This window comes from Balaenoptera ricei, chromosome 10 (genome assembly GCF_028023285.1).
Source record: "Balaenoptera ricei isolate mBalRic1 chromosome 10, mBalRic1.hap2, whole genome shotgun sequence".
Taxonomy (NCBI): domain Eukaryota; kingdom Metazoa; phylum Chordata; class Mammalia; order Artiodactyla; family Balaenopteridae; genus Balaenoptera; species Balaenoptera ricei.
In genome coordinates, this window is record NC_082648.1 from 100,172,662 (window position 1) to 100,311,609 (window position 138,948).

A 138,948-nucleotide genomic window follows, 5' to 3' on the forward strand; every position below is an offset into this window, starting at 1 on the left:
ATATTCCATTGATCACTTCTGTCACCTCAGGATTTGTGACCCCCTGCATACCTTGTCAAGGAAGCCAAAGCATTTCTGGAACTAATGGACACCGCTGTGCATGTAACCACCTAGAGATGGTCTCGTCAACCCCAGCTCCCAGCCTCCCCAGACCCCCACCACTCAGTAAGGTCCAAACTCCTTAGCTCCACACTCAGACCCATCCTCACCCTTATCCACATTTTCCAGCCACCAACTTTCCCTGCATTGTGACCCCCAGCCCCCAGCATGTCCACTACCCCTGTCTTCAGGACCAGGGTCTCTGATCACCTCCCCCCACCCCCACACACACCCCAGGGAGAATTCACTGTACAGCTCTCTCTCCAGCCCTCAGCTGGCTGGATTCTGGTTCCAGTTAGGAGCTCTGCTGGACCGTGACCCCTCAGGGACCACATGGGTTCTCTCCTAGGCCTTCCAACTAGCAAATGGTGCTGAGTGAATAGGAAATATTTTCCCTTATTTGTCCTAGACTAGCCACTTTCAGAGACTCAAAGGATGCACACTAAAGTGCCTTTATTATAGGATTTAGGACCCCAAACATCTCCTTGGGGTACTTGATCCTCTCCAGGCTCAATATCATTGTCTATAACCCTTCCTCACCTGGGGGGTTCCTCATGTTCCCAATTTATACATTCATTCCTTCACTCGTACAACAACTATTAAGGCTGGCTCATGCCAGGCAGGGTGAGGACCCCAGGACACAGTGAGAACACGGTGGACGCAGCCCGGCCTTCCAGGAGGACATTAAACCACTAAATAAAGAGTCACCCCACCTTTAGCCCTACGGTGCTGGTCAGTGAGGACCCACGGGGTGCCCCGCTCGCTGGGGCAGCTCCTGGGCCTTCGCCAGCTCCTGGTCCCGCACAGGGGCAGGGGTGGCCATGTGGACTGTCCAAGGGTCGCGGTTCCACCACCCACGTGTCAAGCAGGGCTGGCTCCGCTCCCTGCGACGCGACCCCGGGTGTAGCCCGAGATTTTGAAGGTCGTTTGGCCACAGCCCCCGGGTTCCCCAGCCGCTCGGCTCACAGCCTGCGCCGGGCGGGCACGGACGGCTTTCCCCGTGCAGGCGGCGGGCGGGAGCTGAGGGTCAGATCCCACCACCATCGGGATCCAGCCAGCCGGCCGGAAGTCCTGCGGGCGGGGCGGGGCGGGGCAGGGGCGGGGCTGGCCGCTGAAGGGCGGAACCCGGAACTCTGGCGTTTCTAGGCTCCGGCGCGACTTAGCTGGATGGAGAGACGGCCGCTTTGAGACCGCGGGACGCGAGCGATGGGTGAAAGTCCCCAGCCCGGGGCCCCCTAGACCGGAGTGTGATGGGGGAGGCCACGTGTGCGCTTCCATCCGCCCACCCACTTGCCCGGGACCGCGGAGGAGGGGGGGCGCGCCGCCCTCCTGACGGTAGCAAGTCCTGCGTCAGCAGCCTGTGGAGCAGGCCGAGCCACACCGGCCGGGGGGCGGGGACCTGGCCGCACTTGACCTCCCAGGGTTCCGGGAGCCCCAAGTTAGAGAAGCAAGCTCGCGGGCGTCTGGGGGCAGGCAGGTCTCAGGCCCGGCCGGGAGAGCCTGAAGGGTGAAAAGGTCAGCCCTGGGCGACGGAGGAAGCAGCCCTGACTTGAGCAGGCCGGACACAGTGTAGTGCCCGGCGGTCGGGACTGGGGCCTGGGGTCGTGCCGCCCGCGCTAAATCCTCGCTCCACCTCATTCTCTCTGTGTGACCTGGAGAATGGCCTGCACCTCCCTGTGCCTCAGTTTCTGGGTTTGCGAAGGGACAGAAAAGGAAACTGAGGGTTGAGAGGTTTTAGTAACTTGCTCAAGGTCACACAGCCAGCAAGTGGCAGAGCCCAGGCCTAGCCAACCCCCCAACCTATTCTAGAAAGTTCTGCTGTGAAGCCCTCCCAAGATTTTCCTCACCCAGTGGACCCAGCTTAGCTTTCCTCATCTGGCTCTCTCCCCATAACCCCCGGGGGCAGCGCAGGCAGCTGAGCCCCCTGGGTAGTGCCGATGCTCTGGACACACTGGGTGTGGATGAGGGGCTCCGGAAGTGCAGGCTCCATGAAGGGTCACTCTGTGTTTCAGGTCTAATCTCAGAGCTGAAGCTCGCTGTGCCCTGGGGCCACATTGCTGCCAAAGCCTGGGGCTCCCATCAGAGCCCCCCAGTTCTCTGCCTCCACGGGTGGCTGGACAATGCCAACTCCTTTGACAGAATCATCCCTCTTCTCCCAAAAGGTGGGCGTGCGGCTGAATGGAAGCCAAGGGGTGAGGCAGCGGGACTGCGGGAGAATCAGGAAGGGGAGGTGGCTGACCTAGACGCCTTCCCCTACCCTTTCCCTCTGTCTCAGACTTTTATTACGTTGCCATGGATTTCGGGGGTCATGGGCTGTCATCCCATTATAGCCCAGGTTTCCCGTATGACCACCAAAACTTCGTGAGTGAGGTCCGCAGGGTCGCGGCAGGTGAGTAAGAGACAGAGCCTGTATGTTCGTCTCTGTGTGTTGTGGATGTGTGTGTGCAGGGGGGTGTGCTCTGGGACATGCCCTCATCCTTGGAGTTGGGTGTGGTGGCCAGGAGGCAACGCTGGCCTGGGCGTGACTTGGGGTCTGGCCCCCGTTCTGCCAGGAATTCACGGGTGACTTCGGGAAAGCTGGAGAGAGCTGGCAAGAAGAGCTCGCTTCTCCCTGCGAGTTCCACCCCTGCTGTGGAACTGGGGCCCCTTTAAGTGGGTTTCCTGAGTGGGGCATCCCAGATGCTGGGGAGGGATTTCCAGAGCACAGCTACTGCAGGACAGAGGGTGCGGGGAGGCTGGGCCCATCCAGACCTGGCTCCGTGTGTTTTCAGCCCTGAAATGGAACCGATTTTCCCTCCTGGGCCACAGTTTTGGTGAGTACACTTTGGCCAAGACCTGACTGGTCTTGGGCTGTGGGGCTGTGAGGAAGGGAGGGGAGTTGGTACACAGGTACCTTTCCCCTGCACTTCTGGAACTGCAAGGAGAGATGGAGGGGGTTCATCAGACATTGACCCTTGGGCACCATGCCCTCTGGCCTCAGGTAGCTCCCCAAGGGACACGTGGCCACATAGATAGCTGTCTGTGGATCTGACGAGGGAAACAGGGTCAGGTCTGATGCAGGGACCTCATGACCCCAGAGAGGGAGCCTCAAGTTTGATAGTGAATGCAGAGCCCGGCCTGCTGGTGGGAGATGGGAGCCTGGCCCCTGGCTCGGGGGTGGCTCGACCCCTGGGAAGGAGTTTTAGAAGGACTTTGAGAGCTGGGGAACATCAGCCAACTACTGTTTTGTCCCCCAGGTGGCACTGTGGGTGGAATGGTGAGTAGATTACAGTGACCATCTCCGTTCCTGCTCCAGGTGGGGTGGGGAGAGCAGGAGGACGAAGGGGAAGTTACCTGGAAGGGGAAGTGCCTCCTCACATCAGGAGTTTCAGGCAGCGTTTTAGTGACTGTGCCAGCTTCCTTTGTAAGTCCCATGATAATCACTGTTGTGAGGACATTCCTGATGGAGTTAAGTGTTCCAACATTGCCCATCTCCTCTGTCACAGAGAACCCTGGAGTCCAGCCATCACCAGGGTCAGGAGCTTGATGCTGGATGCAGACTGTGGGAGAAGGGGAGAGAAAGGTGCCCTGAAGGGATAGGAGATTCTTGCTGGCCTCTTGGGCAGCACCCTTTCCCCAGCCTAAAACACTGGTGTCCCCGCAGGAAAGTGTGAGTCCCTTTCCCTGCCTACTCTCCCCTTCATTTTTCCCCTTTTGTGTCACATTATAGTTTTCCTGTATCTTCCCCGAGATGGTGGATAAACTTGTCTTGCTGGAATCCTCGCCATTTATCCTGGAAAGTAACGTAAGGACAGGGCTTTCATGCGTGCTGTCTCTGGGGGAGACCTGGGTCCGGTCCCAGGTAGTGCCCTCAGCCCTGCCTCCCTCAGTGGGGCAGGAGGAGGCGGCAGAGGGTAGACAAGGGGCCTCAGGGGCCCCCCCAGAGGACAGGGTTATGCTACTTACACCCTAGGAGTGGGCAAGGAACAGGGTATGCGGGCCTGGGTCATCCTTGGGAACGCTGTGTGTGGCCTGGAGTCTGCAGAATGCCAGCTGGGTCACGAGGCGGCAGGGCTGAGAGAGGGTAGAAGCAGTGGGTTGAGGAAGCTCTGGGGGCGCACGGTTGGGTGGACCCACCTGCACTCGCGCTCAGTCAAGTGCCTTTGAGCTGTGCACACACTGCACAACTGCACACAGGAGACCTGAGTGTGGACCAGTGGGAAAAGCGCTGACCCCTCTCACCACCACCACCACCAGTGACAACAACCAGTGCTGTCTCTGCATCTGAGTGCTGGCTCTGCCGTTTCCCTGCTCTGTGACCCTAGGCAGGTCACTTTGCCGCTCTGGGCCTCAGTTTCCTCACCTGTAAAATGAGGAGGTTGGAGTAGAGGATTGTGGAGGTGCCCTCCAGCTCTGACAGGTGGTCATTCTGTTCCCGAGGGCTCAGCCTCACACAGGTCCTTCATCAGTTTCAGTTTTCTTGTCCATAAAATGACCACAAATTCCATAAGGGCAAGAACCATAGCTGTCTCTTTACCACCGCCTGCCCAGTCCCGGCACATAGTAAGTGCCCGATAAACGGGCGTTGCATGAGCAGAGAGCTCGTAGGTTCCTGTGAGGATTCACCGAGCAGAGAGCTCGTAGGTTACCGCGAGGATTCACCGAGACAGCGGTGGCTGCCACTCTGCTTCTTTACCGGTTTCACCCACTGAGTTGACACACGCAGTGCCCCCGGGGGCTTCCTCCTGGGAGTTCTGGTGACTGGTCCTCCCTGTCTCCTGCACTCTCGGGGTGGATGGAAGTGTCACTTACCACTGCCGCTCCAGGCAGTGGACCGTGGACAAGGCCAGGCCGTTCTGAGAGTGAGCTGGGCTGGAAATGGTACACTGGAAGCCCCCCGAACTGTACCCCCTCTGCCATCTCCTCTCCATCACGTGGGGTGATGGCGTTAATTAAAACAGGTGAAGTTGCCAACCCTGGATGGTCTGTGACTTAGGGACCCCGATAGTGCACCTTTGCAAAGCACTTGGCAGAGATTTCCTTTCCCCTCCGTCTTCAACCTGGTCCCTCCAGCTATCCCGGGCCGCAGGCAGGGCTGGGCTGGCTGTGACCGAGGTGGTCACAGGGCTAACTAGCCGGGACTGATCCCATGCCCCCGCCCCCTGGGTCAGAGTGCATCTTGGGCTAGGCGGGTGTGCAGCTGAGGGGCTGCTGAGGGTGGAGGGTGGGGCTGGGCGAGGGAGCAGGCCCCTTTGTGTGCGTGCAGCTGGGAGCCCCGCCCTGCCCACCCAGCAGAACCCACGAACCCTTAGGAACTGGAGAACATGCTGACCTACAAGCGGAGCGCCATAGAGCACATGCTGCAGGTGGAGGCCTCCGAGAAGCCCTCGCACGTGGTCAGCCCGGAGGAGATGCTGCAGGGGTGGGTACCGGCGGGTGAGACCGGTAGCGTCAGAGGCCTGGGGGGGCTCTGGACCACGGAGGGAGGAAAGCTCTGGGGCACGGAGGAAGCTTCCTTCTCCTACTCGCAAATCCACAGCAAGCCTGCTTCTCTCTGTGCTCACCTGGCGCTCCTTAGCCGCCCCAGCTGGGGCTTTATCTGCATTCTCCCCACTCTGTAGCCATACCCTTCACCCCACCCCTCCGCATGCTCTCTGCCCCGCTCTCCACACACACACACATACCCCACTGATGCGAACATCCCCATCGGTACAGGCCTGTGTCCTAGTGGGGTAGCCTTTTCCCTGCCCTCCTCTCCTTTCATCTGGCCTCCCCTGCCCCAAGGCATCCAGTGGTCTCCTTGTCTCCCCCAGGTTCCTGAAGAACAACAGTCATGTGGGAGACGAGTGTGCGAAACTCCTCCTGCAGAGAGGAACCACACAGGTGGCCACAGGTAAGGGACTTGCTGTCCAAGGCCGTTGCTTATTGGCACTGTTCTTAACTGAGGAATGACGATGGCTAAGCTTTATGGCTGCTTGCTCTGGCCCAGGCGCGATACTCAGTGCTTTACAAAAAGTATCTCATTTAGTGCTACTGCCCTATCCCATTTAAAGCAGGAGAAACTGAGGCTCGGAAGGGCCAAGCGGCTTGTGCCGGGTCAGATGGCTACTGCCTACCCTGGAAAGCCACGTCCTGTGGGGAGCTTGGTCAGGGGTCTTGGGACTAAATGTTGAGGTACAGCACAGCCCTGCCCTGCTGATCCTGTGTGGTGGGCGCCTGGTGTCCGAGGCTAGGCTTTGAGGACTCCCATGGGGCAAGCGACTTTGAAGATGGTTTTCAGAATGGAGAAGTGGAGTTGGGGGCACCTTGGCTTCAGGGCAGCATCAGGCCTGTGTTTTCTACACTTTATTTCCCAACATATTCATTCAGGAAACCTTTTACTCGGAGTCCGCTCTGTGCCCAGCCCCTTGCGAGTCTGCAGGAGCGTGGTGAACCAGAACAGACACCCGCCCTCTCCTGGTGGCCCAGTACCCAGCTAGCACAACTCCAGGGGGCGCCATCCACAAGTGCCCTTGCTGGCAGTGACTGCCCCAGGAACTCAGAGATTGTGGGCAAGCTCCTTCCCACCGTCAGACTCCGTGGTCTTCTTAGGTGACTTCAGTTTATAAAGAACCAAACGAGGCAGGGGTCAAAACCCCAAATGCCTGTGGGAGCTGAAGAAGTTGTGAAATTGTCCCGGCTGCTGGGAGTGGGGCCGTGAGAAGCGGTGGGGATCGTGGCGCTGAGACCGCGTGCCCTGCAGGAGGGCGGCTCCCAGTGGTTATCACGTGGGAACTCGGGTCTCCTGTGGCCAGAATTTCTAGCTGCTCAAAAGGAGCCAGAGGTCTGCTGTGCTGTAATTTTTTTTTTTTTTTTTTTGGCCGCACCACGTGGCATGCGGGATCTTAGTTCCCTAACCAGGGATCGAACTCATGTCCCCTGCAGTGGCAGCGCGGAGTCTTAACCACTGGATTGCTGGGGAAGTCCCTGCTGTGTTGTAATTTTTCTCAGAAGTTGCCAACACACCATTTGGTCGAGTGGAATATACCTAAGGGGATTGGAGACCCGTTCCTGTCTTGGTTACCTCTCTGAGCCTTTGTCTGCCCCTCCCTGCAAATCCGTCATGGAGGAGGGAGGTCAAGGGCAGAGGGCCGTGGACCCCAGCTTCCCTGATGTGCTGGCACAGATGGCGGGCCAGAGGGGCCCCCGTGCAGAAGTGGGCTAATCCAGAATTAGACGTGCACCTGGCCTGGGAAGCCGATTTGGCCAGCCCAGGGTCACATGAAACAGTGAGCAGACGTCCGCTGAGCCACTTATCAAGGGGGTGGGGAGAGGAGGTGGGAGGGGTGGGCAGTGGGCAGGCGGCTGGATCGTTGTGTCAGGCCCAGCCACTCCGCAGCAGTGTGGCCCTTTGAGGCCCGGGGTGAACCTAAAAGAAGACCAAGCAGCCTCCCAGACCCAAGTGGGCGGGGTGACAGTGGGGGAGCCGGCGTTCCAGGCTCCTCCTGAGCCCTTTCCCTCAGGCCCCAGAGCCTCTGACAGCCCCCGTTCCGTTCTGGAGCAGCACACACCCCCATCATCCAACCCCACACCCCCCAACTCTGCATTCCTTCCCTAGGGCTGCCGTTACAAAGTCCCACAGATGGGGCAGCTTCAACAGCAGACGTTTACTGTCTCACAGTTTTAGAGGCCAGAAGCCAAGGCCAGAGCATTGGCAGGGCTGTGACAGGCTGTCCATGCCTCTCTCCTGGCTTCTGGTGGCCTCAGGTGTTCCTTGGCTCGTGTGTGACCCTCTCCCCACGTCTTCACAGAGTGTGAGGTGAGAGCGCTTTGGAAGAAACAGCGGGTAAGGGGGTCAGGATGTTCAGTAGAAGGGCCTGGGTTGGCCTCGTGGAGAAGGTGACTTCTGAACCCCATGATGCAGATGAGCTGCCAGGAAGGGCTTGGTGCGCGAGCTGGATCAGGCTTGTGGGAGAAACGGGAGACGGTGAACCAGGGCGAGGAGGGAGGCCAGCTCCTATTTTATCTACCGCTTATCTGCGTTCCCACCACAGCCCTGGCCCAGGCCTTCGAGAAATGAGGTCAGCGTGTTATCGCGAAGGAGGGAAGGTCCAGCTCCGGGTGGGGTTAATGACCGAGGACTGTCCGTTGTCAGTATCCACCCCCTGCAGCCGGCCCACCACGGGGGTGCTCAGACCCTGTCACAGGCTGGGCTGCCCTGGGGCTGCAGGCATGATTTCTTTTGACTTGCGCAGTTTAAACGCAACAATTTGGCACGAGGGGGATTTTGAATAGGTTGCTCATATTTAGAAAAGAGAGAGTTTATGTATGTAAAAATGGAGATTTCCGGTTTCTTTTGAAAAATGGGAACACCTGGCAGCACATTCTGCCTTCCCCATAGGCAAGAACAGCTGCGCGGAGACCCTGCTGTGTGCGAGCGGGCGCTGCACCCCCTCTGCCCAGCCTCTGCGGGTGAGCCCGTGACCTCGGCAGGTCCCAGCAGAGGAAGCGGGTGGTGCAGCCACCATCCTGATACCTCCCCGCGTCCACCAACACAGAGGCTCTCCAAACTCCGAGATTTTTCTGGGGGCTTTATCACATAGGCGTGAATGATGGGTAACCCAGGCTCTAGCCGCTCTCCCTTCCCCGAAGGGCCGGGCTGGGGCTGGAAGTTCCACGCTCCTGATCATGGCTTGATCTTTCTGGTGACCAGCCCCCATCCTGAAGCCATCAAGAACCCACCAAGGGTCACCTCATTAGAACAAAAGACACTCCTATCGCCCAGGAAATTCCAAGGGATTTAGGAGCTCTGTGTCAGAGACCAAATGTTAGGACAAAAGATGCTCCTTGCACTTTCACCACTTTAGGAAATTACGCAGTTTTTAGGAGCTCTGGCTAGGAGCCCAGGACCAGGACTAAAATATATGTTTTGTTATATCACAGTGTCACAGTCCCTAACTGTTGGCAGGGAAGCGGGGAGTCTATGGTCCTGACAATATCTCCTGCATTCAAAACCATTTCATTTTTTAAAATTATTTAATTATTTAATTATTTGTTTATTTATTTATTAAATTTTGGCTGCGTTGGGTCTTCGTTGCTGCACGCGGGCTTTCTCTAGTTGCGGCGAGCAGGGGCTACTCTTCGTTGCGGTGCGCGGGCTTCTCATTGTGGTGGCTTCTCTTGTTGCGGAGCATGGGCTCTAGGCGCGCAGGCTTCAGTAGTTGTGGCACGTGGGCTCAGTCGTGGCTCGCAGGCTCTAGAGCGCAGGCTCAGTAGTTGTGGCGCACGGGCTTAGTTGCTCCACGGCATGTGGGATCTTCTGGGACCAGGGCTCAAACCCGTGTCCCCTGCATTGGCAGGCGGATTCTTAACCACTGCGCCACCAGGGAAGCCCCTGGACTCCTTTTTTAAGTGACATCTGCACTGGCCCACTGGTCTGAGAAACACCATTCCTGCCCTCACAAAGGTAATTGTCACAGGAGAGGCAGACAGAAAAGCAGCCGGCTGTGGGAGTGCCTGGGGCACGTCAGGATGTGTCAGGTGGAAGCAAGGCTTGAAAAGAGCTGGAGGACTTGACCACAGGGAGGAGCAATTCTCAGGGCAGAGAAAACAGCACGATGGGGGTCCCCAATACCTTGGGGGTCACCCCACCCCCAAGAAAACCCCCTTTTTAAGTCTTTTCACATCTCTCAGCACCTGAAACCCAGGCCTGGATGAAGGAGGAGGGCAGTGTGCCTGGGGGCGGGGGGACCCAGGGTTCACCCCTGGTCCTGCACATGCAGGCGGGCCAGTCATCTGTGCAGGGAGGTTGTGGCCAGAACTGAAGGCAGCCCAGAAGCCTCAGCCTCGGTTTGATCAGGCTGAGATGATCTAGTAGTGCGGAAACCAGAAAACCTTCCAACGACATGGTCCTTCTAAGTATTTTGAGTCACAGATGCCTAAGAACCTCTATCAACAATTAGCTGTGGGGCTTCCCTGGTGGCGCAGTGGTTAAGAATCCGCCTGCCAATGCAGGGGACACGGGTTCGAGCCCTGGCCCGGGAAGATCCCACATGCCATGGAGCAACTAGGCCCGTGAGCCACAACTACTGAGCCTGCGCTCTAGAGCCCGCGAGCCACAACTACTGAGTCCACGTGCTCTGGAGCCCATGAGTCACAACTAGAGAGAAGCCTGCGCGCCACAATGAAGATCCCAGGTGCAGCAACTGAGACCCGATGCAGCCAAATAAATAAATATTAAAGAAAGAAAGAAAGTGCCGGGAGTTATGGAGAGAAATAAACCAGCGGGGGATGGAGGGGCTCCGGTAAGATGTTTGTGGGTGTAAAGGGGAGGTCCACGAGGCCCGGCTGCCACAGTGGCATTTGAGCAAAGGCGCGTAGGGAGGAGGGAGCTGCCTTGCTTCTCCCACCCGGCACGTTCTCCTGGGGTGACCCACATCAGCGTATTGTCTCCCCTTCTCCCTGCACTGCTCACGTCAGGCAGCCTCCAGGGTCTGAGATTCTGTGACCTCCCTGAGACCCTGTAGCCCTTTTTTTTTTTCAGTATTTATTCATGCATGCATGCTGCGCCGGGTCTTAGTTGCGGCACGTGGGAGTTTCGTTGTGGCACACGGGCTTCTTAGTTGCCGTATGTGGACTCTTAGTTGCGGCATGCAGACTCTTAGTTGTGGCAGGCATGCGGGATCTAGTTCCCCAACCAGGGGTCGAACCCAGGCCCCTTGCATTGGGAGCACGGAGTCTTATCCACTAAACTACCAGGGAAGTCCCCTGGCAGCCCTTTCTTGAGGAGACATTACCCAGGCGGGAATTGCTGTGTGTCCATCCCCCCTAGGTGAGGCCAAGTTGCCCCCACTGGGACCGTGGCAGAGAATCCAGCTGGAGCTGGGACCACCCAGGCCTCTCGACCCCTCCAGCCTTTCTTTTTTGGCTCGATTTCTCTCCAACAAGTGCTGATGCGATCCTTAGCTCTTGGGCACTTCCTGGTGCTTAAAGATCCGAGTGAACATTTAAGGTTCTCAGAGATGAGACTACGATGCCGGGTGGGTAATTGTCCCACCACCGTCATTCTGTGCTGCCCTCTGGGATGGCCGGGGAGGCACCTGCGTGGGCGTTGCTGTCCGTGGCAGGGTAGCTGTGGGCAAGCTCTGCTCTGGCTGAACCCCAAGAGGATGTTGGGGGTGGTCCCCGCAGGTCCAGGCTGAAGAAATGAGCCCCGGCTGCACGGGCCCAGGGTCCCAGGGGAGCCGAGCTGAGTCCCCCGCTCCCTGACAGGCGGCGCTGAGGCCATGTCTCCGTGTTTCCTTCCAGGTCTGTTGCTGAACAGAGATCGGAGGATCACTAGGGTGAGTGCTACTGTCTTCCCAGCCTTCACAGTGTGCCTGTCAGCTTCTTTCTTTTCTTTTTTTATGGTAGTAAAATATACATAGCATGATATTTATGCTATATGTAAATTCTGTGCCCAGTAATCCAATCCTAGATATATACCTGGCAACAATGTGTGCTGTGTGCTCCAAAAGACATGTATGAGAACATTCCTGGCAGCTTTATTCATCATAGCCCCAAAGTAGAAATCACCCAAATGTCCATCAACAATAGAATGCATAAACTGTTATACATTCATACAATGGAACACCACACAGGAAAGAAAAAAACACATTTACAGAGCAAAAGAAGCCCAAACCAAAAAAGAACACAATGATTCTATGTATATGAAGTTCAAAAAGTGGCAAAATTGATCTAGGGGGGGTGCCCTTGGAGAAAACCCCTGAAGGGCGCCTGCTGGGTGCTGAGGGGTTCCAGGCCTTCATCCGGGTCATGGTTGCATGGCCGCATCCGTATGTCAAAGGCCATGATGGGCTGACACCCAGGTCTGTGGACTTTGCTGTAAGTTATACTTGAATTACAAAAGAAAAATACAGATCAGAGGATGGAAGTGGACTAGGAAAAGGAGGTCAAAGGAGAGATGGAGAGGAAGAGAAAAAAGAAGCCAGAGGGACTTCCCTGGTGGCGCAGTGGTTAAAAATCTGCCTACCAATGCAGGGGACATGGGTTTGAGCCCTGGTCCGGGAAGATCCCACATGCCGCGGAGCAACTAAGTCCGTGCGCTACAACTACTGAGCCTGCCCTCTAGAGCCCACAAGCCACAACTACTGAGCCCACGTGCCACAATAACTGAAGCCTGCACGCCTAGAGCCCGTGCTCTGCAGCAAGAGAAGCCACCGCAATGAGAAGCCGTCGCACCTCAATGAAGAGTAGCCCCCGCTCGCCGCAACTAGAGAAAGCCTGCGCGCAGCAACGAAGACCCAATGCAGCCAAAAATAAATTAATTAATTAAAAAAAAAAAAAAAGAGGCTGAGAAGCTGGGGTAGTAGGGGGTGAGGGGCAGTTCACGCCTGAGCTGAGTCCTGGCACCACCTCCTGTTAGCTGTTGACTGTGACACAGGGACTTAGCGTTTCTGATCCTTCAGGGAGGAGATAACGTGTGACGTGTCTGGGTCCTCAGTAAATGCTCATTCATTGGGCCTCGTGGTTGATAGGGGAGCCTCTATTTCTGGAAAAGCACCTGAGGTCACTGAGGCCCGAGGAGCAGGAAGTGGCTGGGAGGGCTTAGGGCAGAGCAAGGACAGTGAGTGGCTGACCAGGTAGCTGTGTGCCTGTGTCTTCACAGGAGTCGTAGCTTCATCACGATGCTGTAGCACAACGCAACAGTCAGTCCGTATGGGAGCTCTCTTGAATTAACCCACTCAGTACACGCTCACTGAGCCCCGCCTCTGTCGTGCTGTGTGCTGAGAGCTGAGAAAATCCTGAGAGCTTCTGCCCTCAGAGGGTTCTTGGCCTAGAGCGGCACAGTCCAATAGAAGTATAATGTGAGCTCGTGTTAACGTCACGTCTTCTAGTGGCCATATGAAAAGAGTGAAAAGAAACAGGTGAAATCAACTTCAGTAATATTTTCTAACTCAGTGTATCCAAGGTGTTACCACTTCAGCATGTAATCAACATAAAAAATTATTGAGATATTTGACATTGTTTTCTCATACTAAGTCTTCGAAATCCAGTGTGCAGTTTACATCTACAGCGTGTCTCAGGCTGGACTAGCCCCATTTCAAGCACTCAGTAGCCACAGATGGCTGATGGTTACCGTGTGGACAGTATAGACCTAGACCTCTTAAACGGTCATAAGACGGGGAGGTCAGGGCTGTGATGGAGGCCAGCAGCGGCTGCGGGGACACCAAGGTGCACTCTTTCTGCACTGTGGCTTAAGCAGATTTCTTTCTCATGGAAATGGTCGGTGGAGGTAAGTGGGCTCTGCTTGCCAAGAGTCCAGAGCCCAGGCTGGCTGGGCAGCGTTACAGGGCAGCCCGTGGACCAGGAAAGGAGGTGTGGAGGGGCCATGCCTCAGTCCCAAACCTAAGCCCAGAAGTAGCCCAGGTCACTTGTCTGCATTTAGTTGCATGGCCACACCTGGCTGAGGGGAGTCTGGGACGTGTTGTCTAGCTGGGCAGCCATGAGCCCAGGAAGAGGGAGAACAGATTTGGAGGTGGAGGGGGGGAGTCTCTGGCCTGAGGGAGTTAAAGCCCTCTGTTGGGGCAGTGATATGGTTGGGCAGTGGGCTTGGTCCTGGTTAGGTGGCCGAAGGGGCCCCCACTGCTCCCAAGAGAGACCGGTTTCTGCCCCCGGCAGTGCCAGGGCCTTGTGGTGAGAATTCACTGGGGTTTTGTCTCTGCAGCCAGAGTATTACTTCAATTTCATCAGCAGGGAGCTGTTTGTGCATTCCATCAGGAAGCTGCAGGCCCGCGTCCTGCTCATCAAGTAAGTCTGAACCAAGCGCCCCAGACAGACGTGAGTGCCAGGAATCTCCAGGTCTCCTGGTGTGAGACCTCGCCGCCATCTTTCTTGGGCAGCCCCCCGGCCGCTGGTGTGTGGAAGGAAGGCAAGGCAGTGGGAGGGCTTGGGCAGCTGGGGATGGGAAAGGACTGCACCGCACTTTTCAGCAGGTGTCTGTATCTGTGGGGGGCACGCCCAGGTAGGGCAGAGAGACTGGCAGACACTGGAGTCTGGCCCTAGCCCTCCGCAGTCCTCCAGCCACCCCAGGCCCCTGACATCCCCAGGCCTGCACTGCTCCTCTGTCTGCGGTCCTCCCCTCCCCGACCTGCTAGCCAGAAGCCATCCACTGCCTCTGGGTGCCACAGCACAGTGAACATCCTTTGGTGTGGCTTAGGTGCCACCACCCACTCCACTGCAGCCATCCTGGACTGGCAGGAACTGTGACTTCCAGGGACACATCTGCCGAGCACAGGGGTTTAGAAGGCACGGACTCCATAGGGGCAAATCCAGACCACAGTGAGATACACTGCACACCCCTAGGATGGCTGGACCCTAAAAGTGAAATAACAAGTGTTGGTGAGGATGCGGAGAAACTAGGACCCCTGCACGCTGCTGTAGGATTGTAAAATTTTTTTTTTTTTTTAATGGCTGCATTGGGTCTTCGTTGCTGCACGTGGGCTTCCTGTAGTTGCAGCGAGCGGGGGCTACTCTTTGTTGCAGTGCGTGGGCTTCTCATTGCGGTGGCTTCTCTTGTTGCAGAGCACGGGCTCTAGGCGCGCGGGCTTCCGTAGTTGCGGCGTGGGGGCTCTAGGGCATGCGGGCTTCAGTAGTTGTGGGGCGTGGGCTCACTAGTTGTGGCGCACGGGCTTAGTTGCTCCGCAGCACGTGGGATCTTCCCGGACCAGGGCTCAAACCCATGTCCCCTGCATTGGCAGGCGGATTCTTAACCACTGTGCCACCAGGGAAGTCCCTGGTATTGTAAAATGGTGCAGCCGCTTTGGAAAAGTCTGGCAGTTTCTCAAGCCATTAAATTACTATGACCCAGCAGTTCCACTCCTAGGTGTGTTTCCAGCATCTGTGCACACAACAGCTTGTACTGATGGCACACAGCAGCATCCTTCATAATAGAATGAATAGAGTGTTGGAGGCAACCCAAATGTCCATCAATGGACAGATAAGCAAAATATGCTCCATCCACACAACGGACTATTTTTCAGTGACAAACGGAATGAAGCACTGATACACACTATGACATGGATGGACCTTGAAAACATTAGGCTAATTGAAAGAAGCCAGTCACAAAAGTCCAGGTAGCATATGATTCCATTCACATGCAAGTCCAAATAGAGAAACATAGAGAGACAAGGCTGATCAGTTGTGTATGTAGTTGTGTAAGACTGGGAGCTCTATGTGGAAACTGTAGGTGCGGGATTTTTTGTTGTTGTTGAGGTGATCAATTATGTTCTAAAATTGACGGTGGTGATGGTTGCACAACTCTGAATATACCAAAATCCATGGAATTGTACACTTTAAATGGGTGACATTATCTCCATAAAGCTGCTAAAAAAGAGAAAGAGAACGCATGGACTCTGCGCCCGTTCAGATCCCAGCTCTGCCGTTCAGTGGCTGTGACCATGGCCGGGTCCCCCGAGATAAACCTGAAATTGCTTCACTTGTGCAGGCCTCAGTGAGCTGTGAGTGCCTGCGGGGACTGAATAACTCAATCCTGAATTAAACCTGGGCTCGAAGGGACCCAGCTGTGGGAAGATCAGAGGGACGCCCAGGCCGGTCTCGGTCTCAGAGCCTGGAGCCCAGGGCTGGGGGAGAGCATGCAAGAGGTGGTCCCAGGTGAACCTGTCTTCTCGTTTCCCAGAGCAACCCAAGGGTATTATGATGTGAGGAGAGAGAATGATGCCAACATGGAGCTCATGCTATTCGTGACCAACTCACTGAGATCCATCCTGAAAGAGGTGGGTACATAGGGCTCAGGGCAGCTGGGGCTCAGGAAGGGCTGCCAGGCCGCCCCGGGCTCCACCTCACCCATCTCTTTTCCTGCACTGGGACCCCTGGTCTGGCCCCAGGTCTAACAGGTGACCCCCAGGAGCTACCAGGCCTCACTCCCTGCTGTGGTCCCTGGAGACCTGGGGTCACATATAAATCAGCACAGAAAGCAGACTTTTCATTGGCAGAATCTCCCGGTTTTATTGTCCTCACATATTCCCTGGGCCATACCCAACTCAGCACTGTCACAATTTCCTAGGGTCCCACACGGGAACAGATGACCAGTCCCATCAGTGGGTGCTGACCTCCAAGTTGGAGGGCTAGGACGTGTGCTGTGACGTTGCCCTTTGCCTGGGTTCCTGGGAGCACCTGGCATTTTATGACCATCATCCACCACAAACACCTGACCCTGGGGCCTGTGCAGACGACCTGGCGGTGTCACAAGAGGGAAGCCCGTATGGCTGGCCGGCCAACTGCAGTGCTTCCCTGCCTTGGCGGCCTGTCTCCCGGGCAAGGGCGAGTTTGAAAGGCTGATGGTCTATTCTTTTCGCAAGTGGACCTTATATGACGATCAGAGCCAGCAGCAGCCCCGACTACCAGCCCCCTCCCCGGCCTGGCTCTACAACTTCAGCTCAGAACGGCCTAGAACCCCAGGGTGTGGGCTCTTCCCTTCCAGACAGGCCTTTCTCACTGGCTTTGAGCCAGGCCCTGACTCCCCCCAGGGGGTGCTGTGACTGACGGGGGCCTGCGAGGCCGCGGGGCAGCCACTGCCAAGGCTCCTGTGGGGGACGCTGGGAAGCCCTGGGAGGCAGCAGGCCATGGGAAAGCCCCGCTGCGCCGGAGGGGCCCGCGGAGCCCGCCACTGGGTCACCTCACCACGTGTCCCCTCCCTTCCCCAGAGGTTCCAGTACGTGCAAGTCCCCGGCAACCACTATGTCCACATGAACCAACCCCAGCACATGGCTGGTGTCATCAGCTCCTTTTTACTGAGCAAGGAGAGGATCCGAGCCCAGCTGTAGCCCTGAGCCCGGGGCTACAGACGCCTGCTCAGCCCCGGACTCCCAGCTCCCAAGCCCAGGCCAGGCGTGGTGGGGCCAGGACCAGCATGGCCGGAAAGAGAATCCTGTGGCAGAGCTGGGGGGGGGGGGGGGGGGCGGTGTGCGGAGGGGATACAAGATTCTGACTCTGACATCTGTGACTTCAAGGGGGAGACGGTGTCTGGGTGTGGGAGTTACCTGTTTTGTGACTGGGTAGCAGGCAGAGGGAGGGGCTGGGATAGGCCCACTGGCCTTTTGTAGCCTTCTCTTGCCACCCAGCTGGATGAAAAATAAAATGTTCTTGTATTTTCTCTGCTTTTGAGGCTGTCTCACTGCACGCGGGGGCTTCTCCGTTAGGAGGAAGGGGAGAACACAGCAGACACTCAGCCCTGAGAGGAGAGTCCAGAGACAGGCTGGGGACAGAGCCCAGGACAGGGAAGGAGCCACTTCCTGGGTCAGTGGCTTCCGGAGTCCAAGTCCTTGCGCTGGGCCCCAGGACTGCCAAAGCGCAGGAACCAAAGGGTGACACTGTCCTGCACCCCACATCACGTGGGCTCAGATCTCGGGGGCTGACGCGTGGCCCCTCAGCCTGGGCACGGCCACTGAGATGAGTATCGCAGGCCCTGTGTCCTCGCTGGCCGCGCGCTGCCACCCAGTCACCACCCCTCTCCACGGGGCCCGCGGGCGGGTCAGGCTCAGTAGGGTCGGAACTTGCGCTGGGCCCGCATCAGCTCGATCCTCTGCTTGTCCTCCTGGAACTTCTTGCGCAGCTGCGCGAGATCTGGGGCGAGAGGAGGGAGGAGACAGGGCCGGGATCAGGCCCGGCGGGAGCTGCCCCTGCTGCCCCCACTCGCGAGGGCAGCCGCCCCTCCCTCAGTCCCCACTCCCCGCTGGGGGCGCTCAGCACGGCGCCCCCGTCGCCTCTGCGGTGGGAACCGGAACTGGAACCGGACTGCAGCCCAGTCGGAGGGCAGAGGCTGAAGTGGAGCGGAAGGCACGCCCGAGGTTTCAGACGGAAAACTCACCAGGTCAAAGAGAAAGCAGAGAAAGCAAAAGGGCACTTGCCCCCTTACCACCCTGCCTGCAACACCCCCCCAAGGTGAAGGAAGAAGGTCCCGGGACACCTCTCCCAGCCCCTCCTCACGGCAGCTCTCAGGCCGGGGGCGCGCAAGTAAGGGGCCGCCACCCCGACACTGCCACAGAATTCACGCGGCGACTCTGGTCACCCAGTGACCGGGTCGGGGCGCCGGGTGTGGGGTTTTGAGCCCAAGGCAGGGGAGGCTGGTGGAGGCCCGTCAGGCGGGTCCAGAGGAGCGCGGAGCGAAGGAGCGGAAGGGGGTGGGGAGGGGGTGGGGAGGGGGTGGGCAGGAGCAGTGAGGCAGGTGAGAGCGCGGTGTGACCAGGGCCTCCCCCGTGCAAGGCCAGGACCCTCTCCCGGGTCTACAGGGAAGCCGTCCTGCCAGCAGGAGACCAGGCGGCCCGGGCCGCGAGCTCAGCGTCACTGCCACCGAGAGCAGCCGCAAGTGGTCAAGGGCTCCCCCCGAGGCGCTCTCCCCGCAGGCCGCCCCCCGGCCCCGCCCCCAACACACCCCCGCCGTGAGCTCCTGAAAGCCACCCTCTGCGTGTGGCTCCGTGCCGGAGGCTGACGGGGGCCTGGAAGTGGGGCCTACATCCCAGGTGCCTGTGCAGCCTCAATACCCAGAGACACCTGCAGCTGCCTTGGGAGCAACAGGGAGCCCACGACACGGGGACGCTGCCAGGCTGGGACCCTAACCTCGGAGCCTGTTGGGAAGTCTACGCCCAAGAACGCCCTACCCTCCCGCAGGCCTAGCGCCTGCCGTCAGGAGCTCCATGTCTGGCCAGGGCTGGCAGAGCGGCCACAAGACCGCGTCCACAGCCCGGGCGCCCAGGGCAGGGGGCCGAAGGACAGGGGCCTGGGGCGCGCCCTTACGCTCCATCTTGGTCTCGCGGTGCTGCCAGGCGTAGAAGTTGAGCAGCTCCTTGCGTGCACGCTTCCGCTTCTCCCTCTCCAGCACCCGCAGGCTGGCCGCCTCCGTCCTCGGGAGCACCGGCCGCCGGCCGCGGCGGGTCACCTTCACCCAGCCCTCCTCGTCGGGGACCCCTTCCTCCTCCTTGGCCTTAGCCTCCTCCTGCAAAGAACGTGGCCCTGTGACGGGCAGGTGCCTGGGAGCCGCCCTGCAGCCCAGGAGCACCTCACCTCCTCCTCTCCGCTCTCCCTCCCGTGCCCAGGACCGCCCTGGCACCGGGACCGCCCTGGCGCCGCGGCACAGCGTGAGCGGCTGAGTGTGGGGAAAGGGCGGAGGGCAGACGTGCCGACGCTGCCTCCTCCTCCACCCTCGACCGTCCGTTCCCTAGAGACCATTCCGCGACTAGATGTTACCCAGCCAGGAGGCCCAGGACTCAGCAGAGAGAGAGGAGCCTGGACTCCACCAGCCGCCCGTGCGGAAGGCCCACCTCAGCCATCTTCTCGTCGTACGTCTCCATGAACGTGTCCACCTCGACCCTCAGGGCCTCGGGGTCCGGCACCGAGTCTGCGTAGTCTCTGATCCACTCTGAGGGAGGAGGGAGCGAGAGACACGGGGTTCCAGGCCCGCCCCTCGGGGCCCCGCCCAGGACCTGGCAGGCCAGTCGGGATCTTCTCACACAGGCCGCAGGGATGGAGACTCGTGGGCCAGGGTTCGGGGGGTGAGGAGGAGCCTAGTGGCGGCAAGCTGGGCCCTCACCTATGCCCACCCCGAGTGCCAAGCTCAAGCCTCCCACGCCTGCTCTGAGGGCGAGGGGACACGGCAGACGCCAGCCCACAAAGCTCCCCTCCCCGACCCCGGGCACAGGAAGGAGGCGCCCGCTGGCACCCGAGGTACTGACTGTGAATGCCGCTCTTCACAGGGTGACTCTCTGTCGAGACCAGCAGAGGGCCCTTCAGGGCCAAGGCAGCTGACACCCCACGTGGCTTCTGGAACACCACGTAGGCCACCTGGAAGCCCTGGGAGGAGGAGAGATGTCAGTGCCGGGAGCCTTCCCATCCTCCCAGCCATCCCAGGCCTGGCCCAAGGGCTCCCCCCTGCCCTCAGCCTGACTTGTCGCGGGGCCGGGGGAGATGTGCCGGGCTGTTCCTGAACGTGAAGGTAACCAGGAGGTTGTTCTAATCCGGGGGTGGGGCGGCCACACTCCTAGTTATGCAACTTCTGCTAAAAATGACCCGATCCCACCTCTTCACCAGGGAGAGGTGAGACACTCAGGGCCTTTGTTCCAGGTGTGGGAGGGACTCAGTGAAGCGCGTGTCTCCCTGGGCCAGGAGTGGACAGACAGATGGGGCGCTCACTAGTTCACACTCCACTAAACAGGAGGAGGTGTGGACTCAAGGCACACAGGGAAACGAGGCCCAGGCCACCAAGCCTCAGGAAGAATCGACCTCAATGCGGGACGCAGGGGGTGGCTCAGGGAGGCCCCTCGCGCAGTGAGCAGAGATGCCTCTGAGCTTTCACCCAGGACAATGGAAAGAGCCAGACAGGAAGCTAAAGGACACGGCAAATTTGGGAAAGGAGTGGCAGCTGTTTACCTGACGGCCCTCCTAGACCACACAGGCCAGGACTGGCCAGAGCACAGGGAACGCTTGCAAGTCCCACTGCCGCCCCCGACGCCACCTTCCCCTTACGCACTGGGGACACTGCCCTAGCCCGACCCACACCATCATTCAAGCAGACCCCAGTACTGGAGGCTTACAGAAACTGGCTTGGGGTGAAAGAACTTTGACTTTGGCTCCTTTGGGCTCTCAGCAAGATCCGGCTTCTCCTGTAACTCCACCGACTGGACAGGGCCGCAGGGGGACAGCAGGCGGGACAGGCACTCCTGCCGTGGCCGGAGAGAAGCACAGTATGAGCGGCTACAGGGCCTTTCTGGAGCCTCCCTCCGCCCTGGGCAGCACTGCCAGGGGACCGGGACCCAGAAGGTCTCGGAGTCCAACCTGGGGGCATGCACAGAGGGCCTGGGCAAGCCACCACCTCCTCAACACAGAGGTCACAACCCCGGCCCCCCACGGCCCCAGACAGCAACCTTGTGAATTTTCACGTTCAAAGCTGTGGGTAAAAAGTCCACTGGCAGGGGACTCGGGAGGGAGGAGACAGAGGTGAGACAAAATTCAGGTATAAGCTTTTTGGCTTTATGACAGGACCCTGCTAGAAGCATGTGCCCAGGGTACGCTTGGTCTGTTCCTGAAAGGGATTTCTCTGTTTGAAAGTGAATGATCCAGGACTTCCCTGGTGGTGCAGTGGTTAAGAATCTGCCTGCCAATGCAGGGGACACGGGTTCGAGCACTGGTCCAGGAGGATCCCACATGCCATGGAGCAACTACGCCTGTGCACCACAACTACTGAGCGTGCGCGCTAGAGCCCGCGAGCCACAACTACTGAAGCCCGCGTGCCTGGAGCCCGTGCTCCGCAACAAGAGAAGCCACCGCAATGAGAAGCCCGCGCACCGCAACGAAGAGTAACCCCTGCTCGCCGCAACTAGAGAAAGCCTGCGCACAGCAACAAAGACCCAACGCAGCCAAAAATAAATAAATAATAAAATAAATAAATTAAAAAAAAAAAAAAAAAAGTGAATGATCCGTAAAGTAGGAGTGGGTTCTCAACTTTTTAAAAAAAATTATTACAAGAAGAGGTGGGGACATATTTAGTTTTATTCTGAGTACTCTGATTTTATAAGACAACCAACTAAGTTTTACTACCTGAATCAGCCATTTAAAAAGAGTTAAATCTGGGAATTCCCTGGCTGTCTAGTGATTAGGGCTCCATGCTTCCACTGCAGGGGGCACGGGATCAATCCCTGGTTGGGGAACTAAGATCCCACATGCCGTGAGGCACAGCCAAAAAAAAAAAAAAAAAAAAAGAGTGAAATCTACTCCGTTGGAATCAGGATGCTGGTTATCCTTGGTGGGGGGGAGGGGCATGATGGGATTTCTGGGGGTGCAGGTGATGTTCTGTTTCTCGACCTGGGTACTGATGACACAGGTTTGCTCAGTTTGTGAAATGCAGTGAGTGCTACACTTGGGTCCAGGCCCTTCTCCATACATACATTAGTCTTCAGTAAAGGTTAAAAATGACACCCTCTCCTCTCACTGTTTCTTTTTCTCTTTAACTGTAGAGGAATCTTTTTGAAATTAGTATTTCTTTTCTGAAAAAAAACATAGAAAATCTAGCAATTCCCTTAGTTTCTCTTCTGTAAATTAATGAAATACTAAATTTAACAGCTTTTGTGAAAAAAAATTAACAGACATGTCTGCATAGTAGACTCAGGTAATTTTATTTTCTTCTACTTTTCCTATGGACATGTATCAGATTTTTTTTTTTTTTAACATTTATTTATTTATTTGGCTGTGCTGGGTCTTAGCTGCGGCACGCAGACTCTTAGTTGAGGCATGCAGGATCTAGTTCCCCAGCCAGAGATCGAACCTGGGCCCCCTGCATTGGGAGCACGGAGTCTTAACCACTGGACCACCAGGGAAGTCCCGTCCCTCAATTTTTTTAAAAAATGACAATGATTATGTTGTCAGATGTCACACAAGTAGTTGGCACAACTTTCACAATACTCAAGAAAAATGTTTGAGAACATGTGTCTCTGTCTTCACATGGAATTATGGTAGACAGGGACAGTTATTCATCGATCGCTTTAAGCGACAGAACATTTCAGCTGTATTATTAACAGTACCTGCAATGGACATGTATCAATTTTATAATCAGGGGAAAAAAACACATAACTCAAACAATTCTGGGTAACACATAAAAAGCTCTGGGTTCCCTAGAGAATTATATTTTTTACAACACACCTTTAAAAGGCCAATCTCCTGTCACAAGAGAGGCAGCCTTACAGATACCACCCCTCAGGGCTTCAGTTAGCTGTTTCCACTGCACCACTAAGGACTTGGTGGGGGGCCCGTAGGAGCCCAGCTCTGCCTGGAGCCCCCGCCCCAGGCTCAGGTTCCCTCCCAGACACCAGTTTACCTCTGTGCAGTATGGGGGCACATTGAGGACAAAAAGGGTCCGTTTCTGAGGCCAGGAAGACTTGGTGCCTTCTCGAACTTTGTGCTCTCTCACGTAGAGGTAATGAGAAGACTGCTGCTTTTCAGAGAATTTGATGGGAATGGCTGGAAGGAAAATGGGGGCGGGGAGGGACAGCATGAAAGTCAGGTTCAGGCTGTCCCTTTCTAGTCCTGTGTGTCTGTCTGTCCATCCATCCTTCACTGAGCCCTTCCCCTAAGCAAGGCCTGTGCAGGCTATTATGCAGGCTGGGAGGGTGAACAGATAATCTGCCCAGAAAGGGCTCCCAAGCTTGTGGGAGAGAGAATGTGAACAGGATGCGAAAGGAGAGAAGTTCAAACTCCGCTGCTCTTGGGGTAAACAGCCAAATCCTTACCGTGGCCACCTCTGCAGCCTCTTCTCACCCCACCCTCCCCCCTCCACACCACATGCTGGCCCCTCTGGCCTCCTCTCTGTTCCTCCAATAAGCCAGGGCCTCACACATGCTCTCCCCTTCCTGAAACATCAACCCTCGTCCTTCCACCCATTCTTCAGGTTTTCACTTCACTTCCTCAGGAGAGCTTCACATGCCAGGTTAGATCCACCTGCTCTGTGCCTTCTTAACTTCTCTCATGGTCTCTATGTCTCTATTTGTGTGATTTTTTTTTTTTGGCCACACCATGGCATGCGGGATCTTAGTTCCCCGACCAGGGATCGAACCCGTGCCCCCTGCAGTGGAAGCATGGAGTCCTAACCACTAGACCGCCAGGGAAGACCCTCGTGTGATGATCAAGATCATCGCTGGCATTCCCATAAACTCTAATCCTCATCAAGCTAAGGAATGTTCTGCTTTTCTCACCACCTTCTTCAGAGCACAGTGAGGATACAGTTGCAATCCCTGCACTCAGGAAGCTCACGTGGTGAAGGGAGAAAAGGACAACAAGTAAGCATGTAACAAGGTCGTATCAAACAGGAAGGAAACACACAGAGTGAAGTAGTGCAGGGTGATGGGTGGCAGAAGCCTTAGGACAGGCCATCGATCGGGACCACCTCTTTGAGGAAGAAACATTAAAGCCTAGACCAGAATGACAGGAAGCCGTGTAACAGCGCAGAGCTGTCTGAGGAAGAAGTCCCAGTAAGTACAAAAACGCTGAGGGTGTAAAGCTTGTTGCCTCAGAGGAACAGAAAGACAGAGCTGTAGGTTAGCCGGAGCCAGGCCATGCGGGGCCACGCAGATCAATGGTGGGAAGTCTGGATTTTGTTTTAGGTGCTAACTTTAGCCACTGGAGGGAATTCAGTGGGTATGGGCGTGTGAGGCAAGATCTGCTTTAAATCTGACTTTAGAAAGAACGTTCTGGCTCCTGGGTGGAAAACGGAAGGCAGGAGAACCAGTGCGGAGGGCACAGGCCAGGTGAGCGCTGAGGGGGCTGGACTAGGAACTGCAAAGGGGAGCTGGTAAGCGGATGGGCGCACCTCAGGGGGAGAGTGTAGACGGACGCGGGTTCGCCCTGGGAGAGTGTAGACAGAGGTGGCTTCACTCAAGGGAAGCGTTGGCCAAACTAGGCTCGTCCCGGACGAGTGGAGCCAGATGGGAACAGGGCGCCGCGTGGGTCTTGGGGGGCCCCGGGCCTCACAACCTTCAGGGGCTCATGTCCAACTGTGTGGCTGCTCCTGGGGGCCCCGAGCCACTGCCGACCCCGAGCCTCCTCCCGACGAAGCCTGGCCGTCCCCCGGCCCCGCGTCCCGCAGCCCCTCACCTGAGTAGCCCGGCGGGCTCAGAATTCCCTTCTCAGGGTCCCGCGCCGCACGCTTCCTCCGGCGCGCCACCATCTTGCCAACCGGATGCCGCGGGGGCCGCTGGGAGTTGTAGTTCGGCTCAGAGAGCCGTTTCCGTGACGACGGCGCCGCCTGGGGGCCCCGCCCCTCGGTTCCAGGCCCGCCTATCCCGGCCCCTACTCCCCGCCCCGCCGCCCGCTCCCTCCTGCAGTCCTCCCAGGGCGCCACCTTCATTTGCTCGGAATAAAGTCTGCGCGTGAATGTGGGGATAAATGGCGTAGAGCTGGGCCGCTCACGGGTGCGACCTCTACTTTCCGTTCATTCATTCATCCATTCCACAAATAGCAGTGAATACTCCTGGCACTGTCCTCAGCGCTAGAGATACAGGGGTGAAATAAAATAGAGCCTTCCCAGAGTTTATTTCCTAACGAGGGAAAGAAACTATGACCCCAGGGACTTCTCTGGTGGTTCAGTGAGTAAAACTCTGCGCTCCCAATGCAGCAGGCCGAGGTTCAATCCCTGGTCGGGGAACTACATCCCGCATGCATGTCACAACTAAAGATCCCGCATGCCGCAACGAAGACCCGGCGCAGCCAAAAATAAACAAATAACTTGAAAAATAATAATAATAAAAAAGAAACCAGTAAACATCTAAAGAAGCAACGTATAAAACATACGCATCAGTGCAAAGTGCGGGGAGTGTGGTGAGGGAAGGTGTTGTCATTTTAAATAAGACGAAGCCCTCATTGAAGTGACATTTGAACAAAATACTGAAGGAGGTGGGGGAGCAGGGCGTTCAGGTGAAGAGATTCTGGGCAGAGGGAACTGGCGAGGGGCCCTGAGGCTGGAGCCTACCTGGTGTGGTAGAGAAATAGCGGAGAGCACAGTGAGCCAGAGGAAGAATCGGTCAGGGGGCGGGGGGCTTGGTGGGTCAGGTAGGATCAGGTAGGCCACTGGAAGCACTTTAACTGTTACTCTGAGTGTGATGGGGGCCACTGTGGGATTTTGAGCAGAGAGGAGTCACTGTATTACAGTCAGACTGTGGGGGGCAAGGGCAGCAGCAGGGTTGTTTAGGACACCATGACAATAATCTGGGGGAAAGATGATGGCTTGGTCACCAAGGAAGTAGCAGTGGAGGTGGTGACTAGTTGGATTCTGGGTATGTTCTGAACAATTCCAGTGGGATTTGCTGACCGATCGGATATGCAGTGTGAGAAAAAAGAGAGATCCAGGACTACTGCCAGGTTTCAGTGTCTGAGCAACTAGAAGAATGGTGTTGTCATTTACTGAGATGGGAAGACTGTAGGAGAGGTGGGCTTGGAGCAGGAAAGGGTGGGCAGATCTGGACTTCGCTGCGGACCACGTTGAGATGCCCATTAGACATCCCAAGGGAGAGGTCAGGTGGGCAGATAGATATGAAACTGAAGATCACAGAAGAGGTCTGACTTGGGAAATACATGTGGGAGCTGGTGATGTACAGATGTTATTGAAAGCTATGAGAGAGGGTGCCATCACCCAGGGAGTGAATGTAGACAGAGGAGAGAAGTCCAAGGACTCTATTTTTCTGATGACCAAAGGCCCACTCAGACCATGTACCCAACTCCCCTTGAAATTTCCAGTATTCCCCTTGTCCCAGTGTACAGTTACTTCTTGGAAGTGGCTGTGGGTCCCTTTGGGGAAGGCCTGGTGGAATTGCTACTGCAAATGTTCACTCTGGCTTTACAGCATTCTTCTCAAGGGGACCCAGCCTCCCTTTCAATCAGTGACCTCTGGGTCTGAGGACTGACTTGGGCCCAGAAACTGGATGAGGGGTTGAGATTTTTCCATTAGCAGCTGGCGTTAGCCTCCTGTTTACTTGTTTTCCATCTTTCTTTGATGATAAAAGTCAAGAAATATCATGGTTGCCATAGTCCCTGGGAATACCGTGGTCTGCTAGCCATCAGCACAGAACCCTGCAGGCCCAAGCTCCCTGGCTGCCACTTGGCCTTGCTCCTGTTTTGGTAGTTACATCAACCCAACCTCTGCTCTCTGGAATCCTATCATCCCCACTGACCTCTGGGAGCCCAGCTCCAAGGTACTGTCTACCCCTCTGGCCTCAGAGGCAGCCCCCCGAGCCCCCTGTGGTATCAGTGCTCCTCACTCGTGCATTCATTGTGCTTGAGTGAAGGCAACTCCTGTGGGCCCTCTGAGCATGCAGCCAGCTGGGTTCTCTGGTCTTACGTCCACCTCTGAGCCTTTTGGTCCCTTCTCAATACCCTGCCAAGATCGTTCTGTTACCTCCCTCTTATTTAGTGGGGCCACCATTTCTTCCACACTTCAAGGAGCCATCTCAGTGGCATATCAGGACTGGCTCCAGGGGTCTTGCCAGATCACATCCTGAGCCTCGGGGGAGTGGCTCCCTGTCTGTAAACTCTCCCTCACCCAACCTAATATTCTGCTCTCTTCCCACCAGAACCCTCAAGACCCACCTTGGACGTGTTCTTGTTCCTGCTGGCACATCTCAGCCAGTTTCTGCAGCCAGTGTGGGGAATCATCTCAATTCTCTCATGGCAGGGACAGGACTTCCCCAGTTGGGCTGTGGGGAGACTTGATCATAATTACTGGTCCAGAAGCAAAGAGGGAACTTAGGGGAGAAGATCTTGAGGAGGGAAAGCATTGCTTCAAGGCTTCTACCTTAGGGGGTGTATTAGTCAGGGTTCTCCAGAGAAACAGAACCAATAGGATATAGAGATAGATAGATAGATAAAGAAAGAAAGAAAGAAAGAAAGAAAAGAAAGAAAGAAAGAAAGAAAGAAAGAAAAAGAAAGAAAGAAAGAAAGAAAGAAAGAAAGAAAGAAAGAAAGAAAGAAAGAAAGAAAGAAAGAAAGATTTATTATAAAAATTGGCTCATGTGATTATGGAGGCCAAGAAGCTCCACGATCGACTGTCTGGAAGCTGGAGAACCAGGAAAGCCGGTGGTTTGGTTAAGTCTGTGTGTGGAGGTCTGAGAACCAGGAGCACGGATGTCCGAGGGCAGAAGAAGATGGACGTCCCAGGTCAAGCAGAGGGAGCCAATTTACCCTTCCTTTGCCTTTTTGTTCTGTTTGGGCCCCCAACAGATTAGGTGATGCCCACGCACACTGGTGAGGGCCATCGTCTTATCCAGGCTACCAATTCAAATGCTGATCTCTACTGGACACACCCTCACAGACACACCCAGAAAGAATTTGTTTACCAGTTATCTGGGCTCCCTTATCCCTGTCAAACTGACATATAGAATTAACCATTACAGGGAGCTCCCTGCTGGCCTAGTGGTTGGGATTCCGGGCTTTCATTGCTGGCTGGGGTCCAGGTTTGGTCCCAGGTCAGGGAACTGAGGTCCCGCAAGCCTCACGGGGAAAAAAAAAAGAATTAACCATCACAGGGGGTACTTTGCGTGGTCTCCAGGTAAGAGGCTGCTATTCTCAAGCAAGAGGGAATGGGCCACTTCTACTGGCTCAGGGGGTTAATGGGAATCTGGGGTTCAAGATCCTTAAGCCCATCTACCAGATGTCCCCGTGCTAGGTTTCAGTGTCTCACTCCTTCCCTTCTGTGACCACGACTGTAGCACAGGCTTTAGCAGAGTCATCTTTTTGGCCTGCTGCAGAACTCTACTCTTCTCAGGCAGGTTCTGGGCCTTCACCAGTACAGGCTGCCGTAGACAAGAGTCTTTAAACACTGATATTGAAGCCTCCTGGCTTTCACACTGGGCCATGGATTGATAAATGTCTGTCCTGAGACTGTTATTTTCTTCCTCAGCACATCATTGCCACTTAATAATAATCAAGTTCACTTTCCATATAAATCACCATTGCCCCATGTATCTCAAATGTTAGAGACATTGCCTAAGCCAGTGTACCCCCTTCCCCAGTGTGCCCCATCCCAGGGCAGAAGAGATGAGTCTTAGTAATTATGAGATTCAGCATGCCAAGTGTTATCACCACAAATTTCAGCTAGCTGTTGCTGCATAACAAATTTCCCCACAACTTAACTGCTCAAAACAATAGCTGTTTTATTATCTCTCATGATTTTGTGGGTTAGGAATTTGTGCCAGGTGATTCCTTTGCTCCATATAGCATTGACTGAGGTCACTCTGTGGTATTCAGTTTGCATATGGTCTGGTCTGAAGGGTCCAAGTCAGGTTCACACATATCTGGCATCTTAGCAGGGATGGCTGTAAGGCTGGGCTCATGTGGGACTGTCAGCTAGAGCACCTACCCATGGCTTTCCCAGTATATGGTCTCAGTAGTGAGTCTTCATACGTGGTGGCTCAAGGCCTCCAGAGGGTGTTCCAGGGGTAGGAAGTGGGGAAGTGGCCAACCTTTCAAAGTCTGGGGCCAGAAGCTGGCTGACTCATGTCTGGTTAAAACAGTTACAGAGCCTACTCAGATTCAGGAGGGGCACAGACCCCACCTCTTGAAGGGAAGAGTGTCAAATAATTTGCAGCTATCTTTAATCCACCATAATACCTACTCCAGTTACTGTCACCAACTGGATCTTTGTTGCCATCTAGCTGTTGAGTCTTCCAATTCCAGAATCTAATTCTGAGTATCTATTTCTTAGACTCCCTTCTGGTACCAATTGTTCTAGAGTGGGTTCTCCCAGAAGCAGACCTTGGGACAAGGATTGAGGCGCAAGTAGTTTATTTGGTAGGTAATCCCAGGAGATACCACTAGGGAATTTAGTGCATGGCTCTAAGTTCCAACACGCCACCTTGAGTAGACTGATAGCTTTGTCTCCTCTTCCCTCTTTAGCCTTTGAAATCCAGTATTTAAGTCCTTGTATCAACAAATACCTGTAGGGTAGCTATATCTTCACTGCTAACTTAACATTCCAATATCTAGATTCTTCATTTTTGTGCCTGGAGATATTCCTTATTTTCACAGGTGTACAGCAATGAAAGGAAGGTTGTTATATGAAGAGTTTCTAGGTGTTTTGTAAGGAGAGGGTTTTCCATATAACTTAGTTCTGCTTATTGCTGGAAGCAAAGGTCCTATTTTTTCAGCTTCAAATAATCTCTGGGAGATTTTTTTCTAAAGATAGCTGCCAACAATTCCTCCCAGCCCTGTAAATACCTGCCACTCCTTTCATCAAGAGCTGGAGGCTATGTCCCTACTTGAATCTGGCCAGTCTGTGACTTGCTTTGACCAACAGATTGTGACAGAAGTCATATACTGGGGTTTTCAAGCCCAGGATTTAAGCTTATAGCCTCCATCCTCCTGGGATCTAGCCATATAAAGAAACTTGACCTAGACTTCTGAGAGAGAGAGACCAAATGGAGAGAGGGAGGCTGCCAGCTGAGTCGTGTGAATTAAGTTGTATCAGTTGTTCTAGCCCTAGCTGTACTGATGGAACGAAGCTGTAGGAGTGAACCCCACTAACACCATGTGGCGGAGAGACGAGTCATCCCTGCTAAGCCCTGCCCAAGTAGCAGAATACTGAGAACATAAATTATTCTTGCTGTTTTAAGTCACTAAGTTTTTCATAACAGCTTTATTGAGATATAATTCACATACCATAAAACCCGCTGTTTCAAAGTATGTAATTCGGTGGGTTTTAGTATATTCACAAGGTTGTGCCACCATCACTGCTATCTAATTCTAGAACATTTTGAGAATCCTAAAAAGAAACCCCATACCCATTACCAGCCACCCAATCTTCTCCTTCTGCCTTCAGCCCCTGGTACCCACTAGTCGCCCGCTATGGACTTGTTTATTCTGGACATTTCATATATATGGAATCGTACAATATGTGGTCTTTTGTGACTGGCTTCATTTGCTTAGCATAATTTTTTCAAGGTTCATCCATGTTGCAGCATGTATCAGTATTTCATTCCTTTTTTTAAAATTGTGGTAAAATAAACATAAAACTCACCATTTTAATCATTTTTAAGTGTACAATGTAGTGGCATTTGGTACATTCACATTGTTGTGCAACTGTCCCCATTATCCACCTCCAGAACTTTCTCACTGTCCCAAATTTAAAGTCTGTACCCACTTTCCCCTCTTCCCAGCCCCTGTTAACCACTATTCTACTTTCTGTTTCTATGAGTTTGACTACATTAGGTACTTCATATAAGGTCCTCTTGCATCTTATTTCACTTACCATGTTTTCAAGGTTAATTAATGTTGTAGCATGTATCAGAACTTCCTGTCTTTTTAAGGCTGAATAATATTTCATTGTATGTATAGACCACATTTTCTTTATCCATTCATCTGTCAATGGACATATGGGTGTTCCTACTTTTGGCAGTTATGAATAATGTTGCTATGAATATTCATGTACAAGTTTTGTGCAGACATGTTTTAATTTCTGTTGGGTATATAGCTAGGAGTGGAATTTCTTGGTTACTCTATGTTTAACTCTATGTTTAACTTTTTGAGGAACAGCCAAACTGTTTTCCAAAGTGGCTGTCCCATTTAAAAATCCCACCAGGGCTTCCCTGGTGGCGCAGTGGTTAAGAATCCGCCTGCCAATGCAGGAGACACAGGTTTGAGTCCTGGTCTAGGAAGATCCCACATGCCACGGAGCAACTAAGCCCGTGCGCCACAACTACTGAGCCTGTGCTCTAGAGCCTTCGAGCCACAGCTACTGAAGCCCACGCGCCTAGAGCCCGTGCTCCGCAACAACAGAAGCCGCCACAATGAGAAGCCCGCGCACAGCAACGAAGACCCAACGCAGCCATAAATAAATTAATTAATTAAATTAAAAAAAAATCCCACCAGCAATGTATGAGGTTTCCAAGTTCTCCACATCCTTACCTTGACTTGTTATTATCTATCTTTGATTAGAAGTATCTTACTGGAAGATACTGTACTGAAGTGGTATCTTACTGGATTTTGATTTAATTTCCCTAATGACTAATGAGGTTGAGCATCTTTTCATGTGCTTGTTGGCCATTTGTGTATCTTTTTTTTTCTTTTGAGAAATGTCTATTCAAATCCTTTGCTCATTTTGGGAGGTTATTTGTCCTTTTATTTTTATTTTTTAAACCATATATTTATTTATTTGGCTGTGCTGGGTCTTGGTTGCAGCACACGGGATATAGTTCCCTGACCAGGGATCAAACCTGGGCCCCCTGCATTGGGAGCACAGAGTCTTAACCACTGGACCACCAGGGAAGTGCCAGTCCTTTTATTGTTGAGTTTCATTTTTCATCTTTTCTGAACACAATTCCCTCATCAGATATATGATTTGCAAACATCTTCTCCTATCTCCTGTGAGTTGTCTTTTCACTTTGTCAAAGGTGTCCTTTAAAGCACAAATTTTTAAATTTTGATGAAATTTATTTTTTGTGGATATCCAGTTGTCTGCACCATTGTTGAAAAGACTATTCTTTTTCCCCACTGAATTGTCTTGGCACCCTTGTCAAAAATTGATTGACCAGGGGAATTCCCTGGTGGTCCAGTGGTTAGGGCTCCACGCTTCCACTACATGGGGCACGGGTTCGACCCCTGGTCAGGGAACTAAAATCCTGCAAGCCACCGGACGCAGCCAAAAAAAAAAATTAATTGACCGGATATGTGAGGCTTACTTTTGGACTCTCTACTGTATTCCATTGATCTATATGTCTATCCTTATGCTAGTACCATACTTTTTTTTTTTTTAAGAATTTTCTCATTTTCAAGACTTATTATTTAAAAAAAAATTTTTTCTATTTCTTTATTTATTTCTTTATTATTTTTTTGGGCTGTGTTGGGTCTTCGTTGCTGCACGCGGGCTTTCTCTAGTTGCGGCGGGCGAGCGGGGGCTACTCTTGGTTGCGGTGCGCGGGCTTCTCATTGCGATGGCTTCTCTTGTTGTAGGAGCACGGGCTCTAGGGGCACAGGCTTCAGTAGTTGCAGCACGCAGGCTCAGTAGTTGTGGCACACGGGCTTAGTTGCTCCGTGGCATGTGGGATCTTCCCGGACCAGGGCATGAACCCGTGTCCCCAGCACTGGCAGGCAGATTCTTAACCAGTGCGCCACAAGGGAAGCCCTCTATACTTTAATTTTAATAGTTAGGTTTTTTTTTTTTTTGGCCACGCCACACGGCACGTGGGATCTTAGTTCCCCGACTAGGGATCGAACCTGCGCCCCCTGCATTGGTAGTGTGGAGTCTTAACCACTGGACAACCAGGGAAGTCCCATTACCACACCGTCTTGATAGCTTTGTACTTAAATTTTGAAATCAGGAAGTGTGAGTCCTTCAATTCTTTTTCAAGACTGTTTTGGCTACTCAGGTTCCCTTTAAATTCTTTAAAAATATGTTTTATAGTTTTCAGACTATGAGTTTAACCCTTGTTATATTTATGTAAAACTATTCTAACACTTGTTACATTTATGTATAAGTAGTTTATTCTTTTTGATTCTATGCTAAGTGGAATTGTTTATTTTCTTAATGTGATTTTTAGATTTTTCATTGCAAGTGTATCGATATCCTGCAACCTTGCTGTGTTTATTAGTTCTAGTTGTCTTTTAGTGGATTACTTAGCATTTTCTATATACAAGACAATGCCATCTACAAATAGAGATGAACTTACTTCTTTCTTTTCAATCTGATGCTTTTTTTCCCCCACTGAACCCCCTGGCTAGAACCTCCAGTACAAAGTTAAATAGAAGTGGTGAAAGTGGACATCCTTGTCTTGCCTTTGATCTTAGAGGGAACGCTTTCAATGTTTAACCCAGGGATTATTGATTCCACTGTGACCAAGGAGCTTGTATGGTCTCAATTCTTTCACATTTGTTGACTTTTGTTTTATGGGCCAGGATATGGACTATCTTTGTATACATTCCATGGATATTTGAAAAGAATGTGTCTTCTTTTGTTGGGTGAGGTATTCTATATTGATTGGATCATGTTGGCTGATAGTGTTGTTAACTTCTTCTACATCCTTACTGGTTTTCTGTCCAGTTGTTCTACCTATTGTTAAGAGAGAGGTGTTGAAGTCTCCAGTGGAAGTGTGGATTTGCTATTCTTCTTTCAATTCTATCAGTTTTTGTATCAGTTTTGCAGCTCTATTGTTTCATAAATACATATTTAGGATTGTACCTTCTTGGTGGGTTGACCCTATTTTCATTATATAATGTCCCTCTCTGTCCCTGGTAACTTTTCTTTGCTCTGAAGTCTAATATATCTGATATTAATATACCTACTTCTTTTTTGATTGTTTGCATGATATATTTTTCTGTCCTTTTACTTTCAACCTTATAGTTATATTTGAAGTGAGTTTCTTGTAGATAGCATGTAGTTAAGTCACACTTTTTCATCCACTTTGCCAATCTCTTTCAATAGATATATTTAGACCATTTGCATTTAACAGAATTTGTGATGTTACGGCTTGAGTCTCCCATCTTTTTTGTTTTCTGTTCTTTTCTTTTTTCTGCCTTCCTGTGGGTTACTTAAATTTTTTTTTTTTTGAATTCCATTTTGATTTATCTATAGTGTTTTGGGGTGTATTATCTTTTTTTAGAAGTTGTTCTAAGAATTACATTAAATACACATAAGTTACCACAGTATACTGTTGACATTTTATCAATGTTGTTGACATTTCTAAGTGTAGAAACCTTCCTTCTCTTGATATCCCTTAGTCCTTTCCCATTTATAAAGTAATTGTTTTAAATATTTCCTTTACATACATTGAGAACATCAATGTTATAATTTTTGCTTCAACCATCAACCATAATTTAGAAAACACAAAAGAAGGAAAATATTTACCCAAGTTTCACTATTTCTGTTGTTCCTTCTTCCTTCCTTTTTGATGCTCCAAGTTTTCTTCTTTTATTTTCTCCTTCGTGTTCAGAGCTCTTCTCTAGCCATTCTTTTAGGGTAGGACTGCTGGCAACAAATTCTCCTAGTTTTCCTACATCTAAGAATGTCTAAGTCCCCTCTACGTTCTGAAGGGTATTTTTCACTTGATATAGAATTCTCAGTTGACGATAATTTTCTTTCACTACTTGAAGTGTGCCACTTCCTTCTGGTCTCATGGTTTCTGATGAGGAATCTCCTGTCCCTTTATAGGTAAGATATCATTTCTCTTTTGCTGCTTTTGGGATTCTCTTTTCTTTAGTTTTCAGTTTAGCTGTGATGTGTCTTGGTGTGAATTTCGTTAGGTTTACCTTGTTTAGGTGTCTCTGAATTTGCAGGGGTGTTTTTTCTTTTTTTAATCTTTTGGCCATGCTGCGCAACACGTGGGATCTTACTCCCTGACCAGAGGTCGAACCCACGCCCCCTGCATTGGAAGCGTGGAGTCTTAACCACTGCCAAGGAAGTCCCATGCAGGTTTTCATCTTTTGCCATTTCTGGGAAGCTTACAGCCATTCTTTCTTTCTTTCTGGTTTTTTTTTGCCATGCCACATGGCTTGTGAGATCTTAGCTCTCCAACCAGGAATTGAACCCAGACCACGACAGTGAAAGCCCAGAATCTTAACCACTAGGCCACCAGGGAACTCCTGACAGCCATTATTTCTTCAACTACTTTTCAGCCCCACGCTTACTTTTCTCCTTCTGGGACTCTGATTACACAGATTTTAGACTTTTTTAGTACCATAGGTCCCCAAAGTCCTTCATTATTATTTTTTAAGTCTATTTTCTCTGCTGTTCAGGTTGGGTAGTTTCTATTGTTTTAACTTCAAGTTCACTGATTCTTCTCCATTTTGGGGGGGGGAGTAATTGTATTTTTCAACTTTATTTGGCTGCACCGCACAGCTTGTGGGATCTTAGTTCCCTGACCAGTGATAAAACCCACGGCCCCAGCAGTGAGAGAGCAAAGTCCTAACCACTGGACCTCCAAGGCATTCCCTGTATTTTTTTTTTTAAATACATTTAAAAAATTCATTTATTTTTGGCTGTGTTGGGTCTTCGTTGCTGCACACGGGCTTTCTCTAGTTGCCGCGAGCAGGGGCTACTCTTCGTTGCGGTGTGCAGGCTTCTCATTATGGTGGCTTCTCTTGTTGCGGAGCACAGATTCTAGGCGCGCAGGCTTCAGTAGTTGTGGCACATGGGCTCAGTAGGGGTGGCTCACAGGCTCTAGAGTGCAGGCTCAGTAGTTGTGGCACACGGGCTTAGTTGCTCAGCAGCATGTGGGATCTTCCCGGACCAGGGCTCGTACCCGTGTCCCCTGCATTGGCAGGCGGATTCTTAACCACTGCACCACCAGGGAAGCCCTGTATTTTTCGACTTTATTTATTTTATTTTTTTTTATTTTTGGCTGTGTTGGGTCTTCGGTTCATGCAAGGGCTTTCTCTAGTTGAGGCAAGTGGGGGCCACTCTTCATCGCGGTGCGGGGACCGCTCTTCATCGCGGTGCGCGGGCCTTTCACTATCGCGGCCCCTCCCGTCGCGGGGCACAGGCTCCAGACGCGCAGGCTCAGTAGTTGTGGCTCACGGGCCCAGCTGCTCCGTGGCATGTGGGATCTTCCCAGACCAGGGCTCGAACCCGTGTCCCCTGCATTAGCAGGCGGATTCTCAACCACTGCGCCACCAGGGAAGCCCTATTTTTCGACTTTAAATGGTTCTTTACATTTTCTATTTCTTTGCTGAGACTTATTGCAGTGTTAATTGCTCGACACATTTATGATGGCTGCTTTTAAATCCTTGTCAATAATTCTAACATCTCTGTCATCGTGGTGTTGATGTCCATTGTCTTTTCTCCTTCAGGGTGTGATTCTCCTGATCTTTGGTATGAGTGACTTTTGACTGAAACATGGACATTTTAGGTATTATGTTAAGAATACTCTGGATCTTATTTAAATCTTGTTACAGCACACCTCCTCTGATGGGCATGAAAAGGCACTGCTTCATTACTGCCAGGTGTGGGTGGCAGTGAGCTCCATCATCCCACCACACCTCTGCTAATACCCTGGTTGGGAGGGGCTGGGGTGCCCCATTTCTCTTCAAGTGGCCTCCACGGACACCAACTTAAAGTCCCAGCTCCCTATCTGGCCTTCTCTTGACCCCAAACCCTGCAGAGATTTGGGGGTGCCCCCAGTACAGCCTAGCAAGGATTGGAAGTCTAAGACCCAACTTGGCATTTACTGGTGAAGGTGGGGCTGCAGTTCTTCCTGTGGTGTTTCACTAGAGTTTTCTTTCCGTCTTGTTAAGCTAACCCCTTTCTGGTCCTCACTTGGGTTTTTTGGCTGTTGGTCTGCTTCTCCAGCACCCAGCTTGGCTTATTATGAAGCAAAAAGAAAACCCAGGGAACTCAATGCCAGTCATTCATTGGGTCCCAAGGTCCCCAGCCAGTCTTTCTTCTCTCCACCTTCCAGTCTTATGTTTGTTTTATATAAAATATCCAGGGTTGTATTTAGTGGAAAGGATAGGGATAAGTACTTCCATCCCATCTTCCCATATAGGAATGTAAAATGGTACAGCCACTGTGGAAATCAGAATGGTGATTCTTCAAAATATTAAAAACAGAACTGCCGCATGATCCAGCAATTCCACTTCTGGGTATATATCCAAAGAATTGAAAGCAGGGTCTTGAAGGTTTTGAAGAGATATTTGTACACCCATGTTCATAGTATTATTCACAACAGCTAAAACATAGAAGCAACCCAAGTGTCCAACAGATGAACGGATAAGCAAAATGTGGTGTATACATACAGTGGAATATGACTCAACCTTAAAAAGGAAATCCTGACACAGGCTACAACATGGATGAACCTTAGGACATTATGCTAAGTGAAACTGGCCAGTCACAAGACGACAAATACTGTATGACTCCACTTACATGAGGAGTCAAAATCATAAAGGCAGAAAACAGAAGAGTAATTGCCAGGGGCAGGGGAGGATCTCGGAAGAATGAGGAGCTGGTGTTTAATGGAGAGAGTTTCAGCTCTACAAGATGAAAAAGCTCTGCAGGTGGATGGTGGTGATGGTTGTACAGCAATGTGAATGTATTTAATACCACTGAACTGTACTCTTAAAAATAGTTAAGATGATAAATTTTATGTGTATAATTTTTTTTTCTAATGCATAGTTGATCTAAGAAGTAAATTTCACCCATAAGTGTAACTTCAAGGCAAAGGCTCCCCTGTTCCCTATGAACAGACCTAACTCTATGTTGGAGCTGACCATGCTTAATACACAGTGAGGCACTTTAGGCCCAGAAGGTACTGAGTTCCTCTGCCAGGTGTTTCCAAGACACTGATGCTCACATTCTCTCAGCTGTGGAGACTGCAGCTCAGCGAGTCCTGGGAACAACTGTCCCAAGGTCATAGCTGGTGAGCTGTAAAGCAGAGGCAAATCCTCGTTTTCTTGTGCCAAATTCCATGAGGCCTCTTAGCATAATCTTTTAAGAAATGACAGCTCAAAAATAGGAATAACAAATGTTTATTCAGAAATGGGTAACACATAGTCTCCTCCATCCCTTAATGCCTCTTCCTCTCCTTTTGAACAAAAGAGACACAGATGGGGAATGCATGGGAGTGCGAGGCAAAGGACACAAGGATTGGCCTACCACCTTCTCTTCTGTCTCCCACGATGACATCCTGTAGAACAGCGGGGCAAACAGGCTCTGCCCTGCAATGTACCATATGGCCAGCCAGAGGACAGGGCCCAGGTGGCAGGCGGCTGCAGGCGGGCTCGCTGGAACCCTGTGGTAAGCAGAGCAGCCTGGCGTGGTACTGGAGGGGAGACAGGAGGATAAAGCCGTGCAGTCGGGATACGCACCGTCCCTACCGAAAGCAGAGTCCGCGCAGTGATCTGTCTCCAGTACCTGCGAAACCAGGTCCTAGTGTCTTAAGGACACTCTCTGGGGCCAAGGAGGGTAAAGTGTAGGAGGCATGTCTTCTAGCTGCTGAAGAGAACTAAGTTTGCACCCATTCAAAGGGGGAGAAGGGAATGAAAGCAGCCTTATTTAAAGTACTGGAAAGTGGAGCACCATCAGGCAGATTCCTTGGACTTCCCAGGCCTGGGCAACCTCAGACCTGGAGGAATGAGCTCGGTTCAAACCCTGGGTCCCCCCTGCTTGACAGATTTCACTCTGTGGAAACGAGTTTCCAGGTTTTTCTTCATTGGACTGGCCCCAAGTAGGTCATGAGAGATTCTTAGTGTCTCAGGTCCCCTTTATACTTTCTAGGCTTGTGCCTTTCATACCACCTGCTACTGATTTGTAGCCCTCAGAATCCCGCTCCCCAAAACACGCCAGCTCTGCTAGGCTGGATTCCCTTTACAGTCCCAACAAACCGGCAGGAAACGGAGAACGAATGTCACTGGAGCAATGCTGTGCTGGTATATTCTGGGGCTGCCCCAGGTTCTACAGTTTTGCCCCAAATGCCTGGAACCATGCTGAGGGAACAACACACCAGCTTGCCTGGAAAGGCTGCTTTGCTCTCTCAACTCCCTCCCCACCACCCACCGCTCCCCTACCCCGACGGCCAAGGCAGGAAAATACCCTCCGGTCAGTGATGGATGGGTCCCTCACAATAGTGGAGCAGTGCCCCCTGGTGGCTGCTGGATATCTGCCGAATCTCAGCATCCCTAACTATTGTCCTGTACGTGTACCTGAGGCCAGAAGAAAAAATCTAGGAGTTAAGTCAACAACTCTTATTCAAATAACCCCCCAGACCCACAGAGTCACAGAACGGGAGGCAGACCCTTTGAACACCCAACCAGCAGAGAGCTGGCATTTGCACCAAAACCAGGGTGTGACAATGCTGTACTGAGTGAGAAATGGGAGGCTAACGATGCAAGCCCCTCCCAGCAGTGACACCCAGAAAGCCAAGAGAGCTGGGGTGGCGCACGCGGCACAACTCAAGGGAAGAGGGGAGCGTGAACTCAAGAATTTACTCTAGGTTGACTGAGTCAGTACAGGTCCCCCAAACCAAGAGCCAGGGGCGCACTCTTCCTAGCAGAGCAAGTCTCACCCTGCCCTTGCCACAGGGTCCTCTCCAGACCACCCTGGTCTGGAGCCAACTGCGGTGAGAGGACAAGGGGCCTGTGACCTGATCCCCACCTAGGCCACCTCCACTGACCAGGAGAGTGAGCGGCAGAGCTCTTGAGCTGACCTGGTTCCTATTAGGATGGCAGGGGCTTCCATTCCCCACTTTGAAAAGTTTAAAAAAGAGAAAGGGGAGTCAAACCCTCACCCCTGAAGAAAGCAGTGTCCTTCAAACAGCCCCTGCCCTGCATTCCACGGGGCCACAAGAAGGCCACCCAGAGAATTCAGGGCACCATTTCCAGATTGAAAAAAACAATTCAGGGCTGAGTTTAGGGGGACACACTCTGAGCAACACAAGCTTACCTTGGTGATGAGGCGAAGAGAGAAGAAACATACTACAGGAAATGTTAACATACAGAAGGGCACAGGGTAGAACACAACACAGAAAGGCGGGTACCATCCAGAGAGGAAGCTCTCTACCCCCGGCGACCCTTCCCACGCTCAGGGGCCTCCAGTCCAACGGCCCATAGGTCACAATCTTTGTTTTGGGAAACAGAGCCACCCTCCTCTGCCCCCGCTTCTGGCTGTCTCGCTCCCCCGCTCAAAGTTTGATTTTGAATTCTGTGGGCTGTGTGGTCACAGAGGCCCCTGAGGACTTGAAAAGTGCCTTCAGGATGGTGTCAGGGTCCACTTCGGCAGGAGGGTTGGATGAGGCGGCAGAATTCACCCTGCGAGGCAGCTCACTCTCCTTTTTCACTGAGGGGCTGTCGCTCAGCCGTCTGTAGAGAGCAGAGAAAAGTCAAAGTCCTTGTGGGTTTCCCTTAGGTAGAGAGTGGTCCCACCGTTAGCTGAGGATCTCTTAAAAGCTGGGCACCAAACATAATGCTTTCCATACCCTTTTACTCCATTTCTTATAGCAAACCTATCATTTTTTAAATTTGATGATGAGAAAATTGAGATGCAGGGCTTCCCTGGTGGCGCAGTGGTTGAGAATCTGCCTGCTAATGCAGGGGACACGGGTTCGAGCCCTGGTCTGGGAAGATCCCATATGCCGCGGAGCGGCTGGGCCCGTGAGCCACAACTACTGAGCCTGCGCGTCTGGAGCCTGTGCCCCGCAACGGGAGGGGCCGCGATAGTGAAAGGCCCGCGCACCGCGATGAAGAGCGGTCCCCGCACCGCGATGAAGAGTGGCCCCCACTTGCCGTAACTAGAGAAAGCCCTCGCACGAACCGAAGACCCAACACAGCCAAAAATAAATAAATAAAGTAGCTATAAAATTAAAAAAAAAAAAAAAAAAAGAAAATTGAGATGCAGTCTGCTATGATCTGGGGTTCTAAGTTTAGGAAACACTGCATGTCCCTCAGGGATGGTCAAACACACATCGGCATATTACACATTCTGAGAAGTCGTGTAGATTTAACTGGGTTTAGCCCAGTGGTTCCCAAACTCACTAGGTCATAAAATGCACATTTTTCAGAATACAACTTAATCCTGGAACACAGTTTAAGAAACTTATGTAAGTCACACAACGCAATATCCAGGGTTCAAAGTGCCGTCTTTCGGTATTTCAAAGTCTATTTCAGGCCTGCCCCACACTACCCCTCCCACCTCGGCAAGGCTAACATTCTCCCTGGGTCTCTGTATCCTTGTCTACAAAAGGACTTCCTCCTGAATGTCAGTCTAGACATTTTCTGCATCTCAGGCTTCAAAAAGTCCTCAGTGCTGGACCAGGCAATGTATGCCTGGGTATGTAACAAAACAAGGGGTAGCACCCAGCACTGTCCCCCAGAGTCAATCATGAGGCAGGGTTTTCCGCTCACCTGGACAATGCACACACAGTTGTGCAAAGAGGGACACAACTGGCCTGCTCGCCACTCTCTTCTCAGGTGTTTCTAAATTATAAGGCTGGGAACGAGGTCTTAAAGTTAGCCCCTGTGGGGTCAATCCCCTGCAGAAATGATGTGACAAGCCACTTTGTACAAATTTAAGCTTCCTGATTGGCTGCCTATCAGAGCAGAGGAAATGGAATGGAGCTGTGATACAGGCAGTTTACCCCTCAGAACAGAGAGATGATCATGCAGAGTAAGCAAGCAGAAAAGCTCCTCCTGGTCCCCAGCACCCCACCTTTGGAACTTACAGCAGGATGGGCTGCTCTGAGGTGATAACGTTCCCATTCATGTGGAGGTTGCATTTCATCGGTTGCCCTGAAAAAAGAAAAGGCTCTGCCATGAGACTTCAGCTCCTCACACAAAAGGACAGGGACTGCCATTTTCATCACCAGGAGTCAAAGCATGCACCACTGGCAGCTCTGGCTGCACAGCCAGGGATGCGGCTGTCAGGTTTCGGCAAAGCCCAGAGACTAAGGAAACCCCAGGGTTATGAGGTCCATGAAACCTTGCCAATGATGGCACCAAGAAGCCAAGTGGCAACAGAGCTAGCTTCATGCAGGAGATCAGAGTCAAAGTAAGGGAGAAAGTGGACTCAGCATGAAGCAATCCAAACTTGTTTGTGAAGCGAGTAGTAAGGGAAAATGCTTACGGTATAAAATTAAGTGAAAAAAAGATTCAAAGTGTATGTTCAGATTCTACTTTGTCCACGAAGGATTAACCTTACAAGTACTGGATTCCCACTTTATATAGCATGTGATAAGTGTAACAATAACAGCACAAAAAAAGGGGAAGAGGGAATAGAGCCCTATAGGAGTTATATTTCTAAATCTCACTGCAACTGCGTTAATACTAATCTGAAATAGATTCTGATAACCTACAATGTATACTGTAAACCCTTGAGCAACCATTAAGAAAGTGACTCAGGGCTTCCCTGGTGGCGCAGTGGTTGAGAGTCTGCCTGCCGATGCAGGGGACACGGGTTCGAGCCCTGGTCTGGGAAGATCCCACATGCCGCGGAGCAACTAGGCCCGTGAGCCACAACTGCTGAGCCTGCGCGTCTGGAGCCTGTGCTCCGAAGCAGGAGGGGCCGCGACGGTGAGAGGCCCGTGCACCGCGATGAAGAGTGGCCCCCGCTTGCTGCAGCTAGAGAGAGCCCTCACACAGAAACAAAGACCCAACACAGCCAAAAATAAAAATAAATAAATTAAAAAAAAAAAGAAAAGAAAGTGACTCAAAAAATATAGTGGAAAAAAATCATTAAAAGAACTAAAATGCTGCATTAGATTTTCATATAATGCAAAAGAAAGCCACATAAAATGTGAACGGATTAAATAATCCCATACAAAAGCAGAGGCTGAGATAACCAACAAGGATCTACTGTATAGCACTATACTCAGTATTTTCTAATGAAAAAGAATGTGTGTGTGTGTGTGTGTGTGTATCTCTGGATCACTGTGCTGTACATCTGAAACTAACATTGTAAATCAACTATACTTCAATTAAAAACATAACATCTCTGCTTGCTCTTAGTACATAGGCGGCCCCGGAGGGTTTAACGCACCAGGAGGTCCACCCACCCATCTCAGAGGAAGGCTTTCTCCGAAGGCCTGCTGTGAGCAGTGAGGAGCAGCAAGGTGAGGAGGTGAGGTGGCTGCTTTCCCCCTGACTTACCATCCAGACACCGGTTGTTGTACTTCTTATATGCGGTGATGGCATCGTCCTTCTTCACAAAGACCACCTCTGCTACCCCAGGATGGACCAGCCGAGCTCGCTTCAGGGCTCCACAGACACAAAAAAGCTCCTGTGAAGAACAAGAAGGGCCAGTTAGGGTTGGGGGAGGATCCTGGGCAGCCATCCTCCCTGCCTGCCGTCCACACACCCCAGACAGGGCTCTGGGCCGACTGGGGGCCGTGCTCTGACTGCATACGCCCAGCAGCCAAGATTTCAGGGAGGCTCCGTTTGAGGTGGTCCTGGGACATCCACAGGCCTCAACCTGGGACCAGATGAGGGGAACAGCTGTTCTGGCAGTGAGCACTGAGTCTGGGCTTACAAGCCTTGGAGTCCCTGTGACTCCAAGTCACCCCCAAAATCCTCCTGCCTCAGTGCCCACTTCCTCAACAAGGGTAATAGTTATGGAATACGGGATTTCTGTCAAGAGTGTCTGTAATGAGAAGGGACAGACATATAGGCTCATCAAAGACAGTGGCTAATATATCACCTGGGAATCAGAAACACAAATTCTGGAGTTCTATGCAGGGTGACCAATCATCCTGGTTTGGCTAGACTGAGGGGTTTCAACTGAAATCATTTTCAAGGCAGTGCTTTGTACACCTGTGTCATCATCATCATTTATTCCAACTCCAATCCCTCCTCAATTCACAGACTGAGGCCAGAGAGGGAACCCAATATGGATACAGACTGCAAAGGCCGACTAGCACCCAAGCCATTTCTTCACCTGCAACTGCCTTCACCAGGTGGTTATGGGGACAAAAAGAAGATTTACGAAAAGGTCGTTGAAATGATTTGTTTCTAATGATAAAAGGGAAAATGCTACATATCAAAACCAAGATACGGAACTGAATACTAAGTGTGATTCTAACTCTATTAGTTTTTCTTTTAACATTACCTATTTGGGTAGAAAAGAGGTGAGAATGACTATTATTGGCAGTTCACTATGATTATTGGCAGTTTACTATGAGTAGTAATCATTACAGGTAATTCGTTTTTCATTCCTCTGTAATTTCAAAGATCCTGCATACAAAATGCCTGCCACACAGTAAGTATATAAATAATAATAGCTATAATTACTCAATAAATAACAGCTATTATTACTTTTATAATCAGGAAAAAATTGCTTTCTTTCTAATTTGTCAAGTCTTACACAAAGTAGGCGACAATTTCCATTCTCATGTGCACCGTTCACAAAGTGATCACCTAGCACTCATGTTTCACAATTAAAACCATTAACAAACGTGGCGGCCAGTGTGGGCTGTTACAGAACCTGGGACTCAGCTGCAGGGAGAGGCTGGAGTCCAGCTGCATTCATTCTGTGATCTAACAGTTGAGTGAAAAGGGCACCTGGATTCTTTAACTGTCTTATTGGTGCCTGAATGAAAATGAGGTTGAAAAGTCCTGGCTAACTCTGGGCCACCCTTCACTAGGTACCTCAGTTGGGTTTTGCCTATGACTGCCAAGGGTGGGACAGGATGACCAGAAGGGCAATCCAGAGGGCCAACCACCAGGTAACACCAATCCATCTCATTCCTTTTACTTTGGAGCTATCATGGAAACCCCTAAAGGAGGAAGAAATTCCAAAGACTCAGGAAAATACGAACCACTGGATTTTGCACAGTGGGACTAAATGATCCCATTCTAGCACAATTCCCTGGCCCTGAGATTTAGGTTGGGCACCTGGCTCTGGTTTTTTTGTTTTAGTTTTTTTTGGGGGGGGCCACACTGCATGGCTTACAGGATCTTAGTTCCCTGACCAGGGACTGAACCCAGGCCCCGGCAGTGGAAGTGCCAAGTCCTAACCACTGGACCGCCAGGGAGTTCCCCTGGCTCTGGTTTAGAAGATGTGAGGGAAAGGGTTACATATCTGGCCTGACTGCTCTCCTTTGGAAGGTCTGCTTCCAAGGTTGGCCCTCGGCTGGCATCTGGGAACTTGGATTCTGGGAGGGCTCCCATCACCCTAACTGATAAGAGTGGCGTACTGAGCCTAAATTGTTTGTGCCGACAATGTGGTTTATGCTAAACACTTGCTTTCCTTCCGAGTCTGGAATTTTGGTGTTAGGCAGAGGGTGCCTACATGACTCGTCCCTGATAAAAACCCTCGGCACTGAGTCGCTAATGAGCTTCCCTGGTTTCACACGTGTCATTACAACCAACTGCTGGGGGAATAAAGTGTATCCTTTGTGACTCCAATGGGAGAGGACTCCAGAAGTTGGAGTCTGCTTTCCTCCAGCCTTTGCCTCACGAACATTTTCCCTCTGTTGATTTTGCTTTGTATCCTGTAATGAATCTTAGCCCTGATACAACTCTATGCTAAGTCCTGTGAGTCCTCTTGGAGAATCAGCTAACCGGGCGGTGCTCTTGGGGACCCTTGAAACAGAAGTGGCCTGAGATTTGAAATTCTGGCTGGCCACAGTACTCACAACAATGTCCTCCTCGGTGACTCGAGGGTGCAGGTTATTCACGGTCATCTTGGTGCCTTCCAAAGGGCTCAGGACAGGCTGCCACAGATAAAAGAACATTACCGGAAGTCAGTGAACAGCAGAGCTCACTTCAGGCAAACGACCAGGAAGGCCCAGAGGAAACCCCCATGGAGAGCCTGTCACAACTGGGCCCCTCTAATCATGCCATCACCCTATGCTAGGGAATGGAACCTCTCATCATTTCCCGAATACGCCAGGCCCTTTCAGGCCCGCGCCTCTGCCTGGAATGCCATTCATGTTTCAAGACCTGCCAGGCTCAGACGGCACTTTCTCCTTAAAGCCTTCCCGTATCTGTCCAGTTGAATTCGATGCTCTTTCCTCAGTGCTCCTGGCAGCCCTCTGTTGTATCACCAGGCACAGTGCTCTGTCTGCAGCTCTGTTTTCCCTATTTGCCTGTGAGCTCTCTGAGGGCAGGGGCCACTGGATCTTGGTTTGCTCATTTGTAAAACGGGGGCGGCAACACCTTCCTCACAGAGGCGCTATGAGGACCCAACAGGATGCACACAGCACACTGCCCACCCAGCACAGGCTAACTCTCAACTAGTGTGGTCACTTCCGCTCCTTCACCTTCACCTCACCTCAGCGGGCGGCAGCTCTTTGGGGGGATCCTCCTTGTTCACTAATGTCCGGGACATGCTGGTCAAGGCTTTAGTTCGAACAGAGGAGGGGAGAGCAGGAGCTGTGTATGCATCGTTCTGAACCACTTTGGTGAGAGGAAGGGCCTTGGACATGGAAAGCTTGGAACTGCTCACCCCAGCCTAAACAAAGAGGAAGAGAGGAATCTGAAAAGCTAGGGACCCAGACACCCCAGGGGGCTGACAACCCCCAGTATCTCAAGGCCTCCCCCACCTCCCCAGTTCCATTATCGATCTAAAGCCAGAAAGGTGCCAGGTGCCAGGGAAGAGGCAGGAGGAGAGAAAAGCAGCCTGCACGTGTGTTCACAGAAGCCACTTTCCAGCGCGGGAAGCCCTTTCCAAGAAGCTTCCACGCCGTCCTGAACAGGAGCCACAGGCTCACCCGTACCATTTAGACTTTATAAAAACCCTACAATTTGGAGTTAGAGACCAAAAGCTTGGGGTCAAGTTCACTCCTAGATATGCTTCTATCACGATGGGCTGGCTGGGAATAGGAACTCACTCTTAAGAAGGCCCGGACTCCCAGCTTTTTGGTCCCTGTTCTGCATAGAGGAACCATGTGTAGCCCTGCCTCCTCAGCTCCCAGACTGTCAGGGACGTGCTGGCAGAGTCAGCATGTGCCAAGCAGCAGAAACAGCTCCCTCCCTCCCTCCCCTGTTACCCCTAACTGCGGATGTGACCCCTTGGAAATATAAACCAATGAAATCCCTGGTTTTAATGTGTCTGAGGAAAAAAAATGCATGAGGCAGAAGTGGCAGGTGGTCTTGTCGACTTAGGAAAAAGGAGGAATGCAGCAGCCAGACAGGAAGATGATGGGACAGGGTCAATTCACCAGCTTCTCCCAATCCAGGTGAATCTAGATTCATGCTGGAGCCCACATTTCTCCAGCTGTTTTCTGAGTCTCAAGAGCCAGTGAGTGTAGTGGTTAAACACGTAGCCTGGGAGCCAGACTGCTTAGGCTTAAATCCTCGATCCACTACTTATAAGCTGAGCAGATTTATTTCACCTCTCTGTGCCTAATTCCTCATCCGTAAAATAGGGGTAAGAACAGTACCCATCTCACAGGGTGGGAAGGAAAGGAAGTCTTAAGTAAGTTAATATAAACACAGGGTTTTTTCCAATTAGGGTTAGCCACTAACTGAGTTAGGAAAGGCCCAGCCCCTTTGTAACAAACTGGCATCATTCAGCTTCACACATCACGTTAAGAGCTTCCATGGTAACCAGGAAATTAGTCCACATATTCAGTGCAGTGACCAAAACTGAGTCTTTGGGTCTCTGAAGACCAAACAAAGGCACTTAGCCTGGGCACCCACTCGCCTCCCTATGTGTCATTTGGCCGCGTGCACTGAGCTGAGCACGATGTTCAGAGGTCCCTGATACTCCGAGAAACGACTTCCTTTCCTTCTCTGCACGGCACCTCAGCATCCTAGTCCATCAAGCTTTCCCAGCATGCAGGCTGCACCTGGTGGAGCCTTCAGGCAAGGCTCAGTTTATTCTGGCTAACACACTAACCAAGGGAATCCAGACTCAAGAATGGAGCCAGAGCTGCTGACCATGGAAGGAAGGGGACCAGGCAGAATGTCCTGCCACAAAGGAAATAAAATGTGATTCTGTTCTGTGGGATCACTCATATCTCCCCTGCAGTGACTCAGACACAGCAATTGGGAGCTGCAGCTCTGCACTTCACTATCTGTGGGATCTTGAACAAGTCAGTGGACACGCTGCTGGTCTCAGCATTTATAAAAGCCAGAGGGTGGACTAGTTCCGGTTCTGATAATCTCATGACCCCAATGAAGAAATATTTCTGAATTGAAAGGCCCTACTCTCCACCACCTCTCCCATGAACCTGATCAGACACACCCAGAGTGTAGCAAGAAGGTAAGATGTCATACCACGTGGTGGAGAAAGCTGCCTGAGGCTGCAAATGTCATCTGTTTACTAGGAATGGGAGCTATAACATCATCGTCTTCATCCAGGTCATATAAATTCTGAAAATAAAGAAATATAAGCTAACGTGGTATGCAGGCTCTCAACAGACATTTGGAGTAAGGACAACAGGGAGATGAGGGCTGGAGTAAGTGAGGTGGGGGGAGAAGTGGGTGCAGGGGGAGTGCCTGGGGAAACTGGTCTGGGAGACTGGGGCTCAAGTCCTGGCAGGCTGCCTCCCTGCCCCCAAGGGCCCAATGAAAGTGCTGCAATTCCAGATACATCAGAAGTACCTTTCTACAAGTGGGTACCTTGTAGATACCTATCAAGGGCCCCTAAACTGTCTGTTTATATCCTTTGGCTTACAAAGTCTGTGCCGGGCAATCTGGCCTATAGAAATAAACCCAAACTCTAAAAAGAGCTTTTTTCCTCCAAGATGTTCATAGAAAGATTTCTAACAGTGAAAATTACAGGAAAATGGTTGAAATAAACTCAAATGTCAACTCAATGGATCGAGCAGTTATTAAAATGTTTACAGTAAATGTGAAACACAGAAAAACGCTTGAGTTATAAAGTGAAAACAAAACAACAGGAAACTGGATAATAACATAATCACAACTACAACTATGCATTAAATAAATAATAATCACACACACACACACCCACACACCACAGGAAGGAACCAGGGCAGAATTTCAACAGGCGTTGGCTGTAGAGAGCCAGAGCGTGAGGACTTTTTTTTTCCCCTCCTTAACCTTTCTCTGTTTTGCAAATTTTCTGTATAAGCACATACTACTTTTATAAAAACAAAAAAAACAAAAAAAAAAACTTTCAATTTGCCTCTCTCTCCCTATGCATTGAAGAAATTTCTTTTTAAAACTCATACACTGCAAAAAGTGTCAAATGTAATTAATCCCTCCTCCAACTCTTCAAATTGGAACCTTGGGCCAGGCCTCAGTTAATCCACTTGGAAGGCCACATCAAAACACGCAAGTGTGGGGGACTTCCCTGGCGGTCCAGTGGGTAAGAGGTAAGACTCCGTGCTCCCAATGCAGGGGGCCTGGGTTTGATCCCTGGTCGGAAAGCTAGATCCTGCATGCATGCCGCAACTAAGAAGTCCGCATGCTGCAACTAAGAGTCTGCACGTCACAACTAAGAAGTCCGCATGCCTCAACTAAGTCCCAGCACAGGCAAAATAAGTAAATAAACATTAAAAAATTTAAACAAACAAAACCACACGTGTGTATACACACACACACACAGTCCACCTGTTTGGCCTGGTGGTTATTGACGACGTTGATCCTCATTCCAGCAGGATGGGCATGAGTCGGCGCCATGGTCTTCTGCTGCGGAACCTAGAAATACCCAGTGGTCAAAATTCATCCCACAGGGCCTGCATGTGTTCTCTTTATGAGGAGAGGATCACTTAACTTAAAATATGGTGGGCACTCAGTTTTGGCCTGTGGTAAAAGGCCCTACAAGAGTGCCTTATGCCCAAAGCAGGAAAGCGACAGGAAGACTCATCATCCCAGAGATCATGTGACAACGCATTTGCAGGGCTCAATGAACCTGGCTTAATAAATGTTCACTGCTGCTGCTGTTCCTTTTACCAAAGTTGCTGAGAAGATTAAATGATACTGTTTCCATTCCCTTTGGGGCGGCAGCTGTGCAGGTGGCCAAAACCCTGCACTAAGAGCCAGGTCTGATTGGGCTTCTATCCTGGTCCTCCCTCCCACTGACCGGTTGTGTAACTGTGCACAATTACTCACATCTCTGAGACTCAGATTCTTCTTTTATAAAACTGGGGTAATAGTCCATGGTTGCAGTGAGGAATAAATGTTAAGTGCCTGCCACACAGCACGAGCTCAACAAATGTTTTGTTCTTTCCTCTCACTTCCCTCTACTACTATCTCACTTAGAAAATCACTTAATTTCTCTGGACTACCCCCCACCCTTTTCTTTTACAGAAAAGTGAGATGATATCTTGCCTTCCTCATATGGTTACTATACTAACAGCTGGGGGAACTGTCATTTTGCCTCAACACTCTTGGTCCTTGGTCCCTGCCTGAAACTACAGCTGTTACTGGTTTCCAGGAATTTGTGACAGGAGCCACAACCTACCTGGATGGTTTTAGTGAGCTTCAGAGCAGGGGTCACTGTCCCGATGGGTGGGCTCATGAAGGCAGCAGGGGAATTCCGCTTCAAGCTGATCTTCTCCCGGGCATCAGCCACCTGGTGGGGCTTCTGGGGCACCGTGCTCTGCTGCTTGCGGGAATTCAGCATCTCTCTGGCATCTTGCACTTTCCCTTTGATCCGGAACCGGGCATCTTTCTGCAAAAGCTTTTCCCGGGCATCCTTGACTCCCAGCTTGAGCCGGGCATCTGAGAGGCCAATCTTCTGCCGAGCATCAAATCTCTGCTGGAAGGTGGCTGTGCGTGCTGGCTGGCCGAGAAGGCTCTGTTGGATCCCAACACGAGATCGGACACCTCCAACTCCTGGTCTGGCATTGAGCCTGCAAATAAAAACTGCAACATTAAGAGGATCTGGATATCAACAGCAGGCTGTGGAAGTAGAGCCATGGTAATACCGGAAACAGAGGAAGTCCTGGAGAAACCAGAAAGCTGCTCCTTGTCAGAGGAAACAATTAATAGAGACTTCTTTCGTAGTTTTATGACTTTTAACTCTGCATTATAAACAAAGTTAGGAAGGAGGGCCTGCTGGTTTCTATCACTAGGTAAAACTGTTTTTGCTCCCCAGACCAGGTGTTTTTAGACACTATGATAGACACCTCCAAACAATATCACATAAAATAAGCATATCTCCCAGACATCATAACCCCACACACCTGAAGAGCAACTTCAGTTTCCAAAGTGCTTCCACATCCTTGCTCTCAATCACCACTCTCAGCGCCCTGTGAAGCGGGCATTATTATGCCCATTTTACAGTAGAAGAAACAAGCTTAGAGAACTTAAGTGATTAACAAAGGGTGCCCAGCTGGCCTCTGGCAGCCTCCTGCCTCCAGGGCAGGCAGATACCCCCCACTGGGCTGGGACCAAGAAAGCCAACACATGGGTCTGGCTTGGAGCCAGAGGACTAACAGACTAAGATATAAAGACTTGGTAGAAAGAAAAATAATCACTCTGAACTGTTTCTATTCACAACACTCTGACTCCAAATGTGTAGGTTTCTTCCTCACGCCAACTAATTCTCTAAGTCTCTAGACACCAACTGGGTGTCTGACAGCTCAATTCTGACACTACCTACCTAGAGTTGGCACAGACTCCACAGGTTAAAGGCTCAGTCCCACAAGACTGCCCTCAAGTCAGAGGTCAATTCCAAGTCCTGGGCTTCCTGTTCATCTGATCGACGGGCTATAAATGGAGGGTTCACACGACCCCGCCTCCTCAAGTTACATAATTTGCTAGAATAGCTCATAGGACTGAGGAAAACAGTTTACTTATTATTACCAGTTTATTACAAAGGATACAATTCAAGAACAGCCAAACAGAAGAGATGTGTAAGGCAAAGCACAGGGAAGGGGTATGGCAACACCACCCTCCTGGCACATGGATGTGTTCACCAACCCAAAGTTTCTCCAAACTCAATTGTATAGGGGTTTCTATGGAGGTTCCATTACCATAATTGATCAAATCACTGGCTACTGATGATAAGCTCAATCTCTAGCCCCTCTTTTCTCCCTGGAGGTCCAGGGTGGGGAGTGGGGTGGAGCTGCAAGTTCCAACAGGCTAATCATGCCTAGGTCTTTCTGGTGACCAGCCCCTGTCCTGAAGCTCTCTAGGGGCCCACCAAGAGTTGCCTCATTAGAACAAAAGATGCTCCTATCACCCTTATCACTCAGGAAATTCCAAGGGTTTTAGAAACTGTGTGCCAGGACAAAGACCAAATATATACTTATCACAATCTGCAACAACAAAAATGTCAATCCAGAAACTGTTAAAACTGGAAAGGAACGAAGCTCCATAAAACAAGCCCCATTCTCTGCTGGGGCTCCTTCGTTGGCTCTTCTAATGGCTTGCAAGGAAACAGAAGACGCTTCTAGTACAATCCTGGAAGTCCTCTCTGGGATCTGTGGGCTTCTGCCCACCCCACCATAAGGCTTCCAGCCAGACAAACAGTCCTGCGGCAGGTGCCCTGCCTGGGGACACCAACTCCTACGCCTCCTCTTTGGGAAACCCTCTCTTGATTCTTCCAGACCAGCCCTCCTTTGTGTCTATTATCCTTTGTGTTCTTCCTTTCTCTCCCTACCCTGGACTGGGAGGGAAGTGGCGGATGGGGCTCATTCCTGATTCACCGCCCCGTGCTTTGTAAGTGTTGCTGAGCCCTGGCTCAGTATCAGAAACATCTAAAGAGCTTCTTAAAAATATAGATAGCTCTAAAAAAAAAAAAAAAAAAGAAAACTAACAAAAAAATACAGCTCTCTAAACCCCACCCCAGAGCTACTGAGTCCAAAATCTGGGTGAAGGCCTGGGCACATGCATTTTTCACTCAACAGGTGATCCTGGAGAACAGCAGTGTTGAAAATCTCTGACCTGGAGTTAGAAGGCAAAACTACTGAATAAACAAGTTCCTATACCATGTCCCACATCACTGTGCAGGCCTCCCAGGAGGCATCCTTCATAGTGGGCAAGCCACTGGGTTCTCCTACTGCCTCTTTCTTCCTCAACCAGCTGGAGTGAGACTGTCCACCAGCTCCTCTGCTAACAGCAGGAGTGCAACCAAAGATGAGTCTTCCTGGCACCAATAAAAGAAAACCTGGACCTTCATCTTGTTATTCTAAGCATAGTGGAAAAACACCTGCTGCCACTACTATGCCAGAGCCCGACCTAAGGCAGTGATGCATAATGTCATTTTTCTTTGAAAAATGGCAAATTAGGATTTAAGTACTTTCCGGTGGGTTTATACAAAAAACAGGTGGAAGGGACTTCCCTGGTGGTCCAGTGGTTAAGACTCCGCACTCCCAATGCAGGGGGTCCGGATTTGATCCCTGGTCAGGGAACTAGGTCTCACATGCCACAACTAAAAAAAAGATCCCACAGGCCACAACTAAAGAAAGATCTCACACGCATCAACGAAGATCCCGCATACCACAACTAGGATGTGGAGCAACCAAATAAATAAATAAATAAATATTTAAAAACAACAACAACAACAAAAACAGGTGGAAGAGAGAGTGGAAGGGGTCATTTACAGAATCAATCAGATTAGGTTTAAGGTGGGTAGGTGGGACTGCTTGTCCATCCTTGCTCTATTTTCTGATGTAGAGACTCTGGGAGACTGAGGGGACTTCCCTGGTGGCACAGTGGTTAAGAATCTGCCTGCCAATGCAAGGGACACTGATTCGATCCCTGGTCCGGGAAGATTCTACATGCCACGGAGCAACTAAGCCTGTGCACCACAACTACTGAGCTTGCGCTCTAGAGCCCGTGAGCCACAACTACTGAGCCCGCGTGCCACAACTACTGAAGCTGCGAGCCTAGACCCTGTGCTCCGCAACAAGAGAAGCCACCGCAATGAGAAGCACGCACGCTGCAACGAAGAGTAGCCCCCGCTCGCCGCAACTAGAGAAAGCCTGCGTGCAGCAACGAAGACCCAATGCAGCCATAAATAAATAAATAAATGTATATATATTAAAAAAAAACCAAAAACCGAAATTGAGTTATTTGTAGTGAGGTGGATGGACCTAGAGTCTGTCATACAGAGTGAAGTAAGTCACAAAGAGAAAAACAAATACCGTATGCTAACACATATATATGGAATCTAAAAAAAAAAAAATGGTTCTGATGAACCTAGGGGCAGGACAGGAATAAACACACAGACGTAAAGAATGGACTTGAGGACACGGGGAGGGGGAAGGGTAAGCTGGGACAAAGTGAGAGAGTGGCATGAAATATATACACTACCAAATGTAAACCAGATAGCTAGTGGGAAGCAGCCGCATAGCACAGGGAGATCAGCTCGGTGCTCTGTGACCACCTAGAGGGGTGGGATAGAGAGGGTGGGAGGGAGACGCAAGAGGGAGGGGCTATGGGGATATATGTATATGTACAGCTTTGTTGTGCAGCAGAAACAGAACATTGTAAAGCAATACTACTCCAATAAAGATGTTAAAAACAAAACAAAACAAAGTCTGTGGGGCTGTGGGAGGGCTTAGAGGTAGCCCAGGGTTTCTGGAAAGAGTAGTGTCAAAAGGCACCCTAGGCAGACCAAATGTGGACAGCGCCCCCTACAACCCACAGCTTGTAGCTTCTTTGCTCTCGCAGAGCGGGAGGGCGGAGCTGAGGAGGCGTTTAAGTTTTCCCCATTTCCCCACCCTCAAGAGCATTCCTTCACTTCTCCCATATAACTTCCACAGCTGAAGGCTCTCTCCTTGGAGCCCTCAAAGCACTGAACAAAGCTTCTATTAAAGCACCTACCACGCAGCATCACAATGATTTGTTTACAAGCCTGCATCATCCACAGGATTAAGAGCTTCCCAGGGGGTACATCCTACAACTCCTCCCCTATGTCAACACTGCCCCAGGGGAATGACAAAGGCTCAAAGAGCTATGTCAGGGACCCTACAGGGCTACTAACTTACATTCTCCTTTTAGGTTCACAATCTCTGAGATTACCTGCCATCACTTCCATTTTACAGAGGAGAAACCAAATCAAAGAGCTACTGGCATGGCTGGGACTGGACCCCAGACTCCAGACTCTTTCCATTATAACAGATTCCAAGCTTCTCTCTTTCCTACTCCAAGCCCCGGGGGAGGTAAGACGGGAGAAGGGGTGGCTGCCCTGGAAGGGCTTCTCCTAGAGAACACTGCCCCTGCAAGGCCAGTCCTCCACCCAGCCCTCACCAACTGGTCCAGTGCCCTGCTAGGATCCTGGCCACCAATCGCTCTCCCAGCTGAGAGAGGGGCACCAACACAGCCATGGCACAGGGCCACTCTGGCCCTTACTCCAAAAGTGGGACCCACAAGGATCTTGCCGAGCTGCAGGAGCTTCAGGAAAGGCCTCCTGGAAGAGAAAGCAGCTGGTCTCCGACTGAGTGGACATTACAAAGGGAAGCAGGCTGCATAAACACTGACAGTGGAATACTTCATTGATGACCAGGTCCACCACACAGTGGAGGTCAGACACATCTAACCCAAACTTGAGCCTGGCCTCCTGAATGAAGATTTCCTATCTTCATCTGTCTTCTCCAAATCCCACCTCCTCCCATCACCAGGGTACCCCTACCAAAGGTTCCTGATTTTTATAACTACAGGAGATAGGATGATCTTATCGTGCGATACACCATGATTTTACAATACCATAAAATTGGGCAAATCTAGACCCAATGGCATTATGCTTTCAAAAAGTCAAGTTACCCAATTTCACCAGTCATTTAAGCAATTAAACATTATTGCCAAGAAAAAAAGGAAAAAAGAAAAAGCTACTGAAAGCAACTATTTTGAATAATTAAAGGAACAATGAGATTTTTTTTTAAATGGATGTAGGATTATCAGGTTATCTCTTTTTTAAAAAAAAATTTATTTTATTTATTTGTTTTTGGCTGCGTTGGGTCCTCGTTGCTGCGTGCGGGCTTTCTCTAGTTGCAGAGCGCGGGCTTCAGTAGTTGTGGCACGTGGGCTCAGTAGTTGTGGCTCATGGGCTCTAGAGCACAGGCTCACTAGTTGTGGCTCACGGGCTTAGTTGCTCCGCGGCATGTGGGATCTTCCCGGACCAGGGCTCGAACCCGTGTCCCCTGCATTGGCAGGTGGATTCTTAACCACTGCGCCACCAGGGAAGTCCCAACAATGAGATTCTTGAAAACAAAATTCATATCCTTGAACAGAGAATGAAGAAAGGGGCAGATTCAAAAGTTTTCTGGTTCATTCCAATTGGGTCTGACCAGTAAACCTTTGCAGAAGGAGGGGCGGGGGAGATTAGGCTTCTGCAACCTTAAATTATTCATATTCCTCAACAATTTCCCTTCTCTGATAATTTGTAATGGCTGTTTGAAGTGTTGCATTGAGAATTCACAGAAGTCTATGGTTGATAAGCAATGTCTGCCATGGCCACACAAGGGGCAATTGGCTACCAGGGTTTATGAAAGATTTTACAAAGAAGGCACTCTCAACTAACAGTTTTGAGCACTTACTACAGATCCATAAACTTTGACCCACCTCCTTTAACCCTCACAACTCTGAGAATTAGGATATTATCCACCTTTTATAGATGAGGAAACTGAGATTCAAGGAGAGTAACTATCCTAAATAACAGAGCTATAATGGTGAAGGCTGGATTTGAACTTCACTGTACCTAGTTAAAATACCAATAAATCAAGCGTGGGTCAAAAATAAAGAACAGGACTCGAGGAGTTAAGGAAGGGTGAATACTGTCCCCAAGCTAAGGAAAAAATTAGGACTCCAGTCACATCCAGGGATATAGCGTACCCTCTAGTGACGAGAGGGTGAGCACACACACTGAGGCTGGCGGACAGTGTACCCACCAGAGACCCACACACCATACTGCTTGTCTAGCAAGAAAGACCACCAAGATGTCCCGTGCTGGTATTTTTATCTATTTGAACAGCACAAAAGGTACATTTCGGGGAGGGAGGTGATACAGTTGTGGACCTAAGAGCACGAGTAAGCTACTTTCCCTCAATTCCATATATTCAGTTCCCTGGTTACACCAATTCTTTCAACTCCTTTCATAAGCAGCTTTAGGGGGTTTCAGTGTTCAGGCTTTTTATAATCATTGCTCCTCTCCCTGCATGAAAAGACAGCCATTCATCCCAGCAGGCAGCAGTACTGCTTATATGGCAGGCATTAGTCATCAGGAATTTTTCAAATAAACATTCCTGCTAGAAGCAGGTCTCTAAAACACAGAACCAGTTATGTTACCCTCCTGCTCCAAGAACTGCTAAGAGTTCCCTAACAAAGCCCAACCCCTCAGTGGAACCACTAGTCTGGCCCCCACTGCCTGCAGCCTCACCTCCCACGGCAGACTATCTGATGTTCCCGAAACACATTCTACACTTTTGGCCTCAGTAAATGTTCGGGAGGGGGAGAGAGGGAGGTTTTGAGCAAGTCTCTTAACTGCCTGGCCCCATCACACCTGAAACAGTGCAACTGTACACTGCTTCCAGACGCTCACCAGGGACGCCACCAGGTCCTAGGAAGAGTGGTGTGGGCGAGAGGGCAAACACCCTCTGGAGCCCGAGCCCCCTCCCCCAGTCCCCGACTGGAGCCTGGCATACACATGACCAGGGAGGGTCTGTCTGAGGCTAGGAATGCCTCACCCTCTTGGATCTACCTGTGGAGAGCAGAGTGGCAGCTGGCTCTGGACAGATGTCCATTCCAAAGGATTTGGGCCCACAAGGGGGACCCTGGACTACTCTAACGTGGGTTTTAATCCATGGGGGTCTCTGGGTTAGAACGTGTGTGTTGAGGTCATCTTAGGGAGAAAACACGGTTTCGTTCTAACAATTACTGAGGGTCTGAACTATGTGCTTTAGAGACACAAGGAAAAACAAGACACGATCCCCTTACCCTCCAAGAGAGTCTTGTGCAGATGTTCCATTTAAAATTATAATTCTTCCCTTCTAAGCTAATGTAACAACTCATTTCCCTCCTCTTTGTTTCAGATCTAATTTCCTTTACCTTATTTCAATAAGGAAACCAGCAGTGAGTACCACGACCAGAGCCCTGGCCTGAACTCGAAAGTTCCCTACCTCCTCTCCCCATGGCTCCAAGGACTCTCACATATGCATCTGGCCCAGAGCTGCTCACCTCCAGCACACTCAAGGCCCAACTTCCCCACTAAGGCTGCCGTGTCACCTTCATCTAACTACATGGAGGGAGTGACAGATAGCTATCCTGTGAGGGGTGAACTGAGCAAACCAAAGACGGGGTGACTTGACTAACCAAATCAGTGATACTCTCACATCTAAAGGAAGAAATCGACAAGAGTGGCAGGCCCACGCTGCAGCTGGTGCCCAGTGCTGCCCTGGGAAGACTCATCTATGGGTCTTGAACAACTGGAGCCACTAGAGATGTGCTGTGTGTGGGGAAGGAGAGCACCTCACCATGGCCTGGATGAAGTACCATAAAATCATTCCCCCCTTTCTCTAATTTCATATTAATCAAGGAACCTTTTGATGATTAACTTGGGGCCAGGTACTAACGATGATAACGACACCCTTCTTGACGTACACGATGCGATGGACACAAAGCAGAGTGGCTGCTCTGAAGAACAAGCACGTTCCACGACCTGTGAAAAGGGGTTATTTACGCCTCCACGGGCTCAGTCCTCTGCTATTTCCACTAAGAAGACGAAAGAAGTTTTCTGAGATGGTCAGAGGTTCTTTCTTCCTAAATTATTAAGCACAAAGTTTTTCCTGGGACAACCATGCTACATTAAACCAAAGTTTCCAGTAAGGTGATTTCTTCTAGGAAGCATGTAAAATAGCCATTTGTTTACTGTAGGAAATGACATTTGTTCAGACCTTTCAGTTCTTGATGGGGACTCCCTCCCCACCCCATCTAGTTTTTCCCTTTGCTGGCTGTGCAAGCAAACTAAAAATGGAGTTTCCAGCAGGTTTAACCCAAACACAGCATGCAGTCCAGTTTCTTCTACACTGTCTCTTGGCCTGCACTTCCCCCAATCCAATCTTCACATAAAAGCAAAGCAATATTCTCACACTGAAGACTGGATGTTACTTCTGTACTTAAAAGCCTTCAGTAACGATGATGACCACTAACATCTATTGGGCACTCAGTACCCATCAGATGCTTTTTGATGTACTTTAGATACACTGATTGACTTAGTCCTGACAATACCTAATGAAGCGAATATTATCCATGTTTTATAGATAAGGGAAGAGAGGCATGAAGTGGTTAAGTAACTTTCATAAGATCATATGGAAAGTGGGAGAAGCAGGGATTGAAACTTGGCAGTCTGACTCTAGGACCCCAATGCTTAGCTATTATGTCCCCTGGGGGGAGGGATTTGGGCTTCTACTCCTTTAAAGTCATTTGCTAAACCCTTACTATCTGGTACAAACTTTAAAATATACATTCTTACATTCTCATTTAATTCTCTCAACCACATACCAGGAACCATTATTACAAATGAGGAAACTGCCCAGCTCAGAAGTCACCTGGCCAGGGAGGCACAGAACCCAACAATGGGGCTTGCCAAGGGACCAGGTCCGCCTGGCTGCACAGTCTCTGCTCTTCCCAGGGGTCCACACATCCTCCCTTCCCTGCACGCTCACCCAATGCCCAACACAAGCCTCTGCACGCATCAACACCAAAAAAGTACAGACCGCCTGCAGTCAGGAACTGAGGGGAGGGACTGCAGGAAGCGCAGGTCCTGGGAAGCTGGCTCCTTCAGCAGCTGTCGAGCAAACCTGTGAAACCTGGACGGCCTCAGAAGTGGCCCGAGGACCCAGCACCAATTCCACACCAGTTACTAGAGGGAAGACCTAGGAGACAACTACTCACACGTAATGGTAGAGAAAACTAATGCTGGGTGCCTGTCATGAACCAGAAGCCAGGTGAAGTGCTGGCTGGTGAATTCCGTGGTGGCGGGCGCAGTGGCAGTGGCTATGTGTGCAGAGGTGAGGGTGGGGGGATACCTTTCAGAGAGTAAAAGAATCCATTTTCGAGCCACAGGCACGCAGGCAGTGTTAATAAATTCACGTCTGCTGAGTGAATGACTATCTGAGAAAACTACATCGACCTTTACAGCCTGGCTGTTTACAAGAACATCTGAACTAATTTAACGCGTGCTAGAAAACTACTGGCCAAAGTTCCCACTCTCTCATACAGGTGAACTGGAGCACACAAAGGCTGGAAATGACTCACAACATTTGAGGGTCCAGCGGAAGTTTGGAGCACCTAACTGAGAACCACCCCCGCGACTCCTCACCCAGATACATAACAGTCTTCTCTGCGAACCATCGAGAAACGGCAGGCCTCCAGCCCCGTCCCACCTGTTTTTCTGCCCAAGCCTGAGGCCAACTCAGCCAGCTCATAAAGTGCACTCGGCACCCATCTCAGCTCTCCGTGGCTTCGGGCAAGTCACTCCGCCTCCAGCTCCTCATCTGGAAAACGGGGAAAACATTAAGAGCGGGCCAACAGGACTGCGAAAAGAGCAAATGAGACCGCCTGGGCAGCAAAGCGCTTAGAGAACCTGAAATGCCGCACAAAGGGAGTCGAGTGTTAGAGGGGAGCCAGGCGCAAAATTTGGAAATTAAAGGTCTGGGTGTGGGTCTCGGTTTCGGCACTAACAGACCGGCAGAGTCTGAGCAAGTCACTTCCCCGCGCAACTCCAGTCGTCCTAACTCTGAGGCCGCGCTGAGACCGTGGAACAGCGCCCGGCTCCTCAAACGAAGGGCTGCGCCGGAGAGACCCTCCGGGCCGCGAGCAGCGCGTCCCCTCCGCAACCGCAGCTCCGCCCCCCGCGAGGCGCCCTTCGGGCCGCTCCCACAAGCCCCGCAGTCCAGCCCCTCCGCCGTCAGCGGTCCCACCGGCCTACCCCCGGCCCGCCGGAGCGACGGCGCCTGCAGCCAGTGGGCAGCCGGGCGGCCGGGCCCGCGGCGGCGGCGGCGGCCGGGCCAATGGGGAGCGCGGCTGTGGCAGGGGGCGGGCGCAGACGGCCCTCCGCGTCGCGCCCAGACCGTTCCCTCCTCCGCCCCGAGCCCCGCTAAGACTCGGGCCGTGAACCCCGAAAGGAGAAAAGGCCGCTCACCGCCCCTTCGCCGCAGCCCCTCGCTTCCGGATGAGCTCGTCCAGGGAGATGTCCGCCATCTTGCACCGCCGCGCGAGCCGCGAGCAGTTTACCGTCCCCCGGCCCTCGAGCCCGCCCCTTCGGCCGCTACGGAGCAACTAGCGGCTTCCGGCGTTCGGCTGAGGAAGTCTCGCGACAGATCAAACCGAGCAAGGACCGGAAGGGGCGGGGCTCTCCCCGTGAGCCTTTGCGACGTCCTCTGCTTATCTGCATACGGCGGGTCGTAGCCCTGTGGTTCCCTCTTTCTCAAGATGAGCAAGTGAAATGAAAAGCAACAGAAAAGAATTAAATAAGTAAGACAATCTTCAAAGGAAAGAGGTTCTCGGTTCGACGGTCAACTTTGACACTCACCGTAGGGCTAATGAGAATGGGATTCATTACCTAGGAACGTAAGCATTAAAGACGTTTATGCCTTAAACTTATGAGTAAGGAAAATAACGATTCGGGGTGACGCCCGAATCCTCACTGCTAATGTGAGACGAATTTTTGAGCGGGTAAAGGTTGCCCCTACGGTGACTCGCCTACTTTGCGGGATGCCTGGGAGTTGCGATCTGCCCGTACCTCTTGCATCTAAAAAGCAGAATATAGTAATTTAACTGAGGAAAACGAAGAAGGAAATTAAGGAGATTTTGGAGTGCGCCGTTGTTAAGTAACGGGGTGGTCAAACTTCACGGTATTGTCGGGGATTGTTAACCCGTAGAGCTGTCAAGGTTGGGTTTAGTTAATATAGTCAGTTTTGTTGGGGCATATTAATTGTAGTAACGGAGAGTGTTATTAGTTCGTTCTTTGGGGGCGATAATGTACTGCACACAGGAGGCTCGTTATGTGGTCTATAATGCGGTGCTCATGTACCACAGCTCACATTTCCGAGCAGTAGAATCTTTACAACGAAATGTTTTCGCCTTCCTGACCTGTAAAATGGGGCAAATAAGCTAGATCGCTGCGAGCGTCAAATGGAGTGTTCCGAATGTGGAAGTTTTTCACTGGTATAATTTCAGTCTCCAGCACTGATCCTGGCGTCAGGTTCAGTATGTCGAACCAATGAATGAAGAATACAACAACAGCAAGAAACGGAATTCCTGGGCGGTCTAGTGATGAGGTCTGCGCGGTTCTGCTTCCGCGGGCCCGGGGTCAGATCCCTGGTCGCGGAAGTAAGACCTCCGCCTGCCGCCCGGTGTGGCCAAAACAACACCAACAACAGAAAAACAGAAACATAAAGACTAAAGGTGCAACGCCCTTAGAGCAGTGCCGAACATATAGACTAAGTGTTCTATGAATCACTACTGTAAGTACAACGCCGCGAGTGGAGTTGTGTGTTCTTGAGAGAACATAACACCACAGTTGAAAACCTGGCATCAGAAAGGATTGGAGAGACGAGCTAGTGAAGACTGGGAACCAGACCGAGGAGGGAAATCCAGGGTCCCGCCTGCGCAACCGTGATTGGGTGCTGGCTCGCCCTCCTTTCCTCAGCCGTGAAACAGGACTATTAACGCCTCCCTGCCGTGGGTGCCGGGAAAGAACGCGGAAACCAGGAACCAGCCGCGGGCCGGCTGTACAGCGGAGGGCAGGTGCGGAGAACTAGGAAGGGACCAGAGGAGCGCGGGAGTTAAGGCCCTTTCGCGCCTCCACACGAAGAAAGCGAAGCGTAAAAATAGCGCTTAAATAATTTCCTTAAACTACCACAATAGGGTCATTGATGTCATGTAATTCTGTGACTGCGCGATGGCCCGCCCCCAGAAGCGTTTCGGAACTTCGTGGGGTCGTGTTTGGTTGTCGGAACGGCAGGGATCCGGTCACGTGGAGGCGGGGACGGGATGGGATGTCCCGCTGGCTCTCCCAATGCCCGGGGCGGAGGGGCCGCTTAACGATTCTTTTGATCCTGGGTTTCGCTCCCTTTCTTGTATGAACACGCAGGACTTTTTGCCTGATGTAAACAAATATGGAATTGCCAGCAATGCACCTGCGCTGTAGCCAAAGGAACTGGGTCCCGCCTTATTTGGAGACCACCCAACAATTGTGCCCCGCCTCGGAAAACCGCACCCCTGTCGGCAGAGCGGGGAAGGCGGGCGGCATTAGGGGCTGCGCCAGTGCAGGGACCCTGCGTCCATGCAGACTCCTGATGCTTCCGTCTAGGGGCCTTGGGGCCAGCATTTACATGCTGAAATGTGCATCATTTTATAAAGTCCTTTCCTTTTTTGCTTTTATAATGTAAGTTGGAGTTTTGCGTTTTTGTTTTTAATATTCATTTATTTATTCGGCTGCGTTGGGTCTTAGTTGTGATGTGTAGGCTCTTCGTTGTGGCGCTCAGGGCTTCCTCTCCAGTTGTGGAGCGCGGGCTCCAGAGTGCGTGGGGTCAGTAGTTGCACGCAGGCTCTAGAGCACGCAGGCTTCGTTGCCCCACGGCATGTGGGATCTTAGTTCCCTGACCAGGGATCAAACCTGCGTCCGCTGCATTGGAAGGCAGATTCTTAACCCCTGGACCACCAGGGAAGTCCCCTTGGTGTTTTTTAAAAATTCTGTATAGGTAGGTGATATCAGTGGTGACTTCACTTCAGGAGAGTAAAGGGGCTGTTGTAAATGTTTTTAAATGGTGTCACGTCTGAGAGGGTGGAGAATCACGGGCCTCTTTACTCACCCATTTTACAGATGGAGAGACAGACTTATAAGAGCGTAGGGACCAGGTCCAATTTATGCCCTTCTTCCCAGCTTCAGCAGACAGCCTCTTGTGGGCTCAGGCAGTGTGCAGCAAGTCTCAACCCTCAGGCCTGTTTTCTTACCCTCCAGACGGGGACAGGCACCAGGAGCCCGAATGTGTGTCAAGTGCTCAGCAGAGCCCTCAGCAGACAGTAGGTGTGGAGAAGAGCCATCAGGGCCTGAGAGGCCCAGGCTGAGTCCTGCCCCTGCCCACTGAGGAGTCCCAGCCCTGCTCCAGGATGTGTGAGGGCCAGAGACAGAATGGAAGGTGAGAGATGAGAGGGGAGAGTGGCTCCCCGGCCCCAAGGCCTCCTGTGAACTCCCCCGTCTTCTCCTCTTCCCCACTCCAGCCACACTGGCCCTCACTGTGTCCCAGGGCCTCTGCACTTGCTGGTCACTCCGTCTGGAGTACCCTAGTCCTGCCTCCCTCTCCAGTCTCATCCTCACTGTCCCCTCAGCCACCTGCCTTCCTTGATCTGTTTCTGGAAGTTTCTTCCACAAGCTTGTTCTGGCCACAAGGCCTTCACACTTGCTGTTCCGCCTTGAACACCTACCACAGCTGGGCCAGCTCCCTCCCTTCACATCCCAGCACAAAGGTCACCTCCTCAGAGGGAGTTCCTGCTGCCCAACTCTAAGAACAGCCCTCATTCCCACACTGTCCCGTCTTTTTTAAAAATTTTATTTATTTTTATTTTTGGTTGCGTTGGGTCTTTGTTGCTGCACAGGGACTTTCTCTAGTTGCGGTGAGCGGGGGCTACTCTTCGTTGCGGTGCGCGGGCTTCTCATTGCGGTGGCTTCTCTTGTGGAGCAAGGCTCTAGGCACATGGGCTCAGCAGTTGTGGCTTGCAGACTCTAGAGCGCAGGCTCAGTAGCTGTGGCGCACAGGCTTAGTTGCTCCGAGGCATGTGGGATCTTCCCAGACCAGGCCTCGAACCCGTGTCCCCTGCATTGGCAGGCGGATTCTTAACCAGTGTGCCACCAGGGAAGCCCCACACTGTCCCGTCTTTAACTTCCATCTTGGCATTTCCCATCACCTGTTACTTGTATAGTGTCTTTCTCGAGAGCACCCCAGGAGCAGGGAAGGGTGTGTCTGGAGCAGCCCTGGCCCTAGCCCTGGAACAGTGCCTGAATGAATGAAGGCACTCCCTTCCTCACCTGTAGCTTCCCGAGGACAGGGCGACACCTCCCTTGCCTCAGGCCCGACCTCCACCCTGAAAGCCATTCACTGCCCTGAGCCTCACTCTCCCTGTCGGAAAGAGGTGCTACTGACTTCTACTTCTCTCAGGGCTCTCCAGAGGACAGAGTAAAAAGGAAAACACTGGGGACACACGGGGCTGTCCAAAGTTGGGACTGGGGACACCTTTTAACATGGCTGAGATGTGAATAAGGCTGGGTGTGAGGGGGGGGTTAAAAGTTGGACCCCCACTGTCCACACTCCATCTATTCCCAGGTATCTACCATAAAAGAAGTCATCAGAAAGGAGGGTGAAGGACTGCCCTGCTGGCGCAGTGCTTAAGAATCCACCTGCCAGTGCAGGGGACACGGGTTCGAGCCCTGGTCTGGGAAGATCCCACATGCCGCGGAGCAACTAAGCCCGTGCACCACAACTACTGAGCCTGCGCTCTACAGCCCACGAGCCACAACTACTGAGCCCACGTGCCTAGGGCCCGTGCTCCATGACAAGAGAAGCCACTGCAATGAGAAGCCTATGCACCGCAACGAAGAGTAGCCCCCACTCGCCACAACTAGAGAAAACCCACAAGCAGCAACGAAGACCCAATGCAGCCAAAAGTAAAAATAAATTAAAAAAAAAAAAAAAAAGAGGGTGAACATGGCCACTGTTATTTACAAAATCCGCAAACTGTGAACAGCCTAACTGTCCAACAACAGGGATTTGCTACATTAAAAAATCATGATCCATCTGGGCCTATGGTGAGTTTCTGACCACAGGGGGAAAGCACATCTCACATTAGGGGGAAAGCAGAGGCCACACAGTGGATGATGTGGTTTCATCCAAGTTCTAAGTGTTGGCCTCTAGATTCCGGCATTTTTTTTCCTGTATACACTCTTCTGTACTCTCCCAATTTTTTTTTTTTTTTTTGGCTGCACCACATTAGCTTGTGGGATCTTAGTTCCCCGACCAGGGTTCAAACCCAGGCCCCCTGCAGCGGAAGCACAGGGTCCTAACCACTGGACTGCCAGGGAAGTCCCCAAATTTTCTACTACAAACACAAGCAAACAGAAATAAAAGCCAGGCCCTACACAGCCCCTTCCTCCCCCCCTCCCTCCCCCACAATGACGTAGGTCACAGAGCCTCCAGGAACTGCAAAAGTGTTCAGATTAGCAAAGTTTTACTTCAACGTTATGTTTGCTCATAAATGACTCTGAAAAGCCGATATGCAAGAGGCTGACACGCTGTGGTCTAAAGGCAACGTCGAGGCCACTGAGAATGTCCCTCAGACAAGAGGCTCTGCTCAAAATCTCCCCCACCCGGGGTGAGGGCAGCAGGAGGGGGGTCTGGGACAGAGGGATAAACACATCATCTTAGCTCTCCCATCAGGACTGGCGGCCCGGGACCCCAAGCTGGTCGATCAGAGGTCGACTGCTTGGAACTCCCAAAGCTGCCCGAATGTTTTGGTGTTTTGGGGAAATGCTAAGGCTTTGGGAGGGCCCATGTGCCAGATGGAAGGGCCCTTGGTCAGCCCCCTCCTCCTAGTCCAGCCCCAGGGAGAGCCCAACTCCCTGCTGGCCGGGCCTGCTGTGCCCTGGGGTTGGGGCAGCCTCTCACCCCAGCAGCCCCTGTCAAGAGGACTTTTTGGTGTTACCTATCACGTAGTGTCAGGTGCTGAGGCCTGGCTGTGGCCCTGAAGCAGGCAGTGGGTAGGGGCCTGGCACCTGCAGCTATGGGCTGCCCGTATATTTGTGTTTATTTCCAGAGTGTGGTACGCTCTGGGGAGGGTGGGCAGCATGGTGCTGGCAGCCTCGGCCCAGTAGTGTGTGTGTTTTGTGCGGGGGCGGGGGGGGGCATCTCCAGTGAGGCCCAGACAGGAATCTGCCCTAAAGGTGGCCGACAGCGGCCACCTGTAACAGAGCCCTGCTCCCAAAGGGGCCCCTCGGGGGCCAGCCCAGCGGGGTGACCTCCCAGGCACGGGCAGGCCAGGCTGAACCCGGCTGCAGCAGGAGACTTGTGGGAGAGTGGTGTTAACAAACAACAGCAGGAGGGGTGGGTACAGACAGGGCGACAGGGCGCGGTGAGTGCGGGGCGGAGCCAGGGGCCAGGGCCGGCCCATCAGAAGGCGAAGCAGCGCTCCTTGGGGTGGCCCACGCGGTCCAGGTTGGGCAGGCAGGCGTACTGGATCATGGGCTGGGGTCCGCACATCAGCACCAGCGGCTCCTCCTCTGGGGGCGGAAGGTGGTCCCGGATCATCTCCTCGTTCACAAAGCCCTGGCTGTAGTCCCAGGCTGCGGAGTGGGAGACCAGGTGAGCCCGAGTACGGCCGTGTGACCAACTGCCGACTGCCCACCCGCCCAGCACCCTCTCCTCCGTGACAAGGTTCCTGTGCCATGAATTCCTCCCTTCTTTCCACAAACACTGAAGAATGAAGAGGCTGAGCCAAGTAAACCCTCACCCTGATCCCCTGCCCCCAAGCCTGGCTCACCTGTAGCACAAAGGCAAGCCCATCAACGTTCCCCCACCACGCTTCACAGCGTGCAAAGCATTTCACTTCCACTGGCCTCTCATGTGGCCCTCAGAACCGCCCTGTGGGCGGACAGGGCAGGGGTTACTGATCCCGTTTTACAGATGTGGAAACTGAGGCCAAGAGGACCCAGAGTTGAGTTGTCCCAGGTCACACAAAAAGGCATGGACAGGGCTGGGACGTTAGCCCCAGGTCCCAGAGGTCCCCCAGCCAGCGCCAGGCTGGTCAGGGTGACATTTCCTACCCCACCACCCTCCATGCTACCTACCGGCCCTGTGCCCACTGTCTGACTCTTCCCTCTACTACGTGTCGGTCCACGAGGAGCTGTGTCTGGTCCACAGCTGTGGTCCCAGTGCCCAGACAGCCCCCAACACAGTAGTTACTCAATAAATAATGAGTAAAGGAATGCGTCCCAAACAAGCAATCGGTGAGCCTGAAAACAGCAAGGCCAGGACCCAGGCTGAAGCTGCAGATGCAGGACCCTCGGGGCAGCAACAGCTCCTCTAGGTCCTGCTGGCCTCCCTGTCTTGCACACGCACATGTACACGCGCAGTGTGTCTCCAGGTTTCACCTGAGATCCAGAGCCACCTTTTATTCCTAGAAGTCACTGCTGGTGCCCCGAGGCTGGCAGGGCTCTAGTCCCACCCGGGCCCTCAGGACTGACCTGCCAGCAGGGGCTGCTCAGGGAGGGGGGCCAGCCAGTTCCAGGCGCACAGTGGGCCCACGGGGACGGCAGGCTGGCAGGGCTCTGCCAGGAGAATGGGGCTCTGATGACTGGGGCCCGAAGAGAGGGGGAGGAGGCGGCACCCAGCCCGGCTCCGCTCTGGCTCCGATCTACGCCTTGGCTTCCACATCTGCGCTCAGGGCTGTCCTCCCCCATCACGGCGGACAATGCTCTCTGCATCACATCATGTACACTCCATGGGGGGGTCCCTTGCGAGGGGCCAAGCCAGTCCCAGCTGGTCTTGGGATGAGGAAGAGTCTGCTGTGCTGAGCAATGGGGAATTCTTTACCTCACGGACACTGAGCTGAGTAACTGACCACATCTTCCTTTTCACTGTGACTGCTGGGAAGCTCAGAGTGACACACGTGGCCACCCACAGCAAGTGTGCATCAAAGTCCCTGCTTCTGTACAAACCTCAGTCCCAGCTCCATTCGATGGCCCTGCCCTTGTTTTTCTTTCACTCCCACTTTCCATTTATACCACTCCGACTCACTCTATGAGTCTTTGTAAGGTGCCTAAAATCCCTCTGGAACAAAGCGGGACATAGGTAGGTAGATAACATTTTATTAACAGATCTAAAATTACTTTGAAAAAAACTGCATGGGACTAAACCATATTTGCTAGTGTAATGAATGTACAGGTGTGTAAGACACATCTCAATTTCACAAGGACGTTTTTAGATAGTGTATTTTTCTTTACATGTATACTGAAGGTGACTTTGTAGGGGAAACATAGTCAGCTGGCCCCTCTCCCCTGTTCTTTTGCTTAGCTCCACAACTGCCCGCTGGCCTGGTACCATTTTCCTTCTCAGCATCTACCCTTTTCAGCTTATACCTAATGTTACGGCAGTACCCGAACTACTCTCGAACTGTGGTCAGGGTAATAATAAATGTAAGTGTAAAATACCGGGAGACTTCCCAACTGTATCTCTCCTTGGCCAGTAACTGGTTACTCTTAAAACTGTCCCCAGGAGGCACTTCGGTATAGGCGTTGCCAGGTGTCACCACCAGAGGGCAGTGTCCACTCCTCCTGCGGCCAGGCCGTGTGCAGGCAACAGGGGTAGAGGCCCCTGCAAGGACACGCCCGTCGTGGCCAATGAGCCTACCTGACCACACTCTAGAACCTGCAACCAGAAGGGAGCTAAACCAGCTTTCATTTCCCCCTTTTGAACAAGACGTGGGTACAAGATGAATATTCCTTTCTTTATTGGAAGCTCGGACTCCCAGAACCAGTGCCTCCTGTCCGACCTCCACTCTCTATGACTCTACTTTGTCTTTCCTGGGTCTCACTAATCACCTGCTACTGTACTTTATAATTTACTAATAAACTGTTTCCTATTCATCCTCCCCAACTAGAACATCAGCTTGGGCCAGGCTGGTTTCGGGAACACACAGAGTGAGGGGTCCGACCAGGAGGAGACTCACTGAGACGCAGGTGGGCCCAGGACGGCTGGTCCAGCCAGAGGCCCCGGAACAAGACTGTCGGGTCCACGGATCCACCAGGGGGCCCAGGATCTGATTTGGTCAACCCAGGAGGGTGGCTCCTCTCTCAGGGATGGACCCTCTTGAGATGGGTACCCCCAGAGCCTGCCTGCTCATTTCTGGGGGAAGCAGAGGGTGGCCCGTTCCCCGCACTGTGGTGGTTGAGTCCCAGGGAACCGGTGGCTGTGTGAGGAGCAGGAGGCAAAGCACGGGCAGTGTGGCAGCAAGCTGGTGCCCATGTGGGTGCTTTGAAAATGTCCAGTTTCTAATATTTAAAAATTTCCCATGAAAGTTCAGGCCCCCAGCTTCCCTTGAAAAATGGAAAGGCTGGCCTCCAGGGCGGTACTCCTGCACAGCAGGGCTGCCCACAGCTGGGACGGGGCTGCCCCTCTGCACAGGCAGATGCTCTCCAATTCACCACAGTCCCCACCACTCCCTATAGTCTCCTAACCCTGAAGCCAAACATCACTGGTGTTATCTACCAAGAAGCCTCAGCTGCTGCTTTTCTTACAACAGAGAAGAAGTTAAGATATTTTTTGTAGCCACATCTACCTAAGGCAGGAGAATGGAGTAGAGTTTAGCTCCCAGAGGGCAACCTCGTTTCAGGTTTCAGGGGCAGCCCACATTCACCACCTCCTATGTGACCTTGGCAAACAGTTTAAACACCTGGACAGGTAGAATGAAGGTAACTATACATCAGCCCAGCGCACACTCCAGGGCTGATGATTAGAGAGAAAATGGGTGTAAAGTGCCTTACAGGGTGTACACTGCAATGTGGAAACACTCACCCTCACCCCCAGCACTGGCCCTGGAGACCTGCCCCCGAGTGAGCCCCAGCCCAAGGGGAGAACACCGGCCTTCTTTGTCCAGCTGAGAGCAGCGCAGGCAGGGGAAGGTCTGGGGCTCTGGAGGAGGCAGGTGTGAACTCAAGCCCTAGCTCTGGGCTTTTCTCACTGTGTGCTGTGGGGCACTTGCGTTCCCTCTGTAATCCCTCTCTCCTCATCACCTTCCTCTCACAGGGCCCCAGTGATGAGCACCAAAGGAGACCATGCGAGCAGAAGCCTTCGCAACGGCGGAGGGCTCCGCCAGGCGAGCGTGGGCCGGCGCCTCCACCCAGCCCACCCGCCTGGGCGCGCTCACCTTCGGGGGCTCTGTCCACCGTGTACCAGAGCTTGAAGCGCGCAGAATGTTCGTTCCTCAGTTCCTCCAGCTCGGGCCGCAGCAGGATGTCCTTCTCAGTCTGCGGGGGGACAGGACCCAGCGGTCAGGAGGGACAGCAACAGGGACTGCCTTTGGAGACCCTCGTCACCCCGCCCACCCACGGGCCGCACACTTGGCAAAGCTTCCAGGGAAAGTCCAAGTCTTCCTATGTTCTGGCATCTCAGCTTGTATATCCACAGCCTAGGAAATACAGATACCACTTCCCCGATCACACCTGTCCCTCCGCAGCCTTGCCCACGGCAATCCCTCTGCTTGGCCTGCAGCTCCCCACTTGCCATCCCCACTGATTTCATTTAGCCAGCCCCACGTGGCCCTGTAGAGTGCAGCTTGTCACCTCCTCCAGGAAGCCTTCTCAGACCCCCAGGGAGCATCAGCAATCTGCTCCCAAAACAGCCCCTTTCCATTCCTAACCACAGACTTTGCCCTGTATGTTTGCAGGTCACTCACAGATGGACAGGGCTCCTCAGGCCAGTGGGTGGCGTGACTGATCTCATAAGACTGTTGTGAAACTGGGGGCCAAAGAACTCTGTCGACCAGAAAAGGTCACTGGCTCACAGACCTCTACTGAGCCCCGGGCTGGGTGAGGCAGACGACGGGAGAGGCGTGGAGATTGTTCTGAGCATACTCTTTTCCTTTTTTTTTTTTTTTTTTAAACATCTTTATTGGAGTATGATTGCTTTACAATGGTGTGTTAGTTTCTGCTTTATAACAAAGTGAATCAGTTACACGCGTACATATATCCATCCCCGTATCTCTTCCCTCTTGCGTCTCTGAGCGTCCTCTTTATGAACAGTGCCTCTCTGACCACCCTCACTGCCCTGTTCCTGAGGATAAACTTGAGGGAGTGGAGTTCAGGGTAGAAAATTCCACATGGTTAGGGCGTTCAACACACGCAGCTGCTTTACAATCCCCCGGTAGGTTACACCAATGCACACACCAGCAGCATGCCCAGGAGTACCCATCTCCCTACACCTCTACCAGCACCGGGTAATGATCCTTCAAGCTTTGCCAATCAGATTAATGGAAAGTAAACCTTATGTTTTTTTTTTTTTTTTTTAAAAGCCAAGCTTTTTTTTTTTTTTTTAAATTATTTATTTATTTATTTATTTATGGCTGTGTTGGGTCTTCATTTCTGTGCGAGGGCTTTCTCCAGTTGCGGCAAGTGGGGACCACTCTTCATCGCAGTGCGTGGGCCTCTCACTGTCGCGGCCTCTCTTGTTGCAGAGCACAGGCTCCAGACGCGCAGGCTCAGCAACTGTGGCTCACGGGCCCAGTTGCTCCGCGGCACGTGGGATCTTCCCAGACCAGGGCTCGAACCCGTGTCCCCTGCATTGGCAGGCAGATTCTCAACCACTGCGCCACCAGGGAAGCCCTAAAGCTTGTTTTATTTTTTATTATTAATAAGTAAGTTTGTCACTGGTCTAGTAATATCTTTTATTAGTTTGTAAAAACTTTTTACATCAAGGATATTAATTTTCATTGGTGATGCATTATATGTCTCATCCCCAGTTACTTATCTTTCTACCTTATTTAAACTTTGTGTTTTTCCCCAGGGGAGCTTTTCATTTTTAAGCAGATGGTTCCATCAATCTTCTCCTTGACGGGCTCTCCCTGGTGTCTTGCTTAGACTAACCATCCTTGTTCACTCATTCATCAATATTTCCTGTAAAAATGCTCACCTTCTACTTTTAAAGCTTCAATTTTTTACATGTATATCTTTAACCTAAACTCCATTTTTGTATAAGGTAAGGTAGGGATCTACTTCGTTTTTTCCAAGTGCATAGCAACTAACTCAACACTCCTTTTCCTTTCTCTTTTCAGGTCTGGTATGTCACCTGCATCAGATACAAAGCCTCACCTACACTTGGGTCTGTTTCTAGGCCAGGGCTATTCAACGGAGTGTTCCACAACAGATCTGTGTTATCCAATAGGGTAACCACTGGCCACATGTGGCTACGGAACCAATGAAATGTGGCTAGTGAGACTGGGAAAGTGAGTTTTTAATTTTATTTAATCTTAATTAATTTACGTGTAACTAGCCACATGTTCCAGCATGTCCTAGCACAGTCTAGGTTTCCTGTTGTGCTATCCAGAAATGCTTAGTAAGTCCAGTAAGCCCAGGTCTCACGTGTGGCTCCAGAACCATGCTATTTTTATCACTGACACTTTTTAGTATGTTTTAATATCCAGTGCGCTAAGTTCTTCCTTGTCACTCTTCTTTTTCAAAACTTTCTTGGCTGTGCATGTGTACTTTGTCTTCCAGGCCATATTGCATCATTTTGTCATATTAAAGGGGAGAAAATATCCCCACTGGGACTTCGAGTATTACTTTATGAAGAACCGACACCTTCAGAGTATCAGTCTCCCTGTCCAAGAACCAGGTCGCCCCGCTGTTTATTAACACTCCCTAATGCCCTTGTGAAAAATCGTGCTTCCCTTAGGCTGAGGCTGGGGTCAGAGCCCCAGCCTCCCCTGGACTCAGGCTGCCGTCCTCAACCTGCCTCCCCACCAGCCTCCACTCCCGGTCACTCGGTCACTCCAGGAAGCATGCACATGTCTGCAATGTTAAACGCTCCTATCCAAGGCCATCTCAACCCTCACAACCGTCCTGAGAGGTGGGTCCCCCGTTACCCTACATTACGGATGGGGAAAGGAGGGGCTGTGGTCCCCGTCCAAGCCGAGCACGGAGGTCACTGAGGAGGGGGAAGGGAGGGGCAACGACTCAACTGGAGCAAAGCAGTAGTTCCCACAGTGTGGCCTGCGGACCCCTGGGGTCCCCAAGACCCTTCAGAGGGACCTTGAGGTCAGAAAGATTTTCATATGATACTTTATTTGCATTCTTCACTCTCCTCCCTCACGGGTGAGGAGTGGAACTTCCAGAGGCTACATGACTTGTGACATTGCACTGACTGAAATGCAGAAAGAGATACAAAATCCACCGCCCCTGCTAACGGGCACAAAGATGCCCGTCCAGGCGACAGAGGGCTGACGGCCTCCACAGAGACTGCCCCAGCACTACCAAGCTGAATGCTGCCCACCCTCTCAACCCCACCAGCCAGCTTGGAATTTCTGGCTGTTTCCACCCACCCCTAGTCAAGGCCACCTCAGTTGGCCTCAGAGCGGTTTTCTGCAGCTGTGTGGGACCTCAGCCCGGGGACCTCAGCCCGGCCCCTCCGCCTCCAGGCTCGGTGTCCTCACAGATGACACGGGGCGGAGCCTGGGCCAGATGGACCCAGGGGCAAACTGACCTGAACCATATCTGAGAGGCGCAGGGGGCCTGGGCATGACCCCCTCACAGGCGGGGGGGTGCCTCGTCTTAGCTTCCCCCAAAAGGGGCATCACTATAAGATCCACATATTCAGTCATGAAACACTGAACCTAGAAAGACCCTTGTGATGACCTTGCTTCATCAGCTCATTCCACAGTGAGGGAGCAAAGCCCAGAAAGGGAGAGTGACTTGTCCAAGGCCACACAGCAGGCCGGGGTGGGCAGGCAGCGGGTGTGGGGAGGAGGACATGCATTCAGGAGCTGGGGAGCCCAGGTCCAAACCCTGTCCCAACTCCCCCAGCTCAGGGACCTCACGCAGATGAGACCTTGGCACATCATCTGTGAAAATGGCCCTTCGGGCTCCTCCCACTTCACTGGTGGGTTCCAAACTCTGTGTGCGGTGAAGGGAACCCTGAGGTTCCAAGGAAGCAGCCAGAGGAGCGAATCTCGGGGTGTGGGTGCTCCAGGTGCCTCACCCCTCCACCAAAGCAGCCCCACTCGGGTCAGACGCTCTGAGCTCCGCACTGAAAAGCCCGACCCCACCAGCCCCTGCGAGGGCTGCTGTGCACAGAACGTTCAGAGCACCTCTCATATTTCAGCCTCCCTGAGCATCTCCGCAAAGCCGGGCAGACCCCTGAGCAGTGCCTGCTGGGCCTCGCCCCCTCTCAGCAGGAGTCGGGTTTGCAGACCTCAGGACCACCCACTGACCTGGTTGGCAAAGAGCAGGTGGCACACGGTCTGATCATCCGGGTCCTTCATGATGGCACGGATCAACTGCAGCATTGGGGTGATGCCTGCAACACAGCCGCCCCCCACACACCGCGTGAGCGCCTGCTGCACACACGCAGGCCCGGTGCCAGGCAGATGCCCAGAGAGGTGCCAGGACAACGGGGTCCAGGTCCCTGACCTTGGGAAGCTCCCAGTCACTTGTTATCTGTGCCACGTCCCACACCTGACCCCGAACCACGACATCCGCCCGCTAGGGACTCAGTGAGGGGCTCTGGGTCCACATACCCGTTCCTCCTGCAATCATGCCCACAGACTTCACCGTTGTGATGACAGGGTTGGATTTCTTGTCTGGACGGATGGCAAACTTTCCTGGGGAGAGGAGAAGGGGTGAGGCCCAGCTCTCAGACATGCTGTGCTTGGGGATCGGAAGGGCTGGAGAAGCTGCCCCCGCCTCAGGGGTTCGGGGGTGGCAGCCACCATAGCCCGCAGCCAGTCAGGGTGAGGGGGATGGGAAGGTGGAATGGGGACCAGCTCAGATGCAAAGAGGAGCACGAGGATGAGTTCCTCACTGCGGATGGCGGATGGCGTGGGGAGCAGGGAGTCTGGAGAATCAGGGGCGTTCCAGCTCAACCCTCCCCTTTGTTTTCAGCCAAACAAAGCTGGTCTGTGGGCCGCATCTGGCCCCCAGAGGCAGCTGGTCTGCAACCCCCGTGCTGGCCACCTTAATTCCTAACAGCCAGGGAAACGGAGGCCCCAGAGAGGAGATGGCTTGCCCTACGAGAGTCACCCATCCAGACAGCAGCAGAGTCGGGACCCACACCCAGCATCCACCGCCCCCACTGGGTCCTCGGGGTGTCCAACCCGATCACCTTTGCCCTGGTAGACCAGCAGCCCATTTGGGCCTCGGAAATCAATGGTGTCTCCAATCTTCATGCTTTCCAGGTACTGGGACATCTTCCCTCCAGCGGGAAACTTGGGGTGGGTGTCTTTGAAGTAAATCTGCAAGACACGCATAGTCCTCAGCTCCCCGTTCCCAGGGCTGCCGGGGTGAGCTCTGGGCCACAGTGGGAAGACCCTCTTCTGGGGTATTCTGCGGCCGTGTGTGGCCTTCTCACACAATGCCCCTTCCACCAATCAAAACTTACCCGTCTGTGTCCCGTCCCCCCCAGTGGTCTGCCCTCCCCATAACATCCCCTTGGAGGGCAAAGCATCAGCCTGGTGTCCTAGGCAGCGACCCGAGGGCTTGCTGCATAATGTTCTGCCACAAACCATCTCTGTGACCCCCTCCCAGCAGGAGATCCCCATGGCTGTCAGCTCAGTAAAGGCTCTGGGAAGCCGGCTCACCAGGCCCTCCTGGTGGATGTTCAATTCTTTCCACTTTGTGCTCCCATAAAAACATCACTCTTGGAACAATTTCCTTCCCTGTGCCCTTTGGGATTTCAGCTTTGGAAAAAGGGATGTGCTACAACCCTCGTACAAAGAGATGGGCAGACAGGGGAGGAGCTCCAGGGCTGGGGTGGCTGCACCAGGGGGCATTTCTGCTGGGCCTTGAAGGGCAAGCAGGAGCGATGAGCAGAGAAGGGGGAGAGGCAGTGGGGGAGGGGCAGCGTGGGCAAAGGCCAGGAGGCCTAATAGGGTTTGGGGCCTTCGGGGTGGGGTGGGGAGAAGAGCTTGTGGCTACAGCACAGGGGATGTATCTGTGTGTCTGGGGTGCAGGGCAGGGAGAGTGGAGTGAGAGTGGGCAGAGCCGACTGTGTGCCAGGCTGGGGCCCTGACCTTTAGCCAGGGCCAAGGGGAACAGTGAGGTCTCCAAGCCAGGAAGGGCCTGGTCCTGGTGAGTATTCCGTCTCTACTTGAATCCCCCCAACACCTTCTCCACATCTGGCTCGAGTGACTTCAGCAAGAACAGATGCTTGAACTCCCACCACCTTCCCTTTCCCTCCGGACAAAGCCCCAGACTACCAGGGCCTCCAAGCATCTGCCTGGCCCTGCTGACCTCTCCCTTTTCGGTGCCTCAAGGCCTCAAGCCTCCTCCTGACCTCAGGGCCTTTGCACCTGGAAGGTCCTCTTCCTCCGTCTACAGCTGGCTGCCGCCTCGTCAGCCGCCAGATCTTGCCTCACTGCTGCCTGCTCAGGGGGGCAGCTCTCATGACCCCACCCCCGCCCCAGCTCTGGTGCCCATTCTAGGTGCTCAGTCTCTTGCGCTTGTCCCCTGAACAAACACTGACCTCTGTGTGACCACCTGTTCAGTGTCCACCCTCCAGCCAAAGACAAGACACCGAGGCCGGGTGGGGCCTGGGCACCCAGCACAGGGTCTAAATGACACCAAGTGAAGAGGAGATCCAGGCCAGAGCCGGGACTGACAGGCCCAGCTCCCTTCCTGCCCTCACAGACACAGCGCCCAGCCCAGGACCCTATAAGACCCAGGGCTGAAGCTGAGGCCCAGTGGGGGTTTCTGCTCCTGTCCCCCCACCCAAGGGTCCAGGGAGGGGGCCCTGGGGCCTGCACAGTGGAGTTGAGAGAGCAAGCCTGGTCCCCGGGGGTGCTGAGCCAGGGCGGCCGTGGAGGTTTGGGCCTTGACTAGGGAGGGTCTCTAACACCCAGCCCACCGGCCTAGGCTGGTTCTCACTTTTGGGTGTGTAATCAGAGAACATGGATCACTGCTGGAAAGTTTGTGTTTCTAATTTTCATAAAAATGTACCGGGCTATAGCTGTCATTTCTCCTTCTGTTCAGCATCTTGTTTTTTAAGATCCTTGCTGGTTGTTCTCTGTCTCTCTGGTCTGTTGCTTCTAATGGCTACATCTTCCCACAGCGTACACCCAGCCCCTGACCGGTGATGGATCCCCGAAAGCCCCTCACCCCAGCTCCCAGACAAGGTCCCGTGAGCCCCTCAGACTGCACCCCCCAGCGGGCCTGCGGGACGCTTCTCAGGGGATGAGCAGGTGCCCAGCTCACTGGGCTTCGCCAGTCCGAGAGCAGGAAGGTGAGCCCTCCGCAGGCTGGTGGGGCCACCCGGTCCCTCTTCTGCAGGTGCCCTGTCCTTGTCTGAAGATGCTCAGCCTGGCCCCAGCCCCTGCCCTCTGCCGAGACCCCGAAGCTTGGCTCGTGCGAAGAACTATGATCTGCTATTCACTCGGAAACCAGGCACAGCGAGCACAGGGCCTTCAGAGGTCAGACTGTGGGGCCTTGGCTGTGAGGTGGTCACCCCTGCCCCAAGCAGCTGTGGCCCCAAGACCTCACCTTGATGACCAGGTCCACAAAGCCCTTGTCGTCATCGCTGGAGATGGGCGTGTAGGGCCGAATGACCAGGTTCCCATCGATTCGAGCCGAGAGGTAGATGTGCTGGCCTGCAGGACAGCAGGGGTGAGTCTGGGCTGACTATCCCTGCAGGGCCCCCTGGGTCTTGTCAACCCACTTCCCTGCACCCCGTCCAGCGTTCAAAGCCTAGCCTGACCTCGGCTCCCACTGCTCCCTTCACCACCCCCAACGATTCCCATCACGTCCCATCTCTTTGCCTTTGCTCGTGCTCGTGCCACTGCCGGGGACACTGAAGCATTTGGCCTCTTATTCTGACACTCACCCTTGAAGGCCCAGGGTGGCTATCACCTCCTCCCTGAAGCCTTCCCTGCACTAACTGAAATGCAAAGTCCCGACCTCTCTGTCCCAGCACCGGCTCCACGTGCGCTGGGTTGGGGCCGCACTCACCGACGGGGAGGCCCAGGATGTGCTGGGGCGACGGCAGAGCAAAGCGGAACCGGCGGGTATCATGGCTGATGACCTGCAACGAGGCGTGAGCTGCTGGACGGCACCCAGGGCAGAGGGGTGCCTGGACTCAGAGTCCCCACCCCTCCCCAGCACCGGAGCGTCACTGAGAGAAGTGACACTGACATGTGGACATACAACCTGCACACGCGTGTGCAAGGGCACAGAGGTCAGGCACACACTGGGTGTGCCTCTGCTCTCACTGGCCCAGAGAAGGGCAGTGACCCACCCAGGGCCACAGGGCAAGGTGATCAGAGAAGAGAGTGAGCTCAAGATCCCAAAGGGAGGGACTTCCCTGGGTGCAGTGGTTAAGAATCCGCCTGCCGGGCTTCCCCGGTGGCGCAGTGGTTGAGAATCTGCCTGCCAATGCAGGGGATACGGGTTCGAGCCCTGGTCTGGGAAGATCCCACATGCCGCGGAGCAACTGGGCCCGTGAGCCACAATTACTGAGCCTGCGCGTCTGGAGCCTGTGCTCTGCAACAGGAGAGGCGGCGATAGTGAGAGGCCCGCGCACCGCGATGAAGAGTGGCCCCCACTTGCCGCAGCTAGAGAAAGCCCTCGCACAGAAACGAAGACCCAACACAGCCAAAAATAAATAAATAAATAAATAAATAAAATTAAAAAAAAAAAAAAAAAAAAAAAAAAGAATCCGCCTGCCAATGCAGGGGACACAGGTTCGAGCCCTGGTCCGGGAAGATCCCACATGCCGTGGAGCAACTAAGCCTTTGCACCACAACTACTGAGCCTGCACCCTAGAGCCCATGAGCCACAACTACTGAGCCCTCGTGCCACAACTACTGAGGCCTGCGCGCCTAGAGCCTGTGATTTAAAAAAAAAAAAAAAAAAAGATCCCAAAGGGAGGCTGCCAGACATCCCAGAAAATTCCAGGGACAGGAGGAAAGGATCCACCTCTGCCACAGCTTGAGAAGTGTCCTGGGGTGGCAGAAACAGCTCAGGGACTGGGCCAGCAAAGTGGGGCAGAGCTGAGACAAGGCCCCATGTGCCCAGGCCTGGGACTCAAGAGAGGGGCTCTAGAAGCCACTGCACTAAAAGCCCCCCCGAGAAGCGGGACGGCACGACCGTGGCTGGGCTGCAGAGGCCACGGCCAAGGCAGGGCGTGCACCCAGGGAGTGGGCAGTGGGTGAAGGCCACTCCCCCTCCAGGGCGGGGCAGAGGCTGCTTAAGAGCGAGAGGCTGGGCCGAGCAAGGAGGCCAGTCTTGACTGGGGCCAGGTAGGCGAGCATCCCACAGTGAGCTGCGTCAGAGCTGGGAACCGAACCCAGTGCCCGGACTCCGACCTGGGCTCCGGAAGGCCCCTGTGAGGTCTCCCCTGCACCAGGTGCAGCAGGATGGTGGGTGTCGAGGGGCCGTTTGGAAGGCAGGCGGCTAGCTGTCCAGCACATTTTCATGCCCACACGAGGCAAGGTCCAGTGATGGACAGTGTTACCACCTGGAGGGGAGACGCCAGACCTCTCCAAAGGGACAGAGCGTCACTCTAAGCATCACTGAAGCATGTGAGCCAAGGCAGGTGGCCTGGATCTCAGGAGAGACAGTGCCCAGCCACCACTTAGGACGCAGGGCTTGTTGGCGGCCAGTGGGCCTCTCTGCCCCACAGTCCAGGCCTGAAGCTGCAAATGGAGCCCTAGGGCCTCCCGCAAGTGGATCCCAGGATTATCAACTGGTCCTGGGGCTCAAGGTCAGAAACCCACGTGCCAGATGTTTTTGGAGGAAGAACAGAAATGAGAGAAAGACACTGATGATTACTAGCCCAGCACAGCAAAAGTCATGAGGCTAACATCTGTGAGGGCTCGGCACGGTGCTGGCCGTGATGGCCTGAGCAGCAGACTCTCAGAGCTGTGGGCAACCTTGCTGACCACCTGGTCCAGTCCCGTTCAGAGAGGGGAAGGGCCGACAGCCGGGACCCCTCTCTGTGCCGCAGCAAAAGTATCAAGAGCAGCCCCACCACGAGGCTACAATGGGGGAGGGTAACCGCTAGCACGTGTGCCTCCCGCTCAATCAAAGGGGCCTGGAGGGTCCACTGTGTGACATCCCTGTGACAAAATACGACAGTCGTCAAAAATAATGGATCAGCTTTGGGTTAGACATGTAAAGATGTCCATATTGTACAGCTGGGTAAAAACTCAGGTTATTAAAACAAAGAAACTAAGTATACACACACCTGAACCTCCACACATCATGTACACAGGAATGTACTACCAGAAAGGCTCATGGTGACCTGTGAAGGGGACCCTCTGCAACGGGGTTATGGGGGAGGGGAACATTCACATCTCACGAACACAACACATATAAATATGTGCTTTTATTTTATAAAAGTAAAATTTTTATAGCGAGCACATATAAATCATACATTACTTTGGGAATTAAAAAACAACAAAGAAAAAGAACTTTATAAAAGGAAAAGCTTTTAAAACATTATTATTTCATTTTAGTAAGAAAAAATTGTGTATAAGATATATTGAGAGGATAAGTGTGGTCTCATCTGGGAAGCAGTAATTTTTCTTTGTTTTTCTTTTCTTTTTGCCTCTCTCTGGTTTTCAGCTTCTGTGAAATCCTGGTACAAGTACAGTCACAGGAGCCCCAGCTCTCATGTGGAGCCCGGGTGCAGACTAGAGCTCAGGACTCAGGCTTCGGGCAAGTGACTGACTTTCTCTGCCCCATGACTCAGTTTTCCCTGTCACACCCCTCCTGAGGCAGCTGCGGTGGCCAGAAATAGCACATGGGAGGGGCTCTGATGAGAGAGAGTAAGGAGGGAAACAGCCTTACAGGGTGGGCAGCTGGGCAAAGGAGGGAGAGGATGGTTTTAAGTCACGATCAGAGGTTTGAAAAGGAAAAGCATCAAGTGGGGAGGGCAGGAGCAAGCCTGTAGGAGGAGGAGACGGAGCCAACCGCGAGATCGCGAGATCACGCGGGGAATCTGACAGACGCAGAAGACTCTAGGGGCCTTGAGTAGGTGACCCTGCGGGCAGGGGAAGGAGGAGGGGAGGAGACCTTATCTTTAAGGAAGGGGCACTCTGATGGGAGGCAGCTGGGATGACCACGAGGCCTAGGCCTAAGTCCTGGTCCTGCCCCTAACTCACAGTGTGACCTGAGTTACTCCTCTCTTGTCCTCTGTTTTCACAGCCATTAAATGGTTACTTGGACCCCAGAGTCCTTACGGGGTCCCTCCCACTCTGACCTTCTGGGGAATAGTGAGTGTGGTTCAACGAACCAGCTCTGTGGGCAAAGACCTGAGTTCAAATCCCTCTGTCGCTTACTGGTAGCCTTAGAAAGGGACCACCTCGCTTTCCCCATCTGTAAAACGGGCAGATAATGGGACCTACTTCACAGGGGCCCATACCCTGAGCACATAGTAGGTGCCTGTGAAATGCTGTGATGCTGACAAGGACAGAGAGGTGCCCATGCCCCACGACCCCCTCAGGCCCCACACTGACCTCCTTGTCAATCAGCCGCAGCGGGTACTTGATGTCCGGGTTCTCGAGGGTGATGGCTGGGGTGGAGCGCTGGAACAGCTTCATGAGCAGGCTATACAGGAACCAGACTGGGGAGAGGACCACGTGGCCCAACTGAAACGACAGGACAGACCCACGAGGTCAGCCTGCCCCCTGCCCTTCCTCCAAACACACCTCCGGGCCTCTCCCCTACCAGGAATGCCCTCTCCCCATCATGTTCATTCAGGGAACCCCAGCTCCATTTTGGTGCCAGTTGGGAGAAGTTACAAAAATCAGACTCATGAAACCTATCACTGTGTTACTGAGTCGTTGGAAAAGCTCCATTTTCCCTGAGGAATGGGGACAAAGAGAGCTACATAACTGAGCATGTAGCCCTTTTCACTTTGGCTGCCAGGAAGCTCAGCATAAAGTTCCCAAGAACCTGTGCTTAATCTTGAGCACTGTGTATCTGTGCTCCCTCCCTCCCTTTAGTCAATTTCCCTGGCCCTATTAAGTGATGTCAAGTGCTAGCTCTATTTAGACAAACAGACAAACCCCTGAGCCCTGGGGTTCTGCCTTCAGGTGGGAGGGGCAGCCGAGGCAGAGCTAGACACTAGGAAGCTCTGCTCCTTGCTGGCTGTGTGACTCTGGACAAGTCCCTTCCCCTCTCTGAACCGAACTGGACCAGGTGATCTGCAAGATCCCCTGAAGCTCTGAGAGTCTACTGCTCAGCATCATGCAGAGCCCTGCACAGGGGTTAACCTCATGACAACCCTATGAGGTAGGCACTGTCATCACCACCACTTTACAGATGAGGAAACAGCTCAGAGAGGTGAAGCAACTCACCCCCAGTCACACAGCGGGCAGGTAGGGAGCTGCGGCTCAAACCTGAGTCCACCTGCCTCCCCAATCACACTCTTAAACATCAGGCCTCACCCTCATCATCACTCACCCTCTTGCGTGGCTCTGAGAGCCTCTTCCTTGCCAGCCCCCTGCCCCTCATATCCCAGCCTCACAAAGACCCTAGAGGCAGTTTGGATTTTTTAAAAACAGAGAAAACATATCGCAGCCTCACAAAGACCCTAGAGGCAGTTTGGATTTTTTGAAAACAGAGAAAACCCAAATCCCACGGCCAAATAAAACTGCTTAGGTTTACCTGGAGAGGACACCCTTGCAAAGAAAGACAACCAGCCTGCTGCCCTTTCTAGCTATTCTTGTCCCCGGGAAAAGCACTTAGCCTCTCTGCCCTGTTTCTCCATCTGTGAAATGGGGGTCATAAGCTACACTCTCTGGCTGTGAAGATGGAGATCAGCCATGGAAAATGGCTAACCCAGGCCGTCCCCCAGCAGGCACTTGACCTCACTGGGTATCTGTGTGCAGCAGCTACCCTTGGCCATCCAGAAGTCGAGTCCTGGGCAGCCTCCACTATCTGGACCACAAGTGAGACTCAGGAAGAAAACAACAACGGCCTCAAGACCGCTCAGACCAACTCCACAGTGGAGAACCTGGCAGACCCCACCCTAACCAGGGAGCAGCACAGGAAAGGGGCCAGCTGACACCGTGCACCTCCTGACACGAAGCAAGAAGGGCCCAGCACGGCTCTGTGCCTTCCTTCAGGAGCACACAACCTGCCTCTAACACAAGGAAACACCGAGGGCCTTTCTCCGCGATAACTGGCACCACTCTTCAAAAAAAAACGAAGGCCGAGGAACGGGTCCAGATTAAAGGAGGCTCTGGTGGGTTGGAGGGTGCTCCCCTAAAACTCACGTCCACCCAGATCCTGGGGATGGAAAAGGGTTTTTGCACGTGTAATTAAACTAAGGATCTTGAGATGAGATCCTCTTGGATCTCCCCGGTGGGCCCCAGATCCCATGACAGGTGTCCTTCTAAGACAGAGGAGAAGACTCAGAGGAGAAGGTTGTGTGAAGACAGAGACTGGAGTGATGTGGTGACAAGCCAAGGAGGCCAAGGACTGCCGGAAGCCACCAGAAGCAGGACGAGGAGGAAGGACCCTCCCCTAGGCCTCCAGAGAGCACACCCTGCCAATACCTTGATTTCAGACGTCTGGCCTCCAGACTGTGCAAGAATGAATTTCCATTGTTTTATGCTACCTAGTTTGTGGTAATTTATATGCAGCCGTAGGAAACGAATACAGTAAGTCCCCTACATACAAACGAGTTCTGTTCTGAGAGCACGTTCGTAAGTCCAATTTGTTCGTTAAGTCCAACAAAGTTAGCCTAGGTACCCAACTAACACAATCAGCTATACAGTACTGTACTGTAATAGGTTTATAATACTTTTCACACAAATAATACACAAAAAACAAACGAAAAATAAAGAAAACATTTTAAATCTTGCAGTACAGTACCTTGAAAAGTTCAGTAGTACAGTACAACAGCTAGCATACAGGGGCCGGCATCGAGTGAACAGGCAAGAAGAGTTACTGACTGGAGGAGGGAGAGGAGGTGGGAGATGGTAGAGCTGAAGGATCGTCAGCAATAGGAGATGGAGGGCAAGCTGCAATTTCACTCACGCCTGACGTTGACGTCTTTCACTCACACACGTTCGCACCTTTGAAAGTTTGCAACTTGTAGGGGACTTAATGTACAGAGGCCAAAGAGACAGAACAACTGAATACAATGCGTGGTTCTGAATTTGATTCTGGGCCAGGGGAAAAAGAAACAGTCGTAAAAGACAATCCTGAGACAACAGGTGGAATATGCATGAAGGCCCATAGATGAGACAATAGCACTGTATCAGTGTTACATTCCTGATTTGATCATCGTCTTGTGATTACGCAAAAGAATGTCCTTGTTCTTAGGAGATAGATGCTGAAGTGTTTAGGGGCAAAGAACCATCATATCTGTCGTTTACTCTCAAATAGTTTAAAATACACACACACACAATAAAGTAAATATAGCAAATGTTAATATCTGGTATATCTTGGTGAAGAGTATATAAGGGCTCTTTATACATTTTTCAACTTTACTGTAAGTCTGAAATTATTTCAAAATAAAAAGTGAAGAAGGGAGTCCACACTAGTGGTTCACATAGCGAGGTCAACAATCGTTAAGTTCTCCCAAAATACCGGTTCTCAAGAAAATTGTTTCACAGCTTGTTCACTCACCTTCCCTAGTGAACCTCCCTGACTTTAGTTCTCACAGCAGATGACCGTGTGTATTCTTCTTATCATAACACTACAAATTCCCCCTTTTGCCTTGGCTGCCAGGAAGCTCAGAGCCAAATTCCTTGCTTGCATGGAGGCCTCTCTGCTTCCTTTGCAGGCCTCTTGAGGTAGCATGTTCTGCAGAGAACAGAACTGGAATGGGCCCCTGCCCTATTCAGGGTCAGGTGAGAAGATTCTCACCTCTCAAGGCCCAGCCTCACTGCTCCCTCCCTTCCCGGAAGCCCTGCCAGGAACCCCCACTCTATCAACTGGGGAGGACACTCTGGCTGAGTACCTGAGGCCTCTCTGTGCCTCGGTATTCTTGGCTATAGAAGGAAGGTGAGGGCCACCGCCTGGCCAACAGCCCAGGGGAGCTGGGATATGAGATGAGATGGAGGGCTGAGGTCACCAAAGGGTCTATAACCTGGGGAATGTGGGCACACACACAGGAGGTTTTTCTACCACCCTCACGGGGCCACCATCACCCAGGAGACGGAATACCCAAATGAAGGAAGGGTAGAGGCACCAAGATCCCATACTGGGCCTGGCCCTGCCCCCCAAACCAGCCCAGCTGCTTCAAGTTGCCCAGCCGCAGCTTTGGTTACAGGCCTTTTGTTGGGCTCAGAACACCGTGCCTCTCCCACAGGCAGAGCCTCCAGGCTGGCTGCAGCCATGGCCTCGCCCCACGGGGCCCCTGGTCTGTAACCAATGGGTCTAAACAGAAGGCCTGAGGGAGCTGGCCCCAGCGCACCCCACCGGCCCGCACAGGGCCACACAAAGGGTCTCTGGCCACCTGCCTACTTAACCAGCACCTACCATGTCCTGGCCACCAAGTGGTATTTCACCCTCCCCGGGTCGAATTTAAGGCCCGTTGGCAGCCCTGGACTCTGGGGTCAGGAGACTTGGGTTTGAGACCCAGCTCAGGACTTCAGGAGAGAATCTTCACCTCTCCACGCTCTACCTTCCTCAAGTTCATGAGGACAGTCCCACCTAGGGCTGGGGAGGAATTGAGGCTGCAAAAGACCATGCATGGAGCAAACTGGCCAACGTCGTCCCCGAGCTGGCACTGCTCCAAGAGTGGGACGTGAATTCTCTGGCATAATCCTCACTTCAATCCTAGGCTATCGGTACTGTGATTATCATCAAGTTACAGAGAAGGAAAGTCAACCCTCAGAGGACTCACACCCATTTCTCAGGGAGGTTAAGTGACTCGCCCATGGCCACGCAACCCAGGCCTGTCTAGCCCAAAGTGTGGTTCTTCCCAAGCCACCTCCCAGGACAGATGTCCTGGAGCCCACAGCCCAAATCCCCTTGCTCCAGCACAGTCCAATCTCCCGCCTCCCGCAGTGAGGCCCCAGCTGCCCAGACTAAGGGGCTGCTCCGCCACCCCCAAACACCCACCATGGCTCCCCACTGCCAACACTCAAGGTCCCCACTATCCAGTCACAAGCCTTTCTTGCCTTAGGCCTTTGCACACTCTCCCTTCTGCCCTGAATGCCCCTTCTCTTCCCTCATCCAACCACTCTTATTCCACTTCCAGAGCCCAGCTCAAAACGTCAGCTCTTACCCTCTAGCTAAGCAAGCCCTCAGCAGACTTCCGGAGCCCCCGCCCAAGCTCTGCAAACCCCACGGGGATGAGGGCGACTCTGATGATTCCTCAGCTCCAGGCCTCTCCCACATCAATCAGGGAAGCCATATCCATGGAGAACATTGTTTAGGGGAAAAGTTGAGTGAAGTTACATTTGCAGGAAATCACCATTGTTGGGAGTCCTGGAAATAAACTTAAACGACCTTAAGAGCCCAAGTGGAGTTAGGTTTGGTGCTCTCTGGAGTTTTATTTCCCCCCAGCACAGCCGTTTAAGTGCTCAGCCAACTTTAGTAACTAAGACCCCCTGGCCTGCAGCTCACTTCACAGCCTGCAAAGCACCTTCCCTTCCATTTCCTCACCGACCCTCAGCACTGGGAGACAGGCCAACTGCATTCTTCATTTGACAAATGAGGAAACTGTGGCTCAGGGAGGCCCAGGGTGGAGTCTGGGCTTCGGTTCCCAATTTTCTGTCGCTCACCCCAAATCCCTCACCTGCCCCAAATGCCAGCCCACGGTTACGTGCTGGGCCGTGAAAAAGACTCATTTGTCAATGGTTCTGAAGACGAGTCCTCAACACTGGCCTTGGCCCTTACACAGAACTTGCAGATCCCAGGCGCCAGCTTCGTGTGCCCTGGATGCCAGCCCTGGGCTCAAACGGCTGGGCCAGGGTCCCCATGTGAGGTCACAGACAAGGCGCGACAGCAGACCCAGGAAGGCGGGGGACCTGGTGTCTCATCTCCAGCACTCAGAGCAGAGACACTCAGTAAATATTCGTGGATAAATTCACGAAGGGACAAGAACAAGCCCCTGCACCGCAGTCTCTCTCTGACTCTTCTTACTTTGTCGGAAAGTTTCAGCAACCAGGACAAGAGACCAGATGCCTCCAGGGGGAGGGTGGGGCTCGGCCCTCCATGGAGCACAGGGCTGAGGGGTTGGATCCTGAATTCCTGGCTGTTTCCACACGTGCTGGGCACACCTACCTCCCAGAGGTGTGGTGGGACTGGAGCCGCTGCTGGAAGGAGCTGTGCCAGTGAGTGGTGGATACGTCAGCAGCCTTCCTTCCAGTGCCCGTGCCCAGACGCGACACTCTCGTATCTCACACAGTCCTTGAGCCCGGGACGCGGGCGCTATGGCCATTCCACTTCAGTGAGGACACTGAGGCAGGGTGAGAACTGGCATCCAGCTCGGCCCGTGCACTGAGCCCCAGCCCCGCACAGTCCCTCTGCATCTGCGGACAGTCTGGCCACTGAGAGAGCAAGGGTGGACTTCGTACAAATTCCTCTCTGGGAGGCAGCTGTGAGCCGACCCTCACTGTCAGTCGGTCCTTCAGGTCACAAACCCCAGTGGGCACAGCTGCCAGGGCCCGTGTGGGATGCGGCGGACACAGGTCAGGGGACCCCGTCCCTGGGGAGCTCAAGCCAGTGTGGGAGATGGACACGGGCAGAGAAAAGGGTGCCGTGGAAAGGCGAAGCTTCGTCTCTGGAAAACTGGAGGCTTTACCAGACTCACAAGGGGTTGGGATGCCCTGTTCCCCGTCCAAGGCACCACTCCCACCCCTGCAAGCAGTGGGCAGAGTAAACAGGAGGCAGGCGGCCAAAGCCAAGGTCCCACCCCAGTTCCTCCTCAGCTGTGCTGCTCACACACACACACACACCACGTCACCCCAGCTCCCCAGGGGAGCTAGGGGACAGCTGCTTCTCCAGGCCTTGACCTGGTGCCCCATAGGCCACACTCTGCCCACCAGGAAACCCACCACCTGCCTTTCCCCACCTCTGATAACACAGGAAGGGGAGAGGGAAACGGGGTGCCAGAGTCCCAGGATGTCTCCAGGGAGCCCCAGCTCACCCACCACAGCCGAGGGGCTGGGTAGCCCTACTACCCCCGTGTGGCACCCAGCCAGCTGCTCACCCCCTGGAACTCCCCACCAGGACCCTGCCATCCACTCTACCCAGGTCAGGTCTGGGTGGGCAAAGGGACCTGCCAGGACCCCCCAGCTGCCAGCCCCCTGTGCTGAGGCTTACCTGCCCGCTGCCTGCCCGCCAGCTGTCTGGCTGGGATCTGCGTGCCCACCTCCCTCATGGCCCCCTTCTCGGGAAGTAGGAGCAAGTGGGAGGGAGTGGAGGAAGCTCTGCAGCGAGGGGCTCCTGGCTCAGCGCATCTGGGAAAGGGAACCAGGAGGAGGGGCAGGTGGACAGCGGAGCTGCCCTCCACGGGGGAGACCCAGCCCTGCTTCCCAGGGGCTGCGGGTCTGGACCACAGACTGGGCACAGAGCTGCCAGGGGCAGGGGCAAAGCCTTGGACTCTACCTGTGGTGGCGGCCTGTCAGGGTCCACTGAGCACTCACAACTGTGCTGGGGGAAGGGAAGCCAGAGTCGGGGACGGCAGGCTAAGCCCCCAACATACCCCCAGGTGGCTGGCAGGTTCAAGTGCCAACCCCTCAGCGTCCCCCCTTCCGGTGTGTGGGAGGAGGCCTCCCTCTGGGCCTGCACGTCTCAGATAAGATGCCTGGTGCCCAAAGCCCGGGCTGGCCTCCCGCAGACTGCGTGGAGCCGCTGTGCCAGGAGGCCTGGCTGGGGGCTGCTCCGGGTATTTGGGGCCAAGTGGGGACCCCGGCAGGGCCCACGAGGAAAGGGCAATCCTCCCACCCTTTGGATAGAGGAGGCTTAGGGTTGGTGAAGGTCTCCTGACGCTCAGGCGGGGCTCTGCCCCTCATAGAGGGGCTACAAGGGGTCCTTGGCTACTCAGCAAAAACACTGAGCAGCCAGATCCTGGGGACACAGAGACAAACCCAACCAACACGGCTAGAAGGTGAGAAGCACTGTGGGAAAACAGCAGGGGCGGGGGTCTGGGTTCCGGTCCCGAGGCTGAGCAGTGAGGGAGGAAGGGGATTTCTGGGAACATGGTCAGGACGTTACGCTGAGCTGGGGTGATGCCCCCAGGCTTGCCCTGGGCAAAGCTGCCCCCTGGGCTGAATGTCACCCAGAGTCCTGGGCTGGGCCACACATTCACAAGCCAACACCCAGGCCAAGAGGCTTTCTGCCGAGTCCCCAAGGGGGAGCCCCACAGAGCCAGAGGGAGGAGGTGGAGGAGGACGCCAGGCAAGAGGCTCTGGGCCTAATCCTCCCAGTGGCAGCCCTCCCCAAGCGCCCCCAGCCAGCGCCCAGGCGCCCGAGTGTGTGGGTGGGGACCGCCCTCTGGCCACAGCCTCAACGTGGGTCATGCACCACCGCTGCTGCTTCTGAAAGGCCCGAGGGCGAGGGAGGGCAGCCCTGGGCCGAACCAAAGTGACAGCATGACGATGGACTTTGCAGCTCCACAAATTCGGACTCCGCCAGCCCGGCCGGTGGCCAAGTCTGAGTGGCATTTCTTCATCTGTAAAATGGGGCCAACAGCTGGGGCCTCTCAAGTTTGCTGGGTTAAGAGAGACCAGAGCCTAGCTTGCAGCCCACGGAGAGGGCTCAGGGGCTGTTGTCGGTAAAAACTCTGCGATCCAGCAACACCGCACGTGCGTGCACACACACACTCACTCCACACGCACACACACGCGCACACACTCACACACTCCACACGCACACACACACTCCACACGCATGCACACACCTCACACACACCACACGCACGCACACTCACTCCACACGCGCACACACTCCACACGCACGCACACTCACTCCACACACGCACACACTCCACACGCACACACACACACTCCACACGCACACACTCACAGGTACGGTCACACTCCCGCACACCTGCTCACTCTTTCACTGTCACTCACCCCCATACACACTCCTGCACACGCACACGTCACACCCGCACACCCGGTCACACACACGCCCTCACAAACTCACACTCACACGTACGCGCTCCCTCCTTCACACTTCACACGTGTTCAGTCACACTCACACTAACTCACACGCGGGGGCACCGGCCACGTTCACCCGCGCACTCGCTCAGCACTCGCGCACACATCCGCACTCCTCGGCCGGGCTGAGGGGGGCGGCGGCGGCGGCGGCGGCGGCGGCGGCGGCGGGCGGGGCGCCCCGAACGCGCGGCCGCCAGCCTCCGGGTGACGCCCCTCGGCCGGGAGGGCTGGGCCCGGGGGCAGAGGCCCGGGCGTGAGTCACGGCCGCACGGGGACCACCGGGGCGCGGCGGGCGGGATGGGGCGGGGCCGGGTGGGGTCCTGCGCCCGCGTCCGAGCCCGGCCCCCCCCCGCCGCCCCTAGCGGCCGGGCGCAGTCGGCGCTGCCCGAGACGGGGGTCCGGCGCCCGCCGGCCCGCAGCGACGCCCCGGGCCCGCGGCAGCCGGCGTCCCCTCCCCGCCTACCGTGCTCAGCTGGGCCCCCATGGTGGCGCCGCTCTTCGCTCGCTCCGCCGCCGCCGCCGCCGAGACCGCCGCGCCCCGGGCCAGCCCCCCGGCTGCGTCACCGAGGAGGAGGGGCGGGCCCGAGCGCGGCCCAGTCGGGGCGCGGGGGCGGGAGGCCGAGCTCGAGGCCCGGCCCCGCCCCGCCCGCTTCCGTCCGCGGGGAGAGGGTTGGAGGGAGAGGGGCCGTTGGAACGCGAGGCCGGCCGCCTGCGCAGTCGCCCCGGCAGCCTGCGGCGGGGCTCTGACCCGCTGTGTGGCCTCGGGTGGGACGCTGGCGGTCTCTGGGCCTCGTTTGCCATCCTATAGGGGAGAAGATGGCGCCCCCCATTGATGGGATCTAAAATAAAATCCGGAAACTCCGCCTCCAAGGCCTGCAGGAGGAAGCCCCGCTTGGCCTGACCTCAGCCTGCGACCCTGAGCACGTTGCTGGGCCTCACAGGCCTTCCTGTTCCTCAAACTGCTTGGCTTGGTCCCACGTCCAGGCCTTCCCCTCTCTCTGGAACACCATCCCCAGCTGCCTCAGGGTCAGCCCTGGCTTCTTGCTTGGGCATCAGGTGAGATGTTCCGTCCTCAGCAAGGCCTGCCCTGACTCCCTCTCCAGGCAGCCTCTTGTGGTCTTCCTGGCACCTAGCATTGAGCTAAAGTCATCCTGTGTGTTTTTTCAGGGATGGGCTGCCCCCAGTCCCACCCCATCACAGTGGACTGTGGGCTTCCTAAGAGCAGGACTCTGCTTTGAAGTCCCCTGCCTGCCTGGAACCTAGCACAGAACATAGAGTAGCATGTAGTAGGTGCTCAATAGATACTTGTTGAATGAGTGAATTCAACACAGTGGGCAGGTGCCTGCTCTGTGCAGGCCCATGCTGGCCCGCCAGGGCTCTCTGGCCTTGATTGCAAAGCAAGTAATCAAATAGGAAAGCTTAACTTCAGCATGTGCAGCCAGTAAGTTCTCATTGCTAGGTGCTTCCTAGGCCACCCATAGCACAGGTGCTCTCTCCAGAGACACCTTCCACAGAGGCCAGGGGAGCTACAGACCACCCCGAACCTCAGCATTTCCCCCAGTCACTTCTGATTTTCTCCGTGTTCTTTGTTACACCTGGATTGATGATGGTTATCACGAATGTGGATGTCTGATGTTGGATTTTCTTCTCGTGAAATTTGGAGGTGACGAAGTTGGCTTTCTCCTTTTAATCATCACCTAAATGGCCTTAAATAAACAAAACGTAAATACTATTTAGACTAAGGCTATAAATGCTAGTCCAACAAACAGTCCTAAAAAATCACAATTAGGGGGCTTCCCTGGTGGCGCAGTGGTTGAGAATCTGCCTGCCAATGCAGGGGACACGGGTTCGAGCCCTGGTCGGGGAGGATCCCACATGCCGCGGAGCGACTGGGCCCGTGAGCCACAATTACTGAGCCTGCGCATCTGGAGCCTGTGCTCCACAACAAGAGAGGCCGCGATAGTGAGAGGCCTGCGCGCACCGCGATGAAGAGTGGCCCCCGCTCGCCGCAACTAGAGAAAGCCCTCGCACAGAAACGAAGACCCAACACAGCCATAAATAAATAAATAAATTTAAAAAAAAAATCACAATTAGGATGGAATCTATTTTTTCGTCTTGTCATTTAAATTATTACATGCACTTGTAGACTCAGAAAGGAAACAGCTTTCCTCCTAAAGTTATCATGCTGTTGTTGCCTCTCTTTAGATCATATTAACTGTCCATTTCTTTTCTTATTTATCTGTCTGAACCTTTTCATAATTGTTGCAGTATATAAGATCAACATTATAACAATATAAATTATTGAAGCATTTTGCTCTCACTACAGTAAAAGCTGTTGTGTTTACACCTCACCCCACTGAAACACTCCAGTGTGTGAAGCACAAAAGGAGATTTCACTCCTGGTTACATCTGGAAGCTTCCCTAGAAAGTATCCCACCTGCCAGGCTTGGCCTCGCATGAGGGAGTTGTGGTCCAGTTTCTTTGGAGAGGGGCAGGGTGGATTTCTCCCCACACTCCAGGAGCTGCTCACCTCCTATATGACTGTAGGGTGGCCCCAGGGGCAGAGTGTTGGCAGCTGAGGGACGGCAGGGAGAAGAACGAGAGGTGACACTGGTTAGGTGGCCCATTCCTGCTCTTGGGACTCAGACCAAGTGGGGAGGGTTCAGATGCCACTCACTGTGTGACCACAGGCCAAGACCTTCCCCTCTCTGGGAAAGGGTCATGGAACAAGGTCTTTAAGACCCCTTCTACTTCTGATATTTTATTCTGGGTGGGTGCTCCTTCAGACTTTTTATTTGGAAAAATGTCCAATGTACAGAGAAGTTGCAAGAATAGTACAATGAACTACCGGATTCACCAGCTGTTATCCTTTGACCTTTTTCTCCCTTCCTCCCTGTCTATCTGTTTGCTCTGGCTGCACCATGGAGAGTTAGTTGCAGATATGTAGCCCTTCACCTCTACCCACTTCACCACACATCTCCCAAGAACAAGGCCATTCTCCTACATACCACTGTGCAAGTATCAAATTCAGGGAATTTAACATTGAAACAACACAGTTGTCTAATCCCCAGCCCACATTCCACTTGTCCCAGTTGTCCCATAATGTCCTTTCTAGCCATTATTTTTTGCGGTCCAGGCTGTAATCCCAGGTCAGGCATGGCCTTTACTTGGCCGGGTGTCTTTAGTCTCCTTTAGTCTGGAGACAGATTGGATCAAAGGGCAGGTGATGGGTCACCTGCCTGTTGGCGCCTGCCTGGTCTCCCTATTGTAAAGGTAACTTTTACTTTGATACCCTGTGAATGTCCTAATTCCCAACAAACTTTCACCCAATGCTTTTAGTTGATGATCATGTCTGAATCAATTATCACTGAGGTAGTTTAACTGGTTTACGAGGTACTTTGGGAAAAAACAAGCAAAAAAGGACCTTTGTCTTAATTATTCCTCAAGGCCCTTGGGTGAGCCAAAGAACAGAAACTCTCACAAGCCTGTTTGCCTTCTGGGTGCATTTGGTCAGCTGAGAATCCCCTACTCGACTCAGGTGTTTGATCCTTGGGAGAGGTTGGGAAACGGGGCAGAGAAACCATGAGTTTCATTTTACAAAGAAGGAAACTAGGCCCAGAGAGAGGAGAGAAGTGGGCAGCAGTGGAATAATTCCTCCCAAGGAGTCTCTGGGCTCCCGCCCCTTCCAGGTACCAGGGCAGAGGTTTGGAAAGGAGGCTTTCAGGCTGACTGGAGGGCAGAGTTTTCAGGGTCCAGGTTGGGGCTGTCCGACCCTTGCCATTCCCCCTGGTCCCTGTTACCTATGTAGGCCCTAGGTTGCCAGATTTAGCAAATAAAAATGCAGGATGCCCAATTAGATTTGAATTTCAGATAAACAATGAATCAGTTTTTTGGTATAAGTATGTCCAAGATATTGCACTTAAATGTAGCTATACTAAAAAATTAAACTCAAAGGGGACTTCCCTGGAGGTCCAGTAGTTAAGACTCTGTGCTTCCAACGCAGGGGGCGCAGGTTCGATCGCTGGTGCGGGAGCTAAGATCCCACATGCCGCATGGCACAGCTGAAAAAAAAAAAAAAAAAAATTAAGCTAAAAAAAACCTCATGATGTTGTCCAGGGTGTTTGGACTGGCATTAGGGTTGCCAGGTAAAATATAGAACACCCAGTTCAATTTTAATTTCAGGGAAACAATGAATAATTTTTTTGCTCGGATGTGGGGAATTAAAAAATGCATGGCACGTGTTATCAGATATAGGAAAGAAGGCAGGTAAAGTCAGTGGGGCCTTGAATGCTGGGATGAGCTCTCCTTCTGAGAGTAGCTGACAGCCTTGAAAGAAGGGACTTAAGTTTGGAGGCCCTTTGCCAGACAGTTCTAGAAAGTTCTCTTTGGCTACGGAGCATGGGCAGAGGGGAGCAAGACTAAAGGCCAGGGACCAGTCGGGGGAGACTGCAGTGGTTGGTGACATGCCATGAGGCTCAGGCCAATGGTCGGGGGATGAAAGGAGCATTCAGGAGGCAGGACTGATGGGGCCTGAGGCCCACCAGCTGGTGTGAGTGGGCGGGAGGCTTCTGGCCTGGCATGGGAGGGGGCGGGGAAAGCCTGAGCAGCAATGGAGTCCAGTGTCTGGAGTTCAGCAGGGGCTGGGGCCGAGGAGGAGAGAGTGGCCCTGAGGCAGGGAAGGAGGGACACAGAGGTAGGGCAGTGTGATGGGCGGTGGAGTGACCTCCTAGGAGGCATTTCTGCCCAAATTACTCCCCCATGACATTTCTGCTGTGGGAGGAGCTGGCTGGACCTCTGGGCCCTGGGAGGGGAGGGCTGGGTCTCCCCACTCCTGGAGGTGGAGAGGGGTGAGGAGCCCAACCAGACAGGCCACCTGCCCACCCCCTCTCATAGCTGAATGTCAGGAGAGACCAGTGAAATGATTTGTTGCAAGCTAATGTATTAACCCCCTCGGGCATTTACAATTTGAAGAGAGAGCTTGTTAAAAAAAAAAAAAGAAAGAAGCAGCAGGGACTGGAATAGCTGTTTAGCCGGTGACTGAGGCATTACTGGTAGAAGCAGGAGGCACCTGCTCAGGCTGTGAACGGGCTTCAGCAGGGAGGGGGTGCTGGGACCGGAGGTCGGCTCCGGTGTCACCAAGTCTGTCCTGCGGAGGCCTTTCTGGAAGCCACAGTCTGCTCCGGTGCAATCTCTGTGCCAGCAGAGCTGGGAGGTTGATGAAACAGGAATGGGTGCCGCGCGTGCGCTGTGTGGCAACCGCATCAGAGTTCTCCAGAAGTATTCACAGCACAGTCCCAGCCTGCAGGATCCAAAACCCATGGAGCCAGTGGAGTCTGGCCCGCACCCCTGGACCAGCCGAGCCTGAGAGTGAGTCATCGCTTACCCAGGGCATCCTGTCTCCATCTCATAGCGGAGAGGCCGTGGCTCAGAAAGGGAAGGGCCTGGCCCAAGGTCACACAGCTGGTGAGGGTTGCGGCTGGAGTTTGAACCCAGTTCTACTTGCTTCTGAAACTCAGCTCTCCCCACGGCCACTTGCCCCCGGAATTAGGCATCTGTTTTCCTTTTCCTTGTTGGCCTGAGCCACCTTACAGAGAATGTCAGGGACTGACTTGGGGGCAAGGGGGTCTGTGTCACTGCCCCCATATCTTGCTTTCTCCAGACCATAGATTTTCAAATCTTGGCTCTTGCTGTGTGACCTTGGGCAAATTACTCCCCTTTCTGGGTCTCAGTTTTCTCGGCTGTAAAATGGAGGATCATCTAGAATCTAGTAGAATCCAATAGAGCAAAGGTTGCAAACTGTTGGCCAAAGGTCAGAATCCAGCCCTCGGAAGAGGCTGTTCTGGGTTTTGGCTTCATTTGAATCAGTTGCCAAGTTAGGATTTCTGGCTTCTTGTGACAAATCTGAGACTCTTGCTGTACCAGCTCCCAAAGGCAGGCCCTGCAGGTGCTGGGTTTGCAGCCTCTGATGGAGCTGATTCTATGATCTTCCCAAGGTGCCCCCACAGAGTGTAATTTTCACACTCTTTGCTCCCTGGGAAGCAGGAGACGGGTTCTAGGTGTGGCTCTGCCCCCAACCAGCTGTCTGACCTTGGGCCAGCCATCATTCCTCTCCAGGTCACATCTATAAACAGGGGCAACACACCCATGTCAGAAGGCTGTGGTGAGGATGAATCGAGATGCCAGGTGTAAACCTGCTTTACAAAGCTGGATGTGTGGACAGGTGGATATTAGGCCTAGCAGCACCATTACCTGAGTGTCTATGGTATGCTGAGGGCTAGGCTGGGGAATCACAGATGAATGCGGCTCAGCCCCCAGAGACACACAGAAGCACCAAGCTGAAAACAGTGGGTCCAGGCCATTCACGTGTGAGTGAAATCAAGGGAGACCTCATCAAGGAGGTGACATTTGAGTTGCTACCACCCGATTCATTCATTCATTCCTCATATCTTTACTGAGCCCCTACTTTGTTCCAGGCACTATTCTAGATGCTGGGGGTATAGCAGTGAGAAAGACAGACAAAAATGCCTTTGAAAAGCTGACATTCTAGTGGGGGTGGTGGTGTGGAGAATAAACAAGAAACGATTTTTTAAAGACAGACATGTAACTTCGCTGAGAAAAGGAAAGGCAGAGCAGGGTCAGAGGGTACAGGTAGTAGTGGGAGTTGCTGTTTTATATACGGGCCAGGGAGGCCTTCCTGAGGTGATGCTAGCAGAGACCTGAAGAAAGTCAATGAGCAAGCCCTGTGGATAACTGGGGAAAGAGTGTTCCAGGAAGTAAGAGCAGCAAGTGCAAAGACTCTGAAGCAGGAGTATGCTTGGCTTCTTTATTTTTTTTTAATTAATTAATTTATTTATTATTATTTTTTTGGCTGCATTGGGTCTTCACTGCTGCGAATGGGCTTTCTCTAGTTGCGGCGAGCAGGGGCTACTCTTCGTTGCGGTGCGTGGGCTTCTCACTGCAGTGGCTTCTCTTGTTGCGGAGCATGGGCTCTAGGCGCGTGGGCTTCAGTAGTTGTGGCATGCGGGCTTCAGTAGTTGTGGCTCACGGGTTCTAGAGCGCAGGCTCAGTAGTTGTGGTGCTCAGGCTTAGTTGCTCCGTGGCATGTGAGATCTTCCCGGACCAGGGCTCGAACCCATGTCCCCCGCATTGGCAGGCGGATTCTTAACCACTGCACCACCAGGGAAGCCTGCTTGGCTTCTTTAAGAAGCAGCAACGATGTCAGTTTGTTCCATTACTGTGAGGCTAGCTTTTCTTTTTCTTTTTTAATTTTTATTTATTTATTTTTGTCTGTGTTGGGTCTTCGTTTCTGTGCGAGGGCTTTCTCTAGTTGCGGCGAGTGGGGCCCCTCTTCATCGCGGTGCGCGGGCCTCTCACTGTTGCGGCCTCTCTTGCTGCGGAGCACAAGCTCCAAACGCGCAGGCTCAGTAGTTGTGGCTCACAGGCCTAGTTGCTCCGCGGCATGTGGGATCTTCCCAGACCAGGGCTCGAACCCGTGTCCCCTGCATTGGCAGGCAGATTCTCAACCACTGCGCCACCAGGGAAGCCCGTGAGGCTAGCTTTGACCACTTGGCCGAGCCATGTCTGCCAGGCTTCTCCCTGTAAAGGTCTTTTCCCTCTATTTAATAAGTCATCCATGGGATGGTCCTTTGAGACTGTGATTATATGATTTGACTTAATCCTCACAGCAACCCTAAAGCAGTTTTAAAACATATCTGTAAATTCTTTGATATCCCATCCATTGGGAGATGGGGGTCTGTGTCCCCTCCCCTTGAATCTGGGTTCTGTGACTTCTTGACCAATAGAAGCTCTGTGACATTGCCATTTTGGTGGGAGCCAGACCATAAGAAATTGGTGGCTTCCACTTCCTGCCTTTTGGGATGCTAGCTCTTGAAACCCAGCCACCATGCTATGAGGAAGCCCAAGCAGCCCATAGAGAGGCCCAGGTGGAGAGGAGCCGAGGTCTCTGACCCTCAGCTTGGCTGAGCTCCCCAGCCAACAACTGACACCAATTTGCTGGCCATGTGAGTATACCATCTTGGAAGTAGGTCTTCCAGCCCCCAGTTAAGCACCCCAGCTGACACCCTGTGGAGAGATGACCCACACCCCACAAGCCCTGCTCAAATTTCACATCCATAGGCAAATTAAAAGACTATTGTTTTGTTTTATACCACTAAGTTTTAGAGCGGTTGGTTACATGATAATAGTTGACTGGAGCAAACCTCATGAAGAAAGCCTCCCCATTTTACAGACGAGAAACTGAGGCAGAGAGGGTTGAAAAGTTTACCCAAGTTCTCACAGCCAGTTAGTGGGGGAACCAGCATTTGAAATCAGCTTCTTAATGTTATATTTTGGTGAACAGAGGTTTTTTTATTTTAACGAAGTCCAATTTACCCATATTTTCTTTATGATTAATATGTTTTGTGCAGATATACTATTTTGAAACTTTTTTTTCACATATGACTACGTAATCTCTTTTGATGTTAAACACATAATGGTGTTTGATAGTTGCCCGATGTTCTGTTACATGGGATGCTATCATTTATTTGACCAAGCTCCATTGATAGGTATTTAGTTCTTTCCTAACTTTTCACTGTGTTGAACAACACTGTGGGGAACACCTTGCACATACATCTCTGCATTGTTCCAATTATTTCATAAAAATAAGTGCTCAGACATGGAATTACTTGGGCAAAGAGTGAGCAAAGTTTTAAAGCTTCCTAGTCATATAGCCACACTGCCAGTGGGTACATTATGTAAGTGGGTATGGGTTTTCTGAGGCTGTCATAACAGATTACAACAAACTTACTGGCTTCAATAAACAGAAATTCATTCTCTCACAGTTCAGGAGCTCAGAAGTCTGAAATCAAGGTTGGTTCTCTCTGGAGGCCCTGAGGGAGAAAACTTTCTGTGCCTTTCTCCTAGCTTCTGGTGGTTGCCAGCAATCTTGGTGTTCCTTGGCTTGTGGCAGCGTAACTCCAATCTCTGCCTCTGTTTCCATATGGCCTTCTTCTCTCTGTGTCTGTGTCCTCTCCTCTTCTTCTTTATTTTTTAATATTTATTTATTTATTTGGCTGTGTCAGGTCTTAGTTGTGGCACTTGGGATCTTCGTTGGGGTGTGTGGGCTTCTCTAGTTGCAGCGCGTGGGCTTCTCTCTCTAGCTGTGGCACACAGGCTCTCTAGTTGTGGCACGTGGGCTCCAGAGTGTGTGGGCTCAGTAGTTGCGGGGCACAGGCTTAGTTGCCCCATGGCATGTGGGATCTTAGTTCCCTGACCAGGGATGGAACCCATATCTCCTGCATTGGAAGGCGGATTCTTAACCACTGGACCACAAGGGAAGTCCCTCTCCTCTTCTTTTAAGGACACCAGCCACTGGATTTAGGGCCCCCTAAATCCAGGATGATTTAATCTTGAAATCTTTATATAATTGCATCTGTGAAGACCTTTTTCCAAGTAAGGTCACAGTCTGAGGTTCCATGTGGAACCCACTACAACCCACTACAAACCTGGTCTTTCTTTGTTCGTTGGTTAGAAAAGTTGTTGGGGGTAGAAAGGATATCCCCAGGGCTTCCCTGGTGGCAGAGTGGTTAAGAATCCGCCTGCCAATGCAGGGGACATGGGTTCGATCCCTGGTCCGGGAAGATCCCACATGTTGCGGAGCAAGTAATGCTGTGCACCACAAATACTGAGCCTGCGCTCTAGAGCCCATGAGTCACAACTACTGAGCCCGCGTGCCACAACTACTGAGCCCGCACCACTAGAGTCTGTGCTCCGCAACAAGAGAAGCCACCGCAACGAGAAGCCCGCGCACCACAACGAAGAGTAGCCCCCGCTCGCTGCAACTAGAGAAAGCCTGTGCAGCAATGAAGACCCAATGCAGCCAAAAATAAATATAAATAAATAAATAAATACATACATTTTAAAAAAGAAAGAGAAAAAGGAAATGATATCCCCAACTTGAGCTCAAGCTAGGGCTCAGGCAGATCTGAGCAGATCTGGGCAGGTCTGGATGGAAGTCCCTGATGGTGATGGGGCAAGCCTGGCTGATAGCTGTTTGTGTGAGGGGCTGAGCAGCCCCCTGGGAGGGCAGCTACCTTGGGAGCAGGGAGCTGGGCACCTCGTACGACAGTACCTGCACTTCCTGAGCACCTCCCAGCACTGTCCGGGCACTTCCTCGGGTGCCATGTGAGGTGAGCTGGACCCCAAAACAAAGTTAACCACCAAGGGAAGGGGCAATTCTGAGTCTCTCTCATGGTGTCCATCACTGGCATTGGTCTCTGAGCCATCCCTGGGGCTGGGCTGCCTGCCATCTTGCCACTGCCCATGTGAAAACAAGAGCCCGAGCAGGCCAGTGAAGGAAGGGCTGACCACTGCAGCCGGATCATTAAGGAAAGTCAGTGTGCAGGCTTCAGCAAGAAGGAAGCAAACCATGCCCAGGTATTCTGATGGGCAGACTGAACGACTATGGGTACCACATGGGAGGGGTCAAGGGCCCGAGAAGGCGTAGGACCCAGAGTGCTCCTGGTTGAAGAGCTGATGTTATTGAGGGCTTCCTATTGTAACTCATTCAATCCCCCAATAAGCTGAGGAAACTGAAGCACCGAGCTATTCAGTAACATGCCAAAGGCGACACACTAGTGAGTGCTGGAAGGGACTCAAAGCCAAGGCTGGCTTGCTCCAGGGTCCATGTTCTTAACGTGATCGCAACTGCCTGGGACGGAAACCTGATTCAAACCACCTGTGCAGGAAGAAGTTTACTGAAGGCCCCTGCCAGGACTCCCTGCCCCACTTCTTTGCCTCTTTTTGCCAACAACAGGTGTCTTCCCAGGGGGTGGACCTCCTGCCCCACAGCTGGGTCTGAGTAGAGAAATCCTAGAGAAGGACCTTGATTGGTCTGTTTTGCCACGTGCCCATCTTTGGACCAATGAGTGATGCCAAAGGGCTGGCACTCTCCAATTGGCCCAATTTGGGTCAGGTGCCTACCCCTTAGCCAATCACTCTGGTGAGGGAGGCAGAGTCAAGTGGGGAGTTGGTAACTCCCCTTAGGATGGAAAGGGTAGTGCAAGGTGGGCGCGGGGAGGGTTCCCAGGATAAAGGGCTAGCAGGCCTGTGACCACGGTGGGGTGGTGCTGGTGGTTAAAGCGAGCTGTGAGCTGGGTGCCACCCAATGGGAGTCACCACTGGATCCTAGAGCTAGAAGAGGCTCCATCCCTGACTTGCTTGGGCAAGGGGAGGATTGGAAGGTGCTCTGAGAACCTCAAAACACTGTGTGATTTTGTCCAAGGAGGAAGGGAGCCAGCCCCACACGAGCTGCACTGTGCATGTGGCAAGGGCCAGGCGCTCTGCCTGTGTGGAGAGATCGGATCAGAGATGTTGATCTGGGCTCTGCTTTCTCTTGTTTTCCCCTGTATTTTCCTCCTTCCCTTTCCCTGTGCTCACTGCCCAAGGGGAAGGGTGAGGCAGAGCAGAAAGCCAGCAGCCTGCCTGGGGTACGGGGAGGATTCCCAGCATAGACAGAGCTCCTTGAGGACACACGGAGGAGGAAAGTCTCCCAGCCCTGACTGGAGAGGTGAGGTGGACCCAGGGCTGGAGCAAGTGGGGAGCAGCTAAGGGAGAGTGTAGATCCTGGAGCCAAGGCATCTGTCCCCCAGCACTACTGCTGGCTAATAGGATGGCTTGTGTGAGTTAGAGGAAGGTGCCCCTCTGGAAGATGCCCCCACCTCTGCCCCATGCTGGGATCCAGGGCTTGGTGAGTGACCACACTGTGTGTCAAGCTGGGTTTCCACTCCCCCCTCTGCTGGGTTCTTGCACAACGGGACAAGATGTTTCTAACTGCACCTGCTTCCTGAGTGGGCTACACTGCCGGAGAGCAGGGGCCTTCCTGGTGTATCTGGGCCACTGGGACCCAGGCAGTCTCCCCAGAGAAGCCTCTTGAACCCCATAGGGATGAAGAGAAAGCAGGGAGCTGCTCAGTTTCAGCCATCCTATGCTGATTTGTGAAGATGAGTGACCAGCAGAAACCTGTGAGGACCGGTGACCAAGGACCAGCCCCACCCGGTCCCTCCTCTGAAACTCCCTCCCTTCCTTCTTCCCTCCTTCCCTCTCCTTCCCCTCCCTCCCTTCCTTCCTTCTTTCCTTCCTCCCTTCCTCCCTTCCTCCCTTCCTTCCTTCCTTCCTCTCTTCTTTCAGATTGTTCAATCTTTGCCTATTGGGAGCTCTTTCAGTTGGCCTGTGTCCCCTTAATGTAGTGTGTGTGTGTATGTGTGTGTGTTTGAGCCCTTCCTTAGTTTCTGGCACTGCAAGGTGCTCCAGGCTCATTTTGTATAATCCCTGCCCTAGTTCTAGAATCAGGCATTTCTCCAAGGAGACTGGGTTCCTTTTATTGGAGAATGGCATTAGAAACCAAGGTCTGGCTGCATAATATTCCATTGTATGGATATATACTTATCCATTCATCTATTTATGGATGTTTAGACTGTTTCCACTTTTTGGCTATTATGAATAATGCTGCTATGAACAGAACTTGTGTACAAATTTTTGTGTGGGCATATGTCTTCATTTCTCCTGGTGATATACCTGGAAGTGGAGGTCATACATAAACATACATAACATACATAAACAACTCTATGTTTACCTTGTTGAGGAACCACCAGTTTTCCAAAGTGGCTGCATTATTTTATATAACCACCAGCAGTGCCTGAGCTTTCAGCTTCTCCACATTCAAACCAGTGCTTGTTATTGTCTGTCTTTTTGATTCTAGCCATGCTAGTGGGTGAGAAATGGCATTGACTTGTATTTCCCTAATAGCTAATGGTGTCAAGAGCATCTTTTCGCTCCTTTGGCCATTTGTGTATCTTCTTCAGAGAAATGTCCATTCAGACCCTATGCCCACTGTTAATTGGGTTGTCTTGATTACTGCTTTTTGGTGCCCCTTCAACTTGGGCCTGAGGAGGTAGCCTCTCTGGCTTCTTCCAGCCCCGACCTTGACTTTAAAGAAACGAATGGGGCGCAGTGGGCCTTGGTAAGAGGCCACCTCATCAATTCCCAGAGGTTTTGGTGACCAGGTGTGTGATGAGAATGTGGCAGCCGCAAGGATGAGGAGCCCTAACTCTGTGAAGCGGGGAGGGGTCTGGAGGGCACGCTTCGTCCGTAAAACTGTAGGAGTGGGGACCACTGGGGCATCTGTCCTTGAATAGCTGACACAAAACAGAGGCAGAACTTGCTCCCTTCTCTGGCACCCCGTCCCTCCATGCTCATAGGAGCCCTACTGGGCTCCTCCCCAGGCCACCCGTACCTGAATGAGATCCAGGACGTTTGTCCCCAAACTGGTTTGTCCCTGTTGAGTCTTTGCTATTGTAACCCCTGAAGTAATTGAATGTTATGTAAGCTGCTGAAACTTGAGGGCAAACAGAAAAATTGTGGAGGTTTCTGTGAAAATAAACTTGAATCCCGTGGAAAAGTTTGATATAGGTAAGTTGCTTAACAATTTTCTGCGGAATGGGGAAATTCCCTGGCGATCCAGTGGTTAGGACTCTGCGCTGCCACTGCAGGGGGCACGGGTTCCATCCCTGGTCGGGGAACTAAAATCCCATGTGCTGCGCAGCGCAGCCAAAAAAAAAAAAAAAAAAAAAATCTGCAAATGAGGTGAGTGAAATGACTGTTTAACATTGAGAAGAAATCATCAGAATCTAGATGGGCTCTGTACTTGGATGGCTTCTCAAGCCTCTGAAGGTTTGACCTCTACCTGGGAGCCAAGCCTGGAAGTCCCAGATGCTGCCTGATGGGGGTGGGTTAGGCCAAAAGCATGATCGTGTCTCCAGGCAGCAGCCCCAGCCTCTAGAAAGGTCTGGGGTCCTCATCGACAGATTCCAAGGGGATGTCCACTTACACCAGTTAAAGCAAACTGTTTAAGGCACGTGTGTGCCGGGACTTCCCTGGTGATCCAGTGGGTAAGACTCTGCGCTCCCAATGCAGGGGGCCTGGGTTCGATCCCTGGTCGGGGAACTAGATCCCACATGCACGCTGCACTAAGAGTGTGCATGCCGCAACTAAGAAGTTCGCATGCCACAACTAAGAGTCCACGTGCTTCAACAAAGAAGTCCACATGCCTGCAACTAAAAGATCCTGCATGCCACAACTAAAGATCCTGCATGCTGCAACTGAGACCCGGCGCGGCCAAAATAAATAAATAAATAAATAAATAAATATTAAGGCACAAGTGTGCCTCTAAGTCCATGGGCTTCTTCACTAACTGACCATCCATGTCCCAGCTGGGGAGGAGGAGACAGCTTGACCATATGACAGCACCCCGTGTGGGGAGATGGATGAGAGAGACCCAGTGTCAGGGAGAGGAGGGAAGTGCAGCGAGGGCCGGGTTTCAGTGTCAGCTTGCCCACCACCTCCCTGGTCCCCCACTGCAGCCCTGTGTGGGATACGGGCAGAGAGTTCCCAGAGGCTGTGACTGAGGCCCACAGCAGCGCGGGAGCTGCCCACGGCTGGTTGGGGGACCGGCAATGCAGGGCTCTTTCATGCTTCTGGCTCTGGCCCCAGTACGGAGCATCATGGGAACAAACAGGCAAAAAGAACCGAGTCCAGAGAGAGCCCTGGGGTGGGTCCCTGAGGAGTCGGCCTCCAGGATTCAGTCTCAGTGCAGCTGGTTGGGCACAGGAAAGAACACAGGTCTGGTGTCCAACAGACCCGGGTTCAAGGCCCAGCCCCTCCACCCACTGGCTGTGTGACTTGCGCATGTGGCTAGGCTGGTGTCTGTTTCCCCATTTGCAGCGTGGAGATGATGACACACACGTCCTCCGTGTGACATACACCCCTTCTGTGGGTCTGTGCTCTCTCCTCCACAAGGGGGTACTTCTCAGGAACACGAGGGCCGGTGGCGAGTGCTTTGGAGACAGAACTGCTGCTCAGGCCCCTGACACTCCAGGGCTTTGCCATCCCAGCCCCTAAACCCAGCTGCTAGCCAAGGTGTGGGCTCCTGGCCCTGTGAGAAGGGGTCCAGGCTCTGGGACGCCAGGCGTGGGTATGGGAGTGGGGGGAGGCAGATTCCCACTCGGTCAAGAGGCTTTCACTGTCATGGTCACTTCCCCGCTCAGGGCCTCAGTTTCCTCATCTGCACAAAGGGATGACACCACCTACCAGGTGTCTGGGAGGCTCAGAAGAGCACACGCTCCATTTCCCAAACTCCAGCCATTCCAGGGCCTGCGAGAGGTTTGTTCCACTGAGCCCCACCTCTTCTGTTAAGTCTTTAAATGGATTCACTTTTTTCCTTAAAAAAGAAACTATGTCAGGGACTTCCCTGGTGGCACAGTGGTTAAGAATCTGCCTGCCAATGCAGTGGACACAGGTTCGAGCCCTGGTCCGGGAGGATCCCACATGCCCTGGAGCAGCTAAGCCCCTGCACAACTACTGAGCCTGTGCTCTAGAATCCGTGAGCCACAACTTCTGAGCCCGCGCACCTAGAGCCCATGCTCCGCAACAAGAGAAGCCACCGCAATGAGAAGCCCGCGCACCGCAACAAAGAGTAGCCCCCACTTGCCCCAACTAGAGAAAGCCCGTGTGCAGCAACGAAGACCCAACACAGCCAAAAAAAAAAAAAAAAAAAAGAAACTGTGTCATCACAAGTAGAGAACAAGTATCACTTGCCAGAAATAGAAACCATAAAGATAAGCCCAGTGGAAATAGACTACATTTTAACTGCGTGCTGTGGCTGGCCAGAGGCCTGAGCGGGGCCTGCTCTCCTCTGGATATAAAGTGTGCTCAGCCCGAGTCACACAGGTGTCCTCACACTGAACCAAGCTTTCTCCTCTACCCAGACAGAAGGCTGGAAAGAGACTTGAAAAGGTAGGAGCTTTCTCTCCATGGAAGTCCACGTTAGTTAATGCCACATCCATGTAGCACTAAATGACCTAAGGACCCCCTGGCCCCTGCGGGACGTGCCCACACTCAGGGGAGCTGGGCAGGTCACCCCACAGGTGTGTCCTTCTGTGTAAACTAGGACCTGGCCGCTCTGGGCTCTTGGTCAGTTTCTTAGAGTCTGGTTAACAGAAAGTCAAGTCCCACAGTCCACTCCTGCTGGGAATGCCAGGGGCAGAGGACCCCACGGCAGCGCCCCTGAGGTCCTGTCCCGCAGAGCCCCTGTCCTGTCTGGACACACCTCTCTACCCACAAGGGGATCTTGTGCTGTTGGTGTACTCAGCACACTGCATGGAGGCCCCTGTGGGCCTGCCTTCAGGAGCTGCAGGAATGGGGGCTCAGGCCCAGAAACAGGTGGTGACAGAGAGGTAGATGGGGGCGGGCATCAAGAGGAGGGAAGGCCAGACTTCTCCCGTGAGCCTGTGAGCAGCCCCGTGAGGTCACAGCCATCTGTCTGGGCCCTCGGCTTTAGGACAAAGATGGAGAAGGAAAAGGAGGAGTTCTGGTGATGGAAGGGGCGAGGGGGCAGGGCCCGGGGCCTGGCTGGTCAGGTGAGAGGCCAGAGAAGTAGGGCCAGACCGCCCTTATCCTGATCTAGGCCGGATGTGTGATCTTGGTCAGCACAGGCCTGGCCTCTCACACTCAGGGCTCTGGAGGGTGAGCAAAAGATGCCCCCTGGTGGTTTTCCCCGGGCCGCTGGGCAGGTGTTGGGGAGGAGCAGGTGAGCGGAAGCAGGAGGGAACAGTGCAGCCCAGAGGGGAGGCGTCCTAGGCCAGTCGGCGCACAGATCTCTCTGCAGAGCTCCCGCCGCAGCCTTGTTATCCAGCGCCCCCAGGTGGACAATATGAGAATGACTGAAAACCCTGAAAAAGGAGAGAGGAAACGGGCATTGCCCTCACTTCCCACGCAGAGCAGCGTCAGGCAACCCCATCTGAATCTGGCCTCCACCTCTTACCTGCTCCGGGGCCTCAGGCAGGCCACTGGAATTCTCAGTTTTGTCATTTGTAAAGTGGGGTTCAATCCCAGGAGGCCCTCAGCTAATTGGCAGTCCCTTCCTGCCCCTCACACCGTTTTTTATCACTGGTGTAGCCAAGTGGTGACAGGAGGACGGAGCCCCGCGGTGACCTTGTAGGTCTCAGAAAGTCTACAGAAGGCTGGAATACTAACATCCCTGCCACCACCCCCCTGAACAACACTGGGTACGTTATTTTCCCTCCCTGGGCCTCAATCTCCTCCTCTGTAAAATGGGGTAAATGAGATGGTATATAAAACACTCAACACTGAGAAGACCTCGTCATCTTCCAGGTGGGACTATTCTGAGGATTTAATTACAATAAGTTAATTTAAAGCAAATGAGACAATGCATGCAATATATATATATATATTTAAATATATATATTCCTAGGGCAGAGTCACCATAATAAATGCTCGTCCTGCTGGGGCTCTGAGACACCTCCAGGCTCAGCTGTTCCAGGTGAGGGTGGGCAGGCAGCGCCTGGCGGTGGCACCCAGAGCAGAAAGCAAAGTGGGCCAGCTCCTCCCCTGCCGCCTACCTCACGTCCCAGCCCAGAACCCCAGGGTCCTCCTCATGGGTCTCTGTGCCTCAGTATGCACACAGAGCCTGGGGCCCTGTCCAGATCACACAGCAAAGCCGGGGCAGAGACCTGGGATGACCAGGGTAGACTTGATATAAAGCCTGAGGTTCTTCGTCTGAGCCCACATGCCCACCGGAACCTGCTCTCTCTGCCCCCTTTAGATCCTGCCTCTGCCTGGAGGGCAGCGGCCCGCTCCTCCCTCTTTATCAAACCTGGTGGAAGGGAGGGAAACGTCTTTTTCTCTTACCCTCCTACTTGTGACCCGGGGCCTGCTCGATACCTCTCCACTCACCAAGGCTAGTCTCCTGTGTTAAGCTGTGTTCACAGGTGAGACATGGGCGGCTGCTGAGCTGGGCCACCTTCTGCAGGAGAGCAGGGCCATGGGCACCGCGGAAGCTATATGGACTGTGCCAGCAAGGGGTGGGTAAGGCCTGGCAGGGGACCAGGGGTGCGGGTGTCCCAGGAGCTGCAAGGTCACAGGCATTCAGAGCAGGCAACATTGGGCTCAAAGAAAGAGACCCTAGCTCTGCCACCTGCCCCTTGTGTGACCCTGGGCAGGTGACCTGACCTCTGTGAGCCTCGTTTACTGAATTGTAGAGAATCCTATCTTTCACCAAATATATTGATTATGGGAGAAACACCAAATAAGCATCTCAGTAGATGCTAAGGTGGTATTTGATAAAGTCCAACATCCATTCTTAATTTTAGAAAATGACTTTATTGATATAGGAGCAGATTTTATGCTTTAACATGATAAAAATATGTAAATATATGACACTAAAAAACAGTATTATATTCACTCGTGAAACAGTAGATGCATTTCCATTAACTTCTGGAATAAGGCAAGGACTTCCTGTCACCACTACCATTTAATGCTGTTCTGGGGGAGCTAACCAAGGCAATTAGGACACACAAATAAAATAGATTAAGTTTTGGAAATGCAGATGCAAAATTTCACTGTTTTTAGATTATTATCCGGAAAAGCTAAGAGAATCAATTAGAAAAACTATTAGAAACTTTAAGGAGATTAGAAAAAATTAATATTTAAAAATCAAGTGAAACTACTCTGTGTGAGATTATAATGGTGGACACATGTCATTACACATTTGTCCAAACCCATGCAATGTACACCTAGAATGAACCCTAATGGACTTTGGGTGACAATGATGTGTCAATGTAGCTTCATCAATTGTAATAAATGCACCACTCTGCTGGGGAACATTGATATGGGAGAGGCTCTGCACGTGTGGGGCAGGGAGTATATGGGAAATCTCTGTACCTTTCCACTCAGTTTTGCTGTGAACCTAAAACTGCTCCAAAAAATAGTTTATTAAAAAAATCAATTGTCAAAAAGAAAAAAAAATCAATTGTCTATTTATAAATATAGATATATAGTAATTGATTAGAATGTCTCCGAAGAAAAGACCTCATTCATCATGGCATTTAAGAAAAAAATCCTTTAGCAAGGATTGTGTAAGTTCTATGTGAAGAAAGGGGTATAAAGACTTAAATAAAAAGACAGGCTTTAGGGACTTCCCTAGTGGTGCAGTGGTAAAAAATCCGCTTGCCAACGCAGGGGACATGGGTTTGAGCCCTGGTCCGGGATCCGAGAAGACCCCACATAGCGCAGAGCAACTAAGCCCCTGTGCCACAACTACTAAGCCCACGCACCTAGAGCCCGTGAGCCACAACTACTGAAGCCCGTGCTCTGCAACAAGAGAAGCCACTGCAATGAGAAGTCCGCGCACCGCAATGAGAACTTTTAGCCCCCGCTCGCCGCAACTAGGGAAAGCCCGCATGCAGCAACGAAGACCCAACACAGCCTAAATAAATAAATTTATTAAAAAATAAAAAGACAGGCTTTATTCTTGTATGAGAAACCCAACATCATTAAAATGTCTATTTTTTCTAAATTACTTAATCATTTAATAAAATTCGAACAGGATATTTAAAAATTAATCAAATGATTCATCTAGAAGAATAAATGTGTGAGAATAGCTGTAGGAAAATTCTGAACAGGAAGAGTAATGAGGAAGGACTGACTCCATTAGCTACTAAAAGAGATAATGCTTGTTATTATAATTATCTAAGGTAATTGAGCATTTATTATATTCCAGGCCCTGTTCCAAGGGCTTTATAAAGACCACACCATTTGATCTTCATTACAACACTTGCAGGAGTAGGGATTAGGGTTTTAGGGGCTTAATACATGGACCCTTTTCCCCGGCCCAAGTTCAAACCCACTGAGAGGAGGACAAGGAAGTCAGGGATCGATATATCCTTCTTACTACTGATGGAAGCTGGGTTAGAGGCTGCAGTGTAGATGGTGGCAACAATGGGCTTTTTAAAGTAGAACTCAAGAGAATGAAAAGGCAAGTAACAGACTGTGAGAAAATACTTGAAAAACACATATCTGATAAAGAACTTGTATCCAAAATATACAAAGAACTCTTCTAATAAGAAACTCTTCAGCAATAAGAAAACCCAGTTTAAAACAGACAAAAGATCCAAACAGACACCTCACCAAAGAAGATATACAGATGGCACATAAGCACAGGAAAAGATGGCCAATATCATATATATTAAGCAATTGCAAATTAAAACAATAGTGAGATACCACTACAGACCTGTTAAAATCCAAACGGCTAAAACCAAAAAAACTGAAAAATAAACAAACAAACAAACAAAAAAACCCTCCAAATACCGACGTGGAGGTGGAACAACAGGAACTCTCATTCATTGCTGGTGGAAATGCAAAACAGCCACTTTGGAAGACAGTTTGGTGGTTTCTCACAAAGCTAAACACGGCCTTACCATATGATCCAGCAATCACACTCCTAGGTATTTACCCAACTGACTTGAAAACTTATGTCCACACAAAAACGTGCACGTGGATGTTTATAGCAGTTTTATTCATAATTGCTCAAACCTGAAAGCAACAGTGATGTCCTTCCCTAGGTGAATGGATAGTGGAGTATATATCCATACGACGGAATATTATTCAGTGCTAAAAAGAAATGAGCTATCAAGCCACAAAAAGACACGGAGTAGCTTTAAATGCTATTGATTAGTTAAAGAGGCCAGTCTGGAAAGGCTATATACTATATGATTCCAACTATATGACATTCTGGAAAAGGCAAAACTATAGAGACAGTAAAAAGATCAACACCTGGGGTTCTGGGGGAGTGGGGAGAAGGATGAATAGGTGGATTTTGAAGGACGAACAGTGGATTTTCAGAGCAGTGAAATTATTCTGTGTGATACTGTAATAGTGGATCCGTGACATTTTACATTTGTCAAAGCTCATAGCACTGCGCAACACCAAGCACGGACTCTAATGTAAATGGTGGACTTTTGTAAATAATAGTGTATCAATATTAGTTCATCAATTTTAACAAATCTAATGCTCTGATGGTGACATAACGGGCCAGAGATCTAAGTGTTGGGAAAAAATCCCTTCCAGGTAAAAGAATTCAGAACATCTCACCTCAGAATATGCTGCTTTGGAACACTGATTACTTTGAGCTAAATGTACTTGAGAAACAGAAGATGCAGGAGGGACTCTCTGCCCTCCCTTTTCTACCTAAAAGCAGGTCATACACTTCCCAAGAGAAAGGTGCCCTCCCTGCACCAGGAAGAGAACATTCTTATCACCAGAGACTGGGGGTCGATGCTGAAGGGGATCTGTACAAACTGCTAAAATTACCCCAGTTGGGACTTCCCTGGTGGTCCAGAGGTTAAGACTCCTCACTCCCAATGCAGGGGGCCCGGGCTTCAATCCCTGGTCAGGGAACTAGATCCCACAGGTGGTAACAAAGACCTGGTGCAGCCAAATAGATAATAAATAAATAAATTAATTAATTAAAAAAAAAAAAACCCTGATTTTCTATTAGTTTTCCCCACATATTTCCTTGTCACTGTCCTACAACTTACTGCCCAGGCCCCAGCCCCTTCATCCTGTCACATCCCCACAAAGTGTCTTCTTTATGTAAAAAGGTATATAAGTTTTGGGGCCCAACGGCTTCTTTGGGTCTTCATTTTTCTTCTGGAGACTCCCATGTTTTACACCTAAATATACTAAATAAGTTTATATGCTTTTCTCCTGGTAATCTGTCTTATGTCAGTTAATTCTCGGCCACAGAACCTAAGAGGGTAGCCGGAAGTTTTCCTCCCCTACACAGGGAAACTGAAGCGGGAGCAGGCGGTGAGAGGAGGCTCCCAGCCCCACGGAAAGCCCTATTGCTCTCCCTAGATGAGAATAATTGGTTCTGTCCAATGCAGAGTAGACATCAATGGAACCCTTTGAGAGTCCAGAAATAGACCTAAGTATAAAGGTGGCATTTCAAATTGAGGAGGAGGAATGATGAATTAGTCAATAAAGAGGCTGGGGGGGCTTCCCCGGTGGCTCAGTGGTTGAGAATCTGCCTGCCAATGCAGGGGATACGGGTTCGAGCCCTGGTCTGGGAAGATCCCACATGCCGCGGAGCAACTAGGCCCGTGAGCCACAACTACTGAGCCTGCGCGTCTGGAGCCTGTGCTCCGCAACAAGAGAGGCCGCGACAATGAGAGGCCCGCGCACCGCAATGAAGAGTGGCCCTCGCTTGCCACAACTAGAGAAAGCCCTCGCACAGAAACGAAGACCCAACACAGCCAAAAATAAATAAATTAATTAATTAAAAAAAATATATATATATTAAAAAAAAAAAAGAGGCTGGGGGAGACTGCTGAGAGCCCGCCCCCCGCCTGTCACATGACCTAAAATTCCACCACCAGGGCTCCTAACTCTGGGTTAAGGTGCAGTCACACTACTCATTGTCAACACCACTCTCACAACAGGGCTAGCTTATCCCGTATTCTGTTCCGGGGGGGGGGGGGGGTGTCTGGCACATGAGTGAGTTATGAGTGAGTGGGGAGTTGAAGGGTCTGGTCTGGAAGGTGGGCACCACCCGGGGATTCTGGGAAGCTGGGGAATACCACCCCAGCCCTGCAACTAACCTGAGCAGCAAGAGGGATTGGGGAGGGGGGGGCGGCAAGGCCTGGGGAGCACCATCTGGTGATGACCCAGGCGAGGTGAGGTGGGCAGAGGGGTGGACCACACTTACAGAAAGGGCGGTGTGTCTACGTGTGTGCGCGCGCATGCACAGGTAAGGTGTGCGAGCGAGTGTCGTGTGTGTCAGTGTGTGCACAAGTGAGTGCATGTGTGGGGTGGGCCGTGCGTCAAGCGTGTGCACCCGGCGCGTGCGTGTGTGCGCACAGTGTGCGCGTGTCACCCAGAGGAGGGGGAGTCCAGGACGAAAGGCCGGGTCCGTGCTGATTCGGATCTGCCCTCCCGCCCGCTCCTTCTCGTCGCCCGGGTATTCATCGAGGAGGCGCACCCTCTGACTCACAGACCTATCGATACAGTCGGTCCTCCCAGACCACGAGGACCCTGGGGAGAGGTGGGGGGAGGCTCTCAGAGGCGCCCGGGGTCGAGGATCAGACGCGGGGGCGCGCCGAGCCAGGGAACGTACCTGCTGGGCGGCTCCGGCCCCCAGGGGGCACCCTCGGGCCAGGAAAAGGCTCCCTGCGCCCGCGCCGGGTCCTGCTGTCCCTTCAACCACGTAACCGGCCCTGGGGGGCGGGTGTGCGAGTCGGCGGGGGTTTACCCTCCACGCCCCGCGTCTCCGCTGCTCCAGATATTCCAGTTCATTCGGCGTCTGTCCATCGGAGCCCTGCGGACCCCTCGGTGGGGAGGAGAGGACGCTGTACCCGAGGGCTGTGGGGCTCCGGGGAAACCGGAGGCAGGAGCCGAAACTCTGGCCAGGGGCGGGGTGCACGGCCAAGGGAGGCTGCCTGGGGAGGCCTGGGAGGACGAGGAGTTTAATGCCTGGAGGAAGTGTTTCAGGCAGAGGGCACAGCTTGAACAAGCGCCCGGAGGTGCGAGAGCTGGGGATGCTGGGAGCGCCGAAAGCCCAGGGTGGGAGAGGCCGGCCGGGGCTCTGGTGAGGGGTCGGGGGTCCGCCTGCCGAGACCTGCATCCCCACCCCCGTGGCTGTGGTCGAGGGCGCCCGCAGACTCCCCGGGAGACGGCGGGTGTCCGCCGGAGCCTCCGGGCCCTCCGTCTGGGTCCCCCGCGCAACCTCAAGGAGGCAGCACCGAGCCTCCAGCGCTCACGATAATCCTCCCTGTCTCCGTCTCCAGCTCCTTCCCTCGCCTTCGTTTCTCCGGTTTATTCCCCCGCTGCCCTCAGCATTTCTAGCCCTGTCCCCCCAGTTCTCCTGCGCCTGCGCCCCAGGGGCTCCAGATGTTGTTGGATGAAGCACTTGAATGGAGGCCGAGTTGGCGTCCGCGGGGCGGGCCGTGTGGAGGGCTCAACGCTAGGCGTCCCCACCTGGCGGGTTCAATGAGGTCGCGCAGGTCAGGGCTGAGGACAGAGCCTGGCAAAAGAACGTGCTTAATCCACGTGAGCGCTTCTTAACAGCAGTCTCCCCCAAACCTCTCATAAGTGCCAGTCAACTCCCCCTCCGACTTCCACACTCTGGAACTTTCTTCCATCCCTTTCCACTACCCTCCTTTCAAAACAAACTACTTCCTTTCACTAAAAATCGAGAAACACACCCAGCCCCTCCCTTTCTTTCTTCAACCCATTAAGAACTCTTAATAGTCCTCCCTCAGGGTAATTTCTGCTTCGTGGGGAAGTTCCGGGTACATACCACCTTAAACCCAAAGGAAGCAATAATGGTGCAATTCAGGCAGAGCGCCAGGGCCCTCTGATCCAGCCAGCTGAGGGTGAGGTCCTGCGTGTCTCCAAGTCCAGCCCCCCTGTCTCCATCCACCTGGGCAGGCACAGGTGCTGAGCCCAGTGGGAGAGGGGGAGGGGCGTTCCTGAGCCAACATTTTCCAGGGGACTTCCTGCAGCACCTGAGCAGGTGAGACCTGAACGGGTGAGGCCACAGGCAGATTTGGCTGGAAGGTACAAGCTACTGCAGGACCTACACCATCTCAGGCCACCTGTCCTCTTGGCCATTGGTGACGAAGGCTACCTGTGCCCTCTGTGAAATCCTGCTGCGTTAGTGCAGAATTCCAAAGAGGGGGATATTACTGAGGGCAGAGGGGGAGCCTGGGCCAGAGCATTTAGGCCTGCCTTTGACACTGACTTTGACCTTGAGCTTGTTACTTATCTCCCTGAGCCTCAGTTTCCTCATCTGTAAAATAAGAATAATTGTACCCATTCTGTCTCTGCAACCTTTTTAATGCCTCTGAGCTTCAATTTCCTCATCTATAAAATGGGGTTAATTATAGCCTTTCCTGTCTATCTTACAGTTTTGCAATGAATTCCATTCATCTATTCATCAGATGATGATAACGAAAGGAGAGTGCTTGCTATATGCCTGACACTGTGCAATACACCTTAAATCATCCATTCCTTCTGACCACTCTGGGAGGTGGATGTCTGTATTACCACCATTCCACAGATGAGGAAACTGAGGCCACCTACTCAGCATCACACAGCTGCATGTGATTCAGGCCTAGGCAGTCTGGCCCTAGGCTGGACACAGTCCACTGTACCAGGGACTGGTGCATGGTAGTCCACGATATATAGTAGTTGAATGAGTGACACTGCAAAAGTGCCCTGTGAAGAGAGGGTCTGGCCTAAGTCAGAGTGGGGTCTGGGGGTGTCCACACCCCACCCTGCTCATTGACACAGATGAGCTTTGCAGGTTTGTGCATTGTAACATGCAAAGGATGGGATTTGCCATGTAGTCTGTTTTCATTCCTATCTGAGATCGGGGACTCTGGTGGGTCCCCTGGGTAGTCACAGGGCAGGGTCTTTGGGAGACAGCTTGGGACTTCCTGGTGTGGTTGAAAGAGCATGAGTTTTATTCCCAGAGACAGGCGTTCAAATCTTGATGACTTCTCTGAGCCTTGATAACCTCATCTCTAAAATGGGAATGTTTATGTCAACTTAGTAAGGTGGGTGTGTGACTTAAACAAGAAAACAAGAAAACGTGGGTGAGAAAACCTGCATAGTGAACTGGACCTGTGGCAGCCTGACCTGCCCACTTCCTACATGCCCACTGGCTCCCTGGAGGAACCTCAGAGCGACCAGCCCCTGAGCCCTCTGCGTCCCCTATTTGACATCACTGACCATTTTCTCTGGGAAACAATATTATGGCGGTTGAAGCAGACGAAATTAACTTTACCTGGGAAATACTACCTTCTGGTACTTTTTGGTCATCTCAGCTCCCTAGGTGCCCTGCTTGTTGCTCCGGTCACTTGCTCTGCTTAATTAAACTGTTCACAGAAACAGACTATTTGCAGGTAAAGAACTTGCTGAAACTGACACAGGACCTGTGGCAGGACACAGGCATCGGAAGGCATTTTTTCAAATAATAATGCAGTTAAGCAGCATGCCAGGCTCCGTCCTCGGCACAAAGACAGCCAAGATTTTTTTGAAAACATTCATCCTGACAACCTCATTCCTAAAGAAATGAAATACATGATAGTTTATATGTTTGAAGCCAACAAATCCTAGCTCCTTTGTATTTCCTCTTAATTCTGCTTAAAACCTGACCAGCTTCTTTTTGGATCCTAATTCCTCTTGTATTTTATCACAGGCAGCTGGCAGAGGATACCTGGCATTTTCAACATTCTGCCTGGTAGTTCCTTTAACCAGACCTACATGGTCACTGGACACTTGGTCTATCTTCCACACCACCACAGCCACTGGTTTTGCTAAGCATTGTGGTATAAAGACTAAAATTTAGGCCCAGTGTTATGTACTGCCTTGACTTCTGGTGAAATTGGGAGAACCTCAAATGGCCTGACAGCAAATGCCCTGCACAAGAACTCCGTTCCTGTGGATAAGGTCCCCTAGCTAAACAAACCACCTTGTCACACGGACCTGGTACAATTCCTGCTTATCCCTGTGAAGCGGGTTTCAGCCCCCTGGCAACCCGAGGAATTATACAAACAAACCCCATCACATCTGCCCATGGGAACCAGAGGCACCTCACCCTCTTGATACTACAGAGCCTGGCTTCCCCGCCCCTGGTGGTTCACACTGTTCCTGAGGGCAAGTTAGGTGTGGGTCTACATGGGGTACAGTGTCCTCTTTCCCTGGGCTGTGAGTATATATGATGCGTAAACAGATTGCTGTCTCATCTGTCCAGTGTTGGGTGTTGTATTTTCAGCCATTCCCACCACCTTCAGATGGGGGATCCCTCTCTCACCAAAGAGGTGAATAGGAGGAGATTAAAACAAGCGTCTGCTTTTATCCAACTTCGGCTACATAACTGGGGTCCTATTTTCTTCAGCATCCAATAGCACTCTCCTCACTGTTCTTTAAGCTTTCACAGTTTCCTCGAGGCCCTTCCTGCCATCTGGTTCCCAAACTAATGCCGCACGTTTGAAGTTTTAATTTAATTTAATTTAATTATTTATTTATTAATTATTTTTGGCTGCGTTGGGTCTTCGTTGCTGCGCACGGGCTTTCTCTAGTTGCGGCAAGCAGGGGCTACTCTTCATTGAGGTGCACGGGCTTCTCATTCTGGTGGCTTCTCTTGTTGCGGAGCATGGGCTCTAGGTGCACGGGCTTCAGTAGTTGTGGCACTCAGGCTCAGTAGTTGTGGCTCACGGGCTCTAGAGCGCACGCTCAGTAGTTGTGGTGCATGGGCTTAGTTGCTCCAGGGCATGTGGGATCTTCCCGGACCAGGGATCGAACCCATGTCCCCTGCATTGGCAGGTGGATTCTTAACTACTGCACCACCAGGGAAGTCCCTAAAGTTTTTATTTCAATAGCATCCTACTTCTACATATCAAATTGCCTTCTGGTCGTCTATCACTGCATAAAAAAACCACCCCCAAATTTAGTAGCTTAAAATAACAGTCATTTCTTTGCTCACAGTTTGCAATTTCATAGGCTCGGCAGGACCATCTCTCAGCTCTGTCGGGAACCAGCTGCAAGCTGACACAGTCCTTGCAGCTTAAAGCATGGCAAAGTCCTGCTTAATTCTTGACAGGACCTGAAAGAGTTATTAGAGAAGATATGAGTCTTGGCCTGTGAGGTTGCTTCCGGTTTCTCTAACTATAGTTTGTCCTTGGCATATTTTGGTAATCACAGTCTGTTCTCACGCATGTTTATATTCTGGTTTGCAGAATGTTTTGTACTATGACTTCAACATTAAGGAAATACTGTCTGATGATTCTGTCTTGTGATTTTAACAAAAACATGTATTGCCTACTGCAATCTATAAAAAGAGTTTTGATGGGAAATAAAGTGTGTGTGTGCTTGTACACCACCCTCCTGACCCCGTCTCATCTTAATCCCCTCACCTGCTCTCAGGACTTGTTCCTCAGTCTAACAGCGACTGACACAGCTCCACATGGCATCAGCTGGGATAGTTGACTACTACCTGGAAGATCCACTTCCCAGATGGCTCACTCACAAGGCTGGGAGCTCAGTGGAGACTGTGGGTGAGCTGGGAGCCTAGTAGCCTTCCATGTGGGCCTATCCATGCAGCTGCTTGGGCTTCCTCACAGCATGGCATTTGGGCTCCAAGAGGGAGGAAGTGAAAGCTGCCTGTTTTCTTAAAGGTCAGGCCCAGAGTGGCCATCACTTCCACTGGGTCCTAGTCCCAACCCAGACTCAAGGGGTTACATGTAAGCTCCACATCTTGATGGAGGAGGGGCATATGTGTACAGAGAGGGTAGGGATTGTTTGGAGTCATCTTTGGAGACTAGCTACCACATCCCTGATTTTACATATGAGGAAACTGAGACTCAGAAATGGGACTAGAGGCTCAGGGGGTGGAAGAATAATAGAACTAGCATTTATCAAGCTTTTCCTATGTGCCCAGTATGGTGCTGGGTACTCCCACATGCAATCTCACAACAGTCAAGTAAGGCAGGAACAATGATTATCCCCATTTTACAGACGTGGAAACTGAGTCACAAACAGGTAGGTAACTTGCCCAAAGCCATTTGGCTTGTAGGAAGAGGGCCCAGAGTCAAACCTGAGCAGTCTGCCTCCAGAGCCCACCCTCTGAACTAGCAGCAAAGGCCAGTAGTCATTACATTTTTTCTTGAGATGCAATTTTGACATTCACAACAAAGTGGAACTGTGCCCAAGATGCTAGCGAGTGCCAAATAAAACAAAATGTGACATTCATTATGTTTCAGCACAACTCATTCTGGAAATTTGTGCCATAGAATGACTTGCATTTTCCCCTAGGAGCCCTCTGTGGCAGACATGGCCAGTTCCTCCCCAATAGCCATTTCTCTGTCTTATGTAGCAGTAGACTTTTTAGCTGGGCACCTGGCTTCCCAAATAACAACTGCTTTTTTTTTTTTTCCCCAGCTTCCCTTGAGAACAGAAGTGATGGGAGTGATCTCTGGGTCAGGTCTGCTGGCTGACTATGGGTGCAATGGCCGGAGCTGGAGCAACTGCTTTGGACCATGAGATGAAAGCTGAGTGTGGAGGGACAGACAGGGCAGCAGAAGCCTGGGGTGTTTGAATGACTTTGGGGAGCAGCTAAATCCTTGAGCCCTGACTCCCCACCTCTGGCCTCTTACCTAAGAGAGAAATAAAATTCTACCTTCTTTTAAGTCATTGTTAATTTCAGTGTTTGTTTCTGCATCTCAAATTGTATGGTAATTTATAGACAATCCAAATGGAAGGGAAAGTGCTTATCCAGGGATGTAACAGCTGGGCCAGTAGGTCTACAGTTCCTCCCAGTCCTGAAATTCTGTGGCTTTGTGATGGGAAAGGGTTGGGCTGGGCTGAAGTCTTCCAGCAGTTTCTTGGCTCTGGATTGGATGCTGATCTCTTTTTCTTCGTGTGAATATTTTCCCTCAACCTCAGTTCCGAACTTCGGTAATCGAACTGGGGGTGGGACTGCATTTAAAACCCAAATGGAAAGTAAGAAGGTGATTGCAGATGAATTTTCCTTTCAGTCTCTCTGGGAAGTTGGGACAGTTTATGATCACTTTGCAATGGCCAGAAATCCATTTTGTGAAATGCTGCTTTTTGTTTGTTTTTTTCTCTACCAAAACATCACAAAGTCATCGGGGGTTTTATGAACTCTGATTTAAAAAAAAAAAAAAAAAAAAGCTTTTTTTTTTCCAGCGTGGTTAGGATGTGGAGTTTCCTGGTGAAGAAATATTCAGGTTTATTTGGCTTCTCTGAGGTTTTTGGGCATGTAGAGACTTTCCTGGGACAGAGAGGGAAGAGAATGGGGAGGCTCAGGGCTTAGGGGAGATGACATCAGAAGTGAGAGGGGAGGTGGGGTTACCAGGGGATGGAGCCTGGAGCCCTAGCCATGGCGAGGCTCAGGCAGTGGCAGAAATGGAGGAGAGGGTGACGGGGCAGCATCGGCTGAGGACAGAGGTCTGAGGGCAGGGAAGCCAGGTAGCTGTTTCCAGGGGCACAGTCCCCATGCTGGCCTGTTTCTGATGGGGTGCTCCTATCCAGGTGGACTCACCTGGCATGACTTGTCAGGAGTCAGACTGGCCAAACATGGAGGAAGCGGAAATTGGTTAAAGACCAATGTAAAAATGACATTGACTACAAATGAATTATCCTGACTTAGAAGGTGCTTCCAGATCTTGCAAAGTGGGGTCAATATACACCCTTCCTCAGAGGGTGAGTGTGAGGATTAAATGAGTTAACATGTATAAAGTGCTTATGCTAGCGCTTGGCTGAGAATAAGGGCTGGAAAACCAATCGTCACCATCATCATTCCCCCCTCCTCCATTTAAATAGAAAATTATTCACTGGAGTCAGCTGTGTTCTTTCAAACCAAGAAAGGTTTTGTTATAAGAGAGTTCCATGCTGCTATTAAAACAGTGGATTGCTAAAGGCAAATAAGGAGGTGCTTCGATTTCCCTGAAATTTGAGGAAATCTAGGTTCAGGATTTCTATCTTTTAAGCACAAACTTGATGCACATCTTTTGCATGGCTTTCAAGTTCAGCCACTGACTTTGTCATAGTGCTTCCTGACTTTGCCTCACATTTCCCATCTCCTTTTTATTTTGATTTACAAAAATTAATTGTGGGGACTTCTCTGGCTGTCCAGTGGTTAAGAATCTGTTCTTCCACTGCAGGGGGCGTGGGTTCCATCCCTGGTCGGGGAACTAAGATCTTGCATGCCGTGTGGCGCGGCCAAAAAAAAAAAGAACAAAGCAAAAACAAAAGATTGGTTGTGGTAAAATATACATAACATAAAATGTATCCTTTCAACCATTTTTTAAAATTTTTATTTATTTATTTATTTTTGGCTGCATTGCGTCTTTGTTGCTGCACGCGGGCTTTCTCTAGTTGCAGCGAGTGGGGGCTACTCTTTGTTGAGGTGCGCGGGCTTCTCATTGCCATGGCTTCTCTTGTTGCAGAGCATGGGCTCTAGGCGCGCAGGCTTCAGTGGTTGTGACACGTGGGCTCAGTAGTTGTGGCTCACGGGCTCTAGAGCGCAGGCTCAGTAGTTGTGGCTCACGGGCTTAGTTGCTCCGCGGCATGTGGGATCTTCCCGGACCAGGGCTCGAACCCGTGTCCCCTGCATTGGCAGGCGGATTCTTAACCACTGCACAACCAGGGAAGCCCCTCAACCACTCTTAAGTGTAAAGTTCAGTAGTGTTCAGTACATTCACATTATTTTGGCTCATCAGCATTTTCTTTCTTTTTTTAAATTAATTTATTTCGTTTTTTATAGAACTTTAGTTGCGGCATGCGGGATGTTTAGTTGCAGCATGTGGGATCTAGTTCCCTGACCAGGGATCGAAGCCGGGCCCCCTGCATTGGGAGCGCGGAGCCTTAGCCACTGGACCACCAGGGAAGTCCCCATTATTTTCATTTTGAATATTACCTTGCAGGATCTTGGTGGTAAAATGTTCTCTCTCTCAGCCTTCACTATTCAATCCTTGTTGTTTCCTGCCAGACTCCAGTAAAATGAACTCTTGCTGAAAATTTCAGCTGGGGGTGGGGTGGGGGTCACATCTCGTGACTTTAGACCAAGCTGGGGTGAAAGGTGCTGCTCCCCCTGCCCTTCCTCTGCCACGGGCCCTGCTCAGCAGCACTGGAGAGCACAGCTGGGCACACTTCATCCACAACCCAGCAAGGGATCTTCCAGGGCAGAGTGAGCCTTTATTAAGCTATTGTCTCTAAGGTACTTCACCACCCAGAAACAGCTGGTCCAAGAATATGGGGCGTGACCTACTGAAGACTCAAGGTATGTCGCTAGTTGGGAGGCAACACCTGAAAAATGGGGTCCTGACTTAGAGGATAAAGTGTATGTGCTGAATCAGAGGCCAACATATCCCGTAACAGAACACACAGTGAGGAATCATGACTACACCCAGTAATCACTCATGGAATTTTTGTTTCCTGTTCCTGAAACTTGCAAGGGGAAATGTTTCCAACAGTGGACAGAACAATGGTTCCACTGAATTGGAAGCTGGAACTGCCAGGGGGCCATGTTAGGCTCCTTATCCAAGGGACCAAAATAAATAACTAAAATAAATATATATATATAATATATAAAATATAAATTATATATTTAAAATAATATTATTATTATCACCATAACATTTGCCCAGTGGTTTTTTGTAGTATATTCACAGAATTAGGCAACCATCATCACTAATTTTAGAACATTTTCATCATTCCAGAAAGAACTGCCATTCCTACTAGCAGTCACTCCCATTCCCCCCTCCCTCAGCCCCTGGCAGCCACTAATCCATTTTCTGTCTCTATGGATTTGCCTATTCTGGACATTCCATATAAATGGAACCACAAGATATGTGGCTTTTTCTGTCTGGCTTCTTTCACTCAGCATGTTTTCAAGGTTCATCCATGTTGTAGCACGTGTCAGTACCTCATTCTCTTTTATTGCTGAATAATATTCCATTGTATGGATATATCCATTCATCAGCTGATAGATATTTGGGTTGTTAATGCATTTGGCTATAATAATAGTACTGCTATGAACATTCACGTACATGTTTTTATGTGGATATGTGTTTTCAGTTCTCTTGGGTATACAACTGGGAAGGGAATTTCTGGGTCATGTGGTAACTCTATGCTTAGCTTTTTGAGGAATTGACAGACTGTTTTCCAAAGCCGCTGCACCGTTTTTACATTCCCCCAGCAATGTATGACATCTCTCTGACACTTGTCGTTGTCTGTCTTTCTGATTATAGCCATCTTAGTGGGTGTGAAGTGGTATCTCATTGTGGCTTTGGTTCCATTACCCTAGTGATTAATGATGTTGAACATCTTTTAATGTGCTTTTTGGTCATTGTATATCTTCCCTGGAGAAATGCCTTTCAAATCCATTGTCCATTTTTAAATTTTTTTGTTGTAAGAATTCTTTATATATTCCAGGTATAAGTCCCTTATCAGATATATGATTGATAAATAATTGATTCCATTCTGTGGGTTCTCTTTTCACTTTCTTGATGGTGTCCTTTGAAACATTAAAAAAAAAACTTAATTTTTTTGTTTGTTTGTTTTTTTTTGGCTGTGCTGTGTGGCTTGCGGGATTTTAGTTTCCTGACCAGAGGCTGAACCCTGGCCCTTGGCAGTGAAAGTGCGGAGCCCTAACCACTGGACTGCCAGGGAATTCCCCCCAAATTTTAATTTTAATGAAGTCCAATTTAACTATTTTTTTCTTTAGTTATTTGTGCTTTTGGTGTTATGTTTAAGAAACCATTGCCTAATCCAAAATTGTAACGATTAAATCCTATGTTTTCTTCTAAAAGTTTTACGGTTTTAGCTCTTACATTAAGATCTTTGATACATTTTGAATTGGTTTTCATATATGGTGTGAGGAGGGGGGTCCAACTTCATTCTTTTGCATGTGGATATCCAGTTTTCTAGCGCCATATGTTGAAAAAAACTATTTTTTCCCCATTGAATTGTCTTAGAAAAAAATCGATTGACCATAAGTGTAAGGGTGTATTTCTGGGCTCTTCAGGCAGCAGTGGCACTTAGTTCCAGTTTCAGATTTTTTTCCACACTCTGCATCCCACCCTCTCAGAGACTCTGGCACCAGCTGACTGGCACCCCATCCTCAGAGGCCTGGGGCTGGCTCAGTGGGATCCTTTCTCCAAGCTCCTGAGGCAGCAACACCAGGGGAGCAGCATTTGCCTGGGCTGAAGAAACTGGCTCATCCAAGGTCATTTCTTCTTCCAGAGACAGCCTGTATCCAGAGACTGATCAATGTGAACTATAACGACCCAGCTCCTTGCCCCAGCTCAGTACAACTCTGCAAGGCCATCTCAGCTCCAGAGCGACAATGGGGTTGCCTGAGCCTTGTAATGGGACTGCATCACAGTTCAACTCCTCCTTTGCAGCTAAGTTGTCCTCTAAGTTCTTATAAATGAAATGACATAGAACTATCACATGCCCTGGGGGGTTATTCTCAATCGACCTAAGCCAATCCTGGTCATTCCACTGCCTTTGCTAGTAATTGGAGCAGGAATGGACACATGATGCTATTCTGGCCAAGGAAAGTTAGGGGAAGTCAGTTGGAGAAGGGGGCTTCTGAGAAAGTTTTCATAGACACAAGGGAGGAACATTCTCTTTTCTGCCTTTTTGCATTAGTGCCTAAGGGTGTGATGCTGTAGTACTGGCAGCCATCTTGAGGCCATGAGGGGACCAGCCTGAGACTAAAAGTCAATATACTGGATCCCTGACGACATGAATATGTTGGTGAGCTAGTGAATTAATCAACCCTAGAGGTACCCTATCACCAGACTCCTGTTGCTTGTGGCAGGCACTGTTAGCGGTCCTCTAGTGTCCATTCCTCCTGTCATCCTTTTAGTAATAGAACCTACTGAGTTTTAGCTGGACATTTACTGCCACCCCCGCAGTTGCAGACTACACTTCCCAGCATCCTTGGCAGCTGAGTGTGGCCATGTGACTAAGTCCGGGCCAATGGGATGTGAGCAGAACATCCCATGGCAAATTCTGGATCATCTCCTTAAAGATGTTTGCCTTGGGCACTCTCTCCCCCTGTTCTCACTCGCTGAAAAATAGCAACAGCTGGAGCCCTTTGGAAGCCCTATCTTGGAGATGACAGAGTGGTCCCATTGGCCTTGGAGCACTCACCTTGGGGCTGCGATGTGAGAGAGAAACAGTCTTCTACCTTATTTAAGTGACTTTATTTGGGGGTCTTTTTGTTACCAGCAGCTTCCCAAGTACTTTAGCCAATATATCATATGGGCTAATAAAGGCCCTCCTGATTTCAGCCACCTGAGTTGTTTCTAGCAGCCAGGACCTCGTCTCTGCTCTTTCTCTCCTTGGAAGTTGATGGGGGCTGGGGCTGTGTTCTGATTTTCACTGACTGTGGACTATGTGGCTACAAGGAACATCTTCCCGTTTGGGGGCGTCTCCTCCCCCCGCCCCACTGAGTTCAGTCTCACCCACCACCTTGGTTCCCTCCTGCTGCTGCTTCCGGCCCAGGGAGGTGGATGCCCTCCCCACACCCCACCGCAGAGCCTACATCACACTTGAGCCCACGGTCAGTTGTCAGGCCCCGAAGCCGTGTCCAGTCCTGACCCCTCCACCTCACAGCAAACTTCCCAGCAGGCCTTGCACTGGCTGGTCCACTTTAGGACAAACTGAGATTTAGGAACAAGTGAACCATGAAACCAGACTTCCAGGAATATGGTCCTAAGTTACTCCTCATCCTCGTTCTCAGATAGAGGACATTCCAACTGAACATGTAAACAAGAAGTTGAATATTGATACAGCAGCAAGGGGGAATTATTCCCCTACTCCAGAGCTGCTGGAAAAGCTACTTCCTTGCTTGCCTGTGCCTGGCCAGCCGGGAAGGTTCATTAAATAATTGATAGCAAACCTGCCTTGGGCCCCTGCTGCGCCACTTGCTGCCCCCCAATAAAGGAATGGGTCCTCATCTTCTTCCCCAACCTCCAGACATAAACATCTGTAAACACATCTGCCAGAGACAAATAACATGGTTCCTAGGATCTGATGACTGTCCCCAGGGCAGCCTTCCCCGGGAGCCCGCCCCTCCCTTCCTTCTCCTTTCCGAGAACTTAAGAACAAATGCCCAACAAATGTTCCAGCTCCTACTCCAAAGGTGGGGGTGGGGCGTGGGGGTGGACAGCCTGAGGCTGCCAGGCATCAGGCCGACTGTGGACTTGGGATGGGGCAGAAGGAAGCACGGGGTCTCTGGTCCAGGCAGAGGGGCCCAAGGAGGGCTCTGGGCTCCGGTCCGTGGGCGTTGCACAAAGGAGGTGATGAGGAGTCCAAGCTCCCACCCCAGGCTGGCACTGGAGCCCTCTCTAGCCCCCCAGCCAGCCTCCTTCCTGCCCTGAGCTCTTTCCTCAGGACAGCCAAGGCCTGGGTTCAAATCACAGCACTGGCTGAGCCTGTTTCCCCACGTAGAAACGGAGGTGTGTTGTATATAACGTGCTCCATGCCAGGCGCTGTGCTGGCTCCTGTGATCGTCACAAGCAGGCTAGGAGTGGGTACCATCCGTCTCCTCATTGTAAAAGCGGCCACAGGCACAGCTCTGGCCAGGGCCAGGAAGCAGGGAAGGGTGATCTTTGGGCCCCCCTGCCCTGCCCTGGGCATTAGGACGGTTCCTCCCAGCCCAGAGGAGGTACCAGAACACAGCACCAGGACAGGCGAAGCTGGGGGCCTCCAGGCTAGGGGGTGAGGGCAGCAGGGGGCACCGACTGGCCTCACAGCCTGGAGACGAATCAGCCTTTCTCCTGTTACCTCGGCTCCGCCTACACCCACCCTCGAGGCCTCTATTCCCCAGGATACTGCTGTTATTTCTGGCTGGTGGATCCTGCCTGGTGTAGAGCTTGCTGCATTAAGAGGCTGGGTGTGGGGCAGCCTTAGTGAGGGGAGGGTTCAGCGAGGTACAGCCCACAACCATTCCTGGCCAATGCATGGAGGGTCCTTACTAGAATGTGAAAGAGAAAAAAGTCAACCCCAAACCTCTGTGTCCCCTCTCTGTCCCTCCCTGCCCACCTTCTCAGAGACAAGGATGCCAGGAGCATCTGAGAGTTCGCCCATCCTTGGAGGGCCCTGCCTGGCATGGTGTGAGGAGACTCTAGGGATAAGGCTGCCGCCCTGACCACCATGCCAGGATGGGGTCCTCTGAGAAGGCCTGTAAACCTGCACTCCTGCAGAGCTGGCCGCAGCTGCTCTGGCCTGGCCTGATTCTTTGGGTCAGAAGGTGTCCAGGGTGGCCGAGGGCCCAAGGAGCCCTAACTGATGCTCCCAGCGAGAGTGGTACAGAGCTGGTCCCTCCGGGCCCTCAGCTCTGCATGGACTGATGGGAACTTCTTGAGGCCTCTGCAAAGCCACATGGATGTCCCCCTGCCATGAGCCTGAGCCCAACCTCAGGAATGACCCTGAGAGAGCCTTGACATGGCTCTGCCCTTCAAGATCTTTGGAGGGACGGGCCAAGACTCCAATGGTCACGGAGGATGCCTGAAAGCTGTGGGGCTGGAGGAGGGGGCAGTCAGGGAAGGCTTCCTAGAGGGGACATCAGCCTTATGGGAAAGAACAAGAGTTTGTTGGTGAAGGTGCTTGGGAAGGCACTGCAGGCAAGCAGCAAAGTCATAGAGAGTACCAACACATGGCCATTAGGGTGGGGAGGGGAGTCAAGAATGTGGTGTAATGGCAGTGGAAGGCAATGCTCAAGGCTGGAGAGGGAGGCTGGGCCAGATTATGGAGGGCCTTGAATGCTGGGCCCAGGAGTTGGGCTTTGTTCCATAGGCAACAGGGAGCCAAGGAAGAGTTTAGGGTGAGGGAGTGACATGTCTGTTTCATCTCTGTATGTGACCACTTAGTAGGCACTCATGATATGATGGCCAAGTGACTAAACAATGCTTTGGGGCTTCCCTGGTGGCACAGTGGTTAAGAATCCGCCTGCCAATGCAGGGGACACGGGTTCGAGCCCTGGTCCAGGAAGATCCCACATGCTGCAGAGCAACTAAGCCCATGAACCACAACTACTGAGCCTGTGCTCTAGAGCCTGCGAGCCACAACTACTGAGCCTGCGTGCCACAACTACTGAAGCCCGCGAGCCTAGATCCCATGCTCTGCAACAAGAGAAGCTACAGCAATGAGAAGCCCGCGCACCGCAATGAAGAGTAGCCCCCGCTCACCACAACTAGAGAAAGCCTGCACGCAGCAACAAAGACCCAACGCAACCAAAAATAAATAAATTTATAAAAAAAAACAAAAAACAAACAAACAAAAACAATGTTTCACACTAAGAGGTCATCCCACTTGCTCGAGTATATATATATAGAGAGAGAGAGAAAGAGAGAGAGAGAGAGATTGTTTGTATTATTAAAGTAAAATCTACTCATTCTAAGAAAATTTTAAAAGATAGGTGAGGTGACGTTGTGGTTGGAGAAATAACTGACACAGTATTCATGGTTCTCATCAAAAACATTACCTGCTCTTGAATACCCCTACAGCCATGGATCTCACCTCCTTACCAGGCTGCGCAAGACCTTTTTTTAAAAATTAATTAATTAATTAATTAATTATATTACTTTTTGGCTGTGTTGGGTCTTCGTTGTGGTGCGCGGGCTTCTCATTGTCGTGGCTTCTCTTGTTGCGGAGCATAGGCTCTAGGCACGCAAACTTCAGTAGTCGTGGCACGCGGGCTCAGTAGTTGTGTCTCGCGGTCTCTAGAGTGCAGGCTCAGTAGTTGTGGCGCACGGGCTTAGTTGCTCCGCGGCTGGGATCTTCCCTAGCCAGGGCTCGAACCCGTGTCCCCTGTGTTGGCAGGCGGATTCTTAACCACTGCGCCACCAGGGCAGTCCTGCCCGAGACCTTCTGCTGGCAGAATCCAGAGGCCTCTAAACACCTCCCCCTCGGCTGCCACAGAGCAGCCTGCTGAGGCCCAGAGTTTCTGACAGCATCGCCCATCCTAGCTTCCTACAGGGAGGGCTTCTCCAGCCCGGCGGAACGCCCAGCTCTCACAGGCAGCTTCCGTCCTCAACACAAACCAGCTGGGGCCTCACCCTGCACGGAGCAGATTTTCCTCTGCCCATCCCTGGGGCTGCCGGCACGGTACTTCTGTCTCTCCTAGGTTCTCTGCCAGACAGCCAGGGTGAGGCAGGAGAGATCCCACCGGCCTCACACCACCCTCCCTGGGCCTCCTCTAAGCTTGGAGGTACATGCCCCCAGTCTGGTGGTGGGCTCCGTATTTGGCTCAGTTTAGAACAGATTCAGGCTCATTATGGGGTGGGGGCGGGCATGGGGCCTGACTGAGGCTGTCTGTGAGCCTTGAAAAGGGAGGTGGGAAGCAGGCTTCTCCCATTCCCCACCGCAGTCGCTCTCCGGCACCGGGGCCGTGAGCCTGCCCAGTGGCCAGGCCCCCGGGCCCCCCTGACCTAGGCAGGCTGCGTGACCTCACCGTCCCCACCACCACCACCGCCAGCCCCAGCTGCCTCCTCAGCTGCAGGGTGAGGCCAACAGTGCGAATGAATGTATATCATCAAGCAAAAAGCACTAAATATTGTATTTATTATTCTCACTTTTATTGTGTTTATTGTGGGTAGGGTAAGGGGTGTTTCCTTTAAAATGCTTTTCCTGAGCCACAAGAACTCCAGGGCCCCTGCCCGTGAGTGGGCAGCTGGCACGTGTCACTCCTGCAACATTTCTGGAAAGAAGGATGAGGTGGGCAGGCAGGCCCTCCCCCAAAGAGCTCCCCAGGCCAGCTCTGCCGGCCTCGGCCCCCCTGAAAAAGAAACCCAAACCCCAAAAGCACCCCACCCCTTGGGCTCACGAAGCTGGGTGTGCTTTCTGGCTACCCCACAAGCGGCCCCCTCTCCCTCCTTCCTACCCCCTTTCCTTGGGCTTCTCCGTGCCCCCCTCGTGGGCACTTCAGCCCCATCCTGCCTGCTTCCCGCGCTGCCCTGGAAGACGCTTTCATACTTGCCAGTCTTGCCTGTTGTCTACAAGACCCCGGATGCTTACCCGGTGCACTCCAGCTGATTCTGGCTGGGCACCCTTCCCCCACCACTGGTCGCCTCTGCCCTGTGACAGTGCACTGGCCTAGGGGGTAGGGGCGACCAGGCCCACCAGCCTCCCGCTAGCTTGAAGGGAGCAGGTCCCGGGGCCTGCAGCACGCCTTCCGGTAGCAGCTCTTGGGCCGACAGTTCCCCGCCCTCCCCGCTGCCTCTGCCCCAGATCCCGGGCTGCAGCAGCTCAGGTCTCCCCAGGAAGGGTGGCCGAGCCCTTTCTTTCAGGACGCCGGGGGCACGGAGGGAGCCAGCCAGGCCCCTCACAAGTAAAGCTTCATGGCCTTGTGCGTCGTGGGGCAGTAGCGGGCGTGGAGCTGGGCCAGCAGTGCCCTGGACGTGGCCTTGAAGCGCGTGCCCTGGCTCTTCTTGTTCCACACGTGGACAGCGTAGGTGGCGTTGAGCAGCTGGGACAGCTCCTCGGGGCTGACGTCTTCGAAGTACTTCTTCCAGTTCTGCCAGGGGATGGGGTAGAAGGCCTCGTAGGGCAGGGTGGTGACGCCACGGCAGGTGTGGCTCTCGCCCAGGCTGCGGATGGAGCACCACTTCTTGAAGACCCGCGTGAGCAGCTGCGGGCCCTGGTGGCCCCAGATCCAGCCGTTGTAGTGGGCCACGAAGTCGCGCATGCACAGCGCCATGAACTCGTGGTGGCGCTCGAAGGCCAGGAAGGCGCCGTTGAGGACATAGCGGGACTGGGTGCCCAGCGCGTTGGTCAGGTTCCCCAGGCTCTTGAGGACGATGAAGTCCGTGTCCAGGTAGATGCCTCCGAACTTCCACATGAGCGCAATCCTGGAGGCATCGGAGAGCACGGGCAGCACGTAGGGCTCCCACCGCCGCTGCAGGGCCGCGTACCAGGCTGCCAGGGGCGTGTCCCGAAACAGCTCCTGCAGGTCCAGCGGGAGCATCTGGACGTTGGGGAAGCAGCCCAGAAGCGAGAGGCCCAGGTGCCGGGGCAGGGAGGCGTTCCCGCCGGACAGCCCCTTCATCAGGACCGCCACCCGGGACTCAGGCTGGGCCCTGGCTGCTGACTCCACTGAGCACATGAACAGGAAGTTGGGGTCCGTCCGGTCGGAGGTCTCCAGGAAGAAGATGTTGCCGGGAGGTGGGGTGCCGGAGGGCGGTGTGTGGGGGACCAAGCGCGGGCAGGGTATGTCAGCAGGCAGGTTAGAGAACTGCCCTTGGCCCCCGGGCTCTCCCACAGTGTGCCAGTAGACCATGACGGAGACCAAAAACGTGAACTTGAAGCCGATGATGAACAGGGTGCAGACCCGCTGCCTCGGGGCACCCCGGAGCAGCCGCAGCAGGCAGCCGGGGGGCCTGGGCGTCATCTCCCCAGGTGATATCAGGAGCCTCCAGCAGAAACTGGCTGGTCTGTAAGAGACGAGCACCGCATTCGGGCAGGCTGCTGGCACCCCTGACCCAAGAAAGACACTTCCTACAAACACCAGCCACAGCCGACTCTGGCTTCCAGAGCCCACGGGCCTGCCGGGTGGTCAGAGCCCCGTCTCCGTCCTCATCTGTAAAATGGGGACAGCGGGCCATGGGCTGAGACCTGAGCAGGGTCCCTTTCACTCTGTGACATACCTGTGAGCTCCCCAAGGGCTGGGCCAGCACCACCTACGACGTGCGGCCAACATGGGCCCAGGGCAGGGTCTGGCCTCTCCGCCTGGCAAGGCCTGTCCCCTTTGAACCACGAGGCTGGTAACCTATGATCTGAGGCCCAATGCATGCACCTCTCGGTCCCATTCAGTTCCACCAGCCGTGCCTGGAGCTGGTCCAAGAGGAATAACTGCCAGTAGCCACAGGGACTTTTAGCAGGAGGCCTGGGGCTCTGGGGGGCCCGGGTGCTGGCAGCCAAGCTCGCTCCGGAGCAGGATGGGCGGACTCTATGCACGTGGGCATGCTGGCCGGGTCCCGAAGCCCTTGGGCAAGACATGACGGGGTCTCCTGGGCCCCTGGCTTCCCCAGCCCCTGCCTGGAGGGAAAGCGACAGGGAGGTTGTGCTATATATAGTCTGTGACTTGACTAGTACTGTTGCCCTTGGACTCTCATTCTCTCCTGGTGCCCAGGCTGCTGCTGGCCAGCAGCAGGAACATTCTTGGGTGCCCTGCAGGAGGTTGGGAGGGACAAGAGAGGCCTGCGGTGGGACTGTGTGAATGCCTGGGACATGAGGGGCCCCAGGTCTGCCTGAACCAGCAGCAAGACGGTAATACTGGAGCAAGGGTTATATTCATTCATTCAGTGAATACTGACTGTCCTCCACACACATGTCAGGCAACCTTCTCAGCATTTCACACATATTAACTCATTAAACACTCGCAGCCACCCTGTGGTGAGGAAACTGAGGCACGGGAGTCCGGTAACTCATGCAGATTCCTCTGGCCAGCAAGTGGCAGGGCGGGGTTTGAACCCAGGCCACCTGGCTCCAAAGTCTGTGTTCTCTCCACTGCGCCATCCTGCCTGGCACACAGAGCTTGCAACCATGAATGTGCCTGGCACTTGGGGACTTGATACACACTGACCAGGACAGTGCTCACTATTAAGAGAGTCCTGGCCACCATTTACTGTAACCCCAGGGGACAGCTGCATAGTTTCCCCTTTAAGGCCAGGAAGCCTGGGTGCAAAGCGGTGGGGGACTGGGTGTAGCCTGGGGGCCAAGGGGGGCCGGAGTCAACCCCTCCCAGGACAGAGGGGCCTTGTGGCCTGAGGGTGGTGCCAGGAGCCCGTGACTTGCTCCCCAAGGCTGAGGCAGGGAACCGTGACCACGGCATGGGCTGGAAACTGACCAGCCTGGCCGGCCCATGGTGGCGAGGTGGGGATCCAGGCAGCCTGGCAGGCCTCCTGGAGACACGCCCTGGCTCAGCAGCCAACCTCCTCTGCCAACAAGAACTCGGTCCTTCCACACGCTCTCCATGCCCGCAAATCCATCTGCAAAAGATGGCGAGAGACAGAGTGAGGCCGGGCAGGCTGGGCCTGCGGCTCCTTTGTTCACTGATTCCTCCAATCTCTGGGCCCCTCGGCCCCTTAGGGAACATGCTTGTGAGAAGAGAAGAGTTAGGCACAGCCCTGCCCTGGAGGAGCGCTCAGCCTAAGGGGAGACCATTTGGAGAGAGACAAGGACAGTAAACTAGATGATGGCTGAATGGAGCAAAGGGGCCAGCAGAGCGGGAGAAGGTGGCTTCCTGGGGGAGGTGACACTTGATGAGAAGGGAATTAGCCAGATGGGCCTCCATGAGCGCCGTGGGGGCCTGCACACCTCTCTCCCCAGGACCCGGCTCAGTGCCTGGGACACAGTAGCCACACAGGAAACGGACTCGCTGTCTGATTCACTCAGCAGCCAGAGGACCGCTTTAAAAACACAAGTCCAGCCAGGTTGCTTCTCTGCTCGGACCCTGAGTGATGGGGGAGGCCCAGTCCACGAGGGGCTGCGTGTCCCCATACCCTGACCTCACACACCCCCTTCTCTCCCCATCACCGCCTGGCCTCCTTGCTCTTTCTCAAACCCATCCCCCCACGCTGCTGTCCCAGGGCCTCCGCACCTGCCGTTCCCTCTGCTTGGAACGCTCTTCCTGCAGGTGTTCACACGGTTCATTCCTTCACCTCCCTTTGGTCTTCACTCAAGAATCACCTTCCCACGGGCCCTCCCCAGCCCCTCCAAGACTCCAACTCCCCCACCACTTCATAGCCTCCCCCTTTAGTTTATTCTCCCTAGTACTTATGCTAACATACTATACGTTTTTGTACTTGTTTGTTTGGGTTATTTATTTGGAACATAACCCTATGAGGACAGGTATTTTTTTTGTGTTTGGTGTGTTTGGTTTAGCCTCCAGAATAGTGCCTGGGTCTTGGTATGTAGTAAATAAATATTGAGTGAGTGAGTGAGTGTCTCAGCGTGTGGACCAAGTGAGTGAATGAAGGAGCAAACCAATGAGTGAGCGGAGCTACGAGTGATCAGTGAATTAATGAATGAACAGATGAATGAGTTAGCGAATCAGCGAGTCATGAAATGAGCCAGTGAGCATGTGAGTGAGGAAACTGCGGGTCACAGGGAGGGTGAGCTGCCTGGGATCCCCCAGCCAGGGTCGTGAGTGGCAGAGCCATGATGTAAACCGAGAACCCTGTGTTCCCCTGGCCCTGGTTTTCCCCTGCAGGGAGAGAGGCTATTTCGGTCCTGAGTATTTTTAATCCACTATGAACCACACAGACAGGCAGATGGAGCAAGGCCGTGGTTGCCTGGGGGCCCGCAGCGCTGGAGTGACCTGGCGCTGCCACGGTGTGTGGGGAGTAGGAGCCCGTCAGGGAGGCGGGAGCCCTGGCCGGCCGTGGTTGAGGGGGACAGACACCAGTAGCACCGTATTTGGTGCTGGAGCCCAAGACCCGGGAATAGAAACTGTGTACGGGGCTAAGTTGGCCGCAGCCCAATACCCGTGTGACCTCAGGCCCAAAGCATCCTCCCGGTCCCCTAGATGGGCCTCCCAGCTGCAGCCCAAGTCCCGGCCTTTGTCAGTCGAGCCTGGCATGTTCCTGCCACCTCCTGTCTCCCTGCCCACCACTTCTAGCCCTGCACTGGGGAGATATTCCCAGTTAGCACAGAACTGTGGTCACGTCTCTGCTCTAAGTCCTTCTGTGGCTCCCTGTCATCAAGATCCCCTGTGATCCATCTCAGGTTGGAAGTAAGGGCGTGGCTGGTGGAGACAGAGGGCTAAAGGTCTGACCAGAGAGAGCCCTGTTGACCTGGCCCTCGGCACCAGCTCTGTGGACCCCACTTTGGGAGCACTGGCCTCGGGGGCCAGGCTCAGGCGCCTAGAAAAGGCTCCCGTACTGGGCACTCATCACCCCTTCATGGCCTGCACCCACCTCTGCCCCACAGCAGGGGCGCTCCACCCCTGACCCTCGCTGGGCTCCTGTGTCCAGCCCAGGGCAGGAGAAAAGGGTTATAAGCCACGTGTAGCTGGGGTTCCCAGGGGAGATGGGGTGGCTGTCTGCTGGTTTTGCTCGCTCAGCATCCAGTCCCACTTCTTTTTTTTCTTTTTTTTAAGTTTCTTTTTTTTTTTTTGATGTGGACCATTTTTAAAGTCTTTACTGAATTTGTTACAATATTGCTTCTGTTTTATGTTTTGGTTTTTTGGCCGGGAGGCATGTGGGATCTTAGCTCCCCGACCAGGGATCGAACCCGCACTCCCTGCATTGGAAGGCAAAGTCTTAACCACTGGACCGCCTCATTCCCACTTCTGATAACAGCACCCCAATTTCCTTTGGGGAACCACCCCTGCCCCACAGATTCCACTCCCAACTCTGGGGTGGCCCCGTGATTCAGATCTGCCTACTGCCTGTGTCGTGTTCCCCCAGCCACAGTGACTGGCCCCACCCTCTACCTTCAGAGCTTAGAAGGTGCCATGGATGCTGGTGACATGCTCACCGGGAGAGGACATGCACAGGACCAAGCGAACACAAGACAGAAGCCCTCTGGCACTTACCGGGTTTAGGAGCCACGAACTATCCCAAACTAGAGACAACCTGCCCAACCTCTCATGCTAGAGGGGGTGAAATTGAGGCTCAGATATGCTCAAACCCACACAGAATCACAGCCGAGGCAGGACCAGAACTCAGCTCTCACACCAGCACACATGCGACTAGATATCAGGGTTGTGAATTCTCCATTGTTTCCCTCCCACGGGCCCTGGGGGCTGGGAACCAGCTCTGGATGTGGCCTCAGGGGATGCAGGCAACTGCCAGTCCTCTTCTTCTGGGACAGGTCACTTAATGCCAGGGGCCTCAGTTTCCTCACCCGTGGAAGGGGAGCGCAGTGACTGCCCTAGGTACTGCGTGCATTTCTACCTGCACTTGGACCTTGCTGGCTCTGCTGTTGGTTGCGGGGCGGGGTGCGGTTTGGAAACCAAAGCCTGTGGGCAGATATGCATAGGAAGGGCAGAGGAGGCACTGACAGAGGGTCTTTCTCTTCCTGGAGACCCACAGGACTGAGGAGATAGCAGCTGATGGGACCCTGTCCTCTGAAATGCAGGGCGGACCACAACCTGAGAGGAAAGGAGAGCCTCAAAGCAAATGATCACACCTTCTGAAGATTTCTCCAATCAGTCATTCAATCAGCAATCAATCAATGCCCTAACCCCACTCCGTCTCTTCCCCTCTTCCTGCTTTCTGTCCCTGGTCTCTCTCTTCCTCTCCCTGCTGCCCCTCGAGGTCTGTCTGTCTGTCTGTCTGTCCGTCTCTCCCTCCATCTCTCTCCCTCTCAGCCAACCCTGGGATGCCTTTTTTTGGTCCCTGATCCCACGACACCACATCGGGGGCAGGGTTGCAATGGAAAGACACAGAGAGAGACAGGGGCCAGAGACCAGGTTGACAGGACCGAAAGGACCTGGAGGGGCAGCTGCTTCTCCCCTCGCCCCAAATAAGCTGCTCCCCGAGGGAGGGACACGAAGGCCCCAGCTGGCACCTGTGCCCCATGCCAAGCAGAAGAAACCAGGATTAATTATGTACTGGGAGGTTTGGGGCTGGGGACCCAGGGGGGACGCAGTGGGTGACAGAGAAGACAGGGGAGTCTGCTGCATCCTTCTGCTTGATGAGGAAGCATCTCATGGGGTCAGGAGGCCCTGGCCCGGCTTTAGCTGGGGTCAGTGTGTTTCTCAGTTCAGCCTGACCACCAGTGAGGGGTGCAGCTATTATTCCAGCTAATCCCAGCCCCCGCTCCCCTGTTTAACTTTCAGAAAATTTAGGTGACTTGTCCAGGGGGCCATAGCTAGTGGCACTGGGGCTGGAGCCAGCTTCCAGGTCTGCCCAACCCTGCTGAATTTGCTGTGTGACCTTAGGCAAATCACTTCCCCTTTCTGGAGAACAAAGCTAACCAAACATTCTAACTGTGGGGACACAGGGCATGTGCTGATCAACTTCCTTGATAAGTTAACATTTTGATAACCTGAGGCTATACACTGAGGTATCCAGGGGAAGGTCACCAGGCCAGGAAATGGAGCATAGAATTCAAACCCAGGTCCCTCCTGACAGCTTCTGTTCTGCCACTAATTGGCTATGTGACCTTGGGCCTGTGCCTGCCCCATATCCTTTTCATCCACAAAACTGAGTGGGGTGGGCTCTTCGGTCTTAGAACTCAGACCCTCCTGGGTGTGAAAAATCAATACTTAGAGCTTCCAAACCCTACTTGAAGGGTCTGCTGTCCTGTCTACCCCCGCTCTTTCAGGGCATAAATAAATGATTTCTGCTCAAGAATTAACAGTGACAGTTACTAGACATCAGTGATCCTTGTAAAAGTGGCTGTTTTCAGAGCAGAGGTTATAAAATGTTCCCCCTCCAAAGCCTGTAAGGTATTCCAAAGCCAGAAATCAAGCAGGCAATGGCTTGCTCTTTGGGGGATATTACAAACAGAAAAATTAGAGAGGCGGAGACCTCTTCTTCCAATAGGAATAAGGCAGATTCTTAGTTCTGAATCTTTCCTCTTCTACTGATGTCAGACAGAGCAACAGGGCAAAGAAAAAATAAAACACAAGCTACAGCATTAGGGAAATCAGGAGCAGGAAAACCCCCTAAACTCCAAGTTACATGTAAGTGTGGCACAAAGCACCTGAGGCCAGCAGATACAGCAGTGAGCGGGGGGCGGGGGGAGGGAAAGAATGGGGTGCAGGGGGCGCCCAGTAGTGCAAGATTGCAGAAATCACCACTTCTAAAAGGAAGATGGGAACTTCCCTGGTGGCCCAGTGGCTAAGAATCCGAGCTCCCAATGCAGGGGGCCCGGGTTCGATCCCTGGTCAGGGAACTAGATCCCACATGCCTCAGCTAAGGATCCCATGTGCTGCAACTAAGACCCGGCTCAGCCAAATAAGTAGATAAATAAATAAATAAACAAAAGGGAGATGAATAAGACAGGAGCTGGGGGCTTAATGAACCAGGGGGGTTCAAGATTGGAGGCAGTGGCCTCATTTTTAAAAATAATGGCAGTTTTATTTTATTTTTTTATTTTATTATTTTTTTTGGCCATATCATGCTGCATGTGGCATCTTAGTTCCCAGATCAGGGATCAAACCCGTGCCCCCTGCAGTGGAAGTACAGAGTCTTAACCACTGGACCGCCAGGGAAGTTCCCGGCAGTAGCCTCTTGAATCGGGTTGGGTTCTGAGAGGCAGCGGAAGAGTGGATGCAGACTAAGGCCATATTTTAAAGGAACAATCCATTCATGTAAAAACAGAGGAGGAGGCTTCCCTGGTGGCGCAGTGGTTGAGAATCTGCCTGCCAGTGCAGGGGACACGGGTTCGAGCCCTGGTCTGGGAAGATCCCACATGCCGCGGAGCAACTAAGCCCATGAGCCACGGCTACTGAGCCTGCGCGTCTGGAGCCTGTGCTCCGCAACAAGAGAGGCCGCGATAGTGAGAGGCCCGCGCACCGCGATGAAGAGTGGCCCCCGCTCACTGCAACTATAGAAAGCCCTCGCATAGAAACGAAGACCCAACACAGCCAAAAATAAATAAATAAATAAATTTATATATATTAAAAAAAAAAAAACAGAGGAGGGAGTCTTTCAGCAGAGAAATCTAGAGAACAATCCTGGCCTCTCTCCCAATTTCCACCAAAACCTCCTGTTAGTTGCTGGTCCAGGAAAATTCAACTAATTCAAATAGAGAGAAAAAAAAATTGTTAAAGGCATAAACACAACATCCATACAAATATGCTACGTGAGTGAAGAGGGAAAGGAACACTGATGTTCCCTCATG

At 52.3% G+C, this 138,948-nt stretch overlaps 5 protein-coding genes, 2 long non-coding RNA genes and 1 other non-coding gene across 13 annotated transcripts in view; 3 read left to right on the plus strand and 5 right to left on the minus strand.

Annotated features, from left to right (window-relative positions):
- Positions 1-1,216: 1,216 nt before the first annotated feature.
- On the plus strand, positions 1,217-17,023 carry SERHL2 (serine hydrolase like 2). 4 transcript variants are annotated; one of them, XM_059937099.1, is made up of 12 exons: positions 1,217-1,309; positions 2,112-2,261; positions 2,375-2,488; positions 2,871-2,912; positions 3,336-3,355; positions 3,809-3,883; positions 5,391-5,500; positions 5,892-5,971; positions 11,365-11,399; positions 13,784-13,866; positions 15,755-15,851; positions 16,782-17,023. In XM_059937099.1, the coding sequence occupies exons 1-12, from the start codon at positions 1,306-1,308 to the stop codon at positions 16,899-16,901; spliced, it is 930 nt and encodes a 309-aa protein (XP_059793082.1). In that variant the 5' UTR covers positions 1,217-1,305; the 3' UTR covers positions 16,902-17,023. The 4 variants fall into 4 exon arrangements, with proteins under 4 accessions (XP_059793082.1, XP_059793081.1, XP_059793083.1 ...); XM_059937098.1 differs by lacking the exon at positions 1,217-1,309 and adding an exon at positions 1,316-1,434; XM_059937101.1 differs by lacking the exon at positions 1,217-1,309 and adding an exon at positions 1,446-1,614.
- RRP7A (ribosomal RNA processing 7 homolog A) lies at positions 16,058-24,804 on the minus strand. Its single transcript, XM_059937102.1, has 7 exons — positions 24,712-24,804; positions 22,940-23,082; positions 20,664-20,789; positions 19,806-19,923; positions 19,395-19,492; positions 18,871-19,069; positions 16,058-17,700 (listed from the first exon to the last, which is right to left on the minus strand). Exons 1-7 carry the CDS (start codon positions 24,782-24,784, stop codon positions 17,615-17,617), a joined length of 843 nt encoding a protein of 280 aa, XP_059793085.1. The 5' UTR covers positions 24,785-24,804; the 3' UTR covers positions 16,058-17,614.
- A 13,238-nt stretch (positions 24,805-38,042) lies between these two features.
- Positions 38,043-61,176, minus strand: POLDIP3 (DNA polymerase delta interacting protein 3). Its single transcript, XM_059937104.1, has 9 exons — positions 61,019-61,176; positions 50,393-50,783; positions 49,540-49,626; positions 48,238-48,333; positions 46,289-46,468; positions 45,651-45,728; positions 43,168-43,297; positions 41,745-41,811; positions 38,043-40,386 (listed from the first exon to the last, which is right to left on the minus strand). Exons 1-9 carry the CDS (start codon positions 61,075-61,077, stop codon positions 40,209-40,211), a joined length of 1,266 nt encoding a protein of 421 aa, XP_059793087.1. The 5' UTR covers positions 61,078-61,176; the 3' UTR covers positions 38,043-40,208.
- Positions 61,177-61,183: 7 nt separating this feature from the next.
- LOC132373637 (uncharacterized) lies at positions 61,184-65,633 on the plus strand. 2 transcript variants are annotated; one of them, XR_009505467.1, is made up of 4 exons: positions 61,184-61,446; positions 62,063-62,625; positions 63,842-64,019; positions 65,202-65,633. It is a non-coding gene; the product is annotated as an uncharacterized LOC132373637 (long non-coding RNA). The 2 variants fall into 2 exon arrangements; XR_009505466.1 differs by lacking the exon at positions 61,184-61,446 and having other exon boundaries at positions 61,460-62,625.
- Positions 61,466-61,615, plus strand: LOC132373828 (U12 minor spliceosomal RNA). Its single transcript, XR_009505490.1, has one exon. It is a non-coding gene; the product is annotated as a U12 minor spliceosomal RNA (small nuclear RNA).
- A 452-nt stretch (positions 65,634-66,085) lies between the features above and the next one.
- Positions 66,086-91,271, minus strand: LOC132373639 (NADH-cytochrome b5 reductase 3). Its single transcript, XM_059937107.1, has 9 exons — positions 91,163-91,271; positions 82,087-82,218; positions 78,578-78,650; positions 78,113-78,219; positions 75,741-75,870; positions 75,157-75,240; positions 74,851-74,936; positions 70,795-70,894; positions 66,086-67,213 (listed from the first exon to the last, which is right to left on the minus strand). The coding sequence occupies exons 1-9, from the start codon at positions 91,181-91,183 to the stop codon at positions 67,041-67,043; spliced, it is 906 nt and encodes a 301-aa protein (XP_059793090.1). The 5' UTR covers positions 91,184-91,271; the 3' UTR covers positions 66,086-67,040.
- Positions 91,272-91,542: 271 nt separating this feature from the next.
- LOC132373640 (uncharacterized) lies at positions 91,543-114,394 on the minus strand. Its single transcript, XR_009505468.1, has 3 exons — positions 113,726-114,394; positions 93,137-94,760; positions 91,543-92,405 (listed from the first exon to the last, which is right to left on the minus strand). It is a non-coding gene; the product is annotated as an uncharacterized LOC132373640 (long non-coding RNA).
- Positions 114,395-130,375: 15,981 nt separating this feature from the next.
- Positions 130,376-138,948, minus strand: part of A4GALT (alpha 1,4-galactosyltransferase (P blood group)) — a 25,231-nt gene continuing 16,658 nt past the window's right edge. Inside the window, exons 2-3 of one of the 2 annotated variants that reach the window (XM_059937105.1) lie at positions 132,998-133,139; positions 130,376-131,582 (exon numbers count right to left, since the gene is read on the minus strand). In XM_059937105.1, the coding sequence (XP_059793088.1) occupies positions 130,475-131,539 (1,065 nt within the window). In that variant the 5' untranslated portion in view covers positions 131,540-131,582; positions 132,998-133,139 and the 3' untranslated portion in view covers positions 130,376-130,474. The remainder of the gene's footprint in view (positions 131,583-132,997; positions 133,140-138,948) is intronic. The other variant, XM_059937106.1, reaches the window with a different exon arrangement.

What these genes read in the sequence shown, in the direction of transcription:
- POLDIP3 (XM_059937104.1), bottom strand. Translation starts at nt 61,077, where the DNA reads ATGGCGGACATCTCCCTGGACGAGCTCATCCGGAAGCGAGGGGCTGCG. An exon ending in GCAGCTTTCTCCACCACGTG is followed by an intron (nt 46,469 to 48,237) that starts GTATGACATCTT and finishes CTCTTTGTTTAG; the next exon opens with GCTGGGGTGAGCAGTTCCAA. An exon ending in TCACCGAGGAGGACATTGTT is followed by an intron (nt 43,298 to 45,650) that starts GTGAGTACTGTG and finishes TGTTCTTCACAG; the next exon opens with GAGCTTTTTTGTGTCTGTGG.
- SERHL2 (XM_059937098.1), top strand. Translation starts at nt 1,350, where the DNA reads ATGGGGGAGGCCACGTGTGCGCTTCCATCCGCCCACCCACTTGCCCGG. An exon ending in GGTCCGCAGGGTCGCGGCAG is followed by an intron (nt 2,489 to 2,870) that starts GTGAGTAAGAGA and finishes GTGTGTTTTCAG; the next exon opens with CCCTGAAATGGAACCGATTT. An exon ending in GAGATCGGAGGATCACTAGG is followed by an intron (nt 11,400 to 13,783) that starts GTGAGTGCTACT and finishes TTGTCTCTGCAG; the next exon opens with CCAGAGTATTACTTCAATTT.
- LOC132373639 (XM_059937107.1), bottom strand. Translation starts at nt 91,183, where the DNA reads ATGGGGGCCCAGCTGAGCACG. An exon ending in TGGGGGCCCAGCTGAGCACG is followed by an intron (nt 82,219 to 91,162) that starts GTAGGCGGGGAG and finishes CTGTCGTTTCAG; the next exon opens with TTGGGCCACGTGGTCCTCTC. An exon ending in CATCCTGGGCCTCCCCGTCG is followed by an intron (nt 78,220 to 78,577) that starts GTGAGTGCGGCC and finishes GCTGTCCTGCAG; the next exon opens with GCCAGCACATCTACCTCTCG.
- RRP7A (XM_059937102.1), bottom strand. Translation starts at nt 24,784, where the DNA reads ATGGTGGCGCGCCGGAGGAAGCGTGCGGCGCGGGACCCTGAGAAGGGA. An exon ending in TGCCCCCATACTGCACAGAG is followed by an intron (nt 20,790 to 22,939) that starts GTAAACTGGTGT and finishes CGGCCACGGCAG; the next exon opens with GAGTGCCTGTCCCGCCTGCT. An exon ending in ACGACGAGAAGATGGCTGAG is followed by an intron (nt 19,070 to 19,394) that starts GTGGGCCTTCCG and finishes CGTTCTTTGCAG; the next exon opens with GAGGAGGCTAAGGCCAAGGA.